Source organism: Desmodus rotundus, chromosome 4, assembly GCF_022682495.2.
Source record: "Desmodus rotundus isolate HL8 chromosome 4, HLdesRot8A.1, whole genome shotgun sequence".
NCBI classification, from domain to species: domain Eukaryota; kingdom Metazoa; phylum Chordata; class Mammalia; order Chiroptera; family Phyllostomidae; genus Desmodus; species Desmodus rotundus.
In genome coordinates, this window is record NC_071390.1 from 8,827,255 (window position 1) to 8,971,433 (window position 144,179).

A 144,179-nucleotide genomic window follows, 5' to 3' on the forward strand; every position below is an offset into this window, starting at 1 on the left:
TAGGAGTTTATTTGAGCCAAGCTGACGACAATTGCTGGGATGCTGAATCTCAATGGACTGAGAAAAATGCTCCAGATAATGGCAGTTTTGCAGCTTATTTTATACATTAGAATCAAAGGGGAAGATGCAGGAAGGTTACATGAAATCTATTGGTAGATTAGTGAGGGAGGAAAAAGCAAAGCAGGGAAATCTCTGGAATTAGATAGAGAGTGAAATGGAGACGTACTTCTTTTACATTGGAGGATGCAGGACAGTTAAGAATTAATGTTTACAGCACTTAGAGATGGTATTCAGGGAACGAGATAGCAATGAGGGGGTCAGGGTCTCTGGTGTGGTGTGTGGGCCCAGAGGGGTCTGGAAAAAGAGATTACTTTGATATTCTAAAGGTATATTATCTTAGATGTAAAATGACAATAGATGGGCTTATTGAAGCTATAGATTGACCTTTGTCAAGGAAGCTGCAGGCCTAGGAGCAGCATCTCACTGCTCACCATGCCCCACTTTTGGTTAGGAATTTTTATGTTCAGACCGGCCTGTGTTATTATTACTTTAGGTCTCTGAGTGTGTAAGGCCCAGCGTGCAAGCCTTCCCTGGGCTTGTCAGGTCAGTATATGGCCCCTTTTTTCCTCCACAGGAGGGAGGTTACAAAGCTTCCGTCACTATCCCACCCCACCTTGGTCCAGGTTAATTTGCATTTCAATGACCACTTAATACTACTGAAGATTTTAAGCTTCTCCAATGCTTGTTACTTTTGTTATCCTAGTGGAAATCCTGCAATTACTAATATGCTGTATGTGTATTTTTTACTTTGAAGCGAGGAGGCCTGGGGGTGCTCATATAAGGAGGGGAAGGGAGGGTCCCAGTGGAGGAACTTATGTTCTGTGCTGGAAGGGCCAGGCAGGTAAGAGACAGGGCCTGGTGGCTGAGAAAGAGGGCAGAAGAGGGTGAGTAGGGGCAGGGAGACAACAGCAGGAGCACAAGTCACCTTCTAACCCCCAGAGACTCCGGCTCATCAGCCTCCGCTCCATCCTACTGTCCTCAGAGATGGCAGCTCCAGCTCAGGAAGCAGGGGCTGAGGCAGCTCTTTGAGCCAGGCTGGTCCCTTTTCCGAATGCAGCTGCCCCAGAGGCGGGTGGGAACTCCCCTCTCTGCACACACACGCCCGCAGCTCGGCCTGCGGGAGTTGTCTGTGGTTCTGAACCCTTTCTTTGTCTTGGCCGGAGCCGCAGCCCAGGCCAAGGGCTCAGTGTGTCCCAGGGAGGGCGAAGGCGCGAAGGTCAGCGGCAAACTCCGGGCTCTATGTTTTAAATCTCTGCTGTAACCTCCTATGTTCCTCTCTTAGCCTGGCCTATACTCTGCGCAGCATCCCGAGCTGAAAGACGGGTCCCTCATCTTTCTCCCACATACCGTGGTGTATCTCAGACCCCCACCCCACTTCCCCCCACTTCCTCCCTCGGTCCTTCCTCAGCTAAACTGCACCAGTTCATCCCGAGAGAACTGGAGCTTCTCGCCCCACTGTCCCCTAGTCCACCCCGCTCTTCTCCTAGGAGAGCAGGACTCTCCTAGGGCGCAGCAAGCCCCTGCAGGAGAGACTGTCTGTCGCCCAGGGTGGTCGGCCCCCTCCTTCCTCTTGTGTTTCCATTCTCCTTGCAATCGCCCTTCTTTCTTGCTAAGCACCGCCCTTATTTTTCCATACAAGGGAGCGATGGAGTGGGGGGCGGGGCAGAGAGGAAGCGCTCCCAGTCCCCCTCAAACGCTGCAAGCCCAGTGGCAACTCCTGAATCTGTTCCGCTCCCGCTGAGAAACGTGAAGCCTGCACCGCAGGTGTGGGCGGAGGACCTCCAGGGGCCAGCGGGGAATCTACCCCTCCCTCTCTGAAGCGCTTTCCCGCCGCAAAGCCACACTTACCAGGTAGGACAGTGCTCCTGGGTCTAGCTTGCGTGGACTGCGAGGACTCTAAATTGGCTAGAAGGCGTTTAAATAACCGATGCACGTACAACCTGTGCATAGATTTATTTTTGCAGAGGTGGGATGACAGTACTTTTAATTGTTGTTATGCATTTTGGCCAAAGGGAGTATTTGGGTAATGGGGGAGGGTGCAGGAGGGGCAGAGAGAGAATGGGAAGTGACGGGCTTTGATTCTCTTTGGATAGGTGGCCATGGCCTCACTGCCGACTCGGGGGCCCCCAGTCCCTGACTTATTTTCTGGACTGCCACCGGTGGCCTCAACTCCGGCCAACCAGAGCGCAGAGGCCTCGGCGGGCAATGGGTCGGTGGCTGGCCCAGGCTCTCAGGCTGTCACGCCGTTCCAGAGTCTGCAGCTGGTGCATCAGCTGAAGGGGCTGATCGTGCTGCTCTACAGCATCGTGGTGGTCGTGGGGCTGGTGGGCAACTGCCTGCTGGTGCTGGTGATCGCTCGGGTGCGCCGGCTGCACAACGTGACCAACTTCCTCATCGGCAACCTGGCCTTGTCGGACGTGCTCATGTGCACCGCCTGCGTGCCGCTCACACTGGCCTACGCCTTCGAGCCCCGCGGCTGGGTGTTCGGCGGCGGCCTCTGCCACCTGGTCTTCTTCCTGCAGCCCGTCACCGTCTACGTGTCGGTGTTCACGCTCACCACCATCGCAGTGGACCGCTACGTCGTGCTGGTGCACCCGCTGCGCCGCCGCATCTCGCTGCGCTTCAGCGCGTGCGCTGTGCTGGCCATCTGGGCGCTGTCCGCGGTGCTGGCGCTGCCCGCCGCCTTGCACACCTACCATATAGAGATCAAGCCGCACCGCGTGCGCCTCTGCGAGGAGTTCTGGGGGTCCCAGGAGCGCCAGCGCCAACTTTACGCTTGGGGGCTTTTGTTCGTCACCTACCTGCTTCCCCTGCTGGTCATCCTCCTGTCCTATGTCCGAGTATCGGTGAAGCTCCGGAACCGCGTGGTGCCGGGCAGCGTGACCCAGAACCAGGCCAACTGGGACCGCGCGCGGCGCCGACGCACCTTCTGCCTCTTGGTGGTGGTTGTGGTCGTGTTCGCCATCTGCTGGTTGCCGCTCCACGTCTTCAACCTGCTGCGGGACCTCGACCCCCGAGCCATTGACCCCTATGCCTTCGGGTTAGTGCAGCTGCTCTGCCACTGGCTCGCCATGAGCTCCGCCTGCTACAACCCCTTCATCTACGCCTGGCTGCACGACAGCTTCCGTGAGGAGCTGCGCAAGCTGTTGCTCGCCTGGCCCCGTAAGATTAAGATCGCGCCGCACGGCCAGAACGTGACTGTCAGCGTGGTCATCTGATGCTGTGGCGCCAGACCAGGGCTGGGGAGCTCCACGTCCACTGAGTGCCCACCAAGGCTGGACTGGAGAGCTTGTTCCCAGCACCAGAGCTAAGCCAGTACAGACAAGACTTCCAGCTCAGCCCTCTTGTCCATCGGCCTGGCCTTGTCCTTGAGTCTGTGTAAATGTTAAGTGAGCTTTGTCCCAAGTGCAAGTGCTTTGCTTGGAGAAGACGGGGGAGAGGAAAATAGATCTATAATTTTCTCTTTATGTTTTGAAGGCCAATCAAAGCTCTTTCTCCAGTATTTCAGAGCTGTGGCTGCCTTCCTTGCTTTTCCTTGTGTTTGCTAAATGGTGAGGCGAAAAGGAACAATGGAGGATTTAAAGTAGCTGCGTTGGAGTTGGTAAAGCTTTTCAGGTTGCCTTTTAAAAAGGATGTAACCGAGATATCACACCTGCTATTGCTTAGTTAATTTGAGCACATTTATCTCTCGAGTTCCAGGGAAATACGTATTACCAATCTACATCTAGGATTTTAACATTTCCCGAATAAGACCTTTATACATCAAAAGGGTTTTAATTTTAAATCCACTTGCATTTATAGTAAAAACATTTACAAACTACCTTTCAAAAGGTCTTGCTGTCACTCCCCCCCACTACCCCCAACTTTTATTTGAAAATGATTAGATAAATGAGTCAACAAAGAGATAGAAAAATAGGAATAAAGAGGAAAATGTGCCAGTCACTTAAGGGGGCATATAGCTGTGTGTAGGACAGACACCCTATATGTGTGTGTTGGTGTATCTACACCCAGTGTTTGCCACAAACTGGGCTCTCAAATATTTGCTTTTCTGAATATTCAGTGTCAACTCTGGGCTACGGCATTCGCTTGCATTCTCCAGTTGCTCAGCTGCAACAGACCCGGAGCTGTCTTCCAGCTGCTCAGCACCTGCTCTGAAGTGACACCACTTGGAACACGACTGACCCAGAATACAGGGACTGGGAGAAATAAGAGGTCACTCGCAGGATGTGTAGGTGTGTGGATGAGAACAAGTGTCCTGGGACAAGGGTTTCCACACTGATGTGGGGGCAGCGACCAGGCAGTGAAGGCAGGAGCCGCAGGAAATGACACATGGCGCCCAGCTCTCAGATCGGCGCCCGCCCGTGGCTTGCAGGGCGCGAACTAGCGTCTGCAGCCGCTCACTTACCACCTGCAAGATTGCAGCACAGCTGCAGCTCACTGAACAGCAGAGTCAACCTTTCCCCAGCTCTCCCTTCTCTTACTCTCAGAAATGAGCTCATGCACTCATTAAGGTGTGCCCTGAAGTGAAGCAAAAGAGGCGGTGATTTGGGGAGGATGAGGGTTAAATCCTATTACTTCAATGCCAACAATCATGATGGGAGAGTGAGTATTTGTGGTTGGGCTCGTTATCAATATGAGACTTTAGTAGTTATACGTCTGCAGTTTTGCGGACTAGGGGGTAGGAAAAGCCTGGTTTGGGAGAAAGGAAAAGGCAGATTAACTTGGGAGAGGCAAGTTTCCTTTGGCAATGGCAATAAAACTGTCAGCTTCATCCATGGATGGGGAGAACAAAGACCGTGTGCTCTAATAATGTAGCCCACCCACAACATGGTGTCACTCCCCTGCCCCGGGTGAACCATCTCCCAGGCATCCCAGGGACTGGCTCCTGCTTCCAGCAGCTCCTTCCTTGGGAAGCCCAAGGCCACGCATTTCCCATTTCCTTAGAGCATTCTTTGGAGGGGTGTGTGTGGGGAGTGGAGGCGATGGAGGGAAGGATGGGATTAGTTGGGGCTTCATTGTGGTCTCTCTGTTGCCAGTTTGAATTCACTAGTTCTCAGATCTGGCTGCTCCTGGAACCACCTGGGGAGCTTTCGGAAAACATCAGCGCCTTGGCCCTGTCCTCAGAGAGTCCAGTAGATTTGAGATGGGACTGGGCCTGTGTTTTTCAAAGCACTTCAGTTGGTTTTAATATGCTTTCAAGATTAACGTCCTAAAAATGATCATCTTTTAATGAATTTCAGAAACATCAGAATGAAGCTTTAACTGTACCTGTCACAGGTCTTAAGAATTTGAAGTTGAATTCTGACAGTGAGTTACAAGCCACACTTGGGAAATACTCTTTTAGCCTTCAGACAACACCTGATGAATCACAGAGACGCAACTTGTTATAATCAGAAATACACAAGTGTTCGTTCATTCAACACTTGCCTTACACGTCTCCTATGGGAAGGACACTGTGTGAGAGCCTTCAGACCAATTGCAGTAAAAAGTCATACACCATGAATCCAAAAATTGAAGTGCTCCCGGATTAGCTTGATGTAAGTCTGTGTTAACTGTGAGAAGTGTCCCAATAATTACTAGGAAAGCTGCCGCCTGTTTCTACCATGCTCTATAACTTAAAATATTTAACATTTACATAGATTTTATGAAGAGCCTAAAGAGATTGGAGAAATATGCTGTGCTTGTAAGTATCTTCACAAATTCAGCACATTGGCGATGCACAGCAACTAATTCACTCTTACCCTATCTGAAATCTATCTGGGACTAGTTTGAGTATAAAACAAACTAACTTAAAAAAATCTCTCAGAAGGGAGTCCTAGAGAAATCCACATAGGATTGAAGCAGAAAACTTTATTTCATATAATTCACTGTAGGCCCCACCAAACATCCAGTCCTCTTCCTGCAAGGGGCCATCCCGGCCATAGCGCCGGGAACCGCGCCAGTCCGGGACTTGGCAGCAGCCCTTCCTGAGGCTGACTGCGAGGTTCTGTAATCCTCTTTGCAAGCACCAGTCACCAGGTCTCACTTTGGGCAGCCGGTCAATAAATAGATTTATCTCACTAAATCGGCTGGGGAATGTTTCAAAATATGTTGGCAACAGTTACCTGGAGTTAGCAACTGTGAGCGATACTAAGGTCCCATGCTGCAGCCCTCCTGAATTTTATTCTTGTGGATTTTCCGCCTGCTCTTCTATGGGGGGCTGTTAAGTTCCAGGTTTATTTTCTCAGGTAGGCGGGTTAACCACCTCTGTCCTGTGGCTTGTATTCCTGAACATCAAGTAGTCTTGTGAAGGCAAGTCACAGAACTGACATCAAGGGGACCCAGGCAAAAATGTGGTTGGATCTGGGAGCGAATCCAGGGTGCATCCCCCACAGCTGAGAGGTCAGGAGCACCTGTGTTCCCCAAGGGACTTCCTCGATTGATTTTCCTTCATGCATGATGTCTTCATGTGTGTACTATGCATGTGTAGCTGCCTCACTGTGAAGCTCTTCAGGCTGAGGCTTGGACTGTGTTTTGGGTACTCAATAAATATTAAATCAGTAGTACAGTCTCCAGCCGTGGAATAAATAAACCAAGCCAGCTGCACACACAGTGTAACTACACAACCTCGGGGTGGCCAGGGTTAAAGCAAGGATAAGTCATGCCCAGAAAGACAGGCTACTTAATCTAGATATTTCAGTTTCAGCAGCTCCGGGAATTGACTGTGAACCCCCAGACCCCACCTCAGCAACGACAGCCTTGTAGTGCATAAGCACCAAGCTCCGTGCTTTCTGAGACTGTGTGCCCCTGAATCCACGGGTCCAGCAAAGGGCGAGTAGAGAATTTCAGGATTGATTTCTGTATCATCAATTGATTTCTGGGTCATTGTTTAAGTGTTAGCATTTTGTCATCTTCTTCCAGATATAGCTTGAAAATTTTAAAAAGATTCAACGCTTGAGCCTAGGAACAAAATTGATCATTGAGATTCTACAACATTCATAACAGAGTCATAAATAGGATTTTCTGGTACATCTAAAATAAAAGTTAAAAATGGCTCTGGCTCACGTGGCTCAGTGGATTGAGCACTGGCCTGTGAACTGAAAGGTCACCAGTTCAATTCCCAGTCGGGGCACATGTCTGGATTGTGGGGCATGTGAGAGGCAACCAACTGATGTTTCTCTTGTACATTGATGTTTCTCTCTCTCTCTTTCTCCTTCCTTTCTCTGTCTCTAAAAATAATAAAGTCTTTTTAAAAAGTTAAAAGTGGATTTATGCACACCTTTCCAGGGATCCTATATTTTGCTAAATGAGATAAGCCAGTCTACAGATGTAGGAAATACAAAGTATTTATTTGGATGGATGAGAACGGCAACTTGATTTGTCGAAAGACCTTATGTTACCAATCAGTCTCCGGGAGTGGAAAGCCTTATTTTGAACTGGGTGTGCGCTATTCCAACAGGGTTTGAATGACTTTTCTCTGCTTTCCAACTCAATTCCTTTCATTTCCCACTCTTTATTTCTCTATCCTGCCTTTTCTTCTGCTCCTTTCCCACATTATCTATTAAATACCTCCGATCTGAAGCCACCTCCACCACAGTGCAGGGGAGCTGGTGGGGACCAAGCAGCCATCTTCCAGTGGGTTCTCCTAAGGTGAGTCCTGTTTGCGAGCGAGCCTGTCCACTTCCATTGCAGAGGGTGGGCCGCACCAAACATGTGGAGGGCGGCTGTTGCTGAGTTTCCTGCTGGCTTTGGGGTCTTGGAGCTCGCACAACTGACTCTTTCACAGGTGACCGCGAGCAGAGGTGGGCAACAGGAGTGTGGACAGAGTCTCTGCAGGGCCTGAACATCAAGTGGTCTTATGCAACAAATCTAGAGCTTGCAAGAATGAGAGGTCAAACGAGAGGTCAAATGTGTTTCATTTTGATGTTTGGGGCACAGACACCTAAGCCAGAATAAGCAAATAACAAAGAGTTTTTTAGGCATTCCCCGCTGCCCTCCCTCAGCTCTCAAAAAATCCTCTTCTTCACTTGCTGGTCACTAAATCCTGCCCCCACTCCCACCCCTGAATCCATCTCCTCCTTTGGCAATGGCATCTAACGATGAATGGAAAGCTACCCTCTTCCCCACCACACGCAGTGAGTTATTGCCAAGTAATAATAATAATAAAAAAAATCCTTTGAGCTGGAAACATTAAGTAAAAACTCCAGGCCTGAGCTCCAGGTTAGAAGTCAGGCACTGGGCTTCTTCTCTACCCCAGAACACCACAGTTACCCTTGGACTTCATCCCAAGAGCCTTGCCCACTCACCTGGGTAGGAGGCACGGTGCTGCAGCATAACCTGCCCCAGGGCGGCCAGATGGGCGGCCTGCCCTGCTGGGGGTGCAGCAAGCAGGTTCCTATGTGGAGCCAGTCCTTGCGAGGCTGCCGCCCATGGCAGCGCCAGTGCTGGGGGCACAGTCACCTCCTCCTTATTACAACAAGGACCAGGGCAGGGGAACTAGAGTGCTCGTAAGTGCCTTCAATGGCAATAGCTGTTCCTTTAGAACAGGCCCCTATCTATTCTGCTCTCCGTCCTCCCCCAGACTCCTCCAGTGAACCCCCTTTTCTTTCTGTGACATAATTACAGAACTCGGGGCACTCACACATCAACATTACTTGCCAGGAGACAGATGTTTTCGTAGGCTTATAGTGACACTAGTAATAAGCACTCCTGAAGTGCAGCTGAGCCACAGCCTGGCTGGATGCATGTCCTTCCTCCTGACCTAGCCACCAGGGAATGGGCTCAGTCCTGGACACACAGGGGACTGTGGTCTCATACACTTGGCTGCGAGTGGAGGAGGAGGGTCAGGAACCTGGGGGATTTTGGGGGGGCTTGTGTGCTGCACCAGCATCTAGCACCACCACTATCCTCTCCCCCCTGGCGGGGTGAGCTGGCTTCAGAAAGGTCGGGTGTCCATAGCTGGGCTGTGGAGGCCACCATTCTGCCTGCTGAAGAGCAAAGGGTGTCTCACAGCATGCTGGCGGGCCTTGGGCAGGCCTGTAGTCCCTGGGGTGTGCAAGTCACTGCTCATTGCGGGCTGTGCTCTGGATGTCTTGGAGGGAGTCACCAGCAGCTAACTTCCTTGTCACCCCCATCGGCAGCAGCAGACGGATGCTGCACAAAGTGACCAGCTCCTGGCCTTCCAGGACCGGCCCCTGTGCCCACCAGCAGCATGCCGCTGACGTTGACCTACACCCCTGAGTCGCAGGACTGGGTGCACAGCACCTTCCCCCCATACCACTTAGTCCTCCTGCAGCCCCACGCCCTTCCCCTGTGGGTGTTTGGGCTTCCTGCCATTGTGGATTTCCAGCTGAGTTCATGGCTATTCTGCAGCTGCTGTCGCAGACCTAGTGGCCGAGAGCGCCAGACCAACACCACGGCCATGTCGTGGTCGGCGTGGTGGTGCCTCTGGCGGAGTGTAGCAGAGCTCCTCAGCCCCTTTCTGAGAGCCGCTGGACCCTGCAAGCGCGCGCCCACGGCAGAGGCCTGGCGCAGGGGCCCCGGCGCCCTCTGCCGCTTCTGGGGCGGCCTGTGTTGTCTGCTGCCCCCACTCCCACCTCCAGAGCGTCTTTCCCCTGTTCCAGAGACTGGGCCTGACCCTCAACTCCCACACGTTTCAGTGTCCTGCAACTGCTCTCCCCCTGGCGCCACCCAAACTAGCGCCACCCAAACCCCGGCCACCCACGATGCTCTCCAGTTCTTGCCCAACACTCCGGGTCCAGCCTTCGGTGTCCATCCTCTGCCCCTCTCCCTCACTTTTATTCCTCAATCCAAGTGAGGCCAGAGGCGGTGCCCTGCATCTTGGCCCCGTCCTTTTTGTTTTACCCTTCCCGGCCCCGCGGCACTGCCGCGCGCCCTGCGCATTGGGGAGCGGCGCAGGGGTCGCTGCAGTGCAGGGGGCCTGCGGGCTACCGTGGGGCTCACCCGCGGTTCATCGCGAGATCCTGGCTTTGGCGGTGGGCGTCGGAGAGGGTGGACTCCGGCAGGCTGCGGGGAGCTTCTCCTGCACTGTGCAGCTGCTGTCCAGCCCGGCACGGAGGGACCGTCCTCTGAGGCTCCTCTCCGCGACAGGTTCTGACGCCTTATTCTAAGCGGTCCGCACTTAGTTGCTTGGGCATTGCTTGATTACTGTGGAAAGAAGGCCGGACTTCCAAAGTAGAAACCCCGAGCTTCCGAAGGCTGGGCCCTCGGGGCTGGGGGTGGGTGTTTGGGTCTGTGTTGGGAGGGGGAGGGGTGCTAGCAGAGCGCTCAGGTCCCTGTTTTACCCCTGTGGCACAATTGTGTCACCTCAGTTGTTTGCCTATGTAACACGAAAGCACTGAATTTGCGTGTCTGATGGGGTTTTAGGAGTCCTCATCCTTCCGACTGCCTGCTAGTGGAAATGGTCCGCACTGGGGGCATAGAAGGGAGCCCATTCTCGGGTCCAGAGGAGTCGGACCTGCCGGGCCTCGCCCAGGGACTCACCTGGAACGATGAGTTCGCGCTGCTCTCCCTGGGTGCGTCGGCTCGGGAGCCCCTGGGTTAGGCCCCTGTGTTTTTGGGGGGAATTTCCCGCCGCCTGGCTATCGCACACTCCCTGTTTTGTAGAAGAGGCGGTGGAGCAAAAGTGGCCCAGAAAAAGCAAACCCCCTCTGCTGGCCCGCCGCTCCAGGCAATTGTTGATCCACAGCTAGGCCTTCTGCTGCATGAAGGACCCCAAGATTTAGATTTTTAAAAAAGTTATAAAACCAACAAATTCTTTCCTTTAAAAATCATAGGTGAATTTTTAACAGTTTGTGCCTCTCTTTCCAGACTCTACGGGGAGCACACACAAACTTATGTGCACACTCTATATTTTACAAAACTAGGGTTCCACCATACATACTGTTCTGTAATTCACCCTCCCTCCCCTTAAAATTATATCAAGGCCAGCCTTCCATATTGGGACACAGGGATGGGTCTCATTCTAGGCTGGCTGACGGCAGAGGAGGGGTCCATGGTCTGGATGCAGCAGAGGAATGCAGAGCACCTTGAGTTCATTGTAATCACAGCTGCTAGGATGTTGCCTGTGGGTCCCAGGGACGGGGAGGGGGAGGGGAAGGGGGGACTTCCCAGAGACTGACACCCTTTGGGTGAGGTGGGGCGCCCTCTCCTTCCGTGTTTCCAGGTCCAGCTTAGCATCTGATTATGGCTGGGGCCACCCCAGCTGTCACTCAGCAAACTGGCTGGTGTTTATAATGACCCATGGACAACCCAGGGAAGGGTTTTCCCAGGAGTGGGAGATGGGGTGGGAATCTCTCTTGTGGCCTTGCAGCCACAAAGGTCAAAAGCCCATGGAGAAGAAAGTACTTCACCTTATTCGACCACAGCTGTGCGTTTTGGCGGGGGTCCTGACGCTGTTGAGGGGGGCTTATTGATGAAGGGCCTGTTGACAAAGGCAAGGGTGAGGTGTGGGCAAATAGAAGGAATGATGTTGTGACCAGCAGCTAGTAGGAGCAGAGGAGCTGTTATCCTTCCTGAGTCCAAGGACAAAAGGGAATGGAGGGGTTGCTGAAATTCCAAAAGGCAGAGTCATTTAGAGAAGACCACCTGTGGAGGAGCGGTGTCCTCAGCGGAGGGCTCCAGCCAACCCCAGGTGTCTCCACAGTTTGGGAGGGCCACTTCTGCTAATTCAGTGGAGGAGCTATTCACCTGTGGCCTTGGTGATCCAAGCGTTCATGGCTGAGGTGACATTTGAGCCAGACTTTGAAAGGTGTCTGGGGTGGTCAGCAACACAGAGAGTAATGGCTGAGAACATGCTGTGGGCAGGGAGGGTCAGCGAAGGTACCTACCGAGGCAGGAACGAGAGATGCCTGTTGGGAAGAGTATTGGCCGTGCTTATGAGAGCAGAGAAGGATGGGGTGGCTGCTGAGGCTCGATCCAGGGAGATTGACAATACCCCTTATATTCGTTGAATTCTTACGGTGTGCTAGGCACAGTGCTAAGTACCTCCCATTGCATGATTTATCTCTCAGCACAGTAGGAAGCAGGCATTCTCGTTATTATTCTCACTTAACAGCTAGGAAAACAGACGTTTAGGGAAGTCAAGTAACTTGCCGAAGTGTCCCAGCTAGTCGGCGGTAGAGCTGGGCCCTGGATTCCGAAGCTTGCCTCCCGATCCATGTAATAGTATCTTTTCTTGAATTCCATCCTGGGGAGGCTGGACCTTATTGGGGGTTAGTGGGGGGTTAGGGAATGACTTCTTCAAGGACATACCCTAGGACCTAAGTCTGGCAACAGGGTTGGGGAGAGACGGAGGGCAAGGAGATGAGTTAGAGGATCGTTGTCATCACCAGGATGAAGGAGAAAGGGATCAGCACCAGGGCAGTTGAAGTGACAGTGGAGGAGAGATGGGGGAGGGTCAGTGAGAGAAATTAGCTCCAGCTATCTGAATGTCCTATCTGGTTAAACTTTTCCTATTTACCCTACTTACATAGGAAGAAAGGTACAACATGGGTTCTGTCCCATAGGTACTGAACACCTGCATCAATCAGGAATGCGTTCTGTAGAAAGTACCAGAACACCCAACTAGTCACAAGGCATAAATCCCAAGGACCTCCGTTGTACAGCTTAGAAAGAAGTCTGGAAGACTCAGGCTCTTTTCATCTTTTAGTTCCATCTGTTTTTAACTGGTCCAACTTTAGCTACATGTTGCCACCTCATGTCTCCAGAATGGCTGCAGAAGCCCCACATACTCTTCCTCAACCAAGGCAAGAAGGAGGGGAAAGAAGCACCAGCTGCTGTCCCTCTGTGCAAGAAAGTAGAGGTCTTCCCACAGGCCCTCAGCTTAGTTCCCTTGATGTCTTGTTGGCCAGAATTGGGTGGCCTACTCCCATCTGCAAGGGAGGCTGGAAGGGAAGCCTTTTACATCCCCAGTAATGGGAGGTTCATGCTTCCTTCAGGGCTCAGCTTAAATGTCACCTCCTCTGAGAAGCAATCTCTGTTTGTCTCATTTAAAGTAGGTCTGGCCTCTTATTCTTTACCACGGGTGTCCAACTTGTAGCCCGCGGGCTGCATGCAGATGGCTGTGAATGTGGCCCAACACAAAATCATACATTTACTTAAAACTTTATGAGATTTTTGTGATTATGTGTCGCAATTTAGTGTGTGGGCCAAGACAACTCTTCTTCTTCCAGTGTGGCCCAGAGACGCCAAAAGTTTGGACACCCCTGGTTAGACCCTTGTGCGCTCACTTCACGGCATCCGTCAGTCAGTAACGACGCATTTCTTTGTCCTTCTGTACAGATGGGAGCTCCAGGCGGCGGAGACCCTGTCTCCTTTATTCACCAGTGTCTCCCCAGGACCTCGCGTGGGGCCTGGTACGTCACAAACGTCGTTGCTGAGTGAGGATTGTGTCTGGTCATCACCACCCTGCCAGGAGGTAAGTAGGGCAGTGTCATCTCCGGTTGTGGAGGGGGCACGGGAGGTGACTCAGTCACAACTCTGGCAGCGGCAGGGGCTGGGATTCCGACTGAGAACTCCTGGCTCTACGTCAGGGCCCACCCACCACCCCCGCTGCCCTTCCAGTTTACAAGCCCTGGTGAGGGGTTCACCCTCCCTTCTCACAGCCCTCTGACAGCTTTTAAGAAATACGGGGCCCCAGACCCTCCCTGAGGTCCTCTAGATAGAACCCTCTTGGTGTGGAATTGTCTATTTAAAATATGATGTTTGGGAACCAGTTCAAAATCAGTGTGTATTTATATCAGGGGAGGATGCTTCTCATGCACCTCAGATACGTGAGGTACAGGCTCCCCTGAGCGTTTTCTCAGTCTGGCTTCTAGCAGGATATGGGAGGTCCACCTGGGGGAGGGAGCCCCCACAGGGGCCTCTGCGCATCTGGGTCTCTGCAGGCACCATGGAGCACTTGTGGGTCCCGGGCAGTGCACTCAGTGGGTGCTCAGATCCTGCCACCCGGGCACGCAGAGGCCTCATGTGCAGTGCCAGTCCGGTGCCAAGCCCACACACCTCCGGTGCCAACAGCAGCCCCGCCAGGCTGGCGTCGCTGTCCCACATGAAGAAGCTGAAGCTCAGAGAAGTCATTTACACAACGTTGGTGAGTGGCGCTGGGCTTTGAATCCACGTCTGTCTGGTTCCAGAGCCTCTCCCTGTCACACTGTCCTGCACCACACAGTACACACGATAATAATGAAAAATAACAATAATTATAGGGATAACTGTTGCTGTATTTTATTTGTGGCCATTTGCAATCCAGTCATATTGCATTTTATGGGTCAGGGAAGTAAGCCACAGAGACGTGGGAGGTTGCCCGAGATCTCAGGGCTCGGAGGTGAGCGGCAAGGTTGGGAATGCAACTCGGGCGGACCCCTCCGAAGCCCGTGTTCCTTCCCCACCAAACGGAGCTCTCTCTCGAGAAGCACGTGTTTGCCAGTGTGATGGGCTGTCCTGAAACATGCTGCCTCTGTTCCTGCTGCTCTGTGTTTGCCAGCACCCTTTGACGGCTGGGCAGCTGGTCCCCTGGCACACGCTGTACGTGGGCTGGCCCCTGAGACAGAGCCCACGCCCGTGGTGGGTCTCCCCAGCAAACCCAAGTCCTCTCTGGATGCTGCCCCAGGGGGGCCTGAAATTCTGTCTTTAGATATAATGTATCTCTCTCTCCTTCCCTCCCTTCCAACATTATTATTGCTCGTATCTTTCTTCCTTTGCTACTGGTTATTTTCTACTTGAATGGCAGGCTGGAGGAAGCCTTGGCTGCTTGAACGAGTGACCTACTAAACACACAAGTATTTACATGAGTGATTCGTCAGGCATTACCACCCAGGTGCTCGTTACGACAATCAAAAAGAACACACTCTGGGGCTACAGCTGAAGCCTGAATAGAAATCAGCCTGCCTGGACTAAGAGAGGAAAGATCACGGGGGAACGTATTTGTGAATTTCTCATGCCTATTGTCAAGGTCGTTTGAATGCGCAGCAATGAATCCATTCATGAAGGGTGATTTGGTCTTCAGTACATTTAGTACTCATCAAAGAACACTCAGCGCCCTTTCCCATGTCTGCGCACATGCTCAGAGAATAGCAGCTCGTTATGCTCTTTCTCGACTGCAGACCAGACCCAGGGAACAGGCTGACTCCTGACACCTGCAGCTGATGGAAGGGACCCTCGACGGTCTCACACATCACAGCAGTGGGGCCGGTCTCTGTGTTTGACAGCCTGTTGCTGGGGCAGGCCAGGCACTGCGCGTGGACAGAACTCAGCTACTGCTGTGCCAGCGGGGACTGCAGAAGACTGAGGGCTTCCCACTGGGTGGCAGCGCTGCAAATTCAAACACCCTCCTCCAGGGGGCGAGGGACTGTGAAATAGAAGGGTGCCTATGGGGGCATCTGGTCCAGTCCCCACACTTAAGGGATTAGGTGACTGATGTACAGAGGAGGTTATATGACAAGAGCCATATAGCCCTTGTCAGTGGCACTGCAGGGACACTCTCCAGTGAATTGTTTCAATTCGGTCTTTTCATTTTTCTGATTTTATAAGTAGTTATCCTTGTTGTTAAAACAATCATCTTATTGTCAAGTCCAGCAATACACAAGGGAGAAATGGGAAAATGGGAAGCGATTTCTCGAGCTCTCCAAGCATGTCACTGTGAGCGTACACAGGATCGAGCTCGTTTCAGACAGCAGTCTATGGCGTTTTGTTACAGCAGCGTGCATGGACTGAGACAGTGTTTCCATTGAAGAAACTTGGGTGTCAAGAGGGACTTTCACTTGCCCAAAATCTACAACAATAAGCTTACAGCAGGGATGTTCTGCTCGAGGACATTCTGGGGGTAAGTGAAGGCTGCTTTCCTTCAATCTCTACGTCCCTCAGCTCAAGCTTCAAATTACAGGGAGGGGACATCTAATGGAGCTGCTTTGTTCCCTTGGCCAGAGAGAAAAGGCACCTGAGGGAAATCCCTTCAGTCTGGAGAAAGCGCTAATTCCTGCAAAGGAAGTGGCAGGACCAACAGAAGGGGTGAGGGGGTGGGAGGATGGAGGCTGGGCAGCTGCAGACACGGTTGTCTCTAGAATAATCCCACTACAAAGAGGAGGATGCTTTCCTCACTCATTCATTCACAGACTCACCTGTTCATTTATTTATTTATTTTATCCCCACCTGAGGATATGTTTAGAGAGGAAGTGGGGAGAGAAAGAGACAGAGGGCAGAGAGAGAGAGATAAGAAGCGTTGATGTGAGAGAGAAACTTCCATTGGTTGCCTCCCTAGGACTTGAACCCACAACCTTTTGTTGTACAGGATGATGCTCCAGCCAGCTGAGCCACCCGGCCAGGGCTCGTTTATGGTTTTGACACTAGCCAGGCTCTCTGGGTGGTGTGAGAGATGAGACATGACCTCTGATTCTGGGAACTTCCAGTTGTCCTTGGAGTATGGAGACAGTCACGAAAACCCAGAGGATGTACTGACTTTGTCAGAGTAATTACTGGCTTCATAAAATTGACTGGGAAATGTCCCTGCCTCTTTTGTTTTCTGGAAGCGATTGTGTAGAATTGATGTTAATTCTTTGTATGTCTGGTAGAGTTCTCTAGTGAAACCAGTTGGGCCTGGAGATTTGTTTTTGGAGTTTTAAAAATTATAAACTTAATTTCCGTAGTGGTGGTAGTTTACTTCCTAAATACCTGAAGCACGGTAGTTTGTGCTGAGTGAGGAAGTGGTCCGTCCCATCTGCGCTGTCAGAGGTCTGCGTGTAGGGCTGTTCCCAGCGTTCTCTGATTACTCTTCCCGTGTCGTCAGGGGCTGGAGGGACATCCCCTGCTTCATTCCTGACCGGTAGACTCTGCATCTGCTGTCTTTTCCTCTCTGTCAGTCTTCCTAGGTCTTTGTAAACGTTACTGATCTTTTCAAAGGACCGGCCCCTTGCTGTATTGATTTCTGTATTGTTTTTCTTTTTTCAATTTCATTGACTTCTGATCTTCTAGTTTCCTTTCCGCTGTGTGTGCCGAATTTTCTTTTCTGTTTTTGGAGGGGCAAGCTTAGATGACTGACTTAAGGCTTTTCCTCTTTTCTAATGTGTGTGGTATTCAGGTTGCAAATCATCCCCGGCGTTGCTCTAGCTGTATCCCACAATACGTTTCGTTTTCATTCCGTTTCCTGTCTTTTTCTTTTTCTTTTTTAAATGATATTTTATTGGTTATGCTGTTACAGTTGTACTGATTTTTCCCTCTTGTCCCCCCGCTATTGTTCATGTCCATGGGTCATACATGTAAGTTCTTTGGCTACTCCATTTCCTACACTGTACTTTATATCCCCAAGGCTATTCTGTAACTACCTACTTGTACTTCTTAACCCCTCACCTCTTCACCCGTTCCCCCATACCCCCTTCCATCTGGCAACCTTCTGGTAACTAACTTCTTTTCTCTTGCTTTTAAGAGTCTCTCTTTATCTTTGACCTTTGGCCTTTTAATAATGATGTGTCTTGGAGTGGGCCTCTTTGCATCCGTCATGATTGGGACTCTCTGCGCTTCCTGGACTTGCATGTGTATTTCCTTCACCAAATTAGGGAAGTTTTCTTTCACTATTTTTTTCAGATAGATTTCCAATTTCTTGCTCTTTCTCTTCTTCTGGCTCCCCTATGAGGTGAATGATGGACCTCTTAAAGTTGTCCCAGAGTCTGTTTATAGTATCCTAATATTTTTGGATTCTTTTTTCTCTCTCGTTGTTTTGCATGGCAGTTTTTTGCTTCCTTATGTTCCAAATCATTGATTTGATTCTTGGCTTCATCCATTCTGCTGTTGTTTCCCTGTAAATTGTTCTTTACTTCAATTAGTGTACCCTTCATTTCTGACTGGGTCTTTTTTATGCTGTTGAGATCCTCACTAAGTTCCTTGACCATCCTTATAAATAGAGTTTTGAACTCTGCATCTAATAGATTGCTTATCTCCATTTTGTTCTTTTTCTGGAGTTTTGATCAGATTTGGGCCATGTTTCTTTTTTTCCCTTGTTTTGGCAGCCTCCTTGTGCTTGTTTCTATGTATTAAGTAGAGCTGCTTTGACTTGGTGTCTTGGTAGTGTGGCCAAATGTAGTAGGTGTCCCGTAGGGTCCAGTGACACAGCCTCCCCTATCCCCCAACCTGGGTACTCAAGGTGCATCTTTTGTGTGGCCTGAGTACACCCTCCTCTTATAGTTGAGCCTTGGTTGCTGTTGGCAGATCAATAGGAGGGATTTACCCAGGCCAATCAGCTGCAAGGACTGGCTGTGACCACTGACCACCAACCTCCACCCTCTGTGGAGGATCAGCTATGTGGGGGCAGGGTGGTGGTGCTTCGACGTGGTCTGTAGCTGTCCACTGGGTGCGTTGGCCCTGGGGCTTCCTGTGTTGTCCAGGCGAAGGTCTGCAAAACCTATGCTTTGCCTGGGGCACCCTGCCTGAATTATAAAGCAATCCGAGATGGCTGCTACTTGTTCTGGGCTTGGAGATTCCCAGGTGAAGCCAAGCTGTGACTCTTAATCTGGCTGCTGCCAGGGCTCACTGAAGCCAGCTGTTGCTTGTTTGATAGGATTTAGGAGCCACGACCAGCCATTCTTATTGAAAAGCAGCTTGGGTGGCCCCATGAGTTGGGTGGTGGGGTAGAGCCTCTGTGGATCTCCAAGGTGGGTCACATCATGTTAGCCAGGTTGATGGAGTCTCAGATATGGCACCAGTCTACTGGGTCTATGGCGGGAGGGCCAAGCAAAAGGACAATGGCCTTTGCTCACCTGGACTGCAGATTCTTCTGTCTCTCCCTGTATACCACTGGGTCCCTTAAAGCTGCCACCCTGGTGCTGGAGCTCAGAGGGAGCAAGTCTGAGTAGGTGAGTCCATGTGAGGGTTCCCCAAGAGGAACTGCTTAGGGCTCCAGCAGCCTCCTTCACCGACTCAATACCTGCTGGTTTTCGCAGCCAGAAATGTGGGGACTTATCTTCCCGGCACTGGAACCTTTGGGCTGGGGGCCTGATGTGGGTCTGGGACTCCTCGCTCCTGAGATGTCCCTCCAGAATTTTTGTCCACATGGGTGTGGGGCCAGCCCATCCCATATCTGTGCCCCTCCTACCGGTCTGGATGGATGTGGTGTCTTCAATTCCGTAGTTGTCAGACTTCCATTCAACTTGATTTCTGACATTCCTGAGTGATGGTTGTTCTGAATTTTAGTTGTAACGTTTATGTGGTTGTGCGAAGGGGCGAGCCCTGTCTGCCTATGTTGCCATCTTGACCAGAAGCCCCCAGTTTCTTGTCTTTTAAAAATTTTCCTCGTGATTTCCTCTTTGATCCATGGATTATTTAGAAGTATGTTGTTCAGTTTCCAAGTGTTCAGAGATTTGCATGTTATCTTTCTGTCAGTTATTTCTACTTTGCTCACTGTGGTCAGAAAACATGCTCTGTAAGATTTTAATTATTTTAACTTTGTTGAGATTTGTTTCATTGCTCAGGATATGGCCTATTTTGGTATAAGGTCTGTGGGCACTTGAAAAGAATGTGTATTCTTTTTTTTTTTATCCTCACCTGAGGATATTTAAAAAAAAAAAGATTTTTAGAGAGATGGAGAGGAGGGGGCACACTGAGAAAGAGTGTGTGTGTGGGGGGGGGGGTGGGGAGAGAGAGAGAGAGAGAGAGAGAGAGAGAGAGATAAACACTGGTTGTCTCCTGCATGTGCCCAGACCTGGGATCGAACCCATAACCTTGGTATGTGCCCTGACCAGGGGATCCAACCTTTTTGGTGTACGGGACGATGCTCCAACCAAGTCACCCAGCCAGGGCAAGAGTGGGTGTTCTTCTGTTGTTGAGTACGATGTACTATGAATACCGATTTCATCTTCTTGGTTGATGATGCTATTGAGTAGATGGAGTAGAGCGTAGTAATTGCCTGAAAGTTATCTGTCTTGCTAGACTTCTTTCCTGTACTTGGCTAGAGACAGCAAGCTTTGTGGGGGGTGCGGAGGGGAGTTTATTTTTGTGTCTATACCTAGCGGCGTTTTTGTGTTACCCATGATTTTTGTTCCACCTCTGGGATCTATGGGATAGAAAGACAACCCAGGAGCTCACCCCAGTTGCAAGGTCCCTAGCTGCTCTGCCCTCTTCCTTCCACCTTTCAGAATCTTATGTTTTTCTTTTCGTGTAATAGCTAGGGTTTTTGTTGGTACTTAGCAGGAGGAATAGGAGAAAATATGTCTATTCCGTCTTCCTGGAAGCAGAAGTTCCAAGATATTATTTTTAGCTGCATAAAGTAAAACATATGGGTTTTTTACAAAGGAAACCAATGATATTAAAACCTAGTTTTCAGATATTACAAAACTCACATTTGGGATCCATCGGTATGTCCATTTCCTTATTAAATATTAAAATACGCAGTGGTGGTTCTTATGATCCCTGTAATAATAGCAAAGCAGTCACGTGTGTAAGGGGTATTCTAGACTCTGCCACAGTCGTAATGTAATGTCACATGATCAGGGACTCTGGTGGCAGCATCACTGGTGTCTCTAACTCGACTCTGTGCCTTTGTGCCTACATTCATACTTGAAGGAAACGGCAGATTTTATTATAGGCGAGTCAGCCATAAAGGTCCAAGATTTTCTGATCCCACTTCCAAGACCCACTGAATGGTAACCCTGGTTACCAGCCCCTGCTTACAAGGACAAGACTGGACCTGTCCTGAAGCCCAGAGCGACAGCCGTGAGGCCTGTAGGCAGAAATTTCTGGCAGGGAAATAATAATAATAATAATAATAATAATAATAATAATAATAATTTGAGACCAGGAGCCCACAGCACACTGCTGGACATGACAAGGGGCCCACAGGAAGCCAAGTTTCTGGGCCGGACGCCGGATTTCAGAGATTTTTCCTACCCAGAGCCCCAGAGCCATGGATACCACATCAATGAAGTGGGGAGGTCAGCAAACCCTGGCCTTTGCTGGTCACCCAGGAGACGCCATCCGAGAAGAGGGTCGGTCTTTGGCAGTTCAGCTGGGCAGAGTTTAGAAAGAGGAGGGCTGCCCCACCCTTCTGACAACCAGCCAATTACCGACTCGGTGCCTGTCCCTGCCGCACAAAAGTGATTTTCCTCTCAGGACATTGTGTTCTGAACTCATTCAGGGGTTGACTCCCACACAATGACTGGCCAGGGAGCCCCAGATGGGCTTGCAAACGCATTGCATTTTCATGAAAGGCAGGACTGCTTTCTGATGCATTGGAGGGGCACGAAGTGCTACGGCTACAGGCAAATGAAACAAACACCCCAATTTACAAGTTGCCTGTTGGATCCTATTTGTCTCGGGCAGGCCTGATGTAACTTGAAGGGCGGTTAGGAGTTTCTTCGGCTTCGTTTTTTGCTTTTTTCTCCTTGTTATTAAAGTTACAAATAACTGTGCCTCACATTTTAATGAAACGGAGTTGTGTGAATAACCAGAGGCTCTGGGAAGAAACCTGAAATAATAGTGCAGTTGCTAAGGAACGGGGCTGGACAAGTTAATTTTGTTGGCATAACATCTCCTCATTATTTAATCTCCTAGAGTATTCATTTCATGTGTCTGTCACCATGTCACTGAAGCCTGGAGGAGCTGCTAATTGCAACACCAAGGTGGAGCCCAGACCTCTCCAAACCTCACGTAGATGTCATCAGGCAGAGTGGGGCTGTGAGCTTCGACCTCACTGTTGGAGGGAACCCCCTCTTCTACAGCGAGAAGCAGCTGGTGAGGGTCTCAGCGCTTGGTGTCTGCCAGAAACCGTGGCTCTGGGCCCTGGCCTAACCTCAGTCACCCAGGGTGCTTTCACAAAATACCAGCCCTGGCTGGATTGGCTCAGTGGATTGGGTGCTGACCTGCATGCTAGAGGGTTGCCAGTTCAATTCCCAGTTGGGGAACATGCCAGGGTTGCAGGTCAAAAGTCCCCTGGTGGGAGTGTGCTTGAAAGGCAACCATACACTGATGTTTTTCTCCCTCCCTTATCATCTCTCACTCAAAAAAAAAAAAAAAAAAAAAAAGGATAAAATCTTAAAAAAAGAAAAAAGGACCAATGTCTGGGCCCTGTCCCCGAGGATTCTGACGTAATTAATTGGTCTGGGGTGGGGTCTAGGCATGAGATTTTTTTTTTTAAAAAAGCTCTTGTAAGTGATTTTAATGGGCTGCTGGGGCTAGAGCCACTGATTTGTAGCATTGCCACCTTCCCACTGCTGTGTCTCAGTCAAAGTTTGGGGGCCTCTGGAATTTTTTGGGGGGGGAGGTGGGGTAGTCTCTTAATCACTTTCTCCCTGTCTAAAGAAAGTAACCAGGGTAATGAGCCTTTAATGAGAGCTCCCTGCTCACCAGGGGCAGCGTATGGTTCACCTGCATGATCTCTTGGGACCCTTACAGCAGTCTTGTGAAGTGTGTGTTTTTGTTAGCCCACTGTTACAGACAAGGAAACTGGTGATTCCAGAGGTTAAGTGCCCCGCTGGTAAGGGACGGACAAGATTCGGGGTTTGAAAAAATACTAGATTTTAGTAAGGGGGTGGGGCAGGGAAACTACCTAGGAATACCACCTTCGCCTCCTGACAATAATAAATAATAAAGACTGGTGGGATTTAGGGGATTTTTAAGAGCACTTGTAGCTTCCAAGGTGTGTCCAAAACTGTGTGAGCCTGGAGCGCCATCTTGTGACAAAGAGTGGTATTTTCCTAGGTTGAACTTTTCTCCTGAGGAAAGCTTCAGGCACCTCCCCGCCCCCAAATGGCTCTGAGCGGTGCAGGCCCTTTGCTAGGGACACAGAAATGACAGTCCCCACCACGGAAAGCCCCGGCCCAGATAATAAATACAGTATGGTGCAGGTGACTGGTTAGCGCAGTTGGTTGGAGCGCGGTGCGAATAAATACAACATGGAGATCACTGTCTCAGGGTACAGCAAGTGTCCCCTGGGGGCCCCAGAGCAGGAGACACCCCTGGTCCCAGGCCCCCTGCAGCCAGTCTAGAGCAGGCACGTCAGAAATACTTGCCAGGCCCCTGTGGCTCAGCTGGTTGGAGCATTGTCCTGTAGCCGATTGCCAGTCAGGGCACATATGTAGCCTGTGGGTTTGAGCCCCAGTCTGGGTGTGTAGGAGGGGGAACCAATCGGTGCTGCTCTCTCACATCCACGTGTCTCTCTCTTCCCCCTTTCTTTCTCCCGTCCCCTCTCGCTAAAAAAAGCAAGGAAAAAAAAAAAAGACCTCACGTGAAGAAAGAAGAAAAGAGGAAATGCTTGATGACTGAATAGTTAACAATTCCTTCCAGATTACCCATTACTGCTGTGTTTTTTTCTTGTGGACATATTTCTAGGGCTAAAATTAGTTTCTGGCCCAGTCTCAGTTTTCTCAATATAGAAATTACTCTCACCGCGAGCCTACAATTTGTCTCCTGATCCAGGATTTTAGAATCAATAGTCCTGTTGGCGTCTGCCCCTCAATCAATGAGACGGCCATTATATATCCGTTTAGTATCAGAATTATACCTGTTATTTCTACTGTTTAATTCTCAGCATGTTTTCTCTCTTTTTTAAGTCACACTACCTAGAGATCTGTTTATTTTACAGCGTTCTCGTCTTTCTTGTTTTCTGAATAATGTCTTCCTTTCCTATTTGTTAGTGCTGTTTTCTCCTGCTTCCCTTAGGCTTGCTGTGTTGCAAGGAGCGTTTTCCCCTTCAGTCAAGGCTGACGTCAGAAAACCAATCTTTTCTTCCCCCCTGGAAAAATTTCGAGATGTTTTATTAACAAGATTATCAACAGTCAGTGGCTCCTGTGATCCTCTATCAATTAATCCATTTACACATTCAGTAAAGCAAATTTATTTTTTAAGGAGGGTGTGCTCTTGAGTGGCTACATTAAACGTCCTTAGGGACATTTGGGCGTCGGTAGAAGATCAGCTTGTGATTCACATCCAGCAGCGCAGGCAGCAGTTTCGGTTTCCTGTCATTATCTCAGCTGTCGGTTCCCACGTGCACACATGTGCAGGAACTGTCTTCATTTATCTTCCACTCGCACTTAAAAGCTCTGTTTAGCCTAATACTTTGCATATGATCTTGTACCCCACTGTGCTGTTTCAGAATAACGATAGCTCGGGACTTAGGGCTGTGGGGGCTGAGTTTCCCATGGAAATATTTTTAATAGAGAAAAGGCAAGTCAAAAGAACTAGCGTTTGCGCAGCAACCAAGTGTTCCACCCCCAGTGGGCGTGAAGTGAGCCTGGAGACTGGGGAAATCATCCCTGCCCTTGAGGAGCTCACCGTTCTGTCCACTACATGCTAGGTCAAGTGCAAGATGCTTTTCCTGCACTTTGTGATTATCCTTATGACAGCTTCTTTCTCTCTCTTTCTCTCTCTCTCTCTTTCTCTCTCTCTCACACACACACACACTCACCCACACCCACACAAAGCGGGGTCTTACTGTCTCCATTGACAAACACGATGCCTTGCAGGAGAGAAGTTAAATCACTCGCCTGTGGACGCACACCTAGTAAAGAGTAGGTTTGGTATTTGAACCGAGGTGTTGGCCCTCCCTCAGAGGGTGGTGAGCAAGGGCTATCTGAGCCTAAGTAAGATGAGGAGGGGGGCCCAGCCTAGGGTGTTGAAGCCCCAGCAGAGTGAGTCGCCCATGCAGAGGTAGCCCAGTGGGTGTCCAAGCCCAAGACGGGGAGTACAAGGAGGTGCAGTATTCAAGTTGCTTTCAGCTCCTGAGGTTCCTAGGACCAGCCTTACTTCTGCTTTCCTGATTTTTGCCTTGCTGGTTTAGTGCCCTTTGACCTGGGCACCACCTCAGTGACTTCCCAATACCCCTCTACCTACCCCTTGGACCTGGAAGTGGGTGGAGCTGGGCAGGAGCCTCTTGCAGCCAGAGGCGTCCTGCGTGATGTTTACACAGAGACCACAAACACCCTCGAAGCACCAAAAGCAGGTTCGCCTAGAGGCTTGGGAGGAGCCACCAGGCAGTGTGTCCTGGAGCCACTCAGGTGGCTTTGTTCATTCAAGTGGATGAGAAACGGCAGGAAATCACACCAAGACTTCCAGAGGCTTCTACTGGACACACCTACCACCGACTTCTCCTGTTATAATTACACGAGTTATTAACAAGTTCGAGGCGGCAATATGTGAAGATGCATATTATGGAATCAGAGTGTCTTTGATGGTACAGTTAATGCTGATGTGATGACGATGTGTGAACACTTAAATATATGACACTCATTATCAAAAGTCGGTTTAAGGAACAGACACCGGTTTTTCCTATCATATTCTTTTAGGCTCTCAGTGTTCTTACTAATTCAGCAGGATGGCACGTGTCTAACTCATTCCTTCACGAAGGGGCCTGGCGGGCATTCTTCTGGCTGTGACAGCCAGTTGTCCTCAGTTCTCCTCTGGAGTCCCTGGGACCTGAGCCCGAGCCAGAGCACTCCTCCCTCTGCCGGCCTTGGGAGCTGGGGTAAGTAAGAAGCTGAAAGCCAGGGGGCAGCACTGAGCAGGAAAAAGACCTGCTTGAGCAAGAGGAGGCTCCAGCGTAGGGGCGACCTCTGAACATCCGAACAACCTGGATCAAGCCAGTTATCCTGTCTGGGATTATCTTGTAAAAACGTGGTGTAGATAAAAAGTCAGCCAGTACAGGACCATTTAAATAAATTACATGCGTTTGATAAAATACTGCACCTCCCTTAGGAAGACGGGGGCAGATACAGACAGCTCTTTGTTTTGGCCAGTCTGCGATCTGTCGTTTGAAAAAAGACTTCACGTATAGTATGATCGTATGTTTAAAAAATAACTAAAATATGCTCATTGACAAAAACCTGGAGGAATATGCACTAACCATTATTAATATTTTGGTTGAGCAGATATTTCTGTGATCTCTTGAACATTTCATAATAGGCAAATATTTCTTTTGTAAGCCAGGGTAAAAGATCAGCAAACATTAAAACATAAAATAGAGGAAGACCCGGATGTTCCCTACGTTCCCCTTCATGCCAGAAGGACACTTTTCTAAGTCCACTGTCTTTCCCGCAGCTCTGTGCCATCGTGGGAGTTGGGGAGAAACTGGCCTTTGAGAAATTTATTAATTGCAGTACCAGATCAGGACTAGAGCGACAGGGCTGACGTGGTTGCGTGAGTCCTGTAGAAACGGTAGGTGGAAAATACATCAGCTGGGGCGGGGGGGGGGGGGGGGGGGCGCTGGTGCAGCGGGGCTTCTGAGACCCTCATCTGTATGATGCTCTGGAGCCTGGGTGCGTCTCCTTGCTGTGTCCTGTGCAGGTGCAGGCCCATCCCAGGGGGGTGCGGCTGCCTTAACCGCTCTGGTGCTGCGGAGTCTAATGTGGCAGTTGCCAGGCAAAAGGGGGGTAACTCCCGGATGCACCGCAGCCTTGTTTGGGGAGCGAGGCCCTAGGGGAAGCTGAGCAAGGCTGGGAGGGGGCTCCCCCAGGCCTGGGAAGGGGAAGGACTTGAATGAGGGGAGTGCTGTCCATAAACCCTGCAGTCCAGGGCCCACTGACTTGTGGGGATGGGGGTGGCTGTGGGCTGCTGTGCAGAGGGACTGCGAAGCCCGAGGTCCAGGTGCAGGGGCAAAAGGGTTCCCGCTGAGCTCTCAGGTAGTGGAGAGGGTGCTGGGAGCACCTACCCCTATGCCCACCCAGGCTCCAGGGGCTGACAGCCAGGCCCCTGGGAGTGTCCCTTGGCAGAAGGAGCAGCAGTAATAGGGTGACCCACCCCCTGCCATGTGCTTAAGATGGCCCTAACCCACCCTTCCTAGTAACCCTGCACCCCAGGATGTCATGTGACCCCCATAAACCTCCTCTCTTGAGATATGACTGAGATGGCATTTCTAGTGATCTAGACACGTGGGGGCTCAGAGCCAGATCTGTTTTGAAATTTTTTGTTTTAAAGAAAGTAACATAGTCTTCTTCTCTTTGTCACCTGAGTGTCATGGAGCAAAGTTGCAGCCATTACCTGTTTTTCTTGTGTTCCCCCCGAACGTGGACTTTGCCGTGTCTTAGGCACTTCCGGACGCTTGTTCTTTCATTCAGCCCCACAGGCGCTCACAGGGGCGGCCGGGTGGGAGCCCGGTTGTTACCGCCTTCCCCCAACAGGTCTCTGCATGTGACACGTGGGCATCAGTGCTCCGTTATGGCGTGCCGCTGTACGCATAACATCGACAATTGACACTATTGCTCGTCCTGGGCAAGTGTTTGGCAAGTGACCAGGACGCAAAAAGCAGCAAATGTCCCAAAGAGGGAAGCCAACATGTTGTCCCCTGGCTCACACGGTAGCTGTGTCTCGTCACCTGAGTCCTCCCTGCTGCCTCCCCCTTCACTGTTAGTCACTGGAGCAGAAGGCATACACCTTGCTCCTTTGGGCTGGGTCTGGCATTGGCTCATGTAGGGCACTTGGTAAACGGTGAGCAGCTGAGTGAACTGGCTCACAGATGGTCTTCTGTGAGCCTCTGGTCAGCCCACCACTCCAGTAATACACAGTAAGTGAGTCCCTACGCTCTGCCACTGACTACATGATCCTCTGGTCGGCCTCGAGTCTGCACAGGCGCCTCACCCCAGCCCTGGGCGTCGTCAGCGGCTGCAAGTCCTTGGCTCCCCTGGGGTGCGGAAGGGGGAGGACCGAGGAAGATGGAGGCTGACACCCGATGTTTCTGTGTGCCTTTCCCATGCCAGCTGAGAAGCAGAGCTCAGGTTTCAGTGTCGATTTCCATCCTCCGCCAGCCCCCTTACCCCCTTAGAGGGGAGAGGCTCTTCTCCCCTGGCCCCTCTCCAGTCGGAAGTGGTCCTTTCCATCTGAAATCACCCACATCATGTCCCTTCCAAGGCTTGCTGTGCAGCGCGTCTCCACGCCTCCCACTCCTGACCCCCCCTCCCCCCAGGACAGCAGCAGACATCTCCTGCCCTGCTGGAAAATGTCTTTGAGGTCGGCTGCGTTGTCTTTAAAAATTGTAAGAATTTTGTATTCTACTGGATAATACATGTGCATTTGTTTTAAAGTAATTTTAAAACTATGATAAGATTTCCTGCATACCTTTGAGTGGAATAGGTTCTTCAGAAAATGTGCCCTGTGTGCCCTGGGGTTCTGTATTGCCCGGTCCTCCACTGTGCACACTGTGGGGTGCACAGACAGGCTGGCGCCCCAAATTGTTGGTCTGTCATTCAAGTCCCTTCCCAAATGGTCTTGATCTACCTTTCCAACCTTTTCCCCAGGAGACCCCAGTCGGAACATTCCCCGATTTTCCAGACAGCCTGTGAAGGAGGGAACTTGTCTTTTCTACTGTCTACCTCCAGCGTCCACACAGCACCTTGTATAGAGCACCTTCTATAGAGTAGGTTTCCCTAGACAGCTTAACCTCCCGGGTCCCATACTCCCAATGGCCAGCAGATGGCACCAAGGCTTCTGCCAGAGCCGCCTGGCAGGTTTGTCTTCCCTGTGGGTTGATGAAGGAGGGAGAACACAGACAGGTTAGCCTGGGGCCACATCCCCGCCACCCTCACTCTCAGCCTTGCCCTTCCTGGCGGCCCATTCAGCCTTCAGGAAGGGGAGCAAGGGGGAATGAGGAAAGCCAGTGGGGGTTACCCCTTTGTGATTTCTGCCTAGCTGGGGACAGGGATGGATACTGGCTGACTGCAGTTTCTAGAAGAATCCTGGGACTCCCCTTCTGTCTCAGAGAGGCTCCAGGGAATGAAGAGAAAGTGATTACACATCAGGCAATAGGAGAAATTTTTCTGTTGAGCAATAGGGTATTTATCAGAGGAAAAGGGTACTAAGGTTAAGAAATGATAATATCTTGAACTACTACCATTGTGGCCATCACCATCATCATCATCCTCACCATGACCTCCCCTACTGCCTGCACCACCCCGCTATCCTCATCACCATTGTCATCGCTACCACCATCACCACACCACCACCACCACCACCATTATCATCATCATCACCACCATCATCACTGTCACCCTCACTACCATCACCACCACCACCACCACCACCACCACCACCACCACCTCCATCACCTCCACCGCTGTTGCCACTGCCACGTGTTTAGAGCTTTGCAGACTGCAGAACACCTTACATGTGTTACATACTTCTTACCACTTGATCTCACCAGAGACACTTCACATAGTGTGACAATACCTAAGGAGCTTGAAAGTTAAGAGAGTTTGGTAGGAGATCGAGTAACTATGGTTTTTTTGTCTACACCACATGCTTTATCCCTTTCCATGGCTTATGGTTTCTTTGGGAGATCCTTAGCAAAGCAGAAGAAGAGTGTGGGTGCCCCAGACAGGAGGGAGAAAAGCCCACTGTGCTTTAGAGGGAGAGGGGAGAGTGGTTAAATAGGGGAGAAAGACCACCCACAAGGCCTGGTGCAGCCGGGTTTCCAGGAGGATCCCTTGCCGGGAAGGTGCTGTCAGAGCACCAGTGGAAACGAGTGCAGCGCCCCCTAGTGCTCAAAGACCCAACATGCCCTGCAGACCAGTTATGTAACTTGCTGGCCCTGTGCAAAATGAAAAGTCAGGGGTCTTTATTCAAATGTTATTAAAAGTTTCAAGTCCTGGGCCCTTCTAAGTGTGGGGCCCCATGTGACTGCCCAGGGAACACAGCCACGAAGCCTCCCTGTTACCAGAGGAGGCCCTGCCACCCTCGTGGCAGGCAATGGAAGAGCAGAGGGGGTGTGAGCCCCGGGGGTGGGGCGGGGGTGAGATCTGGGTTCTAGTGTTGGCACTGCCGCTTGCTGGGCTGGGTGGCTGGGCTGATCAGTGACATGTTGTGAGTGTTGGTGGCATCTGTATAGAAGGAAGGACCGAATGAAATTGTGTTAAGCGACTGCATTGCCCTTAGTAGCCCTCAGTAAGTGAGAGCCCTCGTTCCTTTGACGGATGTATTCTTTCCCAGTTACCATATTTACGTTACATACCCTGTCCATCGGAACCCCGCAGAGAACCCAACAGTGTGTAGGATGGCGCCACACAAGAATTTGATTGTCACTGCACAGTCACCTCCAAAGAGCTCTGCTGACACCACATCACCTCCTGCAGGACAGCTAGGTGAAGGGTGCTAATGGAAGGGATAATACAGCATCTTTCTCTTTGCCAAACTCGCTGCCTCCCCATGCTATTTTTTTTAAAGAATTATTTTTAGAGAAAGGGGAAGGGAGGGAGAAAGAGAAGGAGAGAAACATCGATGTGAGAGAGAAGCATCGATTGGTTGCCTCTTGTATGGGCCCAACTGTGGACTGAGTCCACAACCTAGTCACTTTGCCCTGACTGGGAATTGAACCGGTGACCCTTGGCTTTGTGGGATGAAGCCCAACCAACGGAGCCACACTGGTCAGGGTTCCCCATGGCTTTTGAATTTCCAAAGGTGCTTGTTGACGATAAAAATTCACTTCCCGAATGACCCTTGCCTTGCACCCACTTGGTGGCAGTGTGATGACATTCTCACACCCCTGTTCAGAGGTGGGGCCTGCAGCAGCAGGAAGCAAACAGCTCCAGGCTCCCGGCAGGGACAGGTGCTCCGGGTGGCACCTGCTGCCAGGTCTGTATAATGTGCATCTGTCAGAGGGAAATTTGGAGTTTGCAGGTTAGCGAGTGACCCCTGCCTGTGCAGGAAGCCACGCATGCTCTCTGAGGGAGGTGGTGGGCCCTGGTCTGGGGACACGCTGGGGCAGCAGAGTGACAGAGGCAGTTCCAGGTCCTAGTGCAGTTATCCTGGAGCAGGAATCAGCGGGTACCCCATGGAGGGGGTTGCTTTATTTGCATTTTTGTGAAAATGGCGGCATTCCGTCCTGGTTAGGAAAGGTGTTCTTTCTGTTGTGCTGCAGTGGTTCTTGAGGGCTGCCAGGCTCTGCTGTCCAGGCAGAGACACAGCATGGGGCATATTGAGGGGTCAGGGGTCTTGGCCGCTGGACTCGGTGTGTGGACGGTTTAATCAGGTGCTGAATTGTGAACGTGGGAACAGGAGCACAGCCTCTGCCTGCTGGAACAGAGCGTGCTTAAAGCCACCTTTAAGCATGAAAGTGTTGACTGGGAGCTTGGTAAATAACTGGAGGGGGCTGTGTTTTTGCTTTGTTGTCGTTGCCGTTTTTAAGGGCACGTTGTGAAGGAGCCGCAGACAGGGGTAAAAAATGCGTTCCTTCCGAACTGGTTCGGGCAGACAACACTGTCCGTGTCTCTGATTCCCACTTCTGGCTCTGCAGCTGATGCGGGTGTATTTGTTCTTGGCACGTGCTGGGGCAGCCGTGGGCTCTGAACACACAAAGAGAGTGGGGCGGATGACCTTACAGAGCTCCTTCTCCTACAAAGGGAGGTGGACAAGAAGGTCAGTTCTTTTGGCTCAAATGCACAAACAAATCCAAATGGCTGCATAATCGTTTCTCCTTCCTCTTCCCCAGGGGCCACCCTGGGGGATACATGCTAGACAGCACGACACTTTGAACTTCTCCTTGGTCAACAAAAGTCAATTGTTCTCTCCAGCGAGTCCTGGAGCCCCCCACTGGTCTGACTGAGGTCTCCTGCTGCTATTTAAATGCCCAGGCAGAGCCTCAGCATTTACCAGAAATAAATGTTGTGGGAAGACTTGACATTTATTTTTAAAACGAGAGGCCGTCTTCCCATCACCGCATCCAGTTTGTTAGATAATCTTTTTATTGCACCAAGTGATTCATGTTAGCAAATAAATATAAATCAGCTCGTTGGGCCAGCGGGCTGATGTCGTCTCTGTTTACCAGGCTGTTACTGAAAAGGTGGGGTCTGATTTTTCAGAGCAGACGTGGGCTCGCTCAGTGATGGGCTGCCAGAGTGCAATAAGGCTGTAGTCTTGTCCGTCCATCGTGTGAAATTTGCCGTATCACTCCTTCAGCTCTGGTTTGTGAAGCTTTAGGTCGGGTGATACCCAAGGAAGGCAACAGGAAATGGAATAGAGCACTTTAGTGACGGGCTCAAATCCAGGTCACGACTACAAGAACCTCCCCCAAATAGCTCATCACTGTGCGCTGGTGGGGTTTTGGGGACCAGGTGGGTTAGCCTGAGAACAGACCAGGGTGTTGCCGGAGAGTTTAGATACTCAGTGGCTATCTGGTTCTGCTTTTAATGGTGGTGCTTTCGCTTGACCGTTTTTTCTTTTTTTGTGGTTTCACAAGACCAAAGCACCCAGCGACTCTCCCTTCTGATCATGTTTCTTTTACTTACCCCTCTTCTTCCTTACTGCCCACTTAATGGAGCTGATAGGGCATGACCAGGATTGGTGGGTCTATGGTCATCCTGGCAGAGGTAACTGTTAGGCGTAAACATCAAGGAATAACTTCTGGGCAAGACTGGTTACATGATTTGTGGGGTCCAGTGAGAAATGAGAAGTCAGGGCCTTAATTCAGAAATCATGGAGAATTTCAAGATGGTGACGGCAGGGTCAGGCACAGGGCCCTTCTCTGTTACAGGGCCCTGTGTGACTGCACAGGCTGCGTACTTGCGAAGCTGGCTTTGCCTCTGGGGCACGGAGGATGGGATTAGGGTGAAGGAAGTCACCACAGTCCCAATTTTGACTTCCTGAGAATCTAGAGGGGGGCCCTCTCAGAATTGGAGGTGCAGCCTCCATCCTCCCTGCAATGGGAAGGGTCGGTCCATGGCCCTAATGGAATGAACGGGCAGAGGCCCCAGAAGGGGGCCTTTCTCCAGAGAGTGGCCCATTAAGCTCCCAGAGAAAACCAGATAGAGAAAGCTGGTCCCTGTGTGTGGCTACAACAGACTGGGGACAAAGAGGAAAGTTACTCAAGGGCCAAGTTCCCTGTGCCAGCCCTTAGTCCCTGCCCCCTCCTTTATCCTCTGCCCACTCCCAGAGACTGATGAATGCTGAAATGGTCCTGGAAACCGACATCATCCAGCCCTCTACCTTAATCACTAAGGCAATTCCATCAGCACTCAGGGGACCAGAGTGGAGATCCCAGGAATTTGTATCACCCCATCCCGACTTGCTTGAGGTGAATCACGGGTCTGAGGAGACCTGCCTCCGAACAGGAAACCAACAAGGGACTGGCGAAAAGCTTCCATGCCATAAATGGCAAAACATGGCTGGCAAAAGAGGAATACATATTTGAAGAAATACATTTTGGATATGTAATCTTTATAAGAAGAGGAATAGTATTTAAAAACAATCTTGAAAAAGGGATATTATTTAATTGGACAGGCCAAAATAAAAGAGATATTGACATAGGTAAGAAAAAACATTTATGGAAACAGTGCCAAAATGCAATTTAAAGTAATATTATGATCATTTAAAAGCAGATCAACGTGGTTGAAAATTCTTACTGGATGCAGAAATCAGGCTTGAGAAAGCCCTCTACGAATGCCAAGGAAAAGGTCAAAATGAAGAAAAAACAATTGGGGGATAATAGTATGAGATTACATAGCTATGTGTGTCTAGTGAGGTTGCTGAAGAAAAGAAAAATATTCAAAGATATAATAGAAGAAAACTTTCCTGGACTGAAGAACGAGCTGAAGGCATATGTTGGAAGACTGCTGCATGTATAGGGAAAATGAACTAAAAGTTGCCAGGACCTGGACAAGCACCCATGTCTTGAATCTTTTTGAATTTTACAAGTAGCCTGGATACCTAGAATGGAAAAAAATGTCAGGTTAGCTACAGAATTTTCCGCAACATTAGATTCCATAAGACAGTGGAACAACATTCATGGAAGTCTGTGAGTGTAAAAGGCTTCTGAGCAAGCGTCCTAGGGTCAGCTGCCACGCATGACTTTGTGCTTGGTGCCATGTTCTCTTCGGCCACCTGTGATTGCAGCTGCCTGTGGCGGCCGTTCCCAGATGTGCTTCCTACCTCAGGCTGTTTGGGGAGCTTTTCTGCCCGAGAGCTTTATCCAAAGCTGTAGAAGCCAGAAGTAAAAGAGAATTAGTATTCCTGAGACCAACTCTTGACCAGTTGGCCATGGGCATCGGTGTATGAATGGCCCAGGCTCCCATGCTTTGTGGAACAATTCTGAGACCCATTCTCTGTGGTTTTCCAGGGCTCCTGGTGGCATCGGGCCCCAGCTGCTCCCAGTGTCAATCAGCTCAAACATACATCCATTATTAGCTTTTCCATCTTTCTTGTCTCTCCCTGTTCCCTTCCGACGTTTCCTGGGAACAGCTCCAAAATCCTTGCCTCAGCTGTTCCAGGCAGAGCCTAAACTAAGACCCCTTCCACTTCTTTGGCATGAAAGCAACAGAAAGAAATTCTCACATATTTAAGTAAATATTCATCTATCTAGTGTTTGTGATACAATTACATGAACATATACTGCAGCCCCATGAGAGATGAATAAAGTAAAGACCTCATGAATGAGGAAATGTGTGATGAAAATTTAAAACGGACCAACGGGGAGCATAGAAACCAATTAAGCATGGAATTATTTAAATAACTGTAGTAAATGTGGTCTTAAAGCAATGTACATATAATAACTCTTGAAAAGACAGAAAACAAGTAATAATAAACATGAAGATATATTATTTCTTGATGTTGATTAGTCAAGGTACATAGCATAAAATATAAATTTTAAAGTCTCAAAGCTACATTACCAAGATTAAAAGCAATCTTGTCACTTCTGGCCCTGTTTCTGAGTCATCCCGTGGTCTTCCCTATAGATAGTCATCTTAGCAGTGTGCTTTGCATCTTGCATAACTATTTGATGCATAGTCCAGCAATTCTATATGTAAACGCCACCCCCTCCCCGCCTTTTTGGTACAAATAACATACTAAAGAACCTTGCTGTTTTTTACTTAATGAATTTTGCAGTCGTACCTTTTGGAAATCATTCTTTTCTACAAAGGTGGAGTATTCCTTTGTAACGGTGGACCTCAGGGTCCTTCTTCAGTCTCCCATTAGGGGCCCCTAGGTTGTTGCTAATTTACTGCAATTACAACAGTGAGTCGATGAATCACCTCAGCACAGGCATCAGATCACTTGGCTCCTTTCCCCTCTTGAAACTCTTTCCTCTCTTGATTTCCGTGACACTGTGCTTTCCTGTCTGTCCTGAGACTTCTCTGCCTGTACCTTGAGTCTCTTTTGCAAACTCCTCTTCCTCTGCCTTATTCCCTGAATGTTGGGTACCTGAGGCTTGCTCCTGCCTTCTCTCTTCTTTCGCTGCACTTCCGCCGGCGTGTGCTCATCCATGCTAGGCCTTCAGAACCATCTCTGTGCTGATGACCACTCAAATTCTCTCTGCAGCCAAGCCTCCCCTCTGCAGTCCAGTGCTGTCACGGTCACGATCCCCTCACGCACATCTCCCATAAACGCTGCGATATTGCAACCCCAAACAGGGCTCTGGAGGTTTCGCTCCGGCCTGATTCACCTCCCAGTCTTCCCCAGACCACAGAGCATTAGCACCATCTCTCTAGTTTTTCAAGCCAAATCCGGGATGCAGCTCTACCTCCCAAACATGTCTAAATCCTTCTCCCCCCACCCAGCCTTTTTTTTTTTTTGCCTTCCCAGTATTACTGCTATTGTGCAGGTCACCAATATCTTTCCCATGGAGCATGGCAACCCTCTGGCTGGTCTCCCCGTTTCCACTCTTGCCTCTAACGATCTCCTCTCCATTCAGCAGCCAGAGAGGGACTTTGTAGGACGTCAGTCAGACTTCTGTTGCTACGTCATGGCAGTTGTGACGCTCTGGTATAAGCGCTTGTTTTCCTGTTGGACCTCCTGCGCAACCGGGGGTCTCCTTGAGACATGACTGGGTACTGGTTTCCCAGCTCCTAGAATACTGTGTGCACCTATTAAAGAAGGACATTGACATGACACTGAGTTCCCAGATGACAAAGAGGAGTACCATTAGGTCAAGTTAACAGGCATTTTCTAAACCGTTTAAAAGTGTTTAACATTGGCCTGCATTAGAGCGGATGTAGGCCATCCTGACCCATCTGTGGTTTCTGTGCTCGTTCCTCTTCTGTCATCCTCTGACCTTTAAATGACTTGAATGAGTGCTTTGGGAGCAGCAAGGCTCTCCGTGAGCTGCCACGGAGAGAAGAATCCCCTGGCAGTGTGCAGGGGACTCGGCAATAAAATGATAGTCCCGAGAGACTTTCAAGAATTCATGTTATTATTCTATTTGTGAACAGTAATGATTATTATGATCTCTTCCTCTGTATAGACATTTTAAAGACTGGTTAAGCAACTGAGAATTAATTTATTGGTAATGAACATTTTCAACTTCATTAGATACTCAGAAGCCTACTACATTATCATTATCTGGTTGCTAAATTTTAATTGCATGCAGCCCAGTCCCTCAATAATTAACACATTGTATATCCCACATAATTCACAAACTAATTGTCATTTCTTAGATCTTAATATTACTTGCTAATTTTGCCGAGGATAAAAAAAATCTGACTGTCAAAACTCCAGAGAAAATGACATTATACAGGCACAATAGTGACAAAACAAGTTAATTTATTGCAAAGTCACCCAGAGAAGGAGTTTTTAATTGCATATTTGTTACCTTCATAAAAGACATAAACGGCTTTTAGTTACATATTTGCTTATTTCTTACCTATTAAAAAAAGTGTTAACAAGCCTGATTAAAATTAATTGCAAGGTCCAAGATCTGAGGGGAGGTACGAGCATCAGCAAACTTCTAATTGAGGCTGAGAATGAGAAAGAACGAACGGAGATGCCGGCGGAGTGGGAATCAGAACAGATGTTTGACCGCGGAGACGGGAAATAATTAAATGACCCAATAAGAAAATGAGAATCTGAAGAGAAGATCAAACTTGATAATAGACAGGAAAAATTTAATCCTAGTAACATTAACAGTTGGTAACAGTGATTTGCTTCTAAAGGCTCGAGATGGAACAATACTCCATGTTATTGAGCAACTTTAAATGAAGCACACTTTGTCGTTACAGCATGAACAGTTGTAATAACCAGAATGTCCCTTCCTCGTGTCACAGAGTCACTTGGTGACTTTCCAAATCAGTGTTGGTTCCCTCTATACGTAGCAAGGATCTATAGTAGCGTCCTTTGGTGAAACATGGCGTCTTGAATGGGCTGGGGCTGCCGTATCACTTAGAGAGACGGGCAGGTGGGAAGTACTCTGCCCTGTTATTTTCATGATCGGCTGATTCCAACAGGAAAGAATACCACCCTTCCCGATGTGGCATTTCCCTACCACTGCTGACACCCAAACCTCCTTCAGTCTAGCCTTCATCTGCGGACGGGGGGAAGATGTCTTTCGCTACACACATTAAGTGTCTCTGAAAATGAGAAGTAGCTTTCCTAACTGCAGATAACAGAACATGCCTTTTAAAACAGGGCTTTCCCAGGAAAGGGATTTTGTGTAAGGAGGGAAGTGGCCATTTATACCATCTGTAGAAGAAGTAGAAAGTGCTGCTCTATCCCATGAACCCCCTAAATTATTTATGATCAATTAGTTTTCACGGTGGGTTGGAGCCGGCACGGCTGTCCACTGTTTCAGCAGCAATTAGTGAAGTCATGTGCTGTGTTTATGAAGATGGACTTTTATGAGGTTGCCCGGTGATGGGAAGTCCTCTCATCTCATACTGTTAAAAATGATTGTCATCCCGTTCATCAAAAAAGTCAGTTAAAGCAGAGAGTTGTAAAAGATGACATATGAGAACTTAAATTATTTTACTTTTACTTACAACATATATATGCGCTTTAATTCACTAATATTTTGATAGGAGGCCAAGGCCTTCTCTTTTTATTATCATTATTATTTTTAATCCTCACCCAAGAATATGTTTATTGATTTTAGAGAGAGAGAGAGGGAGAAACATCGATGTGAGAGAGAAACATCGACGGTTGCCTCCCACACGCAGCCTGACCAGGGATTGAACCTGCAACCTAGGTATGTGCCCTGACTTGGAATTGAACTCACAGACTTTTGATGTACGGGGTTAACACTCCAACCAACTGAGCCACACAGCCAGGGGGGCCAAGACCTTTTCCGTGAGCATGGGTTTGTTAACTGCATTTCATGTTGTTTTCGTCATACTCTGTAAATCAATACGGCGTTGCCTGTCACTTCCAAAGTCATTTTCTTCAAACTTGGAGAAAGAATGTCAGAGTAATTGTGAAGTATTTTAAGTACAAAATTACTTTAGATTTAATTTTGAACACTTTTTAATTTTTAAGTGCCTCACCTTTATACAGCCTTTTCAAAGAATTCTAGGGTTAGCTCATGACCATTCCGTGCGTCTGGGACATTTGCTAAATGTTACACAGACGGGTAAGAGAGCTCCTACTTTAACTGATAAATTTGGAAATAAATATCGGGGGTTAGTTTTTGAAAAATGGTACATGTAGGTGACAGAATGCTATGAAGGTATCAAAACCACAAAAATATTTTTGCAACCTATTTAATGACCTGGAAAACAGCACATGATATATTAAATTAAAAAGTAAATGACAACCCATAAACATAATAATATCCCATTTTTCCAAAATAAGAGTATGCATATGCGCAAAAGATTGGATATTAGGTTACCAAAAAAAACCCCAACATTGAAATATTGACAGTTTATTTCTGAATGGTGGAGTTAAAGGTAATGTTTATTTTCTCTGTGCTTTTCTATGATTTCCAAATTCAGATACATTACTTCTGTATTACCATAAAGGCATATGCATTAGTTCTAAGCTAACAAGCAGATTACAGTCCCTTCTGGTCATTGTCCCAGGGGACTACAACCAACATATTCTGCTGGTCTGCTGTATATTCCAAAGGGATGCTCTGAGGAGGTGACAGGCCCTTCGTTAGGGGAAGTGAGGCCTCCAGGTGGACAGGCTGCACCTGTGGAAGCTGGCTTCCTGGAGGGTGTATGTGAGTGTCACTCTCAGATGCTCTCCTGGTGCCAAAGGCAGATGATGCGGGGGACGGGCCACAGCGCCAGCTGTCCTGCAGCACAGTGTAGGTCAAGGAGCACCTTCTGCCCTCCAGGCAGAGGGCCCATCGCTGGCATTGGGAAGTCTGTCTTCTGAGAGGGAAGTTCAGGAGCCCTCCCACTTCCGTCAGGGCCCCAAAGGGGAGAAAATGTGTTTTGTAGAATTAACTCTGGCAGCATCTCGACAGCATCCAAATTTTGGAGTAAAAATATTTGCAGAACTCATGGCTATTTGGAAGTCCCTATTTTGGGTAGAAAATTTCAGTGGGCCAGTGTGCCTCAGAGCTTGTCCCAGATGTCTCTGCCAGGGCTGGGAAGTGCCGGGGAAAGGGCGTCTGCATGGACTTCTGGGAAAATGGGAACTGGTAACCTCTCTCTCGAATAGAGTTTGGCCATGTGTTTCAAAAGCTAAAATGTTTATTTGTTTGGACCCAGTAATTCAACTCTTAATATTTCCATAAGATATGTCAACAAGATATAGCTCATGAAAATAATCGGGAGTGTCTACAAAGACTTGAGTACAAGAACGTGGACTGCAGAGCTGCTCACGTCAGTGGAAAGTGGAAGATAGGCTAGCTGTCCAGCAGCAGAGGGTTTAGTTAAATAAATGACAAGTCCCCAAATGAGTGCTGTTAGCTTATTAATATGCAAGCCACAGAACACTTAGGAACATGGGAAAAGGTCAGAATACGATAGGTTATAAAATACGTACTGATCCCAATTTTAGAAAAGGGAAAAAGTATGTAAGTCTTCAGAAAAATGTTGGAAGTATAACTTCTTAAAGATAATTCAATCTAACTTTAAAAAATAACATTTTAACACAATACAAGGTTACTTAGCAAAAGTTAAGATTCTGCCCACCTCCACCCGCACCCTGCCAGCTCCCTTCCTCAGGGGCACCCATCACCAATCTGGGTTTCCTTCCAGAGACGTCCTGTACATATTAGGGTGGGTTTTAATTTCTTTATAATATGTCTCTGCATTTTCTAAATAAAAAATAAAATATTTCAAAAGTATGTTTCACTTTACTCGTTCTAAAACTCCATCAATAATTTCCACTAGATCTTGAATTACCATTGTAGCATATCAATGAAAAAAAGGAAGCAGAAGTTATTCAGCATTTCATTTAATTTCCATTTATATTGTGGAATGAAAAACAGCTTCTTGCAATTTTACTTAAATAACCAATTTTGATACTGTTTTATTAGTCTTCTAATAGCATGAAGGCCCAGAAATTAAATTGTTCCACTTCCTTATCCATAATTTTGTGCAATTAAAATGGTTACAGACCCTAAAGTTTTCTTCCAAGCTCCAGACCCTTCAGCTGTCATTCTTGATTATCTTGAAGCCCAACACTTTTTAGTAACACTTTGTATACACCGAGTTAAGTGGAAGAGGAACTATTATGTTTAACTGATGTGGGTGTTCTTTAATTAATCTGAATTAGCTTTTTTGATATGGGTACTAATTGTTTTCTTTGAAAAAAAATCACCATAGATGTGTGATTCTTCTATGCCTGTTGCTCTTCAAGAAAATAGTTAATTGCAGAAAACAGGAATGTTACCTTTTTAAAATAAATAATCAGCATCTCATCGGAAGAGTTGCTCTTACTCCAACTTCCTGACGTGCACGCCCAGGAAGCCTGCCTGTGTCTGACCAGCAGAGCTGCCTTGGAGATTTGCTGTTCTCTTTATATACATTCATAAGGCAGGAGGAACCATTCCAACGTGAAGTTGGAATAACGCGGGTTTTCTTTGTCTGTTTTTAACAACTTCTAATGGCTGTGTGTCAAAATATTGAAAACTCTTTATAAGGGAGCAAGGTAAGAAATAAATCCTCATCTGGAATTATAGAGACAAATAAGTGAACTCACCGTTTCCCCCCCCCAATAAGCTTGAACTTGATTCAAGCTTATTATCAAAATGTAAATAGCTTATATTAAATAGATGGATTTAACTACAATCACCACACTTCACCCTCATTAAGATGCCCTTTTCAAGATCTAAGTGTTTTGAGCATTAATAAAGAAGTGTTACCCTAACAGGAGTGATAATGAGTTAAGTGCACTTGGGAGCCTAACCAAACTTAAAGAGATCATTAAACCAATATTCTCCTTTTTAAATTGGTCCATGGTATTTTCAGATCTCTTTTCAATGGCTATAGAACCTTATGCAAAATCCTGCGTCAAAAAAGGAATCTTTTTTAAACAACGATTAAAGATTGGTAACCTGTCACACACGCTCTCTGTTTACTTGGTATTTTTTCCATTAGGAAACGGGATGGAATCTAATCTGTGTGGCTCCTGCCGGAGTCGTAGCCGTAATTTTCATCCCAGTGAGCGAGGCTGTGAGTGGAAGGAATAGCCGTGTGGAACAGCAGTGAATTATGCATGCTTCCCCTCCGAACAGTTGACGTACTTGACTCATTAGAGCTCAAAGTGTCTGCTGGTGCTGGCCTTGCTCACCCCGGCCTCTGGCTCAGCCTCTCCCACAGACTGCAGAGTTCACACGTGGTGAACGAGGTGGAGGGCTCTGGGAGGGAACAGCACTGAGTTGCAGTGATAAAAGCTGGCCCTAAGCCATTTCCACTAGAAACACAAAAACCATTTTCCGGACACTCAGTGTCCTATTACATGAATTTTATTTTAGCTCCGTATCTTCTCTGAGCACCGCTGAGGGGTTTCATCACCCACTGAACGGAATCTGCGGGTCCCCACCTGTTCAGGGCCCGCAGGACCCTCGGCTCAGCGCTGGGAGAATGATGGACAGGTTTCGTGCTGCTGCAGCCCAAGCTCTATCTCAGCATGTGAGCCACAGGTGTGACCAGCAGCATCAGCGTGCTGGGCGGATGCAAGAGGGACACCTGAGAGTTACTGCTGGTGGGGGGTGGGGACCAGAGGTTGGGTGAAATGCCAGGGAAAACTTCAGTCATGACTTGAGCTGAGCCTCGGGGGGTGGAAAAGGCCAGTAAGGGTGGGCAGGATCAGGAAGGGTCTCCAAGGCGAGGGCTTGGCCTGAGCAAAGGCCCGGGGGAGGGGTCAGCAAGGAATGCCTGGGAACAGGACACAGCTTGACCAAGGAGCTACCGTTTCATGGGGATGTCATTATTGAAGACTGGTGGAAGCTGTGTCTTTGGGGTTGAGTTTTGAACAGTGCTGGTGGATTCGGCCTGTCTGCTGTGACTAATGGCATCCTTATAAAGTGGCTAATGGTGGCTGAGGGCGCCCTGGGGCCCCTGCCCAGAGCAAGCCTTGCATCCAGGGCTCTGTCCTCTCCACCCGAGGGCTTCCCAACCTCAGGCAAGAAAAAGAATCCAGTGGTGGAAAGGACGAGGTCGGAGGGACAGGCCCTGCTGAGGTTTGAGGGACAGGCCCTTTCTCTAGCCCTGGGCTTGTCACTCCTTGTCCTCCCCGTCTTCTCAACCTGTTCAGAAGCAGTGATTGGTTCTTTTTTCAGCAGTTTCATCAAAGTTCAATTTTTTTCTAAGTTCAGTTTTGTAAATTTGTATTTTCATCGTATTTTCATCATCTTTTAATCATTCAATTATTTTTTCTAGCTTTATAATTTTGATGATTTTTTTTCTGAATAAGGCAGGTGTGTGGACTTTCCAGCCAGAGAACCCAGGGCTCTGATGATGAGGGTGATGATAAGGATGTGGTAATAATCGCTATACTTTATCAGCCACTAGCTACACTCCAGGCAATGTTCTAAGGAAGCTCCGTATACTCATTAATGTTCATCGAAGCCCAGTGAGGTAGATGCTGTTATCTCCGTGATGATGAAAGTGAGGCCCAGACGGGTTAGGCTGCTTGTCCAGGGACACACAGCGAGCATAGAATGGAGAGCCAGGGTCGTACCAGGCGTCTGCTCACAAGTTTGTGCTTTACTACCACGGCGTTTGGCCTCTGGGTGACCTTGGGCATATACTGGTTCACTCGTGCATCTGTTCACGGATGCCCTCTTAGGCACTGGAGCTTAAAGTCCATTGGGAGAGCCGAGCGAGGGTGAGGATGACTCGGGTACAGGGGATACGAGCCGGAGGAGTGGAAGGACAGCCCATGTGCTGTGTGAGCCAGAGATGGGGCTTCCAGACTGTGGATTGGGAGGGGGGCGGGCATCGGGGAGCTCCCCTCCCCCCAGGGTGGGTGGCCCTTAGGCATTGGTTGGATCATAGGGGAGAGAAGGGTGTGAGATGCAAAATGAGGAAGCTCTTTCCACCCTCCGAGTCTCAGCTGCTTCTTGATGAAATGGAGGGGCCATTTCAGGGCCACTATGAGAATTCAGTGACATACACACACCCATTGCCTGGAATGGCACGCGGCACACAGTAGGTCCTCAGCAGGAGGAAGCCCTGATTACCAGGAGAGAGAAGGATTGGGCAGACAGGTGGAAGGCCTGCTTAACCCTCTAAGGGCTCCAGTACCATGGAGGGTAGCAGAAAGTGGGGGACTGGACTGTGTCTGGAGAGGCCAGGCATGCAGGAACGAGTGAGAGCCTGTGAGAGGGTGTCACAGCCGGTTGGGGCTTGAGGGACACCGTCGGGCAAAACCGGCGCGGTATCACAAAGTTTCTCCCTGTTTCCTCTAAGAGCTGATTGGCAGGCAGAGCCCAGCTAGAGGGACCCACTGAGGTGAGTTAACAGGCCCGGGAAAAGGTAATTTACTGATAGACTTTGGTGCCCGGGGGAACCTGTGAGATACCAGAAGGTGCCCATGATAAGCAGGCTCCTTGTACCCACGACAGCTCTGCACTTTGTTTTGGCTGTGTAGGCTCTGGCTAGAACACAGGGCATTTTTCCTCTTAAAAATTGGGGGGGAAATAATAATAAAATAAAGATTTTTAGGGACGAGATTGCCTGGGGTGGACCACAGTTCTGACCCTTGAACTTGTGTGATCTCTGGCCAGTTGCTTACCTCTTCATGCCTTGGTTTCTTCATGTGTGAAATGGAGAGAAATGGGGATGAATTAATGATATTTGAGATGAGAGCCATCTAAGCACTCGGCAAGCACCTCCTAGATGTCAGCTCCTGGTCTGGTCACCACATGCTCTGGTGGGGTCGGGCGCCACATCTGGGCTGACTCCAAGATCTCGGGAGAGAAGGAGATGGAGCTCAGAGAGGTGAAGGAACTTGGCCGAGGTCACCCCGTGAGGAAGGAAGTGCCAAGGCCGAGGTCTCTTTGGCTTGCACCCCACCACCAGGCCAGGCCAGGTCCCACCTCTAGATTGGAGACAGAGCCTCGGGAACAGCGGTTAATGATTTGAACAAAGAACTCCACCGGAGCTTAAAAACACCCTCTCATGCATTATTCACTTCGCATTGTAAGCATTGTAAGTGGCGAGAACGTCGTCCGCGCCCTAAAAGATGCTTGCACCGCGTCAGTAAAAATGTGTTCACTTGTCGTTCATAGATTGTTTTATTTTTAGATTAATGAAGATCCAAATTAAACCACCGGAGTGCAGTCATCCTGCTAGTCCTTATCACGTTTTGCTCATTATCACTTCATTTATATTTATGATGAAGAACAGATGGTACCAATGTCATATTTCCATGTGGATCGTACCCAGCTCCGAGGAAATATCTCATATTAGCTGCACTTATCAAAATATTTGTACTTCACAACAACAGAAATCTGAGCTTATGTACTATCTTGTCACCATGTCGTAGCTACCATTTAGAAAAGACCATTTAAATTAGATATGTGAGGGGAAAATGCGTCCTTCATTACTCCTGAGTAAATGCACTGAACTCTGGACAGTAATTATGGGTTAGTCGTAAGGAGAGAATCATTAGTATTGAATGAAAAACAGCAATTAGTGTCTGTTGTCTTTGCGGCATGCTCAGAGTTTTTAATTTAAGTGGCTCGCGGAGAACACAGAGACGCACAGGGAGCAGTTGGTGATGGAACGAGAGGAGCTAGTGACAGACAGACGATGAGCGCCGTCACCAAACTTAGGGGCCCGCCTTCTTTTCTGAATGGTAGCTCTAAGGAGGAGGCTAAGCAAAACCTGCTCTCAGATGTGAATTATAAAACCTTTTAAAATTGTACTGTGGTGCACGCTTCATGTTGCAGGAACTCTAAAGGGGTGAGGAAATGTCAGAGTCCTGTGTTCCCCCTGGTAACAGGACAGTGTTTATTTGTGACCCCTGTCTTCAAAAAAAGGGGTTGATCAACAAGTATTGGCTATTGGTTACTCCCAGGCATGAGAGATAGAAAGAGACATATGACTTGCTTCTTGACCTTGGTAAACTTATAGTCCTGTATGCAAGCCAGACACAACAGCAAATGACTCCAAAGCCTAACACACAGACAAGTGTGTGCACAGTGGCCCAGAGGGAAGTACTACCTCCATCTGTGGGAGCCAGGAAGGATTTCATAAGGCAGGCGATTGTGGATCTGGGTTCTGAAGGCTGACTAGGAGTTCAACAGTTGCGTAAGGGAGTGGAGTGAAGGACATTCAGTCAGGAAGCAGTTTGTTGGAACAGTCAAGAGCTCACTAGTGTGTGAGTTTGGGCAAGTCTTTTATTACCCTGTGCCTCAGTTTCCCCAATCTGTAAAATCAGGCCCCTAAGTATCTATCTATTTCATAAAGGGGTTGTGACACGTTTAGTGCAGTGGCTGGCACAGGATGTGTGTGCAGCTGATGTCGGCTCTTTTCAGCACCCCAGACACGGGAGCGAGCCTGAGCAAAGGATCATGGGCAGGAACCAGCCTGGTGTTTTTGTATTTTCCCAGGGCACACGCCTCTAGCAATTGCTTATAATCATGTGACCAGAAGGGCCCAGAAAAGGTGAAACAGTACATGACATGACAACATCTTTAAAACCTTGAAATGACATACATTAAACCTAACTGCATTTGATGATGCCATTTACCAGCAATTTGTGTAGAAAACAAGCAAAAATAGGAATTGTATTTGCACCGAATCAAGTTGTTGGAGTTTTCCCCGGGGGGAAAGGTGCCTTGGAAGAGGGAAACCAATGTACCACTGGGAGGACAGGGGCTTGGGGGAGCGGTGGGCCTGGCACTGAGCCCCAAGGAGCCACAGCCAAGTGGCTCTTGAGCCCCAGTCATGCCTGGGTTCCTTGTTGAATGACAAGTGCCTGTCAACACTGAGCGGACCACTCTTCTACGGGGACTGATGGTGGGTGGGCAGGCTCTACCTGTAAAACCAACAGGAATTTTGCAGAAACACAGTTTGAAAAGAATCTATTTGACGTGAAAGACACATCTGATATGGAGACGTGGGGAAAGGGCGGTGGTGGTAGTTTGGTACCTGGTATCTGGGGCACATGTTCAGATGCCGGCACATTCTGCTTGGGACTGGATCGGAGTCTCATGGCTGGCTCGCCAAGCTGGCTGTCATGTTCTGTGACATTAGGTAGCAGGGCCACTCCGGGGAGAGTGAGCAGCAGAGCGCTCTCTTGGGCTGCCCCCCACTCATGGACATATTGGGGATCGGGCTCTTTCTTTCTTTTATTTGTGCACTCTGCCTTGAACTTAGCCGAATGCCTGTGGCTCAGGGGAAACGAGAGGGACCTGTGTCACACAGGGCTGTCCTCCGACTTTCCTGTCCCCTCCAGGCTGATGTGCACACTCTGTCCATTAAGGCGCATCCTTTCCCAGTGGACTCCGGGTCCTTCAGGCACACGGACCTTGGCAGGCCTGCCTCACAGCCCTGCCCAAATGCATGGATGTGCCCGAGTCCTACAGAGAGCCGGGCTTGGGCCTCCCGGGGGGGACTCCCGCTACACAGTGGCCCTGAACACTCCAAAAATAATAACACGGTGGGGGGCCCCTAAGAGCACAGAGGCAGTGGAACCTCAGTGACTCATGTGCTTAGCATGTCACGATGGGCTCCCAGCCCACAGATTCGTTTCCATAGGCTTTTCATTTTGCTTTGGGCTTTGGTGCCATAAGGTAACGGCATCTCAGCTACTCCCAGAAGGACCGAATAGGCTCATCAGCTCAAAGCAAATGTCCTCTGTGGTGGCATGGGGACCTCAACTTCCAAATTCAGATAAGCCAGACTCCATTCCACGAGAGTCTTTGAAGGTGGTCTGCCCACGCCAGGCCGGGTCCTGAGCGAGACCATGGCCACAGGCTTTGGGGCCAGCCTAAGGAGGCTTGACACTTGTTTGACTACTTACTAGTTATGTGACCTCGGGTGATTTACTTATCTCTGTCTCAGTTTTCTCACCTGTGAAAGGGGTGATGTAATGTGTATTTATGGGGGTTTCTGGATGACTATAGGGGATGAGGGCAAAGGGCCTTGCCTGAGGTTGGCACCTGGGCGGCTCTCAGGAGCGGAGCTGTGACTGATCAGACATCCAGGGAGAAGAAGGCTGCACTCCAGGTCTGGACGTGCAGACACGATGAGGTGGGAAATGGGGTGGGGGTGAGAGGTCAAGGGAATAAGAGCATTTCTGATGAGGGGCCAGCAAAGCAAAGGCATGGGTAGATTGGAAGTGTTGGGTGCAAGGTCTCCCTATACAAGGTCCTTTTCAGTGAATTTTCTAGATCTCGGGGAGGGGTCCAGGTTCAGAAGCCTCCCCTGACCCTCCAGCCTCTGAACAGCTCCAGGTACAATCCACCAGATTCAATGTCGAGAGCCAGGTCTAGACCAGATGGCACACCCTGTGTGTTTCATGCAGGGCCACACTGTGCTGTCCGCTCCCTGTTATTGCTGTGGTGTCACAGACGCCGTGCCGACTTTGATCCCTGTGCCTACTCTTTCCATGGCAAATCACTGACTGCGCTAAAAAGTAATGACAGGCTAAAATTCAATTCGAGCCACGCTCGCAAGGATTTATTAAGCATCTGCTATGTGCCTTAGACTGCGCTGGGCAGACAATCTATCTGAGTTTCAGTCTACTCAGCTATTAAATCAAGCTTGGACTAAATGGAATTTGAGGGTCCCCCGACCCCCCAGTTCTTAACTTAGAGGAAATCCTAAAAGCTTAGAATTTTGCTGGGAGGATAGTTTTACTTTCACTGCAAGAAGATTTCTGTAAAACAGAGTATACCCAAGTTCATGTGGGGTGCCAGCAGCCAGCTGAAATTCTGAGTTCCAAGTACCAGCTGTTAGCCTAGGTCAGCAAGTCTGCTCACAGTGCCCGTGTGAGTACCTGGCACAGCATTTGGGGTTTGGGCAGAGACAGTGCAGCCCCAAATCCACCTGTGATGTGCAGCCCTCACATCACACATGGCTTTGAAGTGCGAGAGGCAACTGTGGGGGAAGGTTCAGATGCCTTTCTCCCTCTGAGAGTCGAGAGTTGGTGAGCCCGGCATTTGTGTGCCTAGAAATGAAGGAAGGCGAGGTCTTTCTGTTTCAGGTCTGATGGGATGATTTCTATGTTTGGTGGGTGTCATCACAGGTGGGTTGAGACGCCCAGCCCCATCCACTGCTAGGAGCAAGCACAATTAGAAGCTGACAGCAGACATGCTTCACAAAAATTATCACATTTAGTGTGATTCCCATAATAAAAACTGGAGCAAGCACAGGAGTCTTTTCAATTTACACAGAGAGCCCTGGGGTCTCGCAACAGTCCCTGCTGATCCAGTGCTTCTGAGAAAACTTTATTAGGAAAACAGATTGAATGCTCCTGAGGTTTTGTTAAGTCTTGATTTGAAACACACATACACCCCCACACCTGCGCTCACACCTTATTCTTCTTCTCTTTAGCCAGAGTGTTCATATAAATACTATACAGTTATTTAAAGAAGGAAGAGGCTCAGAGAGTCCATTGCCACCAAATTCTGTGCCCAGCAATGTGCCAGGTCTTGAAGGGGCTGCCTAAATACAGGCTTCCAATTTCATTGTTACTGACAACACCCATTCACATTCTATTACATTTTAACAGGCCTTTCTCCTGAGATATACAGATAAAGTATTTTTTACTGTTATTTTACAGGGGAAAACATGTTCAGAGGGACAAAATAACTTGCTTGAAACCACCCTGCTATTCGGTGCTGGAGCAAGCTTTGAATCCTGAGACGGACAGTGTCTCAGTTTTGCTGTCCTTGTCGCTTTAGGCATCAGGGAGGCAAGAATGAGCATTCAAAGGACTCATTCATTCTAAAAATGTTTATCAAGCACCTATATTGTGGTTGGTCCCAGCTAGGCATTGTGTATACAAGGGAGGGATGCTTATTATTATTGCTTTTTGTCCACTCGAAATTCTTTAGGAAACTGCCCATCACCCGTCCTGTAATGTTCCTGTTCTCTCTACTTGATTTGGTCAATGCTGACTCTTTTCCTGCCACTTAGAGTGAGGTCTGTCCCTGACTAGCCAATCAGAATATGCCATACACCCATAGTTGTTTGTGATTTGTTCAGACATGAACATGTGACTTCAAATGGGCCAATCAGAGCCTGCCATAGGGCTTTTTCCTATGGGTTTCAGCAAAAATATTCACCTCTCTCTCTGGAACTGCCAGGGACCAGGAAGAAAAAGTATCTGATGATGAAAAAGCAAGTAGAGCTGCAAGATAGTATAAGAGCCCTGATGGCTTCATTTGAAGTCCGGATCCTTCAATGCCCCCCTGCATGTCCCTGTCATTTGAGATAGTACAGGCCCTGTTCTAAATGTAATGTAATTGGAGTTATTCTGCAGATGAACAAGTCAGAGAAGCCTCTTCTTTTCTATCGATAGAGGCAAGACAGTAGGCCAGTACAAGAATATTGTTTTTAATTTTTAATTTTTTAAATCCTTACTCAAGGACATTTTTTCACACTGCTTTTAGAGAGAGAGGAAGGAGGAGAGAGAAACATCAATGTGGGAAGGAAACATTGACCGGCTGCCCCTTATACGTGCCCAGACTGGGGATCAAACCCACAACCCAGGTATGTACCCTGACGGGGAATCGAACCTGCAACATTTCAGTTATCGAAAGATGCTCCAACCAAGTCACACTGTCTAGGGCCACGGATGTTTTAATGTAACATGCTATATATATTATACCATATATATTTAATATACATTATGATTTTATATATAATTTATATATATACAATTTCCAAGCATCATCTGTGTTGTGAAGGGAAACACAGGCAAAAGAGCTTTGCTTCAGACGAAAGTGCTGTGGTCAGGAGTGAGAGCCGTGAGTGCTCTCCCAGAAGCAGGGGAATGGCATGGAGTTCGAATAGTAGGAGCAGTAATAATGAGAATGACCTTGACAATGATAGCAACCTCAACAGCGGCAGCAACTAATATTTATTGACTGCTAGGGTACATTGTCTTATCTCATTTACTTTCTACAAACCCTACAAGGTAGGAATTATTATATCTACGCCTTACTGACGAGGAAGTGAGGACAAGAGCAACTAAGTTGCGTGTCCGAGGGCCGTGGCTGCTAAGTTGCACAGCCAGGCTTGAACCAAAGATTGGCTCCCAACCTCATGCTCTTTAATTTCGATGGTATATTACCAGCGAAGAGGGAGTCATGTTCCAGATGGGAGGAGGGAAACCAAGGCATTTTGCACAAGAGAAGCAAAAGGGGGAATCGGGGAGTGCTCTGGGGCTGACGTCGAGGCTGCTCTTTAAGGTCTCGGCAGACGCCTGTTGACACAAAGCATGCACGACTCCTGGCCCTGGGTCCAGAGGGCACAGGACCCAGCTCCCACTCATGGGACCTCACTCCTCCCGCATCTGGAGATAACACTAACAATTGGACCCACATGCCGCCCTGGGCTGCACGGGAGTTTAATTTCCCACTGCTCCTTATTCAGCCGTGCCCCTCACGTCTCCCTCCTCTTCAGCACCCCTTATTTCTCATTTCTGAAATCTCACTTCTCTTCCTGACTGGAGCTAAGTTGGAAATGGAGCCTTTCGTGGTGGACAATTAGACAGTAAATCCCCTCGGCTTGTGTGCCACGTGATCCGTCACCTGCTATTTTGCTTTCTGTGAGTTACTATGTGTGAATTACATACGAGCTGGATGTGAAAATCCAGCCCTATCAAATGCAGACCTTTCCCCGTTCACTTCCCCTCAGCCCTTTCACTCCACCGCTCTTATTCATTGCTGTCCCGCCCCCCTCCCCCCAGGTTTGACAAAAGCAGATTCTTCAAAATTGTCCTTCTGGGACTGTCTATTTCATTTTGAACTTGACACAAAATTACTATTTTTGACAGTTGAACTTTTCAGCATGCTTGATACAAATATTTCAATATCCTGTTACCTGAGCTGGGGGAGAGATAAAGTCTTACACCAGACACCTACAGCAGCAAGGGAATAAGTTTCCTGGTGACTGATTTAAAGGTACAGTAATAGCAAGATGGTTAACGAGCTAACCATGCTCGGTAGGGCAAAGGTCAACAGGGAAAGTAAACCTGGTAACTCAGCCGGGAGCTCTGGGACCCCTCTGAGGGAAGAAATGCTGCCTGTCAGACAGTGCCACAGTTCCACTCCACATTCATTCCCAAGAGGCAGGGCAAGGGGAAAAAATCAGTTGACATCTAGAATGTCTTCCGACTTCTCCCGAGGGATGGAGGGCAGGTGGGAGGGAGTCGTCTGGCGGCAAGAAAGGCGGGCTCCTGAGTGCTGGCGTGTTGGGTGTGGGGGCATGCTGATTGTGTTTGAAGACGCGTTGTGTGCTAGGTAATCTGGGTTGAAGACTACGTATCAAAATACTGGACGTTACTTCAAGTCCCTCTCCTCAGCAACCCAGAAAAAGGTGGAGCGTCAGGCATGGGCAGGGAAGGCTGGGGGAAGAGCAGAGCCTGTCCGAAACTGGAACTGACCCACACAGCCCTGGCCAATAGAATGGTGGAACTTTTCTCTTCTACACGATGGGTAGCCTGTAGCCACATAGGCTCGTGGAGCACTTGGAATGTGGCTAACATTTCCGAGGAACTGAGTTTTTAACTTTATTTCATTTGATTCAATTTAACTTAATTTTAACTGCCACTTGTGGCCAGGGGTTACCGTACTGGACACACAACTCTGAATGTGTGGGAGTCTCAGAGGAAGTCCTCAGGTGCTCAGGCCATGGCTCCTGAGCTTGGCTTTTCCCGTTTCACTCTTTCTGCCCACTGCCGCCTTTGCTGTCTACTCTGCGGTTCTCCGTCTGGCTACTCCCGGTTTCTGCATCTTCACGATTCTGACTTAACGTGGACCATTGTTTCTCTATACTAACAGTTTGAATTTCTGGGGATTGACAGTGGGAGTGGGGGGTGGGATGGGAGGAGGAGAGCAAAGGGGGCAAAATTGGGACAACTGTAATAGAACAGCAATATAATCTTAAAAAAACCAGTATTAATTTCTGTTGTTGCATAACAGCACCAAAAATTTATTGGCTTAGAATGCCTTTCTGGGGGACAAACGTAGCCATGTGGTCTGCGTCAGGGCCTCACAGAACTGCCATCGAAGTGTCCGTCGGGGCCACAGCTTCATCCCAGGCGCGACTGGGGAAGGGTCTGCTTCCAAACTTGCGTTTGTTGGAAGAATTTAGTTCCTTCTGGGTTACTGGACTGAGAACTGCAGTTTCTTTCTGGCTGTTGGCTGAGGTTGCCTTCAGCTCTGGGCCATGTGGGCCTTCCCAAAGGGCTGCTTGATTCTGCAAAGCAGAAAAGAAAGAGAAGTCTCTTTCCCAGGTGGCTAGTACCATCTCCCAGGCGTAGTCATGGAACCGCACACCCAGAATCCCAGACACCTGCCGTCTTTGCTGTATTCTGTTGATGGGAAGCAAGTCCCAGGTTTTGCCCATGCTCCGAGGGTGGGACCCCACAAAGGCATGGACCCCGGGTGGGTCCTGGGGCCACCCCAGAGCCAGTCCTCCACACCAACATCTCCAACCTGATCTCTTAATGCTTTGGGCTCATTTTCTTGTGTTTAAGTTTCAGAAGAAAAAGTAGCAATTAACCCCGCCTATTCCTTTGCACCTGGCTATGTCCTACATCCCAGCCTCTGGTTGGGTGGGCCACCTCTCTGGGCTGTTCAGGGGTGAGGTCACATGGTGAGCCTGGCTGGGTTGGCAGTGACTAGGTCCCTTGGACACAAAGTCAGGTGGGGCCATGCCCAGCAACATGGGTCTGTGGTCAGGTCTTGCCCTTTGCATAGAGGAGGCGTAGGAAATTCTACTCCCAAAGCCTGGGAGAGGCAAAGAGGTCCCCGCTCTTTGTCTTTATTCTCCTTCTGCCCAGGCCTTTATCTGGGGTCCAGAGGGAAGAGGAGAGCCAGAGGCAAAGGAATTCTTTGAAACTAGATCCAGTTACATTTTAGACAAATTAAAGGAAATGTTACTTTACAGAGCAGAAAGTAATCTCATGGAATGCTTCCTTTATTCCAAAGCAAAGAGGGCTAAGAATATAAATGGATTAAAAAATATAAGTGACATAGTCATAAATTATGTCTATGAAAATAATCTAAATAATTAGCAATATGGGAATAGTTAAACAAATTATGGTAAATGAACAACACGGAATGTTCTTTTAAGATAATTCTATGAAGACAAAAACAATGTAGAAAAGTATTTCTGATCCAAAGCTGTAAGAAAAAACTCAGAATACAAAAATTTAAATATGAAAAGATTACAACTTTGTAAAATTGTTTATGCATGGAACGGGCCCGGGAAATACCTGATTATAAGAGCATGAGTAATTTTTTCTTCAAATATCCTTTATTGTTATTGTAAATCTTATTACACACAAAAAGTTTAGAAATAAGTGACTAAGAATAATAGCTAATGTTCTGTGACCTGACCTTGTGCTAAACACTTCCCATGCTTTTTAGCAGGGTGGTCCTCGGCTATGATCTTTAATTTGCAGATGAGGAAATTGAGGCTCCCAGAGGTCAGTGAACTTGCTCAGCCAGGCAGAGGGATTTGAACTCAGGTTGTTTCAGCACGCCAAGACGATAAACTCTTCAAAGACTTGTGGAAAATTGGGAGCCTAAAAAATAAAACAAAACAATGCATTCAACCCAAATTCAAACTCACACTTCATAAATATGGGATGAAATGTCCATAGGATGTGACATTGTATTAACTTCATTGGAAAAGTTAACATTCACAACAATTCAAGTTTCTGATTTTGCAATCACGCCCCCAGTGTGTGTTGCAAAATTACAGCCAGTTAGAAGTCAAATGAGTTGCTTTGGCTGATTCCACCAGTCACGCTAGAAAAGTCCTTTAAAAAAATCTTTGCAGTTAGTCTAGGGTGTGGGTGCAATTAAAAATATTTGATATGGCGTGGCATCTAAAGTCTGCAAAAGCTTTCAGGAGCCCAGTCTGGAGCCCAGGCTTAGACCAGCCCGCTGACCGGAGTCAGTGGTGGTTTGTTGTATCGCCTCCCCATGAAGAGAGGCTGGGCTGGACCTCAGCAGGGCACAGCTCTTTGGGGCGGTGGGGAGAAGGGGAGAAGGGAGATGACAGGGAAGAGGAGAGGGAGGAGTGGCAGGCAGGGGAGGAGGGGCGGGAAGGGAGGCGAGGTAGTGCTTAGCCACAGGACGGGGGCTGTGTGCCTCACAGAGCTCAGGATGTATGTTAAAAATACCCGAGTCCTTGTTCTTAGGCTCTCATGAGGGTCCACGCTTCAGGTGTGTACACACCCGAACACACATGTGCACCCGTGGCAGGAGTGGGTTGCCTGGGGGGGGGTGTCGTGGCAGAAACACTCAACACTGAGGTAGGGGCCCTCTGCTTTTCTTTGCAATTACAACTTTATGGATCCACATTTTTCAGCAGGTTGCACATGCAAACTGTAGCGATCTCCAGAACCAGTCCTCTGCTCTAGGGAAATGGGACTGCGGACGGCCTGTAAATAAGGAGGTGGCAGCTGTTAAACAGCCACCCCAGCCAGCTTTCCCGAGCCAGTGCCTCAGAAACTACCGGCGTTGGCTTCATTCTTTGCAAGTTATCACACTCATTTGAAAGCAAGTTTTAACCGGGACTTTGCTCCTCATGGAAGTCACCCTTGGGGGATTTTAAGGGCCCTTCCCACCAGCACCCTCAGTTTGGGGGGGAATCCAGCTGGGGAATCCAGCCAGGTAACAATGCTCTTTCCTGAAGCAAGTGAGCCAGAATGCTTTGAATGTTGAGTTGCTCAAGACTTTATTGATAGGTTTTCCTCCTCTCCCTCCATCTTCCCCTAAGCGCTCCTCTCTACCAAAATATCATTCTCAACTTACAGGTGGACTTTAAATATAACTTTTTGTTAAGTTACTAGAAATGAGTGTATGAGAGGGGGGCCTCTATGCACCTACTGTGAAGCATTTATGAGGTAGGCCAGGCAACATCTTGAGTCTGGGGCCTCTTAGAATTCTAGCCTTGCAAACTCATTTTTGATGACGCCCTTTAAGTAACATTCATGGCCTTTTTTTTTTTCCATTCTGACCAAGCACTGGGATCTCATTGTGATAACTCTGGGCCGTATGTTACTTGATCAGGGTGATGTCGAATAATTGCCGGCCCATTGCACTTCATTACACCGCTGTAATCGGTGGCAGGCAACGTTTCAGCCACAGCTGCTCGGAAAATTGAGCAGGCATGGATACTGTGATAGGACCGATAGGACGGGGCCCCCGTGCAAATGGCAGAAATTAGCATCCGGCCCATAGGTTCTGAAATGCAATCTGCACCCAGCTCAGGATACCTGCTTTGGGTCTCTCGTTTTTCTCATGGAGACAATCTGATGAGCCTGGAATAAATGAGTGCTTCAATGTGTGTTCTGTCTCACAAAAGGTCATTGAAATGCCAGAGCAATGTTAAATACCACGGAGACGTTAGGAGAGTAACATTCCGTAACACATCATCTAATTGTTTCTAATGGTTAGTCTTGCTGGTGCAGTTGACTCCCGGCTTCAGTCTCATCCAGTCCGTAGAGGCCTTTTCAACTTACCTTTGTAAAACAATGGAAAATGGTCCAGTGTTGTAAAAGGACTATAGGGTGACCGTGTAACATATCCTCTGGAACAGGACACTTTAGATAGGAAAATGGAGCAATATGAATGATTTCACGGGGACAGGGCCCAGAATCCTGGACCATTCCCAGAACAATGAGGCGTATGGTACCCAAGGCATAGGGTGCGGCTATGATCTTTGTTCTCCATCTTCACCCTGGCAGCCAAAGCCAGTGCCATCGGGAGATGACCGAAGTTGTGACCTTGGCCCTTCTTTCCCCCTGGCTGGGTGAAATGCATTCTGCTAGTCCTTCTAGTCCAGCAGGGAGATGCTGGCATAGGCTGGGAGCTTATGAGAGAAACCTAGGTTAAATATAGAGATCAGGGAGTCATCCCTTCATATGGGTTTCTATGTATACACTTAGGGGCAGGCCCCCGTTTGGAAAATACCATTATGGAAGCCACGGGCAGAAGAGGAGGGGGCGTCATGGAAGCAGGAGAAGGAAGAGCTTAGACTAAGGAGGAGAACCAGAGAGTGCAGCCCCGTGGGAAGTGAGAGAAGGATGGACAGACGTCCATCGGGTCTGGCAATAGGGAGGTATGACAGCCAGCCTCCAAGGGCCGGGCCTCCAGGGGTTCGTGTCCTGCATGGTCTCTCTCACATCGTTAGGGGTGTTCCTGTGTAAGCAGTGGGCTATTGCTGAAATGTTGGAGTGTGACTCTGGGAATTCAGTCATCGGGAGACACTGTGGCCTCCCATCATACTCTCCCTTTGCATGGCCCAAGGGAGGACAGCAGCCATGCCAGGAGGGCGCTCCAGCAGTCCTGCAGCGGGGTCCTTGCGGCCAGGGGTTGGGGCCTCCTGCCAAGAACTGTGGGAGCGAGCCATCTTGGAAATAGTACAGCTACGAGGAATACAGGGGACGGCACAAATAACGCCCCTTTGAAATTACAAAATCTTTTATTGGAAAATCATAAGCATGTAGTTCTGTAACATAACACTATCACACTCAAGCATACCATATGATATTTTAGGTGAAATGTTCAAATTAAAAGTATAAATTATTACACCCACATTAGTGCCCTACCAACCACACTCAAGCAGGCCTTACTTCGGCCAGACCCTGTATATATATATATATTTTTAGGCTTCCCACAAGCAATGCCTACTTGCTTCTTTTCAAGGCAAACGATACTATACAATTTGATGAATAACATGATTTAAGACACAGTGTGCAAAAATCGGCCTGACAACTTCATGGCCACACTTCTCGTTTTCCGGGGAAATCGTTTGAGTTTCCTTTTAACTTTTCGTCCCCCTGCATTGTCTGTCGATAGTTTTGTGGCACAGGACCACCCACATGCAATGGATCCACAGTCATTCTGCTCCATGGGTGAACTTACGGCACAGGCCGCCTGGGTGGTGTCCAGATGGCACAAACATCTTCGGAAAGACAGCCGCAGTGTCGTCGCGTGATCCGAATCTGTTTGAGAAAGAAAGAAGGAAACGGAGGCCTGGCCACGTGGCCCTGCTGGAGTTTGCTGACATTCACCTCCTCAGACGGTGTACCGCATTTGCAGGGTGAGCTGAGTGTTCTCTGTTAGCTTCTTCCCATCCCAGACCCTCCCTCTGCCCCGTGTCTCCTTAGCTAAATCACATCCCTGATTCACTCTGAGTCATGAATTAGTAAAGAGCCAATGAAATATCTGGACATGCCTGTTTAATCTTTCATGGCCGGCTCCAGGAAAGATGCCCTTTGAATGGCTATTTCTTTCCTTTTTCCCCCATTCCTCTCAAGAGTTGACCAGAACAAATGCTGCCTTGTTTCCCTACCCCCAACCCTGGTTAATTTTTTTTTTTTTTAATGCGTGGGCTCACAAAACAAGAAAGGAAGGAAGGAAAGCCGACCTCTAGGGCTGCTGTGTGCCACCGTGCAGACTGCACTTTACAAAGCGTGCAGCAGAGGGCAGTGCGGCTGAAACCCAGACCCCACTCTGCCTGCCCAGAAGTGTGTCCCTGCTTGGGGCCACGTCCACTTAGAGGAGAGGTGGGCACACAGGGCCTGTTTCCGCTCACACAGGTCCAGCCAGCATTGCTTCTTTCTTCTTCCTTCTCTTCTCGTTCACCTTAGCAGAAAAACTATATGAAGTCTCTTCTAATTTGTTTTTCTCCCCGGGGAAAGGTTAATTCTTGTAGCCATAATTCATTTACAGGAAATTAGACACAGGAGCGGTTGGATGCCCAAGATAATTTGAAAATCCCCTTTGAAGCTCTTTTTCTTCGGGTTTGTAAAATGCCCTCTCCGCACCCCGAATTCCTGATGGTATCCATGGAAGCAGGACACCACACTGGGATGTCCAAGGCCGACTAGACTGGACAAAGGATTAGAGTGGACTGCGACTCTTCCCAGAATCCCCTGCTCTTCCCATCCTCAAGCTTTTAAATGTTTGGTGTCAGCCTAAGATGATGGATCTTTTTTATACCCATTCAGAATCTCTACCTCCAGTTTATGTTATTAACAAGGCCAGAGGATAGAAATGCACAGATAATTCGAAAGCACTGGAAGGAAAGTTTCCATCTTCTTTTCCTTCTGAGTTTTTAGCCAGAGCAGGTGCCAGTCACGGAAAGGACAGGCTGGCGTTTCATCCTGGTCCGTGTCCATCTTCTCGCGTGGCTACTTCCGTGGACTTGACTTAGCAAGGCTGCTCTGTTTCATGGCCTTCACGACACGTCTTTTCTGCCTTAGGACAGCGTCATGCAGGACAGCCTAGAGTCAGTTCCTCATTCTAGCTCTCCTCACCAGCTTGGCGTATGAAGTGGCTTCACTGTGACCGGGTGCAGGGAACAGGTCTGGGAACCTGGCTCTGTCTCACTCCTGAGTCTGACTCCTCATGTCTCCGGTATATCACCGAGCAGAACCGCAAACTCGAAACCCCATGTGAGGCTGCTGCATTTCATCTGTGTAGTCAGCACCCCATGCCCCCTCCCCCCGCTTCTCTGCTCTGACTGGAGTCGCTCCGAACACGGGAGTTGCCTTCCTGAAATGCCTACTGTCTCGTAAACATGATGTAGTGGTGACGACGGCTTACTTTAGTTTATAAAGTCTACGGCATCTGAGGTTGTGCTGGCTCTAGACACCCGTCATGGGTTAGCCTTACTAGTTTATCATTTCTTTTCTAACCTGACTCGTGGAGAAATTACTCTTAAAAGTGCTTAAGGAAATCCAGAGAATGGATATTTTTTGTTGCTAAAAACATATGAGGTACGGAGCCATGAAGAGATATGGAGGAAGAAGACAACATACCATATGATTCCAACAATGAGATGTTCTAGAAACGCAAAACCATGGGGACAGTGAAAAGATCAGTGGTCGCCAGGAATGACGTGGGGGTAGGGGGTGAAGGGATGAGCAGGCAGGCAGAGGGTTTTGTATGATACTGTAATGATGGACATATGAGCTCTGTCCAGAAGGTATCCAGCCGTGTACTATGAAAAATAGAGACATTTACTGAAGAAGATACAAGATACGAGAAACATTGTACACAGGGCAATGACACCTCAGTCCCCTTCAAAGTAGGTGCCTTGGGACCTCACACAGTTCTCCCATTCGCCATCAGCTGCCCCGTCATATTTTCCTGAACCTCATGGACAGTCTGAAATCTCTTCCCTTTCAAAGGTGATTTTAGTTTTGGGAAAAGCTGGGAGTTGCAGGGCACCAAATCTGGGCTGTAGGGGAGCTGAGTCACCTGGGTGATTTGATGTTTTGCCAAAAAACTCTGCATGAGATGTGATGCATGAGCGGGTGTGTTGTTGTGATGAAGCTGCCAATCACCAGTTGCCCATAGCTGCAGTCTTCTGAATCATCTGAATAGCTTCTGCAGAGGAATGTTCAAGCTTAATGCAAAATCTGATGCAGATTCGTTGTTCTACTTGCTCAGTCATTTTGAATGCAGTGGTCACACAGTGCACATGCTCACTCAATGGCATCTACCGGCCCCACTGACTAGTACAGTGAAGTCCTCATTGTTCACACATGTGCTTCCCAGTCCACTCTCCTTGGCTGCCAGGTCACATGAATGTCACTCGAACTGTTCTCATTACATTAACAATGGCTGGACTTTTTCTGGACAGACCTTGTGTGTATTGTTCCATGTTTGTCCAAACCCATAGAATGCACAGGAGTGAACTCTGAGGTGAACTGTGGACTTTGGGTGAGGCTGGTGTTCACTATACGTTCATCCTTGTGCACCGAAAGTACTGCCCTGGTGGGGAGGTTGATTGTTGGGGACACTACGCCTGTGTGGGGCAGGGGTATATAGGAATCTCAGCACTTTCCCTCAATTTTATTGTAAACCTAAAACTTATCTAAAATATGCAGTCATTAAAAATAGTGTTCAAGAGACTAAAGCGAAAGGACATGTACACTGTTACTGGGCAGCGCACAGCTGGCAACACGACCATGGAAATGATCGCTTATGTTCATTAAAAGGCATGCACACGGTGTTTGTGGAAGCTTCGTTGATGAGAACCAAGAGCTGGAAACAACCGGAATGTCCGCTGGCGACGACCAGTTGTGCTGCGGTTGTAAAGTGGAACACTACCCAGCTCGCGGTGAAATGAGCAAATTGGAGCTGCGTGCAGCACGGTGGAAATGCCTGGTGGACACGCTGTTGAGCAAGAGAAAACCGACACTAACGAGCACGCACTGTATGGCTCCCCTTCCATAAAGGTCAAAGCAGGTCGAGCCAGTGGATGGTGGTAGAAGTCAAAACGGTGGCGATCCACGGGAACGGGCACAAGAGAGCCTGCCGGGCCGGGTGCTGGGAGTGTCCCGCCTCTTGACTTGCACGTCATGTGGACCTCAACTTTGAAAATTGAATGAGAAAACACTCGAGGGCACAGTTGCTGGGAGCTGGTGCTGGCCCCTGCCAGCTGACCCACGGTCTCTAAGGTGGCCCCTTGCGAAACCCACCCACTGTGTTGTTCCGGAGTCACTTCTGACCCCGCGGGCAGCCCAGATCCATCAGGAGTGCATGGGGTCAGTCACGCTGCTGGGCATCCAGGGTCTGGGGTGGCCGTGGTTCACTCTTGGCACCTTTGTGCCCAGTGACTCCTTCTCACCCTGTTGCTTGTGTCATATTTCCTCAGGAGCAGATTCCCAGGGGCTTGTATTTTTGTCTCGAACCCAGGCACACTGCTTGGGGTGCTGATGCCACGCCTCTCTCTTACCAGCATCTTCCCCCCCCAGGTGGCTGGACCTTATCTTTCACACCTACAGTCCCTACAGTCATGGCTTATCAAATGCACTGACCTTGAACCATGTAGGTGTGACCTGCGTTTGAGAACCCCCAGAACCTGGAGCCTTGGGTCATGGCCACTGCCTGGTGGACCCGGCTGGTTCCTGGCAGGCCTCTCTGACACCACGTGTGGGATGTCTGCACCTCTGGGAGGCAGTCCTGCAGGTGGGCCCTTTCGCCTACCCAGTGTCCCCAGCTTCCTCTCCCTCCGCACCGGCTCATGTTGGTGAGCCCCCAACCACACGTCACGCTCCCCCAGCCCAGATTGGGACAGCGCATACCCACCCGCTGCCGTATGTCTGATATGCCCATGTCAGAGAGAATACTAAAGAAAACACAAATATTTTCTTAAGCACCACAAGACGCAGAGCATGCGATGAGACATATATTAACACTTGCTTCCGAGCTCTTTCTTGTGGCATTTCTTTGGAGTGGAAAAGCGATTTTGCAACTGCCCATGAACCATTTGTGTCTGAGGCACAGTGGGGAAAAGGAGAAAGGAGAAGGATAAAGGGATAATGCCGTGAGACAGTCAACCCGAAAGGTTCAGCGCGACGTGAATGACTTCAAACATGTTCGATCTGTTTCTGTAATTTTGTTATTCATGAGCCATAAAGGGAGTGAGGGAGCAAAGTAAACACAGCCACTTAGGCGATGGATGGAATACACAAAGAGAAACTAAGCCCCCAAACACAGCCAAAGAGCGGAGCATTATAGGCAGAAAAATTACATCTGGATTATTCTACTTAAAGAGAGGAAACATAAATCACACCGAGGGGCTCGTAGCAATGTGCACGGGTGTGATAATGAACAGACCAGCCGGGGCTGCCCTCTCTCTGCCTCGCTGAGTTGAAGCCTGTGCCTCCCATGTGAGCCCGCAGAAGTCCCAGGAGCCTGTCTAGGTCCCAGTTCTCCTGCCTGGTCCTGCCCAGTCCTGTCCGGGCGCCCGGTCCACTGTAGTCTTGCCCCTGCTCTGCATGTCTGTACCGTCACTGACTATATGCTATCCTGGCCATTATCCTTTCTGTGGGTTATCTCAGAATGTGCCTCGGTCCTAGCTTCTCTGTCAGGCTGCGTGCCTCTCGAAGGTCCTGTGTCTTTGTACCTCTCTTCAGTGCTGTAGGCTAGAATCCTTACACATAGCAGGTACATGGTATGTTTGTATGCTTGAATTTACTCACCTGTTTGTCGATTGATTCATTTCAAATGCTTGTGATTAAACTTTCTCTGCAGTCGGACTGCAAGCAGAAATCCCGCACACACAGCACTTCCGGAGGCAGGGGGTTAATTACCGCTGAACCAGGCGCTGTAGAACCCTGTTGGACAAAAGTCCATGTATAGTAGCTGTTTCCCTTAAAATATCTTCAGTAGATCGATGAAGACAATGCAACAGGTTTAAAATTTTCAATGGTAATTTTTTTTTTAGATTTCTCCAATTAAGTATGTTTGCAGAGTCAATGAGATTTGAGAACAGGTGCCTTATTCCCAATAAAGATATCAAAAAATAAGTGATCTGTCTCACTCAATTTTTCTTTTCAAATGTCTCAATTTCCCTCGACTAAGAAATCACAGGCAGGTTGAACTGTAGGTACACCATATTCTCTCTGGGTTCTAAAACTGTTGTTAATTAGAAATAGCCCACTTTTCTCCTGGGCCTACAAAATGTTGAATTTGCATTCACCCACTTTTGAACTTGGATAGTGAGCGTGGCCCGGGGGAAATGGTCCCTAGCCCTCATTAAGTTCTGGGTGTGAGCCAGGCGTTCTTCTCCCACTTGCTAGGCAGTGAGCATGGAAGCTCATCTATGAAGTCAGGATAATAGAATATCCCGAAAGTGTTGTTTTGAGGATTAAATTAGCTAATGTATGTAACGTGTAGCCTTATTTTAACCACTGACACATGGTAAGCACTAAAGTGTTTGTTGAAGACAGAAAAATATAATAAGTTTAATTCTCACAGCAACCATCTCCCCAAAACAGTTCAAAACCAGCTGATTTATGTGTCTTCTAGCCTTAGATTTACAGTGGATATCACCAAGCAGTTTTTCTAACCCTTGGTGGCAATTATTTGTATTGTCTGGCAGTCTCAACTCTGTTTTGAATAAATAAATATAATTATATCCATTCTCAAGCTCCCTAACAAACAATTTTTCCCAACACCAGGAGTGAAAAGATACACCGCCATCTTTTTTTTGTAACTCAGTCAGTTTCACACTTGGCAAAGGAGAAGCTTAGCAGAATGGGAAAAATGTCTTAAAACATTAATTATGTATTACTGAGTTTCATAATTTAAAAAAAATTTCCAAAAGGTGCGAATAACAAGAACATGTAATGACTCAAGGGAGACAATGACACGTTTGCATTTTATCAGTTAAAGTAAGTGCAGTAACACTTCAGTCATCAGGCATCTGATTGTCTCTGAAACACAGGCCTCTTAGCGTGCATGCATTTTTCAAACAACTAAATCTTGGTCCTTCAACTGCAAAAACTCTGATCATTTTAACTTAAAAAAATGCAAATGTATAATCACTCACGGTGTATTATTTCAACCATACTAGAAAATACAAGAAATGCTGAACATAATGTGAGGTGGGTTTTTTTGTTCTTTTGTGTTTGTATGGGAAGCAAGGGTCAGCATTACTTTACAAAATAGTATCACAGGACACGTTCAGATGCTTTGAGGCATGGAAGAGCCCTTTGCCCTCACACCGAGTAGCCCCACTGCTGATGACTTTAAATGTTGTGCTGTGATGGTATGTCATCATTAGTTCACAGAGCAAGGTGGGGCTGTTGGGGTTCACTTGTGAGGTACCAGCTCCCCCAAATAATTAGAATTGGTTTCTGGGGGTGATCTCAGAAAAAGGAGATGAAGCAGGCATTAGAAAGATGTATACCTGTAACCATCTGCCCAACAAGAAGTGTTACCGGTGATTAAAAAGAAGGGAGAGAGCAGGGAGAGAGGGAAGTGAAGGAGGAGGAGGAAGAGGAAGAGGAGGAGGAGGAGGAGAACAAAGAGCATCCCGGAATTTCTTTCCCACCTGAGACTGGTGTAATACGGAGGCTCAGCCTGCCTGAGAGCTGGACACTCGGCAGAGACTCGGTTCCAGACAGCGCATCCATGCACAGCGTGGGGGAGGACCTCTCCTCGGGCACCATACCGATTAGGAAAATGAAACTGCTTTGTCTTTCTTTCTGGGGGGGAGTCCAAGCGTTACACATTTTAGATGTTTTCACCAAAGAAGAATAGTCTTGCCCAGAGAAGTCACATTCTGCCAAACCTTAAAACATGGTTTCTCGCAAAAGCTATCTGTTGATTAGGCTGAATTTTAAATGTTAAGGGCAGTGATACCTTTCAGTTAGAGAAGAAACGAAAATAATAAATAAATGGTAAGGGGCCCTAAATACCCTAAGAATGATTCTGAGTAACTAACCTTGCTGTGTCTTACTCAGAGTATTGAGTTAGCAGTGCCAACCCAGTGAGGCTCTGGGGGGCTTGGCCAGGTACACTTCGTGGGTCATACCACTGTCCCTGGTTTTTCTCAGGGCTGACAACTGACCTTGCGAGATCAGGAGCCCACAAACTTCTGATGTCCCCCTAGAGTGTCTTGCATTGGGTAATGGCTACAGAGGTCTCTTTGGGACAAACAGAAATATGAAGGAGTTGATTTTGACATTCATTTTTACTGGTCTTGTGATTATTATTATTATTATTATTATCCGTCTTTGTAATTGATCTAATAACTATCCCCCACTGCCCCCGCAAGTGTTAATCTCTTAGTTTGGGGCAACTGTTTGCCCTGGAATCAGCCCAAAGGCTTTTCAACCCAAACCTCCCATCACTTCAAGGAGAAAGAGGCAGACTGCTCTCATAAGAGAAGATTTTCCTAATTCTCTTCCAGGCATCTGCTTCTGCCACCTTTTCACGACAAAGAAACTTCGCCAGGTATTGAAATCCAGTTAACCGTTCTAATAATGCTAAGAGCTAACACGGGCTGAGCATTTACATGGTAGCAGGCGCCGCTCTGAGCAGAGGACGTGTGTGAGTTTGCCGAGTTCTCCAACAATTCTGAGGTGCGAGCCCCAGAACCTGCAAGCAGCTTGCTTGGGGTCACAGGGCGAGAGGTGGCAGGGCCTTGGGCTTTCTTGCTGTGAGGTTTTGCTGCCTCTTCATCATGTCTCTTTGGGGGTGACTTGGGCCTCCGATTCAACTAGTCCAAAACAGAGGTGAGAACCCAACTAGAAGCTAAATAAAATTCCCTGGGGTGAGGGGCAGGGAGTTTTATTCCCTGGGTGGGGGTGGGGGTCCGAGTGATACAGAGTGGGGAAATTTAATACACTTGACTCTCCTCTGTGGAAATCTTCCCAAGGGGGGACCGTGGGCTTTGTCTGAGTAGGGCACGCAAGACAAGGTGGAGTGAGAGATTGCCCTACAGGGGAGGGATTTTGTGTAAAAACAACATGCTGAGTGAAAGAAGCCAGTCACAGGGACCACAGACTGTGTGATTCCATTTATATGAAATATCCAAAGCAGGCAAATTCACAGAGAGAGGAAGTACGCAGACGGTTGCCAGGGCTGGAGGGAGGGGCTCAGGGGAAATGGGAGACTGCTGAGCAGTACGACTCTCCTTTGGGGGTGTTGAAACTGCGCTAAAATTGTGCCGTGGGTTGCACAACTCGGTGAACATGCTGAAAGCCATTGAAGGGTGCATTTTAAATGGGTGAGTTGTGTGGCATGTGAATTCCATCTTAATAAAGTAGTTATTAATAATAAGAACCTCCCAAACTATTGAGTCTGGTCCCTAGCGTCGCAAGACAGAGGCAGCTCTCGAGGACTCGGGCACATGTGGGTTTCATAAAATTTGCTTATTAAAGGGAGACATGGCCGATTAATTAAATTTATAGAAATAATTTATGTTGGTCGTAAAAAATTAAAAGCAGCCACAATCTTGACATCACTGTTAACATTTTAATCACTGCTAACATTTTAAGGTGTATCCTTGAGGACTTCTTTCTGTGCAGGTAGAAGACACGCAGGGAAACTGGGGCACGTTGTCTGGACTCTGTCGTGATCGGCCTTTCTCACTAAGGGAAGCTCTGCCCAAGCAGCTGTCACAGTGGGATGCTCTGGACTCGGCGTTGTCACACCTGGGCACTTGGAAGTGCCAGTTCTAGACCCCCATCCAGACTAACTGAATGAGAAGCTTGGGGGGTGGGGCCACCGGTCCTGTGTTCACAAGCCGTGCTTGTGATTTTGATGCATGCTCATGTCTGTGGACCCCTGTTCTGCCGTGACCGTACGGGCATGTAAATACATGTGGTTTCTGCTGTACTTGTTAGGGACTACTATTCTGATTTTTGGCTACTGTGAGTAATGCCGCAAAGGTCATCCTTGTACTTTTTTTGTGCACTTGTTTAGTTACTTCCTCTGATACATTCCCAGGAGTGTTTGCTGGGTCGAGGTCCAAGGTGTAGATGCTCACTGCAAAAGACCTTCTTAATTTATGTTTCGACACACAAAAGAACTGTGAGGATGCCTATCTATTGCCCTACATGTTTGACCTTCTGGCCATCCTTCTAAAAATCTGTGATGCACAATAAGGGTAGACCACTGTGTTTTAGTTTATGTTTCTTTGATTACCGATAATATTGAATGTTTGTGTATGGTTATTTATTGGTATTCATTCATTTGTGAATATCTTATTTATCTCCTTTACCCAAATTTTGATTGGGTTTTTATATATATGAAGGATGGTCTCCCCCCCCCCCCCATGGAATTATCTTCTGGAGGGTGGGCCCCTTGTGGTACAGGCTTCCCCCGCTAGAGGAGTGTTCTAGAAACCCATCTGGATCTGTGTACCAGATGGTGGTGTTGTGAGAGGCTGCATTTGACTTCAGTGGAGTTTTTTTTGAAGACTCAATGTGTTTGCCCATTTCATGATGGGGGATTTAGGAGGGCACCTGCCCACACTGCACTGAGTATTCAGCAGTTTCTGACCAAAAATGGCATGACCCCTGTGCCCCACCCTCCCCATTCACCCCATCTCGTCCCTAGTGACTTTTTTTTTGTTTCCCTGGATGGAAAAAGTCCTCAAAGGGAAACATTTTGCTGATGTAGAAGAGATTAAATAAAAAAATGAAAGAAGCACTAAAAGGCATCAAAATCAATGAGTTCAAAAACTGTCTTCAGCAGTGGAAAAAATGCCTTGATAGGTGTATTGCATCAAATGAAAGTACTTTGAAGGGGACTGAAGTTTAATCATGTAAGAATAAATACACAATTTTTAATAAATAAATTCCATTTTTTGACCTCCCATATATACTTCTGGTGGAATTTGATAGTAAGGATACTAACCCTTTGAATAACACATAAGTTGAAAATCTATTTTCTGGTACATTTATTTGCCTTTTAACTTTATTTGCGTTTGCCAGTTAAAATAAGTTTTAAATTTTAACATTACCAAATTTTGTTTTGGTGCCCTTCTTTGACAGCAATTTCCCATCAAGTTTTATAAAAATAATTACATATGTTTTTGTTAATTAACACTATTACGTTAAATTGTTTAATCCATATGGAATTTGTATTCATGTAAATTCTTTTTTCCTAAATGGTTAATTTCTAGGTTCTTCATTAATTGTCCTAGCTTTCTTGTTTGATCTGAAATTCTAACCTTATTATGTATGTTTTCTTTTTATGTGCTTGGGTCTGCTTCTGAATTACCCAGTCTGTTTAATTGATCTGTTTCTTTTGGAGTCAGTTTTGATTACATTTTAATAATTGGAAAGGCAAATGCTCTCTCACTAGTATCCTCCCTACCCCCATCTGCAGACTTTTTTCTGGGTATGCAGGAGTGTGCGAATAAATTTTAGTCAAGTTTGAAAGGAAGTGGTATTAGAATTTTGAGTCAGATTGCATTAAATTCGTACCATGGTTGCCCAGCATTAATATCTTTACATATCAGACCTTTGCATTGTGGGACATGGTATGTTTTCTATGTTATTACTCATACTCCTGAGTAGAGTGTTATGCTTCTTATCCTATAGATTTTAGCCATTTTTTGATGAGTTCATTTCTAGGCATTACATTTTTATGATTGTTAAGATACACGCATTTTCTAAGTGGTTATAGACACATTTTCGATCTCTATAAATTAACTCCATAACTCATTGAAGCCTCTTCTTAGTTCTACTACTTCCTCATGGGTTTTCCAAGCAGACAGTGATGCTGACTTTTGTCTGCAGCTTCTAATATTTATTCCTGTTGTTTCATGTTTCTATTTTTTCTGTGGTATTAGTGGGTCCTTCTAGAACAATGTTAAATGGTCATAATGAGTAGGTGACTTCGTTTTGTTCCTGTCTGTTAATATCGGTGCTTTCTGTTTGACAGTTAATCATGATGCTGGCTGTTAGTTTGAAAAAACATATTATGACACACATAAATATCCACATATAGCCACATATAAACACATATATACACCTGCCCATCCATCTTGTCTGTTAGTGGTTTACATTCTAGGTTTACTGGGAGTTTTTTTTTTTTTTTTAAATATGGACATGACATTTTATCAAATGTCCTTTTGGGCTCACCCTCTCGATGACAGTGTGCTCTCCCGATGACAGTGTGATCTCCTTCGTTGCCCTATTTAACGATGACATTCAATTCAACATTTCTTGAGCATCTACCATATGTTACTGGCTATTTTACTAAAAAAGAGACACAAAAATAAACCAGAAAAGCTAAGGCAGTTGATTTCCCAGCTCTTAGTAAGTTAGCAGCTGCCAATGAGAAAGAAGGAGGGATGGGCAGGGCGCGGGCCGGCGTCTCTGCGGCTCACAGTGGCCGCTCACTGGGATCCCCTGAAGGAGCTCTTAAAAAAACAAAACAAACAAACAGAAAACTATGCCTGAGCCTGTTAAATTGGTGGGTGTGTTTGTGTGTGTGTGTTCCTGCTGGGGGTATGTGGGGGGCTGGAAATCAGGCCTCCAGGTTGCTAACTAACCATAGGGGCTGCAATGGTGGTGTACGGAGCTGACCCGGCTTTCCCGCGGTGGCTGTGGTTCGCTAGTTATTTTACACACCTACGTGGCCAAAGTGTGCTCAGTGATATTACTGTTAACCATTATATTGGTTGGGTGCATCCACATGAGATTGCCACTTTACAGGTAGAATGTGCTAAAATATCAGCAGTTTCATATGCCCCAACCCAACATTATTAATAAGGACCATTTCTTATCTATTATATGCCAGGAAGCGTGGTGGTATTTTCTACAGGTCATGCAATTTTATTTCCATAACAACTCTATGAAGGAGGAACTACCGTCCCAATCTACAGATGGGACTCCAAATCTTACGCTTCCACTTTGACAACAGGATAGGCTTGGGCCCACTTCGGCCCTGGTTTTCCTGCGTAAACTGACCCGAGCCGGGGGGGGGTGGGGGGTGGGGGGGTGGGGGCAGTCTGCTCGGTGCTCATTTCAGACCGTCCTGGACTAGATCGGGGTTTTGAGCACCCGCATCTCCATGATCTCCACCCCGTAGAGAAGCAGCTTCCCAAACGGGGCCACAGACCAGCAGCATCACCTGGGAACGTGCTGGGAATGTAAATCCTCACCCCACCCAGACGGCCAAATCTGCAACTGGAGGCTGGGGCCGGCCATCTATGTTTTCAGAAGCTCTCCCGGTGATTCTAGGGCAGGCTAACCTTTGAGACCCAGGGGCCAGGGTAATGACTGCTAACTCGCACTGAGTACTCACTCACTTTGCACCAGATCCGAACCTTTCCCTTGGTCGGGGGGGGGGGGGGCGGCGAGGTGCAGGTGTTTATACTCACCTTAACCCCTATTCTTACAGAGGCAGCATTGGGATCTGACAGAGAGCGAATGGATTGCCTGAGGCTCTGCAGGGAGCAGATGGCAGAGCCTGGGTTTGAACCTGGCTCTGAAGACAGAGTCGAGGGCCCTCACCACCAGGCTGGGCTGCCCTCCACTCGAGAGTCTGTGATGTCATTCTCTGCGGAGCGCCTCCAATAAAGGAAGGATGGGGAAGAGATGATGCTGATGGAGGGCCATGTGGTTGGAGGAGATGAAGCCGCTCATCTTCCATGGGCATCCTAGGATGGGGAAGCAAGGGAGCCCCGGTGTTGGTGTAAAAGCTCTTATTTGGGAGCCAGGCCACTCCAGATAAAGCATCCTTGTTTTCTTCCCCACAGGCCAGATGCCTTTATTCAGGCACTTCGCACTTCATCTGCAGAGTGCCCAGTGTGCACTGGGGGCTTTGTATGTCGAGGGTCTTACCGGGGATTATCGTGAGGCAAGAATAATGGTGACATTGTTTGCAGAGCCAAGGTGGAAAAATCAGACCCGGGTGGAGGATTTATTTTTCTTCCCCAAAGCTGATGGTGGGGGTGGGGTGGGGTGGGGGGACTCTTCAAAAGTTCACTGCCTGTGGCGCTGAGTCTCCCTGTGTGGAAACACTCCTGGATGACATGGGCAGACCCCCAGCTAATACTGTGCACGCCCGCCTATCACCAGGCATCCAATTCCCAGCGAATTTTGCAATATAGTGACAGTAATGGAAAGCAAAATGATCTCTAAATAATGGTTTAAGATGGCTACTTGATAAAGGGCACTGCAATAATTATGATCAATGAAGCATGGATTCAATATATATTGCCCATTTAGATGCACCAGATTAGCTTAACAGCTTTCTTTAATGTTCTGAGTAGTTTGCGTGTGTGCGTGTGTGCGTGCGTGCGTGTGAGTGTGTGTACGAGAGGGAAGGAGGAGAGGGCGAGGAGCGGAGAAGGGAGGGCGAGAAGACCGCCTGCCAGCTGCTCGGAGCGTTGCTGGCTCCAGGCTGATCAATGTGGTGGAGGCGACTGGGGCCGAGGAGAGGAAATTGAGATTCAGACGTCGTCGTGTGATCCATTACCAAGAGAAAACACCCAGGTGTCATGGGTTTCAGACGGGGCCTTTATGGAGGGAAGTGGGAGCCGGGGCAGGGGGAGGAGAGCGACACCTGATACGAGTTTAGTCGTTTTGCAGCGGGCACTTTCTGGATGACGGTTTGGTGTAATCACGGAAATTAGGCATGCAGGCAGGCAGCCAAAGGAATCCTCAGCGCCCCGGAGCGCCAGCGCCATCCCCTAAGTGAGCTGGACAGGCCTCGTTTGGGAAGGCTGGGCTGGCCATGGAAATGTGTTTTACCAGGATGCGTGGGGGGAGATGATTTACTTGACATTGGTCCTAATCCTCCCCGCCCAGCCCCCCCAGGAAGGAAATTTTCCGTGACAGCCTGTCTAGAAATCTGGGTCCGTTCCCTACCTTTTATGTTTCTGGGTTGATCCCAGGTAACACGCAGGGTCTGTGATCAGCGTGTAATGATGAGGGCAGCATGCCATATGGGCTGAAATTCCTCGGGATAATGAGGATGAAATGATTGCAGTCTTAGTCCTGACTTGCTTTGATTTGTCAGTTAAAATAAAGGCCTCGTCTCCACCCTTTCATGAAAGGCCATCAGTAGGAAGTGTCACTGTTCACAGGCGGAGAATCCAGTCCCCTAAGCCCGACAGTCTCCGTGGATGTCCCTGCTGATTGTGAGGGGGTGAAGGGCTAATTGACCGGGTGATTGTTAGGCCGGGAGAGGCAGCTGGAGTTCAGATGCTAATAAGGGCAGCTGGCATTCGCTGAGAAATTACTATGTGCTGGGTGCCTTAGAGCAGCGCTTCCCAAACTTCAATGTGCGCTCCAGTCATCCAGGGGTCCTTACGAGGCAGATTCTGACTCCATGGGTCTGAGGTGGGCTCTGAGGGTCCACATGTCCAGTAGGACCCCCGGTGGTGCCAATGCAACTGGGCGGCAGACCGAACTTTGAGTAGCAAGGGCCCCTGGCCAAACCTCATTTGGTTCTCTGGCATCCCACCAGGGGGGCGCTCTGACCACTCCCAATTTTGGAGAAACACTCTGAGACTTAAAGAAGTCAAGGGTCTTGCCGATTGTTTCCCAGCTCTTAAGTGACAGGTCTGAGATTGGACGCCCTCCACCCTCAGCAGCAGCCATGGAGAGGTGCACAGCCTGGTGCATGGCAGAGAAGGGACTTTGGAGCCACCGGGTCTCCCAAGTGACCAGAGGAGAGATGCCTTACAGTGTCATCCAGCCCAGATGGCAGGAACGTGAAGTGCCCTGAGTTTCATAAAGCTCTTCTGATTCCAGGACTCTGTTGCACCAGCCAGGGCTTATTACCCTGACAAGCACCATTAGACTCTTAGGCACTCACTGGGCTCTTCAAAATTCCCATTCGCCTGTGGTCATCAGGCATCCAGATTCGTCTGGACTGTTCAATTGTGGACTAGCCGTCCAAATGGGACCAACAAGAAAATGGATGGATGGAAGGGCGGCCCCTCCAGGAGAGCTGGGTTGGGGGCAGGGGGATGCCCAGGTTTTCTTGGGCCCCCGGAGTGGTAACAGTGGGCCTTAGGGCTTCACTCTGTGTTCATCAACACCTCGGACCAATTTCCAAATGCTCCAGGCTTGATTAAACCCAAGGCCCAGTTTGCCAAGTGCTTCCTCCCCCACCTTAATTGTTGAGATTGTGTAGAATTTGAGCAAAATTTAATCCAGATGTTTCTGATTCGTTTAAATCACCAGAAAATGCTCTTAGGTTGCCATTTGATGTTGAAGAGCGTTTTCAAGCATTTTCCCCTCCTTAAGAGGAGAGGGCACATTTGGGTAGGGGAAAGCAGTCCCATGCACCTAGAGGCTTCATCTGATTGGACTTGAAAACCCATTTTGGTGAAATCTGACTCAGAACTCAATTTTACTTTGACCTTTTTTTTTTTTCAAATCCCTACCACGAGTATCTCAGAGAGAGAGAGCTGGACTCATTTGCATGCAGTTGATATCAGAGATTCTTGCTTGGAAAAATATACCCAGACCTGGCCTTCTCCACCCGGTGACCTGGGACGGGGCATGTGGCCACTCCCCTCTTTAACCACTGGAGAAGCAATCTGGGCAGGGGAGCATGCCGGGCCTTTGCTACCTGGGCCTGTGCTGAGCTGAAGCCAGTCTGGTGCCACAGGTCTGGGAGCAGGTGACTGAGTTGAGACATAAGGTTGCCCTGCAGTCTGGGTGGTGGTTCTCAAAGTGCGGCCTCTGACAGACAGCCGCAGAGTCACCTGGGAGCTTGTTAGAAATGCGAAGGTGTGAGCTCCGTCCAGATACGCGACATCAGAGACTCCAGAGGTGGGGCCCAGTGGTGGGTGTTCTAACGAGCCTTCCAGGTGTTCGGATGCACCTGAAACTGGAGCATCACGTCTGGGTCCTCAGGTAGGACTTGCCTTACTCAGTGAGATAACAGTCACACGGCTCACCACCCAGAGCCAGGGCTGTGAGAGCAACCTTTTTAGCTGAGTTAGAAGCCAAAGAAATCAGCCACTCAACCACTTGAGTTGACTTTTTTCCCCATCTAAATGAGCACCTTTTTCCTCTTTTTTTTGCACAGTGTCTGTATTGGATGGTGGTTTAGGGGGCAGTGTAGATACAGCCAAAATACCTTAAATACCTTTTTAAATGGCAGTGCCCTTGAAGCGAAAATTCTAGGCACTGCGGTCAGGTTGTGGGGCTTGAAAATTGCAGTTCCTCAGCGCTGAGGCTTTAGGACGTGCAGGCAGAGGGTCCCTGGAGTTGGCAGATTGGTATGAGTGACAGAACCGCCCCCCCAACGCCCCGGAGTTTACCGTCCAGCCCGGCATCTGTCAGTCGTTTGTCGAGCTTCCACGACTGGCCGGCGCTGCCTAAAGGTCTGGGGGATTCCCCCCAGAGACCGAGCCCTTAACCACTGTGCTGCACTGAAGAGGTCCCAGACTGCGGGTGGGCTGGAATAAATAAACGAAGTTCTATACTGAGTGTTCCCCCGCCACAGGGGCGTGCAGAGCAGCGCTGGGCGAGGGCAGGGCTCCTCAGAGGAGGCGACCCCTGGGTCTTAGGTTAAGCTCCCCTGGGCAGGCTGGCGAGGCCCAGGAAGGGGTGTGGAGCCAGGGGCGAGGGCTTTACCATGTCTGCGGTTCAGGCAGCAGTCGGGGGAGACGAAGCTGGAGGGGTGGGCTCAGTTTACAGAGCATCTCCCAAGGTGTGCCAACTTCCTCCTGGTCCTTGGAGTCCTGTTTAAACCTCTCTTTCAAGGAGCCCATGGTGTCTGGGCCCCCTGTCCCTCATTTCTCCCCAGCTCTTGCAGGGCCACGGTGAGTGGGAATGCAGTGAGGGGTGGCGGGAAGTCACAGGGTCCAGAGACCTGGAGGTAAGAAGTGCTCTGTGACCATCCCCCAGCATAGTGTGGCTGCTGTTGCTGCTGCTGTCACCGCTGCTGTCACCCTACTCAGTCACCACAGGATCCAGTCTGACACCCTTCGCTTTGTACTTGACATGCACTTCACAGACTGACTATTCCTCTGTGCTTCTGGGCTTGTGTTGCCTCTACCACTCAGAACATGCCACCTCCATGAACCTCCTTGGGCTACTCCAGGCCTCAGCAAGCCATGCCACAAGATCTGTCCAGAAAGGGTCCAGCCACACAATATGATAAATAGAGACATTTATTGAAAAAGATACAAGATACAAGAAACATTGTACATAGGACAGTGATGTCTCAGTCCCCTTCAAAGTGGGCACCTCGGGACCTCACACAGTTCTCCCAGTCACCATCAGCTGCCCCATCGTATTTTCCTGAATCTTGTCAATGGTCTGAAATCTCTTCCCTTTCAAAGGTGATTTTAGTTTGGGGAGAAGCCAGAAGTCACAGGACATAATCTGAGCTGTGGGGGGGCTGAGTCACTTGGGTGATTTGATGTTTTGCCAAAAATCTCTGCACAAGATGTGATGCATGAGCGGGTGTATTGTTGTGATGAAGCTGCCAATCACCAGTTGCCCATAGCTGAGGATCTTCTGGATCATCCACATAGTTTCTGCAGAGGAATGTGCAAGCTTAATGCAAAATTTGACGCAGATTCGTTGTTCTACTTGCTCAGTCATTTTGAATGTGATGGCCACACAGTACACATGTTCACTCAACAGTGTCTACCGCCCCCACTGACTTGTACAGTGAAGTTGTCAGTGTTCACACATGCGCATTCCAGTCCACTCTCCTTGGCTGCCATATTACGTTGATGTTGTGCAAACTGTTCTCACTATGTTAACAATGGCTGGACTTTTTCTGGACAGACCTTGCACTGTCTGTCCCTTAACTGATGGGACCTCAGGCTCTTATTGAACTTCCTGTTTTCTCTCCCCAGCTTGTATGTGGGTCCTTCCCGTGACTCTAAGGAAGGTGCAGGCCCCATAGGAGCTAATGAACACGTGGGTGGTACCCGGGGGTGGGCCTCTGCTGCCGCTGTGGCAGGCATTACACAAACCATAAGTCACAGGGCTGCGGTAACCATATCAACCACAGACTGTTAGGCCTTTATTTTTGTAGAGGAGAGAAGGGTGTGTTGAAAGTGTACATATGTGTTTCCAGAACATAAACCTCATATGACTCTTCTGGTTAAAAACCTCAACATTCCTCCCAGGATGAAGTTCCAAGTCCCTGTTGTGGCTGGGCCTGTCCACACCCTGACTTCCTCTTCTACCCCTTGGCCCTCGAGGTCCAGGCTCCTACCTCTGTAAGGGCTGCTGAGGCCTCGAACGGGCATTTTCTTTCAGCCCTGCACCTTCCAGCAAGACCTTCCCTTCCACTACCAGCTCCTGTCCTTGCCTCAGCTGCTTGGTTAACTGTTGCTCCCGAATGCAGGGGCTTGTGTGTCCCTGATCCTCTGTGTCCCAGTTGAGTGCCCTCTGACGTGGTCTTGCAGCACCATGGACATCCCTCATCTTTGTTACACCCGCCCTCACTTTCCCTAGACAATCGGCTGCCTGGAGACAGGAGCCACTCCTAATTCCTGATGGGTAGGTTGGGGGCTCTCGATTTTTGGTTCCACAAATGAGCGAACGAATGAATTCTATGCCCAAGAGGCAGGAGTCGAGGGTTGCAGGCCAACAGCACCCACGAGGCAGCACCCACGGGCCGTGTCCCTGCTGGGGAAGCTCAGCAGCTTTGGGGGTGCTAGCGCTGGGAGCCCCGTTTACACTAAAGAAAAACTTTAGCTGAGGGTTCCAGCAAATCCTCTTACAGGCCTCCGTTTCGATGCCTTTATTGACATATAATCTTGCTACAGTTTCACGTTTCCAAAGTGCTGAAAGAGTGCGCCTGGGTGGAAACTTTCTACCGTTTGCCAGGATGTCACGGTTTATTCCCCGATGCATTTCCCCCTTCCCCCCCCCCCCCCATTCCCGCCAGCTTTTCTCCGCCTGATAATGGAAGGTTACAATGGAGGTGCTGCCAGATCCATCAGCGGCAATGTGGTGAGCATTGCCGTTACAATCCAGCCTGCGATAGCTACCTGAAGCCCCCAGAACGGCTCCTGGCTGAACAGAAGAAGCAGTTTTGAGGGGGTGATAAAGCATTCCACACCGAACGACCGCATCATCCCCTCTGAAGAAGAGTCGAAGAATTGTGATGAAGATGCAGGGCCGCGCTCAGTACTTCTCTCCAAGTGGTTCTAAACAGCCCTAATAATGGGATATCCAGACTTTTAATGACGCTGGAAAAGAGGGCTTTCTGTCATTGCTGCAAATGTTTGCAAAAGCAGCCCGGGACAGACATCCCGAAGACTTTTTGCTTCAAAATCACCCGCCAGCCCAACATTTGCCAAAAATGCTAATGAGTCACATTTATGACAACGCTCTCTGAGCGGGGGGAGAAACAGGACGAGCAGTTTTGAGATGACAGAATGGGTGATGTACAAATATTTTGGGTGATGCATAATCAGTTAATTGGTTGATTAAATTACCAAACTGCTGTTTGCCCAAAAGAGCAATAAAACTCACAAAACGAAGAGTCACCTCTTTGAAGACGTCTTCCATTAATTATGTTTATGCATCACTTGCAGTGACAAAGGACTCTTTATCGGTACATGCCATAGCTACAATGTATTGTGGCTCCGACTTTATGTCTACATAATTACAGGAACCTTATCCCTTTTATGTTTGCACATCATTTTCGGTTTTTTGGAATAGTTAAACTCCATTTTACTTTTTAATAACATTTTAAAAATCATTGCGATTCAGGTAAACAGAATTTGATTGCTTTGATGGATTGAAAATGGTTAGCTCAGCCCCAGTTTATTTGATCTGTTTCTCCAGGGATTACAAAGAATAGGATTTTATCTCCAGACTGACAAAAGAGACAAACTCTGCATTTTTGCCTATGTAGCGGCAGGGCTGCTCCTCCGCAGGGGAAATGCATTCGGCGGGGGTTGGGTGTTTACTCGTGATCCATCTGGTTTTCGCTCTATCCGACGCTGGTCGGGAGTCGAGCCTGCTTTACCCCCGTTTTACTTAGCAGAATTGTATAGGAAGGGAAAACCCGGGTTACTGCATGGCACCACCTACAATCGAACTTGGGGAGGTGATCTGGTGAACCTGTTTTTCTGGGTCATGGTCACTTTGGGCAAAGGCCCATCTGCGAATTGAATGGGTTTCGAGAGGCAATGTGCTGATGGCTTACAGGGTTCACCTCCAGACATCCCTGTGGATTTCCTGAAGGCTCTGACCCAAGACCCAGGGAGACCACTGTGTGGTGTTTCTGATACTCTCCTTCGTTTTTCCAGCGTGCCTGACATTGGTGTGGCAGGAAGAAATCAGGAAAATGGTGAGGTACAAGCAGAGAAAAGCTACAACGTTTTGCAAACACCCCATCTCAACACAGCCTTTTGATACCTGGTTCTTCAGCAAAGCACGAGCCTGTTTCTTTCGCCAAACTTCTTTAAATCCCGACTTTGGGGAGGAACGGGAGGCTGCAGAGACACGCAGCTGGACAACGTTGAGTTGCTGAGTTGCGGAGACTTGCACAAACCCTGCTGTGGGAAGGAACACAGTGCGGGGAGGAGAAGGAGAGGGGTCGAGTAAGAAAACCGGAACCCAGATTCCTGCTTTGTCCCATCACCTGTGTGGTCTTGGACAAGTGGCTGAACCTCATTCCTCCCAGTTCTCTCCTGGGGTTCCTGCAAGGATGACATGAGCCCGCATGAGCCCCCGACACAGTGCCTGGCAGGGAGTGGATGTTGAATGCATGCTTCCTGATGCTCCTAAGTGTCTGTGGAAGGCGTGGCCATTGCCCGGACGTGCTTATCACGTGGTGGGGAAGGCTGAACCCTGATGAAGGACAAATATTTGAAACACACTGGCACCTTTTTGTCTTTAAGGCTCCTGCCAGGGGATAGCGTTTTAATGGAACCCATATAGGATTACAGGAAATCTTGTTACATCATGATGGGGTCTTTTGATTGCAACTGGAACAGGCCAATTTCATACAGATTCCTTGCTAGGACGATTGCAGACGTTCAGCAAATAACCACATGCAAATAACCACCAGGTCAAATCTCATTACAACAAAGCCAGTTTATAGAAAGCAAAGAACAACCACCTAAAGTGTCCCTAATGGCACTAAAACGTCCCCTAGCCTATTTGCTGGTTAATTGATTTAAGAAAGGAACTGATGCAATAAAAATAATAGCTGGGCCGTGCTTTGAAATTTTATACAATGCCATTTGGTTTTAATATAAACTTAATGCTGGAAACACACAGAGTAAACTCATAATCAGAATTAGGAGATCTTAATCAGGCAGAGGTGATGTTTATTTTTTTATTTTTTATTTTTTTGGAAGAGGAGGGAAAATGAGGTTGGGGAAATTGCCTCTGCGCAAAGGCTTGGCTGAAGGTTCGGGGACAGGGTGGCCGGGCCCAGGACCCTGGGAGATGGGATGAAGTCTTGGGCTGGGAAATGAGCAGTGGTGGAGGAAGAGCAAGATGTACTGAGCGCTCAAGCAACTGGCCACTCAGATGGACTTTCCCGGCCTCTGAAGCTTCGGATATACCGCAGGCCCCCCGGGAAAGTGGTCTGTCTCAGGGTCACTTGCACGGCGTTGAAACCGTCTTGCAGATTTGGTACCTAGAACCGGGTTCTCTCGCCGTTCACCGCAGGGGTGTCTGCCCCGTGGCTGTGGCCATGCCTTGGGGCGCAAGGAAGGTGTCTCCTTCTTCCAGTCCCACTTTCTTCACTGGGAGTTCTTCAGGGATGCTAGCAAGCCACAGGACCCAGGGTGCCGGCAGGGCTGGTCAGGGGGTGAGGGCCGGGGGTGGGGATGGGCCACGTCACGGGCAGGGGACGGACAGCACAGCTTTCCGTGTCCACGGCCACCACGGGTGTGCCTGAGTGTGCCTCCAGGGGTAAACATGGCAGTCGGAGGAAGGGAGCTGCCAGACAAAGCCTCTGTTCCGAAAGTTGAAGGGGAGTCTGGAGACAAAGACCAGACACAGGTTGGAGCCCCAGCAGGCAGATTTGTGAGGTCAAGGCCGGCAGGAGTCTGCATGGAAGATGACAGGTGTAACGGACATGAAGACATGGCATCCAGACCCCCATGAAGGACGCACTTGCTGCCCAGCTGTGGGGAGTGGCATCAGCAGACGACACCACTGTGCCCTCCTCCAGGGCTGCCCCAGCTGTGGGCAGCCACCTTGTCCAAGGTCACCCCTCTCCTTGGGGAAGCCCACATCTAGTAACGGAATCATCCAGGCAGGAGTATAAATGTATGGCCCTTTCACCTCAACACGGGACAGCTCTGCCAGGCCGTCCCATTCCCGAGCTCCCACCAAGCTGGTGGTGTTTGTCAGGACTGTGTGGCTGACCCTTCTACCTGACGCCTATTCCTCTCCCTTCCTTTCACAGGTCTTGGTCCCCAAGGAACATCTTGCAGCCCAAACGCCTTTCACCTCTGCATGAGAAAATGGAACTGACAGTGGTAGGAAAGAACGTGCCAAGCGGGAAAGCAGGACGGCCCTGCAGACCACAGGTGCTCCTGGTTTGGCCAGCAGAGTTAAGGAGCCCACAGGCACCTGCTGGGCAGGAGGGCGGGCAGAACTCTGGCGTGGGCCGGGAAGACAGAACCAGGCATGGTAACCAGACTGGGTGAGTAGCCTGACGCCACACACCATCAGGAGCTCCTGATGTGTTCTCTGGGGCAGGAAGCCATGTCTGGGTCTGGGCAGCCTGGAGCCCACAAGAGAGAGGGCAGGTGAGTAGTGTCACTGGGCTAGAAAGAGGGACTAGCGAAGAGATGTGAGTGCTGGAGGTAAGTCGTGGGGATGCTCTGAATCTCTCCTTCTTAAGCCAGATCATCTCATGAGAGGTACCATATTTCTGTGTTTGTATGTGGTCAGTGCTTAGTTGCGACTGACGTGTAAATACACGCGCAGATCAGTGTTAATGAGCGCCTGCAGCCTGGCCAGGGAGCCGTGGGCATGGGCACAGCCCCATTCTTGGGGGATGGCGGGCGCTGGTGGCCGTTGAGGAAGTGAGTTTGTGTGGCTGCGCCCAGTCTTGTCTACGGCTCTGAACCCCTTCCAGCGCTCGGTATCTGGTACAGAAGCGATGGCAGACGGGCACGTTTCTAGCCAGTTTACAAACCCGTGAAGTACAGGCCCCCGCTGCCGTTGGCGCCTGTGACACTCCACAGTCTCGGCAGTCTAGCCGCCAACCGCCCCCAGGTGCGTTTCAGAAACGAGGGCCAGAGCCACAAACGCGTTTCTCTGTTTGCGGAGGGGCAGGTATCTCGAGCATCTTTCCTTCACAGGGAGGCTCTTCTGCCTGCACCTTCCTGGAGGCAAGATATACACGGAGGTCTTGAGGAAGAAACTTGACTTCCCCGCAAGGACAAAGTTCTGGAATTTGTACGTCTTAGCGCCCAAGACGAGCTCAGCTGATGATTACTTCCTAATGCGGGCTAAAGTCCAAGCAGTTTTCCTCGATGTTTCCATTTCTAATTTTCCTTGAATATACTATAAAGGGGGTGGTGAACATTTGGGAGACCTGGAGAAATTCTCTTCTGTAAAACATTTGATTTATGCCCTAGAAGAAGATCGCTGGTTAAGGTGAAAGGGTTTTTAATTTACATTTCTGATGTAACCATATTTGTGACTTCTGGAGGGAGATTCTTCATAGAGTGCAAAGTATCGTTCATTATGTTATTTCTACGTGGCTTTCAAATTTTGAGAGGCCTTTGAGCTATGACCTTTGAGGACAGAGAGAAGAAAAAACAAACACAATGGCATAAAAGTTTTTAAAATATATATAAACTTGGCAAGTTGATTCTAAAAAAAGCCTCCACTCACAGGAAGTGACATGCCCCAAAGCAGCTGAGCTGCCTCTCCCCAGCATCGTGACTGGGGCGTGTTTGCTGGTGGGGCGTCTCACTTTCCGCGTAGGACATCGTTGCTGGCTTCAGTCTAGTCTCTTTCAGTCTTGCCCACTGTCCTTCAGGGCCCTGTCCTGGGGGCTGCGTCAGCACTTCATGGAAGGACATTTCACTTCTTGGTCTCCCCTTTGACTAGGTCAGGGCCTGAGCATGGAACAAGGCCAATGCTGATCCCTTTCCTACGGAAAAGCGGGATGCCTCACAAAGGCCGTGTGTGTGTTTGATCGATGATCGGAAACCGAGTCTGTCAGTGAGAGAGAAAGCGCGCTGCCTGCTGGTCTCCAGTGCCCGTGTGAGGGGCCTGCAAGGGCTCCGGCACGGGGACGACTAGGGGGCTGATGAGAGTCTTTGGTCTGTACCCCACTGGGCAGGGAAATTGTTCACGGAGCCCTCCTTGGCGAGTGCCCCATGGGACCATTCTGGCCGCCACTCTCACTGTCCTAAGGGAATATTACTGGGTGGGCTTCCTCCATCTCTGCCTTCCTAGTCAGAGAAGATGGTTTCTCCTTAGTCATCCATGGTATCAATTATTATGCAGCTAGTCATAATGATACCGAAAATAATAGTAGCCATTTATTGAGCATCTTCTATGTTCCACACACTGTGCAAAGATACTTTATAGATCTGTCATTTAATTTTCACAATAATTTTAGAAGAGAGACGTTGCTGACAAATGAGGAAATTGAGGTCTAAAGAGATTATGCAATTGCTGGAGGTCACACAGCTACAAAGCGTAGGAACTCCAGGTCTGTGTGACCCCCAAAGCCCATGCTGTACCTGATGGGAGTTGACAGTACCTCTGGGTACCAGGTGTTGATTGGACAGCAGTGTCCCACCAATCTCATCACTGCTGACTCTTTGTTTTGTCACGTGTGCAAAAAAACCCAAACACAAAACCCACCTCTAGACCCCGCTTGATTAGATACTACTGAGATGTTTGATATATGCTAATTATGCATTTATTAGCTATTCATCAATTAGTAGTAAATGCCAATTAGGTACTGATTGGTTATTTGTATTTTAGTTTATTAAGTAGTAAATTGTGCGAATTTGAACTTCCACCAGTCATGTAGAGAACGTCCACTTTCTGTACACCCTTGTCTACATCTGGATCTGGTATCATCAGTTTAGTTTCTTTTTTTTTTTTTATGGACAATGTGATGGGAGCTGAATTCCATCTCACTGAGTTTTTGAAATGCATTTCCTACTAATAGGTTGTGTAATATATTGACCATTTGGGTTTCCTCTTCTGTGAATCGCCTGTTTGCATGTTTTTCTCTTTATTTGCCTGTTAAAAACTGGTTTACAGGAACTGTTTATGTAGCCTGGATACTAAGATGTTTTGGTCATGTGTGTGGCAAATATTTCCTTCTAATCTTTTCTGTTAACTTCAAGATGACTTTACAAAAGTTTTACATCCTGTAATTTCCTACATTTATCTTTGTTTTTTTCTGGCTAGGTATTTTTGTATATCATTTATAGATAGTCTCCTATATTTTACTCTAAATTTTTAAGTTTTGGTTGTCACACATATGCATATGGTACATATGAAAGTTATTAATTGTTCTGTAGTTCGAGGTATGATCTAAATTTACTTTTGCCCAGAAGAATAACCAATTCTCCCAGTAGCATTTACTATAATTGCATCCTTTCTACTCTGAATTATAATACCCTTCTTTCCTATTTTAATTTTCCATACGTATGTGGCGTTGTTTCTGAACTTTCTCTTCTGTGCCAATCCTGTCTTGTTAATGTATCTTTATTATAAGCAAGTCATGCTTTTTTATTATTCTTCAGTTGGCTTTTGTTACTTAGTCATACGGATGTTAGCCGTAGCATGCCAATAATTACTAAGACATTAACGTGTTGTCTGATAAATACACCGATCTTTGAAATGCTCAAGGGTTGATAGCATACTGTATTCAGAGGGTTTCACCCACCAGGTGAATTCATTCATTAAAACAATTCACTTGCCGCTCACCTGAACTAGCTTAAACCTGACTGTTGAAACACATTAAACCCTCACTCTGTGTTTAATTAAATAAAAGTCAGGATTTCAGTCAATTTGATTAGAAAACTGAATCTGAGGTTTACCAGGCAGAAGATAGCAGCTTTGGGGCACTGTAATTGTAGATAAGAATTACATGAAATCATAGGAGTCATATGAAACAAGTCATTGCCCCTCACAATGTAGCCTTCCAGATGCACTTGACAAAATCAGCCACCAGAGGGCAGACTGAGCCCGAGCATCGCACGGACTTCAGGCACAGAAGGAACAGTCTCGTTTCATCCCGCTGCCCTATTCCTCCTCCTTCAGTGTACGGAGCAGGTATTTTGGGGGAGAGAACTGTTTTTCAGCTGCTATTCAAGATGGTGTTTCCTGCTGGCCTTATCTCAGTCCAAGTATTTTTTTTCCCCCAGCACAGTGAAAGAGAAGCTTACTTCCTAATTCTTGAGATCAAACCTTTGACTTTCATCAAAAGGAAATGCTGTTTAATGAAATTAAAAAGGAAAAAACCCACTCCAGCCGCTTATCAGAATCTCCAACACCCCGGTGCAAAGTCAAATGACCCACCAAATGAAATAGGGCCCTCTTTCCTCCCGGGCTGTTTTCTAGCTGATCACACTATTTTGGTACCACTGATAAAGGGTCCTATTTCTTTAATTGAAAGTTGATGGGTGTATATTTCACGGCCTGAGCATTACTTGGTGGCAACCAGTCCCCCCACCTTTGCTTGTATTGCCAACACAAACAGCATGCCTTTCTAGAGCACCGAGTTTTCACAAATACAAAGAGTAACACATTTTGTTATTCTCTTTGCCAAAGGAAACAAGCCAAGAGACTAATGTAGTTTTTCATGCAGGCTAGGTAGAAGAAAAGAGGGGCCGAGGCTTCTGGGGCGGGTGTACCTGCCATTCAGCGCGTCAGTTTAGTTGTTCTTCACTGTCTGCGGCAGCACGGGACCACTGTCCAGGCGTTAATTAACTGAATCTCATTTGGGAGAGATGTTTTCAAATGGAGGAAGTCATTCAAACAGCTAAAAGATAAGATCATTTAAATGGCAATGTTTACTATGGAACTTGAACTTGACTAGATATGTAGTAGCTATGTTTACGATGATGATTACTTACTTAGAAACATCTTATCAGCAGCCTTCTTTGGGTTCCTCATGAAACTCTTCCACGTTTGTCCTCAGGGCAAACACTAGCTGGAATCTCAGCTCCAATGTCCCCTCCCCTGGGATGCTTCCGGAGACTTCTCCAGGCAGCTCCCTCTCCTCAGTCTGCCCTGCCCTTGCCACGGGTATGGCCAGTGATATATTTTGCACATTCGTCCCTGTTGGATCCCAAGGCCGTTGAGAACAGAGACTAGGGGTGGCTGCCCATCTCCGGGTCCCTGACCACATGGAGTTGGCACACAGAATGTAACTCAGCCAATATCTGCCGAATTGAAGTGAAGGTTGGTCCTCACTCCCCAGCCCCCATACTCGGTCTTTGGAAGGCACCTCCAAGCTTTCACTCACCCATGCCGGTGAAGCCCAACAGGCTGCTTTGATGCTGGAGCTTCAGCCACATGGCTCAGCTGTGTGCAGACCCTCTGGCTGTGCGTGTTCTCCAGAGCCCTGTGATATCCGAAAACTGATTTACACTAGCTTAAATCCAAGCCTTTTGACACTTCAAAAAGTTGAATTTTTTCTCACTCAACATAACAAATGGCTTTCTGGGGCCCAGGAGTTTCAGGTTTATGTCCTGGGAGGGCAGGGAAGGGTAATGAAAAGAACATGGCCTCCTGCGTCAATTAACAGGTACTTGAGTATTTGCTGCTTGAGTGGAAAAATAAATGGATAAATGATTCATAGGGTTGGAAATATTAAATACACTGCAATGATGCAGGCATTAAGTGCTTACTCCACGCCAGGATCTATGTGGAGTCATCCTGCTTTAAAGTTTTATTTCCTTTAATCTTTAAAACTCTTTGAGGCAAGTGCTCGTGTCTGCTCCATTTTACAGATAAGAAAACTGAAGCTCAGAGAGGTTAATTAAGTATCCCAATGCCACACAGCTAGTAAGGGTCTGAGCCGTGATTCAAACCCTGGCATTTTGACTTCAGAGCCTGTGCTTTTAACCTCTGCGCAGCGAGCAGAGTTCCCGACGCCTGGAACCCACGAGACAGATAACTCCTGAGTCTGCTGTACTGTCTCCTAAAGCCTTAAAAAAATTTTTTTTAAAACATGTTGTATACATTTCTCTTCAACTCCTGACCCTTCTGATCTTTCTCGCAGAAGGAAATGTCTGGAAGTTACTGTATTAAATGAAGACAGGACCCCGAGTCTCTAAGGCTGTGGGCTTCCCGAAGCTGCAAAGAGACCCCCAAAGCTGCCTGGTCTTTCTAGGAGAGAACACTTCCGTGGGCACAAGGACTTTTAGGCTCGACTCTAAGACCCTCGGTTGGGAACGACTTCAACTGAGGGCCGTCATGGGGGATGGGGCGGAAGCCAGGATGTGCCCTCCTAAAGCTGGCCCGCGCGATAGAAGGCATCTTTGGCCTCAAGAAGTGTAATACAAAGAAAATCCTAATTGCTACAGCTAAGTAATTAGAAGACCCAACCTATAAATCATAGTGCACAGCCCCTTTAATTATGTGCGCAATTAACTGGGTGACTGAGGCACATTCTTCCCTGGATGAGCATATTTAATATCCTGTAATGGCAACAAGTTTCAAGCTGATTTATCGTTATTTTGTTTGGTCAGATGATTTTTCTGCATTTTAATGTGTTTTGTGGTTACATATTTGCTGTGAACAAACAACGCTTGTCCCAGGTAGTGCGCGGCAAAGGGCTGGCTGCCTGATTTGTTTACTATTCTTTTAGGCCTCTCGGAAATCAAACAACATTATGTACTTATTTTTAAGTAGCTGCACTAAAATCTTAAACAGGCTCCTTAGAGCCTTTCTTTCCCTGCCAGTTTGTACTCACAGGCAAGAAAAGAGCTGAAAATCGATCCATTTCCTTGAGCCGCCTTTCTGACACATGGAGATGACGTTTTGATGGGAAACGCTATTAACTATCCCATCAGAAGCATTTATGAACTCAAATGATAGCCTAATTCAAGAGAGCCAGAGACACCAGACTTCAGCATGCATGTACGTGGTATTACTGCCTTAGGTACACCAGCAAAATTTAACATCGTGGTGGTAATAATAATGTAACAGAGACTTTGAGACACCCACTCTGAAAGCTTATGCCCAGAGTCAGTGGAGTGATGGAAAGACTCCAGGCCCTGGAATGAGACAGACTCGGGTTCAATTCCCAGCTCTGTCTCTCATTAGCTGTTTGGTCCAATGCAAGTGGTTTAACTTCAGGGGAACTAAGTCCCAGTGAAAAGGGAATAATCCCACCTGGTTCGCAGAGTTGCTGTGAGGATGGGAGATGCCACCTGCCAGGCCCCCAGCATAGTGGCTGTTCACAGAATCCAAGGGGAAGGCACACCTGTCCCTGTAGAAACCTTTCTTGAAAGGGCAGCCAAGGGAAGAGCTGCCCTTAGCACAGACTCCTCAATCTCTTCTTCATTTATCTTTCTCCCCAAAGTGCCCCAAATCTTTTCTCTCCCTTACAAACAGCAAAACAACAAAACACTCCAGCCCATACCGTTCTTCCCCACCCCTCAGCCCCCTCGGGCCCTGTCCCAGACCCTCCCCGCCCCATGCTTCCTTTTCCCCAGTGGAAGCTCCCTCCCAGCCCTCCCAGAGGTGGGGGGATGTCCCAGCGTCCTCACCCTCCTCCCATCTGCGCTTTCCTCTGTGGCCTCGTGCCCTCTGCAAAGCCGAGCCAGGAGCCAAGCAAGGCCTCCGATGTTCCCGTGAGCTCGTATTTGTTTTTGTGCGTGAAACACTCTCAGGTTATTACGTTTGACAGGCATCACTGATAAAAAAAATAGGTGAGGATATTAGAGTTCATGCTTTTTTGGGGGGGTGGAAGAGAATGGTTTGGAAGTAGGAGAAAATAGCAGCTGGGGGAGCAGGGAGAGGGCTCCCTTGTGCTAATGGAGGGTCAGGGGGCAAAGAGCAGGGGAGAAGGGAGGGGGTTGCAGAGGGGCCTTCGTCTGCCCGGGGGGCCCGTCGCTGTGCCTTCTGTGTTTACAACACATAGATGGAGGACATTTGCGGAGCGTCCACATTGCTCTGGGCTCTGTATGTGTGTTTTATTTGTTTATTGATTGATTGATTTCAGAGAGGGGGGGTATATCAGTTTGTTGTTCCACCTATTTTTATGCATTCATTGGTTGATTCTTGTATGTGCCTGGACCAGGGATCAAACCTGCAACCTTGGCGTATTGGGACGATGCTCTAACCAGCTGAGCTACCCAGCCAGGGCCTGTATGTGTGTTTTATGTAATTCTCACAACGACCCTTGGAGGTAGGAACTTTAGTATCCCATTACTATAGGTGACTCAACTGAGGACCTAAGTGACTTGTCTGAAGTCACCGAGCCTGAAGTCACAGGGCCGCAGAGCCTGTGCTCTGGCCCCCATGTCATACCCTGCCCTGTGGTCACAGAGACGGGGCTGCAGGGACAGCGTCAACATGGCAGGTTTGTCTGCACTGAGTGAAGCCTTTTAGGAGGAAAAAGCAAAAGGCTTCTGGCAGCACAACTCTGTCCCCTGTGCCTGAAACTATGCTGGAGCATTGCAGGTCCTTGATAAACACTTGGGGACAGGCAGGCAGGTAGGCAGGCAGGGCTGTCTACTGGGAAGGGACTGCCTGTCAGCCCTAGAGGAGAAAGGCAGGGACCTCCCTGCCACCGGGCAGTGAGAGTTTTCCCACTGACTGGTTCCAGACTAGCTGGGCCAATGGGAGGCTTTCATGTCACAAGGTAACCAGCCATCCGGAGAGGCATGGAGACATTACGGACCGGAAAAGAGGCCATGATGCTGGGGGTGAGCAGAAAATCGATCATTTGTTTTTTCCTTTAAAAATCTGGCCTGGAAGCCTAAGGGAGATGCCCATAGGGGAAGCCCTCTTAAGAATGGTCAGATACCCTGATGCCCCGAAAGGCTGTGTGTGGACGAGAGGTGGGGGCACAGTCGCGCCAGCAGGACACTGCAGAGGAGAGAGCGGGGAAGCTCTAGAAACTGTTGTTTTGCTTTGGCTTCAAAACGGTTCATAAAGGAGCCCTGGCCTGGTGGCTCAGCTGGTTGGAGCATCGTCCCATATACCAAAAGGTTGCGGGTTCGATCCTCGGTCAGGGCACATGCCTAGGTTGCAGATTCAGTCCCCCATTAGGGCGCCTGTGGGAGGCAACTGATGGATGTTTCTCTCTCTCCCCTTTCCTCTCTCTCTAAAACTAATTTAAATATAAAACCAGTCCATGAGGGAGAAGGAGGCCTTTTCTAGGGCTCTGGCTTAGGGGACCCGTTTCAACAAACGCCACTGAAATCCTAACCCTGAGTCAGTGGCAGCCTATCAGGACCTCTGCCCTGTGCACACAAGAATTGTCACTGTTTCTCGATGGGACTGGAAATAAAAGCAGAGGAATCATTGTGGAGGTCGACTTTAAAAAGATTTTCTAACGTGGATTTTCATCCTCAGTGTGAGGTTTGGGGATGAGCCTCCCCAAAAGAAGGTTATTCCTTTCTACGCAGCTCTCCTTCTGAATCTGTCGAGGACTCCCGTCCTATTTAGTGTGAAAAATTTCACAGGAGGTAAACAGCATCTGGCCATCGCTAACCGCCTTTGATGTTTAACGCAATTTACAATGAAAGCTTTGGGAGACATTTAAAACCGTGCAAGGTCCTAAATCATTAAAGGAATGTGGTGCTAGACTTTAAAAATGATAATTGAATGCATTCAACAATAAAGCTGCCAAATTTTAGTGGCCTGTCTGCTAGAGGCTCTTTTTGAGAAACTGAGCTAGATTAAAAAAAATAATAAATAAAAAGCACACAGCAGAACTTTCCAAATAAGAAATTGTTATTACACACACATTAAACGTGGATGGATGCAGGTAAAGATGAAAACCGAAATTGGTTAGCCAATCATGTCAAAGTGCCGAATGGTCAGAATGCCTCATCCTGGACACTTTTGGGGATGTGTGACCGGTCTGTCACCTGCATCTCGGGGTCCCTGGAACGATGTTTGGACTGTACACCGGTCATCTCTATCCACAGGGTGGGCTACGGCTTGTTCGCCTGGCACAGTCTCTGTTTATCTCTATGATCCTGAGGTAAAATTAAACACAAAACTTTTCTCATGAAAAAATTCTAACATATACAAAAACACACAAAATAGAACAATAAAGCTGCCTGGATCCATATTTTCTCTCCAGTCACTATACATATAAAAGATAAGAACTTTAAAAAAAAAAAGCATAACTACAATTCCCTCTTCACACCTAACATAATGAAGTATAACTTCCCAATATAACCAAATATCACATGAGTGTTAACATTTCCACTTTTCTCATCAATATTAGACTTGTGTGTTTTTTTTCAGTTTGTGGAAATTAGTATTCAAAGAAGGATACACATTGCAATATTTTGATGTCTCTATTAAGTCTCCTTCCATTTATAGGTTCCTTTTCTATCTCTTGTTGCTTTCAATGGATTATTTTTACATCACTATTCATTCACGGGGTTAAGTATATTTTATGTGTTTCAATTCATTGCCATTAGGATTGTCATCGATGTTCCCATTGTCCCATGTTTGGCCTGTGGGAACTTCTTCAACTTGGCTCTTGAGTTTTTCAACAAGATCTCCATATCCTTGGATAAACTCCTTGCTTTGAGGTTGCTCTTGTATACTTCCTGCTCAAGCCCTGGAATCAGCTATTGCTCCACGGAGCCCTGTGCCCTTTGGATGGGACAGAGTGTTTAGAGACCCCAGTCTAGGCACTCGGGGTGCTCATTCCCAATGAATGTTTCGTCATGGTTTCTCCGCCTCTTCATGGGTGCAGCTAGGAGAATCTCAAGGATGAAGCCTATCGTGAGTTGATACCGAGACTTCCAATCTAAGTTCAGGATTACCGGATTTTTACTTAAAATGTTTGTCTTCCATTTGTATCTCCATTTTCTTGGGCCAAGAGTACGGAACCCTCTGCCCTCACGCCAGTGCCTGTCCTGCGTCACTCTGACGGGTTCCTCAGGAAGTACTCACGAGAGAAATATTTTGGGTTCTTTCATGTTTAGAGCAGTTTATCTGCAGTATCTATTCTTTAATGTCCATTTGACTGGATAAAAAATATAAAATCGTATTTTCTTTATTATGTTAATGATGTTACTCCATTTTCTTCTGGCACAAATTGTTGCTGTTGAGTAGTCGGATGATAATCTTAGTTGCTTTCCAAGTGATTTGGACTATTTCGGATGCTTAAAGGATTTTCTTTTTCCTGAAGTCATAGTCAGTTTTCAAGACTACATTTCAGTGTTGGTCTTTCTTCCTACTCCCCACCCTCCCTGCCAGGTCCATTGTGGTATAGAACCTTTCCATATACGGCTGCAAGTGACTTTTTCTTCCAAGACGCTTTCCTTGGACTTTCAGTATTTGATGTGGTGCACTCCTTTGGTTTCTCTCTTTGATGGGGAAGGGAACCTTCTTGCTTTTTTTTTTTCTTTTCTTTTTTTGCCTATCTCTTATATCTGCCACTTTCCTTTGAGTCCTTTTCATCTCTTTCTAATGAAAGTTTACCTTTTTATTTTTATATCTCATATGACATTATATGTTATATTTGCTCATTTATTTTTTTACAACCTGGTCTTTATTTGTGAAGTGATTTATTATTTTATTTGTAATTTTTTCTCGAGTTCTATAGCCTCATGTCTAAATTTGTATAATTGTGACATGATTTTCTTTCTGACATACTTTTACGTCATCGTCTTTATTTCCTTGAGCTCACTTTGAGATATTGGCTGCATTTCTCATGTACTCCATGGGCGTGTCTTTCTGACATGCTACTTAGTCTCTTTCTCTCTTTCTGAAAAATAATAACTTTGTATAGGATTCAACTGCAATTGTATTTTGTTGGTTATTATCATGTAAAATAAGTTTTCCTTTACTTTTAGGTGGGGGTAGTTAAAACATTTTTTTCTAGCTTCATGTCTCTGGAACTCTCTTCTGTTTTTCCCACAGAGAACTGTCCCCAGTGTTGCCTGCCCACAGCTGTATCTAGATCTTATTTTTTTCTTCTTTGCTGTGCCTCACCTACTCTGGATTCTCCTCCCAGAGAGGAACTGTGTCCTGGAGGGAAATTTTCTTTGTTTTTTTTTTGTTTTTTTTTTTTTTTGAGAGTTCATAGGGCCCAGACTATTGCAACCCTTTTGGACATTTTCTTTTTAATCCTTACCCAAGGATATTTTTAATGATTTTAGAGAGAGAGAGAGATAGGCAGACAGACAGACAGACACACGTTGATGTGAGAAAGAAACATCTATCAGTTGCCTCCTGTATGTGCCCTGAGTGGGGATCGAACCCGCAACCCTTGGTACGCAGGTCAATGATGCTCTAACCAACTGAGCCGCCTGGCCAGGGCAGCCCCTTCAAGACGTTTTCACAGACCTTTGCGCTCCACTGAGAATGGGACTGCACAACAGTCAGTTTCCGTTGCTGTTTTCAAGTTGACCTGCTGCACTTGCTGTGTGCGCCTACCGGGGGTTGAGGATTCTACGGTTCTCAAGTCCACGTGATGCCCTGTAGCTTTTCTTTCTTTCTCCAACACAGATGCTACATAGGTCTTGTAGCTGCTAAATATTTAATTGCTTTTTGAAGTTTCTGGGGATACCGTCACTTAGGTTTTTGGTGGATGTCGTTCCTGGGTTTTGACTTAGCTGTCCGAGCTGCTCTGACAGTAACTATGGGGGAGGTTGGAGAGATTAAAAAATGACGCTGCATATTCTCAGCATCCCCTCCCAGTGCAATTCTTGACAGCATCCCCTTCATTCCCAGAAGTGAAGTTTAGACAATAAATTACATGGTTATGCTACTCACCCTCAACCAGAAACCCAAGGACTCCGAAAATGGAAAGCTTTTCCAACTCATTTGGGCCAAATCCAACCCTGGTCTGTATTCCTTTGATAGCAAAAGCTAACCTGACCCGGAGCTGGTTGTAATCTTTATTTGTCCCATTTTACAACAATTCCTACACTTTCCCTACACAAACGTCCATCTTCAATTTCAGAGTGTGGCCCGGGCTCGGTGATGACGCTGTGTAACATTACAGTGTATGACCCACATCGCCGGTTAGAACACGGAGAGCCGTAAGCCCTGAAATGCACGTGGACCCACACATTGAAAGACTGTGCCTCCGTGGCCCGTGGAAATGGCGACAGGGTGGGTTTCTTCCCCGAGCCTCCCGTGCAGGTTTTCTGTCCCCGGCACGAGAACTAGCATCTGTGGGCTACTGGTGGGGCTTGGAAAGTGCTTGACCTGTGAGGACCACACAGTCAGCGGGGGCAGCAAGGCCTAACATACACGCCTGCGGAGTCAGAAAATGCTAAATTCTAGCTGAAGACGCAGGGAGGTGCGTGAAATAGGTGCAAAAAAGCCGGCCATGAAGAGAGACCATGGGACTGCCACGGGAGAGTAAACACGGCTCCCGCCAGCTCTCCAGTTCATTAGCTCAGTCTCTCACGCACCCCTCCTTATTCTACGGCTCTTTGAGCTAACCCTGTGTCCTTCCAATAAAACCCACTTTGTTGCTTGAGCCAGCTGGAATGGATTTCTGCTACTTGCAACCCAAGGGCCTTTAATAAGACACACAGATGGGTGTTCGTCCTCTACCCTGATGCCGTCTTGACAGAGGGGTTCTGTTGGGTCTCAGCACAACGCGGTGGAAAGCCAGGGCCTGCCCACTCACCCGCTCACTCGTGTCTTCAGCAGAGAAGCTCCTGATCAGCACGTGAGGGCAGTGTCAGAAATGATGCAGAGAGCTGGGATGTGAATGAGTACAAGGCGTCGTGCCCACCTTTGGGGAGCAAAGCAAGAGCTCGATCAGTGGTATTTCTTTTTGACTCCCCTCTCCTGTGCTAGACGCCTTCCTCCATGGTAGACAGGAACATCTAAAAATAGCCAGAAGGGCAACTGCAGAAATTGACATGAGGGTCTGACTAGGATGCTCTTGTGGAAAGCACACGAAGTCCTTAGGTGAGGAAGAACTTGTTATCCACTCATTCATCCAACAAATCTTTCTGGAACACCTCCAGGTGGGAGGTCCCGGTGTGGGTGCTGGGGAGGCCATAACAAGCAGGACAGAACACGATCCTGGCCTCCATCGAGGTGCCGTTGTCCTTTGGGAAGCAGAACACAAACCAGAGCACAAACCAAATCAAACCAAAAAAAGCTGGTCAGGGGGATGAGAATTATGGAGAACAGGCACCAGGAAAGGGGCAGGGGGGCTGTGGATGACGTGACGGTTGCCATTTTAAATAAGGTGGTCAGGGAAGGTGTCACTGAGAAAATAGCCCTTGAGCAAGGACCCAGAGGAGAAGCAGCAGCAAGCCACGCTGATATTTGGGAGCAGAGATGGGGAAGAGGGGACTGGAGCCCCAAGGCCCAAGGCGGGAGCCTGCTGGCACTTGGTGGTCACAGTAATGTCACCTGGAGGGGAACATAGTAGAGGACGGTGTGGAAGAGGTAGTGGTCTGTCAGGTAATGGCCACTACTGGGACTTGGGCTTTGGACCCAAGCAAGGCGGGACGTAATCAGAGAGTTTGAGCAGAGGAGAGCCAGGGTCCTCCTGGCGGCTGCACAGAGAACACACTGAAGGAGGGGAGCATTCTGGTTCCAAGTTCAATGTGTTTGGGGGTTTGGGGTTCCCACATCCCCAAGTCACTCTCTTACACAAGCTGAGTGGCCCACGATTCAACTTGATTTTGACGTTGTCCACCTGGGGATTGCCACAAATCCCACAGGTTCAGGGTTCTGTCCTACAAGTCTGTCCTGTACCCACCCCCTCCCCACCACTTCTGACCCATCGGCTATCAATCGACGGTGCAACGACCCCCTCCTTGGGTTCCATGCATTTGCTAGAGCAGTTCACAGAACTCAGAGAAACATTCTACTTACTAGATCATCAACTTATTATGAATGGATGGAACTCAGGAACAGCCAGATGGAAGAGATGCCTAGGGCGAGGCACGGGGAGAGGGCTCAGAGCCTCCATGACCTTCCCAGGCTGCTACTCTTCCATGTGTCTCCCAGCCCAGAAGCTCTCGGAACCCCATCCTTTTGGGTTTTACTGGAGGCTTCATTCTATAGGCACAACTGGTTAAATCAATGGCTATTGGCTACTGATTCAGCCTCGAGTTCTTCCATTCTCCTGGAGGTCCAGTAGGTGGGACTGAAAGTTCCAGCCCGGAGTTGGTTCCCCGATCACCTCATTAGCATAACAAAAACTCCTTTGCTGCTCTCATTGCTGAAGACATTCTAAGAGTTTTAGGACAAATGGGGACAGAGAAATGGAGACAAAGACCAAATATATGTTCATTATAAACCACAGTATCTCAGGGTGTAGGGAGGAGTCAGCAAGAACCTCTGGGAGGCTGTTACAGAAATTCACGGACAGGTAGTAGTGGCCAGGCCCTGGAGGCGGGTAGGAGGTGGGGTTCTTTGCTCCGGACCACATGTGTTCCTCCTCCATCAAATGTGCCGAGCTCTTCTGGGAGTTTAACAGTGTGCTATTTTTATGATAATTACTTGTTGTAGGTTTATAGGCGTCCCATGTTTGATGTAGCAATTTATGAAACAATGACACCATTTCACACCTTTCATCTTAAGGTTTTGAAGAGGATGACACATTTTCTGCTCTGAGGAAGCCAATTAATTAACCCAATTCCACCCTTTCCATGGAGGGCGCGTCCGGGCCCATTTCAGAGCTGTTACACTGAGGCCTGCACGGCACCAGGACGCCCCCTTAGCTCTCAGTCCTTCCTGTGCGTTTGAGGAGAATTTCGATTTCCGAATATCCCCACCCAAACTCTTTTGAACTTTGAGAACCTACATGTAGAAATGGGAATTATTCTGGATACTTCTGGCATTGTCATGGTGGGGAAGGGGCAGAAATTCTAATGAGGAAGCTGAGCTCCCTTCCCAACTCTGTTTGGGAGTGAAGGCTGATTCCCAAATGTGCAAATTCAGCTTTCTGTTTAGAAAAGGCAGAAGAAGGGAGGGCAGGCAGGAGGGTACAGCTGGGGAAACTGAGTCACGTCCATGTTGGCCTGCCTGGGGCAATCCTGTCTGCCACTCCACTCTGTGGGCATCTGCCAGGTGATGGGCGCAGTGTCCTCAGTGGGTCCCATCCCACCTTTGAGCTTCTTGCTTCTTCAAGTGTGAGTCTTGGGTTAAAAGATAGGCATTTTGTGTTCCCACTTGCAAGCCAACTACTTCTTCTGGTGCCCAACCAAGGAATCAGCAGTTTGTTCTGGGGTTGGCGGGGAGGCTCCCACGCTGAATGTGCTGAGAAGCCGGAGTGCCCTCTGTGGAGGCCGGTATGGTGTGGTGCTTTATGGGAGACCTCAGGCGTCAAGAGAAATGGAACTTTAGGCTGTTTTCATGGCCCAGGTTGACTGTAGGCCCTCAGTTCTCTGTGCCCAAGTTTTCTCACCCCTCTGCTGTGCAGTCTATAGCTGAGGGGCAGGAGCCTTCCAGGCGGGGAGGGTCTCAGGAAGCAGCGGGCCCTCCATCAGAGAGTGGCCCCTTGCTTGTCGTTGGAACTGATGTGCACTTGCTAGCCAAGAGGCGGTCAAGTTTACCTTGGCATTCTCCTCCCACAGTCACGGTCTCATGTACCCACATGGGCTGGCTGGTGCACCCAGTCTGGGGACTTAGGAACTCAGGGATGTCAGGAGTTCGTTCTCTGGGTTCAGGGCGGCTTTCCTCGTCTTTCCTCGGTACGAGTGAGAAGGCGCTCCCTCCAGCCGCTCCGTCCATTCCTCACCCTTCCCCAGGGCAGGAGAAGACACGGCAGCACCAGCCGCACATGCGTGTGTGTCTTTTCTGGTTGGTCTTGGTTTCAGCAACAGGCCAGCTGGCTGTTCAGGGGGAAATAAAGAGCTCAGCACACGTTGCCTGCGTTGGCCTGAATTCTACTGCTCTGCCAAGGACTGAGAAGGGGCAGCGTGTGCCTCCACGGCTGTCATGGGCACTCAGGCTCTTGGATAACAAGATAAAGGGCAAAAGCTGAATTTTCTTGTGCCAAGAGGAGGAAGAGTATCGGAGCCAAGAAGATCAAACCCATGCTGCCGAGAGTGGCTAAATGGTACCCATTAACCTCTGTCAGTGCTGGAGGCCTGCAATGGGGCTTTTGCCAGGAGTCAGCCCTGAGTGGAAAACAGCGTTTGGCTGGCTCTGCATTACCATGGGGTGGAGGCATGAGAGTTTCCAGTAAAGGATGCTAAGCTGTTCCATCCCCAGTCTGCAAGGATGAGCCCAGGGTTGGCATCAAGCGTTTGGTGAGCTGATGGGATGCAGGTCCCCGCCTTGTCCCGCGGAGGAAGTGGACAGAGGGAGTTCCTGCTTGTTGTGGTCGCGCTCCTGGCAAGCGGCCACTTCACATGGGGAGCGTGCATCTCATCAGCGGCCAGGAGTTGGCCCGTGTGGAGCGTCTGCCTTATGAGAACTGCTTCCACGTTTCCTGTTCCCGGCATCCGGGGGGATTGCAGCATTCTGTGCTGCTCAGATTCGTTGGCTCTGTTCTTCACCCTGAGAGGGAAGACCGGCCACATGTTACACAACGGACATATTGAAACTAGGATTTCACGGGCTTTGCTGCAGGGAAGCATGGGGGTACAGATCACCTCAGAGCATCATTGGAAAGCCCGCAAACAGACACCTAAGAACCACTCTGGGGGTGATTTCTCCCTCTCATTCTTTGGTAGGTTTGCAGCCTGGCTTAGCTTCTTCCGCCTTTCCCCCAAACTAGTGAAATGGGGTAAATAAATGGGGGTGTTTACCATAGTCGCTCACATAGACCAAAACACTGCCCTGAGTTTTATGGAGCAGTTACTAACAAAAGCCATTTTTTTCCCCCAGGCAAAGAACCCTAAAATTCGGCTGAGAACCTAAATAGGCATCTCTGCAGGCTGGCCCCTCTTATTGTCTGAACAACTCACATTTCAGCAGAATTGTGGCTTCTGATCCCTTCTGCATTGTGTATAACTTGGGTTTTCTTTTTCCAGCCATTTAAGATTTTCTAGTCACTAATATTATGGGAAAGCCAATATGCTTGTTGGAGGAGTCCACTTTGTTTCTATTAGATGTAGCAGGTCTGCAGATTCCTGGGCTTGGAGGAGGAAGCCCATTCTACTCTGGCAATTGGACAGGAAGGTAGAAGAGCAGCTTATTTGTAGAAAGTCTTTATTAAAGGAAACCTAATTAGCCACTTTTGAGCAAATGGAATCTAGCACAGTGTTTTAAAAACTGTAGGTTACAAACATAAGTAGTTCATGACCGGTGGTAAAAAATGAGTAAAACAGAGCGGAGCAGACTGGGTCCGAGCACGTCACACGTCATAAGAGCAAGAGTCGTGTTTGGAAGTTTGCTCAGTTGTTCTGATGTAAATAGGACTGGATTACAACGGGAAGTACGTTGCATGTGGAGGTTCAGAGTTAAGAAGTCTTAAAGGGCACCGTTCACACGGACGAGTCAGGAGTCCTGGGGGGCTAGTCCCAAATCTGCCGTTGCCTCTGTGACCTCGGAAAATACACTTCACTCTTATGGGTGACATCCGAAAAATGAGGGAACCACCTCTGAAGTCTCCTCAGTGCTGAAACCCAACGATTGAGTTAGATTTCCCAAAGGAGTCAATTTCAGCATTCAAAATTATCAATTGCAAAAATTCTCCTTCCACAGTTTGGAAAGCCATGAATCCCCAAAGAGCTCTGAGCGTGCAGACCACGCAGGGGAACAAAGCCCATGAGGAGAGAAGCTGCTTCAATAGCCAATTTGGCGGAGGGACAATCTCTTTGCGTTTCCAACAGAAGTTTTGTACCCGATTTCTCGGGTAACCCTACACTTATATTTGGGTTATATTAGAAAATATATACAAATCCTCCTTTGGGTGGTAGGGGAGGGCAGATGGGGAAGGGCAACTAATTGCTCAGGAAATACTGAACGTGGTTAATTTGGAAACCACTCCCAGCTAATGCTGAGCCTTGGGCCACTCACAGTTCCTGCTTTGTATTATGACTAATGGAACGTCAAGGAAACATTGATCTAATAAAAGCAACCAGGGAGACCCAGAATGAGCCAGGCCTTTGGGGTGGGGGTGGGGGGTTGAGAGCTTCTTATTTCTGGGCCAAGGTTTTTTTCCAAACAGTCTTTTTAACTCTTGATTCCTTCATTCATAAATTCATGAGAGCAGAATTTAGAAGGCGTCTCGCACGATTACGTGGAGCTTATTATATTTGTTGGATATCATCTTCCACATTAATATCTCTCCCTAAATTTGTGCAGATAAAACCCAGGGCATCTCAGGCACAACCAGAAGTCGGCTGAGTTCTGGGAGTTAAAAATGTATAATTTTATGGATGGGTTCTCTGATAGAGCTGGTGTGTGGATTCTAGGAATGAAAGGTGCCTTCAGCTTCTTAAATTTAGGTCTGAATCTCAACTTGTTTGCTATGAGGAAGTGGCATAGGTTCATTACCATCATTTGTGTTCACTGCGCTATTAATTCTGTCCATGAATCCTGTAGCCCTCAATGAAATATCAGAATGGGAACAACGGCAGACCATCTTGTCCAATGCCCTTATTTTCAGAAGAAAACGAGGCACGCTTTTTCTAGCTCCCTTTCCCATGTGAGGATTCATTAGATGCTTCTGTCCTGTTACATAAACTTCAAGGAGATACTACTTTGCTTTTGAGGGTTTTCTATCAGTAACTGGTTGGCTAACTGTGGCTAGACTGGCGCTGCTTTTGTGACTTTGAATTCCAGTAGGAACAAACACAGCGCCTACCGTCACCATGCAGAAACCTAACGTCCTCCATCCGCAACTCGGTCCTCTGAAAACCCAAAGCCTGAGATGCCTTGACATGTACAAGCAAAGTTGAGGAGGCTTTTATTAGCTTTGATTCTGACCCCATTCTCATAAATTATGCAAAATGTGTCACTTATATGAACAGCCCAGAAGAGCAGTTGCCAGTTGTAATATAAAAAATGATACCACGGAAACTGAGACCTGGTTGTGGCAGATGCCCTGTCAAAGGAGTGATTTATCATCTGGAAATACAAGCAGCAAGAGAGGCCCACCAGCTCGGGCTCTATCATCTAAAGCAATCAAATCCCGCAAATATAAAGCAATTTTGTATTACCATTTCCAAGTGCTCCCCACAATAAGGACTCTTGTATGCCCAAGTTTAATATTCAGAGCAGAAACCACAAACCCGAGCAGCCGCTCCTGGTCAAGATAGTCAATAACAGTCCCCAGGCGAAGGCACGCTGTAATAGCATCGCTCCAAGCAGCTGGGGATTTGCTGGTGTGTCAGCCTCTCTCTCGGAGAGCTAGAAAACCATGGTAGGTCAGACATCCATTTGCTTTCTATATTGATATAATTTCATCAGAATTTATGATGTGGGAATTATTGCGCAGGCAAGAAATGTAATCTAACCTTCATCTCACACCAGGCAGAAAAGATATTATGTTTTTGAGAAAAATACACTGACTTGTTGAATCAGATTATGCACATGCAATCCTAATGGATTTCAATATTTCCTTGGACAAGTCATTGCTATTTGCCTTGTATGTCTCAAATTGGCTTCTATAGGAGACGTTTTTACACATGATAAGGAATTATGATGCCATTTCTTCTTTCATTTTCTCAATGTGAGGTCATTACTGGTAAACGTTAAACATCCCTCTGTGTGTAATAGTTTCTGCTAATTTCTCTGGCCCTTGCTCAGACTTCAAATATCCATGTGTTGCGTTAACACCTCTGACCCTCTGTCGTCCTTACGAAGAGCGCATCGAGTTTCAATTGTCCAATAGCGTAAATGCTGCTGGGCTTTGAGGCCCGTTTCGTGGATGGTCACCCCAGTGAGCTGGGTCTCCTACGGCCTGGCCTCTGGAACTGTTTTGATTATTTTGAGTCCTAGAGCCTCCTTCCAATGGGAGCGTGAGTATAAAATATGCCTTTAAAATGAAGGGCTTTCAAAATGGCACATACTCGTTTCATGTAAGAACTAAACAACCCTTGAATCAGAAATTCTCTTCATGTATTTTAAGAAAGAAAATGACAATGTGCAAATATCAGACTAGTGCCTCAAACCTGTACACCTACGGGAGTGTCTTTTTGGGACACTGCTTGATCCTGCTATTGGCGTGAGTATATAGGTGAATGACCACGATTAATCCAGACAACCAGAGTCATTTTTTAGATTGTTTGGTAATGGTTCTGGTGAACTGCAAGTACACTGTAGGGTTAACATGTACACAGTCTGGAACTTAACTTTTGAAAATATGTATCTAATTGAAGGTATATTTTATCCACATAGAAAAAACCCCTTGTGTTTAATTGTCTGGTGTCTCATAATAATAATACCTACTCTTTATTTTGTACCTACTGCCACATACTACACCAGGTTCTAAAGTGCATTGTCGCCCATTCTTCACCTCCTGTTTACTTCAAGGTCACCGTTATTGCCCTCATTCTTCAAATGAGCAAATGGGTGTTCAGAAAGAGTAAGTGTTTTGCTCAAAGACAATTGGGTAGTGAGGGCTAGAGCCTGCATTTGAACTAAGGTTTGTTGAATTCCAGAGCCATTCCCTCCAGGAGGCTGGACAGGTTAGGGCTCCTTTCAACTGTTTTTTGACCATCTGAAAGACACACACATTTTTCTTCCTGGTTATCTTCCACCATAGAATCTCAATTTTTTATGAGATAAAACTGGAAGTCTGCTGAATTGACGGGGTTTAGGGGAAGCCATTTGTTTCCTTAAGAAAAGAAGCTCAGGCTCAGAAGCAACAACATGGCTCTATCCTACTCACCTTCTTCCTGCCTGGAACAGAAATGTGGTTGTGGGTGCTATGGCAGCCATCTTGCAACCATGAGGCAGGACCCGAGCACTTCAGGCACGTGGTCTTAATTTTGCTAAGCAACAAAGCCATCTTCCTATCTCCAAATGTCTTGTTATGTAAGAAAAACAAACTTCTGTTTAAGATGTTTTAAGTAGGGATTTTATAGCTAAATGTCTCATAAGATATTCCCACTAATCACCATGTGGAAAATTCATTTAGTTTCTTATTTCTCATGGGAGAGACAGAGGACAGGTTTTCTTCCCTTGAGCCTCTGGAGGGTACTATCTGGGCAAGGGTTGCTCTGCTCTTGGACAGAAGCCACATGTGGGAAGTTTGTAAGTTCAGGTGACCTGTGACACAGGTGTGAAAGTCTCAGGAGGGGAAAAAGATACCCAACAACATTTTCTGTTGCCTGACAATCACCTGATTATCTTACTCACTAAATCCATTCTTGTCTTTTGAGAGACTTCTTAATCACCTAATAATAATGTTTGAATAAAATTGCCAAGTGAAGCCTCATAAGATGTAATTTTCCATAATTCCGTTCCATCAGACCTGTCCACACTGCTTTTTCTTTTTTAAAATTATATTTTATTGATTATGCTTTTACAGTTGTCCCAATTTTTCTCCCTTTGCCCCCCTCCACCCAGCACCCCTCACTCCCTCAGGCAGTCCCCACACCCTTGTTCAAAATGGAGATCAGCAAGATCTCAGATGCAGAGTTCAACACACTGGTTATAAAAATGCTCAAAGTTCTTAGTGAAGACCTCAGCAGCATAAGAAAGATCCAGTCAGAAATCCAGGATACACTAATCGAAATAAAGAACAATTTACAGGGAAACAATAGTAGAGTGGATGAAACTGGGAATCAGATCAATGATTTGGAACATAAGGAAGCAAAAAATAGCTATGCAAAAAAACAAGAAAGAAAAAGGAATCCAAAAAAAACAAGGACAATATAAGTAGCCTCCAGTCTCAAAAGATCCAACATTTGCATCATAGGGGTGCCAGCAGGAGAAGAGAAAGAGCAAGAAATTGAAAATCTATTTGAAAACATAATGAAAGAAAATTTCCCTACTTTAGTGAAGGAAATAGACATGCAAGTCCAGGAAGCACAGAGAGTCCCAATTATGATGGATGCAAAGAGGCCCACTCCAAGACACATCATAATTAAAGTGCCAAAGGTTAAAGATAAAGAAAAAATCTTAGAAGCAGCAAGAGAAAAACAGTTACCTACAGAGGAGTTCCCATAAGACTGTCAGCTGATTTCTCAAAAGAAACTTTGCAATCTAGATATGATTGCCAAGAAATATTCAAAGTCATGAAAAGCAGGGACCTACAGCCAAGATTGCTCTATCCAGCAAAACTACCATTTAGAATAGAAGGGCAGATAAAGTGCTTCCCAGACAAGAGAAAACTAAAGGAGTTCATCACCACAAAACCATTATTATATGAAATGTTAAAGGGACTTATTTAAGAAAAAGAAAACCAATACTATGAACAATAAAGTGGCAATAAATACATACCTGTCAACAATTGAATCTAGAAAACTAAGTAAACAAGAAGAACAGAGACAGAGTCATGGACACAGAGAGGGTCTTGATGGTTGTCAGATGGGAGGGGGAGGGGGAGAGTGGATGAAGAGGTGAGGGCATTAAGAAGTACAAATAGGTAGTTACAGAATAGCCATGGGGATGTAAAGTACAGTACAGGAAGTGGAGTAGCCGAAGAACTTATATGCATGACGCATGGACACCCTTATTTCTATCCAGGTTGTTTCATTAAGACAGGGTTGCCAGATTTAGTAAATAAATATACAAGATGCCCAGTTAAATTAGAATTTCAGATAAACAATGGGTAGTTATTTTGGTATAAGTATGTCCCAAGAGTATTTGGTGCAAGATATCCCATGGAATATCTGGGATATATTTTATCTGGTACTTTAAGGTTTTGTCCACTGTCCAAAGAGTTTGTACCAGGCCACCCCATAAAACCTTCATAATTTATGGACTCAATCACCCCAAGTTAACTGCTCAATTTACCTAATTTTCCCATCTTCACCCTTCCTTATTGTTTTAGATCCCACACATGCTCAGCCCCTCCAATTGGATTGCCTGACTGATGACTTTTATCTTCCAACCTTTGGCTTTTTCCTGAGGGCAAGATCCACCAGAAACGTGTGTGTGTGCATAAGTGTGCACACGTGTGTGCATGTACACCCCCCGCCCCAGCCCTTTTCCCTCAGGCATTGCCCCCCCAGCCCATTCCCCACACCCACTGGCATGGGAGAGGAAAATCAATCTCTCCAATGTTAATGGACATGGCAGGTTAACCGCCACTTTGGTGATAAAGTGTTGTTCGTTCTTTCATTTATTGAACACAACATGATTGAACACGCAGCGTATGCTAGGTGCCATTGGGAAAAGTGAGTAAGACAGGGTGCCTGACACTGAGGATCCCATGAGGAGTTGCAGAGGGGACCTAAAAGCAAAGGATTATGATCAGTGCTCTCCATATTGATGGGCAAATGGGCAACATGTCAGGGACCAGAGAAGGAAGGGTCCTTTGCATTTATTTGTCAGGGAAACAAATGTCACTCACCTAGCATGGTTGCTCTGCCTCTCATCCCATATCCACATCCATGCTTTTCCACCGACTCTGTTTTAGACGATTCCCCACTGACCTTTCACCTGTCTGGCACCTTCTCTGCCCATTCCCCGAGGGCAGGCACAGGGCGGTTCATACTGGCCAGCCTCAGCATCTCTGTCGCAATGACGGTCCTCAAAAATATTTGCAGGATGAGACGCCGATGTGCTTTTTAAAGCAGGGCTTTTAAAAAATGGAGGAAGTGAGAGGACTACATGGCTTTCCTAGGGCTGCAGCATAACTCAGTTGCTGGGCAACAGTGAGGGGTCACAGCTGTGGCATCCATGGTTAGTTGGTGAAAGTGGTATATACACGATTCCCAGTTCCATCTAAAGTAGGATAGCTTGGGGCCTTTTCTCCTAGGGACCCTTGAACAGACCTGGTATATCTCTTTTAAGCATTCCTACACAACATTTCTATAAATCATGGAGACATGGAGAGCCTTCCTCTCTGCTGCAATATGTTATCACATACCTTTTAGGGACCCAGTTGGGATCCTCTTTGCCGGCCAGGGCTCTGCACACTAGACGAATTTAGAGAATCACTTCTGACTGTTCTCTCGGTCTGTTTTTACTGAAGAGCACACAGGAATGGAAATGTAGCTGTTAAGTTAATGTGGCCTTGGTGAAATACGCCCACTTCACTAGTAAGATGACTGAAATTTACATTTTCGTCACTCTTCAGAGCAGGCAGGCCTTTAACTCCGCTTTGCGAGGTCTTTCCAGGACGCATCTCCAGAGACCCAGCTGCTCCAGTGATGACGTCAGTGATGCTGGGACAATGTGAAGGGGAGAATGAACTCTATGACTGCAGTTCACTTTTGACAACTGCAGGGGGGAGAGGGGGGAGGGGTGAAGGGCGCGTTTACAAGGGACCAGAGCTGGAGAGTGTGGGTGCCTCTTGCTGCTGCAGCTCAGGGCCCTAATCAGATTGTCACATTGAGCTGTGCTGCCTCCATGACAGGACCACTTGCGCAGAGAGAGCTGGTGACGAGGCAGCAGCGCTCGGAGGTTTTCTTGGGGGTGTGGTGACATGTCCTCTTTACTTGTGCTCAGAAACAATTGCCTTTACCGCCCAGGGAACGTGATAGCTGTTAGTCCATTTTGGATTTGTTCACTGTCAACTGGGTTAAATGACAGAAGGAGCATTTGTTTCAGAACATGTGATTCGGATGAAGTCGATTAGAATGCGTCTCCCGGCCAACAGTGTTTTCTATCCCACTGTCCCCTACTCGAAGCTCACGTCGCCACAGACTATTCAGTTGCCTCTAGTTACTCCTCCTTAGCCATCCTGTGTGCTAATTCTTAACCAATCCTTTAAACATAATCTCCTTTAGAAGGACATGTTTGGAAGGATCAAAAGCAACAACGGGAATCTCCTCATTTTAAATTCCATCAACGCATCTTAACATTATCTGAAATACAGGCCACTTTCAGAAGTTTCAACAAAGTTTGGTGGGTGAAATTAAGGAATGCATGAATAAACAGACTTAAAGTAGGTTTGGAAAAAAGTTTGAAATGTGAAAAAAGACTACATCTGAAATGAATGTTCATCAAAAGACCCAAAATATTTCTGAGAATGACTGGAATTTATATTCAAAGACACAATAGAAGATGCATAGTTATTAAACATGTGCAGCCCAATGTGGGAAGAAAGAAAGACAGGGAGAGGAGGAGGAAGGGAGAAAAGAAGAAAGAAAAGAAAGAATGAAAAAAGAAAACCAGCAGGACACTAGATCATCATTAGAAGGAATAACAGTCAGAATGAAAATACTAAAAATAGATCAGTAAAAAGACAGTAAACTTGAATCATATAAGCTGAATATATAGTAAAAAAGACAAGACTGAAGGAGGATAGAAAGCAGATCCAACAGGGCGAGTAACAGATATTCTTGAGAAAGACAGACAATATATACATACATGAGATTGGGAATTGAGAACGTTTATAGAGTTGATGTGATATAAATAGAGATCAACACCAAAATGTAGCTTCATGAAAAGAAAAGGGACGTTGCTAGTTTACAAGTCAAGACTTGAGGTTACCCACAAGAGAGAACAAACTGGAGAGGCTTTTTATCCTCTTCCACTTAAATGATCAAAGCCAGGAACAATGGAATTACATTTCAGGGGTGATAATGAGACTAAACGGTACTTTTCATTTACAAAGCCAACTGAGTCAGTAGTTCATTTATTCATTTAACCCCAAATTCTCTCTCTCTCTCTGTATCTATCCATCCATCCCCTCTATCCATCCATCCATCCATCCATTAACCACTCAATACTTACAGAGCTCTAAAAAAATGGAAGGTTTCCTCATGTTGGTAGGAGAGGGCAGCTACTTGGAGGCCCAGAGGATGAGAAGCAACCATCCAGGGAGAGAACAGGAGGGTGCAAAGGGGCGATGAGGGGAAGACCACAGAGGCCCATGGCGGTCAAACTACATCAGGGCCTCTCCCCAAAGGCACTGGGGAGCTACTGAAATGTTTCAACCAAGAGAATAATATATCAGTTTTGTATTTTAAAAAGTCTTTGGGATATAGAGTGGACAATGAGTCAAAGATGAGTAAAGAGTGGAGGGAAAGGGATGATTAAGGGCATCATTGTACAAAGACAAGAGATGATGGCAGCTTGGACCAGGGTGGTGGCAACGGGGGTAGAGATAGTTAAGGGGCAGGTGGAAGGTAAGCGAGGAATGGAAGCCAGTGATGTTGGAGATGTGACTGCTGTTTCTGCTGGAGCAACGGGGGGAGGAAATTCCGAAGGAGCAGGTTTGGGGAAAATTTGAGCACTGTGCTAGGGACCTATGTTGTAGACAAGTGGCAGGGTTTGGGCTGGAGGTTTAGACTCGAGTGACTTAGTATGGAGAAGGTCATAGGAATACGTGCAGTTGGCCAGGGTGACTGTGTAGAGTAAACTGACACTAAAAGGCATTTCGGGACAGCTGTTTTAGACCATCTATAATCCATGTACCTTTTTTCACTGAAGAATACTGGCGGATGCAACAGCCACGAAGAGACAGCTTGAAGAAACAGGTGAAAGATAACAACTATTAAGGATGAATGCAACTAATTGGAAAGTACTATTAAACTAAATGATTAAGTCAAGAGAACCAAAGGAGAAAAATAAGGATATTTTAAAAATTTAGGTTAAAATGAATGAAGAAATGAATGGTTGAAGGGGAGAGTGGAACTCCCAAAATGATAATAATAGTAGTTTATATCTGACATCAAAAGTAGTCCAAAGCTATTAACAAACAAAGAGAGTCAAATATAGCATTACAAGTGATTATCATGGATAAAAAAGCCATGGTACATTTACATGATGGAATACTATGCAGCCATAAAAAAGAACACCTTTTACCCTTTGTGACAGCATGAATGGACCTGGAGATTATTGTGCTAAGTGAAATAAACTAGTCAGAGAAAGACAAATACCATATGACCTCACTTATATGGAATCTAATTAACAAAATAAACTGATGAACAAAATATGCAATAGAAACAGAGACATGGATACATGGAACAGACTGACAGCTGTCATGGGGAGGGGCAGGGACTAAATGGAAGAAAGGGGAGGGATTAGCCAAAGAACATATATGTATAACCCATGGACACAGACAACAGTATGGTGATGGCCAGAGGGAGGGGGGGCAGGGGCTGTGTGGAAGTGGGCAAAGGGGGGGGAAATGGGAACATCGGTAGCAGTGTCAACAATAAAAACAAAGGAAAAATGATTATCAAGTGTTTTACAATAATAATCATACCCACCCACAGAGGTGCTGCCTTCGCCTGCAGGCCAAGGAGGAAACGTGAACTCTCCCGCCCAAGAGGAGCCCTAATATGTCCCAGACAGGCGCAGCCCAGAACACGGGCTTGTCTGGTAGGGTTTGGTGTTGCCGATTCCTTCAGTTTACAAACAGGAGACGGAGCCTCAGTGAGGCTGTGACGCTTGATTACGTTCTTGGTTTTAACTCCAATGATTATTTCATTGTTTATTTCACAAGAACCTCACGATATAAGAGAAGACAGGCCAAGTGTTAGTGGTAATTATTACACTCATGTGCAGCTATGACCCCCCTAAACTGCCTGAAGCATAGCAGGCTTTCAAATGAACATTTTTTCACATGACTAGATTACTCAATTAGCTAATTAGGTAAAACAATGAATTATATAATTGTATAATTCTCATCCAAACAAAATAAAGATAGGAAAATGGGGGCAGAAAAACATAAATATAGACATGAAATTTTGAAATAAAATGCAATGAGAATAATTCTGCGATACTTTAAACAAATAATGGTTCATAGTCAGTAAATTTACTTTTGGAATGCAGGGAAAGTTCAAGCTAAGAATATAATTACTGAAAAATAGGTAATGAAATGATTCACACTTGTAGGTTAAATAAGGAAAAAAAACCCCCCCCGTAACTCTTAAACATGACAAAAAAAGAATTTGACAAAATTTAGCATCTATTTCTAACTTAAAAGAACTTAACTGGAATAGAATATTTTCTTAATGTGGTAAACAGAATCCATTTAAAACACAAGTAATGAGCGTTGATAGACATTGTACAGAAGTGAGTTCAAAATTAAAAGCTCTGAGAAGGACCGAGGGCCAGGTAGTCTGTGGCATTGGCTCAGTGCTTTTAACAAATGCAGGAAGCTCTGGTGGGTGCAGGATAGAGACTGGTAGGCCTCTAAGAACCCCTGCCGGAATGGAAGGCTGCCGCTCACGTCAGGTCAAAGGATAGTTTGATCGGCGACAGGAGTCCATGGCAGAGACAGTTACTGACCAAATGGTCAATTCCCTTCCTTCTCAAGCGAGCAACTCTCAGTTCAGCTGGGCTCGTTGCTGCCGAGTAAAAAGGTTGCATCCTTCAGCTTCCATTGCACCAGCCAGTTGTGCTCCAGTGCAGGGAAACTTCTGGGAAGTCTCATTAAAATGGAGGTCTACCTTTCTTCTTCTTCCTCCTCCCTGCTGTGGCTTGGAATGAAGTTATGATGGCTGGTGCCCCCGTGACCATTTTGGAGCATACAGATGACCACATTTACCCTTGTGGGTTGGAGGGAAAGCTGTACCACCAAGGACTGACCTTGAAGAAGCCTGGGCCTTCAGCACAGTGACTCTGTGGGACTAACCTTGTTTAGCTCTGGGTTTCTGGGTCTCTCTTACACCTGAATCTTACCCGAAGTGATAAAATTCTCAAGAAATAACTTTGAATCGACTCTAATACACAGGTAAGTGATCAGGGTCCCAAGGTTCATGATCATCATAATTGTAGCTTAGTTAATTTTTAAAGGAATAGGAACTTAACATCCATATTGGTTGATCAAAAACTAGTCTTCTGTATACCTTTCACAAAAAAGCTACTTTCAAAATCACATAACTCGTAACTTGTCACGGGAGACTTGCGACTATAAAGAAGTTAAAGGTGAGGAGTGCCCGTTTAGATGCTGGCGGAAGTTTAGATTTTATAATTAGCTAACTACAATCTTTCTAAGTTAACTATACATAATATTGGCTAAGTATACATTAAACATACAAAGTAAATTATATTCTTTTGTACCAACAAAAATAGTAATTCAAAATTATCCAAGGATCTTGTTGACAATAACATTAAAAATATAAAAACCTAAGAAATAGTGTAATGAAAGCTACAGATGACTTACATAAAGCAATCTTTATTGGGAAACATAGGGAGTTAGAATAAATGATCTAGAAGAGGTTGGAATAAATGAGCCATAAAATAACATTGATTTATCCTAAGTCTACTTTTAGCCTAAAGCAGTCTCATTTGAAATTACAGATTATTTTAGAAAAAACACCTCAAGTAATTCATGCCTTCATTTATTTGGAAATGTAAATGGGAGTGGCTCTTAAAAAATATATTTTCTTAAAGCCAGTTCCATCAAATATAAAACCATGCTATAAAACAATAGTAGTAAAAAAGATAAGACTAGAACTAACAAACAACTCAGTGAAGCAGGATAGAAGCCCATAAATTAAATAGAAAAAAACAGTATATAATAAAATATCATATATACTTATATCAAATACAGATACATATATCAAATACCACAATAAGGAAATGAGGAATTATTTAATAATATTGAGAGTGAGGAAAATTGCTTTATTGGTTCCTTCCTGTAGACCAAAAAAAATCTCCATATGGAAAAAAGATTAACTGAAAATTCCCGTCAGTGAAAATAAGCCAAAAATAAAATAGAATCTCAGGTATTTGGAAGGATGAGAGCATTCTAAAGACTGAAGCAACTGAAGATAATACAAATAGATTGTAAAGAAATTTCAAAATGCCTCTGTAGTTAAAATATAGAAACTAAAAATAAAGCAGCCTGTTATAAAATATATTTACATTGAAAATGACAAATTATAGCATTATCTACAGTTTATAAAGATCTCAATCAACTTTGTAAGAATAATCTTAAGACTCCAATAAGGAAATGGACAAGTGTCTTGTCTTGACAATTTAAGTATGAAGAAATGTACATAATTTGCTTTAAAAATGTTTACATTAGCTAGTCACAGAAATACAAATGAAAAATATTTTTTGTTACAATTAAAAATTAAATCATCCAATAGTAGATGGTCGTGAGGTTCTTAGTAAGATTGGCAAATGACAATGATTGGATTTAGTAGAAGTTAGTACAATCGACCTGAAAACGACTTGGCAGGACAGCGCAGAGCCTACAGCACATTCATGCTCTTTGACACGGGGCACGCACTCTTGGGAATTAATTCAAAGGAAATGATTAGAAAGCAAAATATGACATGGGGAGAAACATGTCTACCGAAGCTGATGATAGCAGAAGAACCCCTCAAAAAACAACAAAGAAAAAAATAACTAAACAACTACCATGAGAAACTATGTTTATAAATATTGCGCAACAACAGAGAAAAGTTTTACTTGATAACTCTAAGTAGAAAAAGCATGTCATAAAATGGTATAATAGCTATAGTTACAACTACATAAAACGAGAGCAGTGGCTCTCCCCAAAGTAAGAAGACTTTATAAGAGCAGTCTCATGTGGAAATTATGGATAATTCTTCCTAATTTAAGCGTTACTTAATTTTGTTGGGAAAGCCGTTTCGATCGGGATGTGTGCGGCGTGTGTGGAGCCACGGAGTGCAGTGGTTAGTAATTAGATGACCCCGGACAGGTTGCTGGAGACCTTCCAGCTCCAGTGTGGCATTTGTAAAAGAAGATAATAACAGGGTCCACTTCGTGGAGTGGTTGTGAGACTTGAATGAGGTGATGTGCATGAAACAAAAGTACTTACAGTGCCCGGCACTGAGACAAAGCTCAGTAAGGTCATGGAAAGTGACAGTGACTTTGGAAATGATGAAGTTGGGAATGATGTTGCTGTGTCCCTGTTTGTATGTTTTCAGTGGTTTTCCACTATTCACAGAAAATTGTTCAAATTCCTAATTCTGATAATTAAAGACCTCCATCATTTTGCCCATCCTATCTCTCTAATTTCATCTTCATCTCCCTAAAGTGAGTTTCCTGCGCTAGGCAGGTCCACCTGAGGTTTGTTTACGTCCAGTTAGGTAAACATGCAGCCACCGAACCAAGACTTCCTGAGACACAGTCCTGCTCGGCACTAATTCAGGTGATGCAGGTGCACTTACATCCTAGAGGAGGGAGACAGGCTGTCATAGTGGACGAACAGAAGAACAAGCACATTTCCACCACGCTCAGGCCGGGCCGATAGCCACTGTTCTGCACTGTATCAGTTGTTACCGGCAGGTGTCGCTCACTTGGGTGGGTCAATACTCCTGCCAGTATCTGTTGTTAAATATCTTAGATATTACACAGGAAAGGCGGCATCATCTCACATTTTTGCTTGGTTAGTATTATCGTTAAAAACATTTCCCCAGTCCTCTTCACCAACCCAATACCTTACCATCATCCCTCCGAGCTCAATCCAAACTCAACCTTCTGCAACACACCGCTTCCCTGCATTTTACCCTACTCCTTTTTCTTTCTCTGCACATTATTACCTGTTTCTACTCATATTTCTCTAACTTGAGAGGCCGATCCCTAGGGAAGAAAACATGTTCTTATCATTGTTTTGTTTTTGTCTTACTTTTAAGAATTTCTCACAGTCTCTGCCACAATGCTGAACATAAGATATAATTTACCCTGTAAATATGTATTTGAATCAATGGAATATTTTAACTGAGAAAAGGCCATTTATTTGTCAGACCAATTCTGGGTCACTTCAAGAGGAGGTATCAAAATTATCCTACCAATAACTCCCCCAAAAAGCATTTCTGGAATTATTTTCCCTGGATTTTCTTCCATAAGTGACCAGTTCTGAGAGCGAACTGGTCACGATTTACCCTGGCCAGGAACAATGACACATGTCTAGTTACGGCACATTAGGTGATTTTGTTTTATTTATTTATTTTTCTACAAGATCACCTAAAAATAACCAATACGTGAGCAATAGCTGAAACTTGAAGCTGCCTTGCCTAACTGAAGCACCTTCTCTCTAAGATGGCACCCCGTTGCCAACACCCAGGCAGGCAACTCCGGAGGAAACCCGAGACGCGAAGATGATAGCTTAGTGCTCAGTTTGGAGAGAGGGTGTAACTTAGAGAAAAGGCTGTATCCTCACGTTGCAAGTGCCCTGTTATAAAGAAATCAGTCATCTCTATGCTGGCAATGCCCCAGCTCTGCCTTACCTCCCCAGATTAATGTCAGGTCATAGCCCAGGAATTATTCATGAAGCCCCTCTGTACAATATAATTGCTGATTTTGGCATCAAGAGTGAAGTCTCATTGTTTTATAGATTAGCTTCTCTTCCTGTGCTACGGAAGAGACAACGATCTGAAACAACTTAGTCTGGGGGGAAAAGGAGTTCATGTATTTCACATGAAACAGCACTTGTCAAATGAGAGATCCCAGGTCTCACTTACACTCCACCTTAAGAGTGGGGACCTGCGGCCGCACCGAGAAGGAGACGGCTGACGTCTGCACCAGGCCCGTGAATGGCTACTTTCATTGCAGATCTTTCCCAAGTGAATGGGATGGCTCTTTATCGGTGCTTAAGAACTAGTTTGACCAAACCATAGCTCTACTAATCTCTATTACACCATTGCCAAATGTAATTTATGCATGTGGGTGAAGACACCCACTTTGCAGGGAAGGGCACCCATCAGCAAACTACCGAACTGCAGTGAATCATTAGGGAGCTTTCAAAGGCAGAGTATGAGGACACCTCAGAAGAGGTTTAATATTTTGTGCAAATGTCAAGTTACCCTAGTAATCGACATACCTTCATTGTGAGATTTCAGACTCTTGTATCTTTCAGCTTGTGGCTTTTAAAAGTGAGAGTAGGCAGCTTGTATCTTGTTTAAGTGGTGTTTGCTTGTTTCACTATGTTTACACTGGAGGTAATGGTCTTGAACCATTTTTCTGTGGGTCCGTTTGGGACGTGAGAAGTTTGCTCTCTATGGGATAAATATATGCGTGTGTTCATGCATGTATATCTGGGCATATGTATATATGTGTGTGTATATAATATGTAGGCATAGATAATAATTTTTATATAAAACGAATACTTTCTTTGTGTTGTAATTAAAACCTCTCCTGGGAAAATTTAACAAAATATTTACCAAAATGGGTGATGTACTAATGTAACAAGAACCCTTTTTTCTTTTTTCTCATTCAATTACATTAAATTAAAGCCGTCGATCCATATGCCCTAGGTTCTCAGTCAGTGTTAGCAGGTTAACAGTTTTACCTCATTATAAGGTTTTCTATTTCTGTAAAAATTTTCTGGAAGACTAAGTCTCTGCAATACATTTTTCTTTGAATTTGAATCAACTTTCTCCCTCTGGTCTCTGCACACCAATTATCAGGCCAAACATTTTCACATTTAGCTGTTTGTCTGAGATTCTATATATATTGATATAAGCAGAGTATTGGGAAATCTTCTGGATCATTTAATCCAATGATTTAGATGCTTGAGCAATAATATTCTCATATGTATCCTGTCTCTACTTGACTGTCTGCTTATAGCTTTGACCTGAGAATGATGAGTTACTGAGCAAGGAGATTAAGGAAGTGAGAAAAATCAGCAAGAGCAGAAGGTGGGTAACGGAAAATAGGGGTTTCACGCACACTGATGAAAACAGGCTGTCATCATGGGCTTGTTCTGTGACATAAGATTGTTAACCACAGTTGTTTCCTTCCATGGAAGTTCATTAAACAAAGACAAACACAATCCACATGGACAGTAGATTCTAATAATTTAACTTGAGTTTCCACACAGCGATGATTTATGTTGGCCCGGTGAACCATAGGCAGTTATTTCCCTTGTATCATTTCAGTTATTTGGAAAATTTGCTAAGAGGGGATTCACTATATACTGTAGACATTGTATACATTTGTATCTTATACCTGCAGATGCTCCACTTCTTAGCAGAGAAAAAAATACCTCCTGGCAGATCTGCAATATCCCCAGTTACTCTTCAGCAACCCTCAAGAGTGTTTGAGTTAGTGCATGCATGAGGCTAGCAGCCCACTTGAATTCTGAGAACCCTTCAGGAATATTCCACACCGCAGAGGCACGCAGCTTTATCAAGCACTGAAAATGCAATTCAACTTCATAGGGGTGAAACTTGCAGCACAAGGCGGCAATGTTTTGCTCTGGTATATTCCTGAAGTGGTGTTGCAAATCCCGTGTGATTTCCTTGTGGGCAAATATATCCTTTCCAATTGTTCGCTTTCCTAAATACAGTGTACTGCCTGTCCCCCACCCTCCATCCCCACCTTGACTAGCGAGGACTTTATAGGTCTTCCCTCAGTTTTTAAGAACACTACGACATTTTGACATTTTCCTATATAGAGATCTCTCTCCATGCAAAGGAATCTCTTGTGAAATAAGAAAGTGGGATCTTTAGACCAGGCTTTATTTTCCATGACTCCTGGTCCTTCTCCTTTGAGACCATTCTTCACCTTTGACCACCTGTTTACTGTCTGTGACCCCACCAGTCTGTGAACTCCATACTGCAGGGTCTGTGCCTGCCTCCTTCACATCTGTGTCCTCTCCGCCCAGCTTGGGGTCTGCAGGCACACAGTAGGAACCCGGTAAATGTTTGCTGAGTAAGTGGATGGATAGTCCATCCCCTATCGTGTGTTTAAGACATAAAAGTCGTTTCAATGTTTAGCCTACCTTTACAAAGCCCTGCAAAGGAGAGAGCAACAATTCCTGTGAACCTATTCCTTTGCTCAAGAATTGATACAAAGCATATTGTCGGTTGTATACTTCAATATCTTGCTGGCAGAGAAGGCAAAGACAAGTCACTTCTGTGAGGGAGGTTCTATTGCTTTTCTTGGAGATGTGTCTATTTTCAATTTGGAAGCTCTAATACTCATCCCCTTCGAATAAATGTAAAAAATCCTCAAAACAGCGATCTGGAAAATCTCCACTCTTGTCTGTTCTACTGTGGGCATGTAACTTAGACCTCGGTGCCTGCCATGCCCGTGAGCCCCTCCAACATTTACGCAGTGCTCTCTACGTGCCAAGGACTAGTCTGAGTTCTTTATATGCGTTAACTCTACAATAACCATAGGAGGCGAATTATAACTTTATATTACAGGAGAGGAAAGGGAGAGGTTATTTAACCTGTTCAACGTCACCCAGTTAATAAATATCAGAGGGGAATTTGCAGGCTGTTTCATGGTCTTTTAAAAAAATTAACTTGATTGGGGTGACATTGGTTACTACGATTATATAGGCTTCAAGTGTACAATTCTATATACATGATCTGTATGTTGCATTGTGTGTTCACCATGCAAAGTCAAATCATCTTCTGTTAGCATATATTTGACCCCCTTTACCTTTTACTAACCCACCCCCTCCCCACCACTTCCCTCTGGTAACCACCATACTGTTGTCCGTGTCTATGAGTTTTTGTCTGTTCATTTGTTACTTTCAGTTTTACATGTCACATGAGTGAAATCATATGGTTCTTGACTTTTTCTGACTTGTTTCGCCTAGAATGATATTCTCAAGGTCCATTCATGTTGTCTGTCACCAGTGACGTCACCTTACCTTGTTGTAGCCGAGTGGTATTCCATTGTGTGTATGGGGCACATCTTCTCTATCCAGTCCTCTCTCGAAGGAGACTTCAGTCGTTCCCATGTCTCGACCACCATGAATAACACTGCCCTGAACATAGGGGTGCAAATATCTTGGTGAATAAATGTCAAAATTTTCAGGTCGATCCCCAGAAGAGGGAGTGCGGGGTCATATGGCAATCCTAGCCTTAGTTTTTTGAGGGACCTCCACACTGGTTTCCACAGTGGCTGTACCAGCTTACCTTCCCACCAGCAGTGAGTGTGTCTGCCCCACGGTCTTAACCCCTGTGGCATTCCACTTCTTAAAGCTGAGAGAATATTATGGGAACTGCTATTATTTCCCCCTTGTTGCCAGATGGTTGGTGCCAGGGCGGAGCTTGCATAGCACTTGAGTGTCAGAGAGATGCTAGAATTCGTCATGGCTTTCACTCCAATGATCTCCATGGTGGTTTTTTTTTTTTTTTTTTTTTTAAGTAGCTGTGCTTAAAAACGGAAGAGGTACAATATACTGATGTACCAGTACAACTAGATAAAGAAAAGTGCATTTCTAAGAAGCTCTGGCAGAAAAGACTTATTTCTTAAAACACCAAAATGCTTCACGGTGGCTTAGTGAAACCCACACCCCAGCCCTAAGACCGGTTTCCAGGCTCCCACGCCAGCGGCTGGCGATCCGGCCAGCAGGGGGCGGACGAAATAACAAAAGTTCCCAGGCTCCAGGCTTCCAGGCTCGCTGCCCTGGGCCTGGGGAGAAGACGCTGGTGTCCACAGAGCCCGCTTCTGCGGCTGCAGCCGGCCTAGGAGCGTCGTTGCCAGGCCGTTAGTAGGGGAATGTGAATTCCCGTGTGTGCGGGAAGAAACAGAAGATGAAAAACCCTTGAAAGAAGGACTGCCAAGGCGTGTCCCTGGCATAGTGTGGACATTGTGCATGGGAGAAAATGTGTTGTTAGTATGTTCAATTTAGCATCAAAGCAGAGTTGACTCCAAGGACATGCTAATTCTGTTCTCATTAAGGCAAATGAGAGGGAGGAGGGGCGGGGGTGATGTGAAATCAGGGAGTTTAGAAGTGAAGGGACCCGCAGCAAGTTTTGCTTCTTCAGCAACAGACTTAAGCCACCCCAGCCGTGCCTGTCCTGATGGGGGTGTTGGTGAGATCGGCCTCCAGAGGCAGGAGACCAGGTTTCCGCCCCTCTCGGCCATTCCCTAACGTTTGTGACCCGGGCTAATTCGCTTTCCCTGGCAGCCTTGCCTCCTGACACCACTGTGAAGGCTAAGGAGGGGCTGGACCTCTGATTTCAGCATCTAGTGTTTAATGGCTTTCAAAACCACTAATGCCCTGCTGGGGGTGTGCACTGTTATCCTTCGGGAACTTTCGAACTCAAGGTTGTCTTGGAAACGTGTGGTGTGTGCCCTATCATGTGAGACAAAATCAGAAATTCACAGTGTTCAGGGGAACTCCCAAGGATGACGCAGGAAGGGCTTCACACAGACGTGGACCGGAAGACACCTCGGCTCTGCACCCCGTGCCCTTTTTTCTAGAGCGTTCCTTCGAACGTGTTGCGGGTAATGCTGACGTTCCGGCCTTTAGAAATAAGATCCAGAACAGGATGCTGATATGAAAATGCACAGTTGTGGCCTCTCCCCTTCCTCGGTATTATTTCTGTCATTGAACCACATGGGATGTCACGTTCTCATTCGGACAATAGCGTGGCAATATTAACAATAACAAATAAATAAAATACAGCCTTGGCTAGACATAAGTGGGCTGCATTTCACAGCGATGCCTGCTTCCTTGGCCTGGTACCAACACCGCATATTTGTCATGGAACTTCTGGCGGTGTGCTCAGCAGCTGTGGCTGCGAGGGCTTCCTGCCCTTGCAAAACGGGGAGAGTTGGGACCTGACAGTCGAGTGTCTCTGTGGTCCTTGACATCATGATTTTTGCTTTCTCCATCCGGGCAGGTGAAGTCTTCACCTGCCAGTTCCCACGTTTCGTCCTCCCAGGAACGGACGCACCCACGGAGCCGATCTGTCCTTCCATGGCCCCCCTTCCGTTCTGTGCGGAAAAATACAAGCAGCGGCCAGAAACTTCAATCAGCACTGTCAGATTCCAAAACTATGACACTAGCACTCCGGTGTCATTAAAGCTAACTAACCATATTAAACGAATATTAAAATATGGGCTCCTTTGCATAACATAATGAGTAAAACCGCTTTTAAGTTTCTCCCTGTGCTTTGAGGTGAGGGGGCATTTACATTCCCAAACTTTGAAGTCGGAACAAAATGTACAGGTAGAGGGTACTAGATCAAATAATAATCAACTTCAAAAAGCATTTTGGCTGTTGGATGTCCCAGGGCTAATTTCCTCTAGACATTTTAAATGTAAATGTCTAAACTCATTTAAAAATTGTAAATTGGTCTAGGTTCAATCAAAAAGCATCCTGACGCAGAACAGGCAGACCAGGCTAATTGTCATTTGTTTGTCAAATGAATTCCATTTGGAAAGCAATGAAACCTCCAAGCTAATTCTTTTAAGGTGAGCTGGTAGTTGTATTATCAGGTAAACGCAGTAAAGTGCATAATCATACCGCGATAATGAAAACTGAACCTGTGTTCACGCAGGGGCTCCGCCAGCCACGGGGCATGGGGTGATGAAACTTAAGTACTATAATGTTGCCTCGGCCACAATGGCACCAAGTCTGGTCTTTAGCCTTACAGACACTTTCTTTGCATTTTAAAAAACTTTATCAAAGCACCGTGGCAATATAGAAAATGTCAAAGTGAAATGCACTGTAGGCAAATTGAGATTTCATTAAGTTTAAATTTATTGCTTTTGACTGGTGTATTACCATGCTTGTTAAGAACTGGTAATTTGGAATATCTGTCTGCCTGGTAAAATAGCTTTGTCTCCCTGCATATTACTTTGTATAGACTTTGAAAGCCCACAATAATTCAGAGCAAGTGTGGGCTGTTTTTCAGGAGTGTTTCGAAGATTGTAAGGCATTTGGCTTGGGCCCTGATAAACGTTCGCACACTTCCCGACCGTCTTGTCAAGGTACTGGAGGTCCGTTGTGGGACTCACATCCACGGGACTGTTGTGAGTTTGGCCAAATGGTACCACGTGCGCAAACGTGGAGAATTGGAAACGTCTCTTCTGCTCGGGCTGTTCCTTCTCTATCCTGACAAAGCGGGTGCAGACAAGCGATGAAAGGGAAGTAGCAACGGGGACGTGCCAGGTTCAGCCAGTAGAGCAGCAGATCGGCGGGGTTTTAGGGAAGGGAGGTGCTGGAGTCTAACCCAGATGCTTTACAAACAAGGAAGGGGAGGTGCAGAGGTCACACAGCTGGTGGGGCAGAAGTGGCCCTTCAGGTTTCAGCTCCAAGGTCACCTGCCCTGCTTGAGCCGCCACTGCCCTCCCTCACCACTTTGGTGCTCTCTAGCACGTTGGTCAGCAAACTTTCCCAAAGCGTTATTGTGATATCATTAGTATACAAAATATTTGAATTATGCACATTTTGTTGCATTTGGACATACGCATATTCCCATGAAAGCGTCACCACGATGAAGGGACTGAACAGAACTCACCTCCAAAATTTCCTTGGGTTCTTGTGTGTGTGTGTGTGTGAGTGTGCACGCATGTTTTTGGTAAGAATACTTAACGTGAAAACCATCCTCTTCTCCTCCTGACATATTTTAAAGTGCGCAATCCCCTGTTGTTAAATGTGCCCGTGTGTACTGTGTTGTGCCGCACACCTCTAGAACTTCCTCATCTTGCACGACTGAAACTTCACACCTGGTGAGCCACAGCTTCCGACTTCCCCTCCCCCGGTCCCTGGCAACCACCACTCCATTCCCGGCTTCTGTGAGCTGGGCTGCATCACGCACCTCATACATGTGGAATCACGCAGCATTTGTCTTTCTGTGGTTCAGAGCTCCTACACAACTTGCCCAGAGTTATCAAGCCGGAAAGGACACAGCTATGTGTGAGTCCATCTGCCTTAAACACTGCATGGATATATTGAGGTGCTCAAATGCTGTTTGTGGGTATACGGTGAAATGTTTATGACTCCCTATCAAGGTGGTACAAAGTAAAGTAAAAAGTCTGGCCAATCTGTATTTCTGAGGGCATAAAAGGGACTTTTAAGGGCAGAATTACTTGAAGTTACATGAACTAGATCAAGTTATCTGAGTAACAAACAAGCAAACCTTCACCTGACTCCAGAGCAATGGTTCCCCATCGGTGTCCCCAAAATGGTGTCCCCATACGGGCGGCATCGGCATCCCTACGGGAATGTGTTAAAAGCGCAAATTCTTGGACCTGACCCCTAACTCACTAAGTCAGGATCCCTAAGGGTGGAGTCCACACTCTGTTTCAACAAGGCCTGTTATTCCGATGCCCATCCTTGTCTGAGAAGCTCTGCCCTAGACAGAACCCCTGCCACCTGCTGGTGTCTGTTCACCATATAATGCCTCCAGTACTTGGGCTTGATGTTTTCGCATTCTGTGCTCCAATTCTAGTGGGATAAACAGGTGACAACAATAAGGTAAATCTCAGATTGGTTTAAGAGGCCATCCTGCCCTGGTGCACCCTAGTAAATTCAACATGTATTGAGCTCACTCTCATACATCTTCCACAACGATGGGATTATGGTGTGTTAGCAGATAGGTTCAGCCGTAACTGCAAATTCCTGAATTCGGGGAAATTTTATTCTGGAGAGTTTTAGAATTTGATGTCCTTTACTAAGGTTCTTTAAAAAAACTTGTAATCCATATATGATAAACCTGATAACTCTTAATATGGAATATTTAGATATTCTTAAATCGTTCTGAGTAAACAGGAGTTAGCAAAAATTTTAACAGAAATGAAGTGCCTCCTTTGGATGGTCATTATGGAAAGGAATTCCTGTCTCATAGATACAACTTGTGTGAATTCAAGAAATTGCAGGACCCTTGGAGGCTCATGAAAAGATTCAGGTAGGCCCTGTTTTCCTGAGAGAGAGTCTTCACTTTATCCTCCTCTCCTGTGATGTCTCTTGGGAACTGTCCCAGGTTGAGAGGTTGGTGAAATAAAGCCAATGTTCTACCCAGCAGGCTACTGTCGCTCCCCCTGCAGGGGGATCCAACACGTGCCCTGAATGTATTTGCCAAGGAGCGTACTTATTAACTTAATTCTGTTGGACTCGTAAGATCCCACCTGCAAGTTCACGTGTGTCAATATACTCATTCACAGAAATGTGATTGCCGGGCAAGAAGCAGTGGAGACTGCCGGCGAGAAGGGGTGGCCCCTTTCTAAGTTATCCACCTGCCGTCCTACCTGCTGGATCCCACTGCGGTGACCTGCCTTCAGGTTTAAAAAACACGATTGAAAAGGGAAATCATTTATGTTCCCATGAGAACATAGAAAACTGTGCGGAGCCAGACTATATTTACCAGCGTTGCCATTCAGGTTGCCATGGGAGGGAGGCAGGAAAAAATGCGTCATCCTGAATACATTTTACCTTGTCCACGTTATCTCCTACCGCGTTACTGAATAAACGAATGGTCTGCAGACCATGTTTATTTCAGCTCTGGAAATAAGGTCTGCGACTCAGAAGGAGGGAAAATGAGGTTTCGAGTCACTAGCCATGATAAGAGGCCCTGCACGAAGGCTCGGGTAAGAGGGCGACTCTACGAATACCCTCTGTTAGCATTGTGACATTCTGCAAAAGGGAGCCTGTGCTGGAGAAGAAGTCGAAAGTGGTGTGAGACTTAAGGAGAGGACAAAGGCCAACCAGGCTGCCCACACCCTCCCCCCACCCACCACATACACAGATCAGACCAGTCCACGCCTTCAGGCCTTTCATGGTCTAGGAGCGCAGGCCCCGTCTGGCTCAGGGTCTGTAGGTCCCGTTCCACACAAAGTCAGATGGCCGTGAGAGTGTCTGCGGCCAGCAGGCCATGGATCTGCAAGAAATAGCTCCTATCGGACAAAGATATTGGAGTCATTTGCCTCGCTGCTCGGGAGTGTGAAATCACTTCTCGCGGAGACAGACATTTGGGAACAGATAAAGCCCACGAAGAATGCCTCTTTTTGACTTCAGAGATGAATGTGGATGTGAACACATTAGTTCTGTTTTCGGGAGACTCTTCTCTGTTACAGAGAACTGGGAGTGGGGAGGTCAGGTTACCTAATAATGGGTCGCTTTAGTTCTGCCACCATCACTTATCAGGTACATTAGTTTAAAACCTGCAATTTCGAACTTAGCATTATTGAGCTTTCCAGAGATTAAGTTACCGAACTTTTGTTGGTGAGTGTCTCTGTGAAATTTCCTGAAAAGGATAGTCCTCCTCCTTTGTGTGAAAGTGAAGCCAAATCACATACTTTATTGATATTTATAGACATACAAATGATAGTGCTAATGTACTTTAATGTCTGTCTACTTGACTGGAAAGGCTGTGGGCTGTGCTTGGCGCTTTTGTTTTGCTGGAGATAAAGTGGAGGACTGTAGTCTCTTTGTGAGCTTAATCGGAATAGGGAGGCTTTTTTTTTTCTCTTCTTCTTATTTTTCCTCTGAGCCTTATTTCAGGAGAAGGCTTACACTTCAAGTCGTTTTTTAAACAAAGACTCCATGTTTGCCCCCAATGTAGGGAAAGTGTCTACAGAGTTGTAGCACCCAAAATCTCTCTCCCTGTCTGTCTCCTTAATAGCTGGGGTGGAAAATGCAGGGACAATGATGCTTTCCCAAAGCCGATTTTAACAGCCTGCACTAGAAAATGCCTCCACTGAGGGCGAGTCTCAATCTCCGAGCTATGAAGATTTCATGTGTTCAGAGTAATTTTGCAGACAGTCTGCCTGTCAATGCCGGTAGGGTTTAGAGTTCTTGAGTCACCTCCGGCTTGACAAGCATCCAGGCATGAACCAACTTTGTAATTTTGAGCAAGAGTAATACATGTTGATCCATGGTGACGGAGCAGAATTAGAGATAATTTAGCTGCCCTCTCTTTAGGGAGTTTGCCTACACCTTTCGCTCGTCATAGATGAATTATAAGCCAACTTCTGGCAAAGATAGGAATGGAACCAGGATATCCTAGCCAAAATGATTGATGAAATCTTGAATTTCTCTTGGAAAGGAATGACTATGTAAGGGTAATGGTAAGTGATCTACGCATATTGCTAAGATGCTGGGGAAAGAGGGAGGGTTTGTTAAAACCCAAACTAGAATAAAAATGTAGTGCACAGCAGCGTTCACGTCTGGTCTGGTCATTCTGAACAAATATTATAGGGTTCTGCTAGCCACGGTTAAAATGGATTGTTGACCTGCACAGCCGCTAGGGCTTGGTAATATATTGATTTAAACAATGAACTTCCTGAAAAGTTTGTGAGACATATAAACAGCAGGCCAAGATGAGGAAGTTGCTTTATACCTAAATTTTTATACTGCAAAATGGCAAAGCTCAAGCTGTTTCATGTCATTATTATAATCCGTAAGTAGTTGGCCACCTGTGTAAATGGTATTTGCCACTAAGTTACACAAAGAATTCTATCCTTATAAGCCAGAAACTGTAACCTGTTCCTGTGTCAGTCTTAAGGTCATTCTATTTAAATCAGAAGATTTTTTAATGGTGAGTTGCTTTAAATAATGAATCTAAATATCCCATTGACGTTAGAACATTCTAAAACATCTCTTTTTGTTGTTGGTTCTGAGTCCTAAATTTGTACATAACAAGAATCTTTCTAGGGGACTCTGTTTTCCTGGCCTGAATTAGAATTCAGAGAGGGGGAGATATTTTTCTCCAATTCTCTGGACACCTCCCAACTTATATTTCCCCCTGGTAGGTATCAGGGTGTTTACTACACACACCCACTCCCAGGTGTGGGAATGTACACAAATATAATTATGTCTAATCTTACACATGACTTTGGGTCTGCCCAAATTCTCCGAAGGGGCTCTGGCTTCCAGTGAAGCTTTAAGTAAATAGTTTATTTTTTGTTAATCGATGTATCAGGAGACCATCTTCTGAGGTTTTTTTTTTTTTTCTCCTAGCCGTTTAAACCACATGTGAGTTGAGATAGCAAGAAGAATGAAGTATTTCTCTTTAAACAAGATATGCTGTTTTCAGTTGCAGAATAAAGGCAGGAGTTAGATTTTGCCTGGAAGCTGATTGCTCCTGGAGCACAAAGGGATGGCAGAGGACAAATGAGAGTGGGGTACACTAACGGGACATAGAGTTCCACAGTTCCTTCTCAGCGAGACGTCTCCAGAGAGGCGAAGAAAGGAAAAGCCAAGAGTGAGAGGTCACCCCGATAAGTACAAAGAAGTGGCTTCCAGTGCTTTCTCCCATTGTGCCTGTTACACTTATTGGTGTGAATAATGTTGTTTTGTTGTCAGAAAGACAGTCATGAGCAAGAAAAAGAACGAGGAGTGATAAGCCGAGCTCAGGAAACTTGAGAATGACACGTCTGTGATAATATATGTTAATTTAGTTGGAGACATGTGAATATTTTCATAAAGAACAAAGAGAAAGACGGACTATAGCGGAGATTCATTCGTTTTGACTTTTATATAGGCATTACCCGTGTTCAAAATGCATACATCTCTTGGAACCCGTTTTTTTTTTTTTAAATACATTTTGTGGTGGTGGCTTGCTTATTTAAAATTACCATATTTTTCTTGCTTTGGAGATAAAAACTCTAGTGGAGCCAGACTTCAAATAGATGATGTTCTGAGAACATCAAAACAAAGAAAGTGTTTCTGAAACCAAATAAAAGCATTTTTTGAATGACTCCCTCATCCATTCAAGTCCCTTTCAGCTCAGCGGCCCTGGCTCAGATAAGGTCCTGAACACCTCACAGCCTATTCAAAAGTATCAGATTCAACTGAAGGTGAAGAAAATGGGCTATCGGCAATATTCATGAGCTGGGAACTTCCCAAGTTTGGCCATTGTCTGAATGACTTTACAACTGCTTGGGGTGTGTGTTACATAACAGATACTCACAGGCACCCAGCGCTGCTATCAAGCCAAGCCTTGTAAGTGAGTCCAAAGGACACCCCTCCCCAAACACGCCCCCATTCTTTCCCAACTCAGGTCCCAAGAAGAATACCGCCCCGTCTTTGAAGTGTGCTATCCTACTCCTTGGTTTACCAGACTGAACGAAAGGTCTTGATAACACTTCTTCCAGCGAGCTGACTGAACTAAAATGTTTTGTTTTGATAGCATTTGGGGTAGGATTTTTTTTTCCCTTCCCCTAATTGGAGCAAAGCACAATTTAGTTCACCAAAACTAAACTGAAATTAGGAGACGTTATTGGAACAAGACGAGACCTCAGCAAGAAGGTACAAAGCAGTTTGAGTAAACCTGGAAGGAAGGGAGGAAGGAAAGGAGGAAGGAAGGTAAGAAGGAAGGAAGGAAGAGGAGAGAAGGAGGGAGGAAGTCTGATTATGTTCTGACCAATAGGAGTGGACTTGCAAGGTTCTGCCACTGGATAAGGAGTTGCAAGATGAAAAATAGGTACTTTTTATACTTCCTCCTCATAGTAACTGCCATCTAATACATAAGAATACCTAATCTGCAACCAAGGTCAAGCATAAGTGCCTAGAAACTTATACCCCAGAGCATAGGATGGTGGAAAGAGCCCCCAGATTTCAGTCCCAGTCCCAGAATTGCCACTAACTGTAACCTTAGACAAGCAACTGGATTTTTCCGGCCAGTTTTTCCATCTAAATAATGAAGATATTGAAATGCATCTCATCTTTAAAATGTAATTTTATTATCTCCGCTGTTTTCCTTCTAACCTAACAACATCCTGGCTAGATGTGTGAGGTCTAAGACAGACCCCAAACCTGGTGAAGAAAGTTGAAAACGAAGGCCTTGTGAATACCAAGGATGCTGACTAAGCATCTGTAGTAAACTGAGTATGTCCCCCCCCAAAGATATGGCCACATTCAAACCCCCAGAACCGATGACTGTCACCTTATTTAGCCAAAGGGTTTCAGCAGCGATGTTAAAGATCCTGAGATGAAATCATCCTGGATCATCTAGGTGGGCCCTATCTCTAATGACAAAAGTCCTCCTAAGAGACAGAAAAGGGAGGACACAGTCACCAAGGAGAAGGCAGGATGAAGACAGGCAGAAGTTGGAGTGATGCCGTCACCAGCCAAGGAACATCTGAAACCACCGGAAGCTGGAAGACTCAAGAAAAATTGCACCCTAGAGTTGGGACAAGTTGAGACTCAAGCCAGAGACAGTACGAAGGAGATACCTTGACTTAGGACTTCCGGCCTCCCGACTGAGAGAGAAATGCCTGCGTTTCCATCATTTAAGCCAAGAGGGTGTGGGGAGTTGTTACAGCTGTCCTAGGGAACGAATACAGGGCCAGGGAGGCTGCCCGGGCACAGGCTGTCTGCAGGCTACATGGGCCCACGCCAGGCACAGAGTGCCATGTCCCTTCTCTTTGGATTCCAGTTTTTGACTCAAGAAAGAGTGACTGTAGGGCATGGAGGAAAGTCGCAGCGCTGCTGGACGTGTGTGAGCTGCTGGACGTGAGTGAGCTGCTGCTTCCGGGGAAGGAAGTTCACCTCCCCTGCCGTTGCATGCTTTCCCTTCCCACTGTAGCATGGCGCCTCCATGCACGTGGCTTCACAGCAATGTCCCTGAAGGAATGACGGGCCCGCATGTAAATTTTCAGAGAGGTTTGAGGTCTCGGGAGGGGAAGTTTTCTGAGCAGGGGTTCATATTAGCTGTTGGCTGATCTCAGTGGAAGGCAGAGAAAAGGGATGAAGAAAGGGACGCTTGCTCAGTTGTCGTTGCCTGCATCTTCCTGGCCACCTACACGGGTGGGAAAGAGTAAAGGTGGCATGTGGGTGGCCAACAGGCCAGACCGTGAGGAAAGAATGCTGACTGGTGACCCAGCATTCAAGGAGGTTTTCCTTAGTGACTTCTTTGCCACCCCATCTAGCCTCCCAGCTCCCAGCTCCCAGCATACGATAGGAAGAAGGGAGACTGCAAGGGGAAATAGTCGGAGGTGTGACTTCCCCCAACAGCCATCATCCTCGGGATCCTGAGCTCTGACACAGTCCTTCCTCCAGTGGGACCCGGGGGTGGGGGAGGTGAGGGGCCGTGACAGGGCCTACAGATCCCTCATGGCTTATCTGGTCCCTGCTGGTCCCTCTCCAGGCTCATCCTTAAATACCTCACTTCAAACTTAACATCTCAAGCTTTGCTGACTGGCTCCCTGCTTTGCATCCACCTGACCAGCTCTCCCCTCCCTTAGGCGTTCAGCTCAGCCATCCCTGCTTTGGGCAAGCCTGCGCCAATCTAGCTGGGGTTGCGTGTCTTTTGGGAGTGCTCTACCCGAGCACTGTTTCCCGAACTGCCAATCCTATTAGTCCTCCCAGCTCTTATTTCCCACCTAAGCTTCTTGAGGACGGCAGTGTGTCTGTTCTGGTCATTTTTGTGTTTTATGTATATACAATGACGTAACGGCACAGTAATATGGCCTCAGGCATTACATAAGCGTGATAATGAAAAATGAATGGCCCCCCACCCTAACAGTACTCTCACTCTCTGTGCCAAAGGCAAATTCTGATAGCCGTTGGGCAAGTCTCCTTGCAGGCCTTTATCTTTGCATTTAAAACTCGTGTACACTTTATCCATCCATCCATCCATCCACCCATCCACCCATCCACCCATCCACCCATCTACCTATTGTATACCTCCTCTTTAATTGCACTCTGTCCTTCTACAACTTGCTTTTTTCCTTTAACATCATATCTTGGAGATCTTTTCATATCAGGACACAGTGATTTACATACCTTCATGGTAGCTCGCTCTCCTGTAGATGGACAAGCAGGTTGTTTTCACTGTTCTGAGTCAGGCAGCAGGACCATCCTTATTCCCACATACCGGCGCACACACGTAAGTATTTGTTTTGGAAGGATATAGTTACTGAGTTGAATTTGTAACTGTCCATTTCCATTGGGACCCTCCCTCCCTCTATCCTTTGCCTCTGCCCTTAAAGCTCTCCCAGATACAACCCTCTCTCAGAGGCACTTTCCCCGTTTTTGTCTTATAGTTCTGCTAGACCCTGGGTTTATTTCTCCTTTGCTTTAATTCCTTCTTTCTATCTTTCATAAATTCCTCAAAAACTCTGGTCAGTCTCTCATTTTCCGGCATTGTTATGAAGACCCACACACAGACACACACTCACACTCACACACACTCCTCCCCTGGTGACTTGTGGAGTTGGGGGGCAGAGGGGCAGACCTGGGTGTTCAGCCTGCTCCCTTGAGCCAGGCTGCGACAACTGTTCTAAGTCTCGTGCTTGGTGGTTGTTAACCGCTGTGCATGGACAAAGTCTGTGTTGAGAGAATAGACGGATATTTGCATCGGGCTGGTGCCAGCATTTGCTCAATGACAAATGTCTCTTTATAGAGACTGATTCAGCACTGGCTTCTGTGTGGGTGGATTACCCTTCAATTAACCACTCACAACTCTAAGATATTGTGCAGCAGACTACCTATGTGGGGAGAAAAGTGGGGTTGGTTTGCGGGAGAGCATTTGCACCTATAATGTCCACGTAAATTTAGCACAAAAGCCTATCCTGCACTGTTCCCAAAGGCCTCGAAACCTCCTACCCAAGAGCAACAAGTACATTTGATGGAACTCAATTGGATGACTTGTGTCTAATAAAAGGATGTGTTGGCACATGTGTCAGGCACTCAGCTGCTTTTAAAGTTTCCTCCAGAGATTTGATACCACTGAAATTTAAAGGGATACGTGACCATTAATGGGATGGCATCAAAGGATGCTTAAAAACAAGCACCTGCCCGGCATACTTGGCTTACATTTGCCAAGTTCCACTTGAGAGCCACAGAAACACTCTAGCAACCTGGCTTCTTTTTATTGAACCCAGACGGGCCCTCCTCTGCAGCCCAGCCCTCGCTCTGTGCCCTCCCACTGACAGGTGCTGCAGATGTGAGCCCCGCTGAGCCCTGCTCGGCAGCCATCTGTCGGCAAGGCCTGTGCTCCTCCAGGCAACAGGCGTGTTGATAAGAATATACACTTTCTGCAGTTGACAGACTTTGCTATTCAAAACACTGTAAAAAAAATGGCTAAAGGAATTTAATTAGCAACTTCCATTAAGAGATTAAATGAGAAGAACAAAGAGAAACCAAGGGAAAGGCTTCTTAATAAAACTGGAGAAGCTGCAGAATATTCATAGCATAACAAAGGAAATGGAGAATCTGTTCCGTGAATTGTTAGAGGTGACAGATAGGGTCTGATGTTTCCTCTCAGCCCAGTTGGTCTGTGACTAATGAGGCGCAGGGAGAAGGGCAGAGCTCTGTTGGGCACCTCATCCTGGCTCCAGCAGGTGACAGGTGTGAAAGCTAGCAGCCCCGTGATGCAGCAGAAACTGCGTACCTCCACATGTCGCTGTGTGGCCCCTTGAGTCGGTGGCTAGTTGACTTAGTGCCAGGATTCAAGGGCTGACCGTGAATGGGTCAGCTGGCTTAACACTGCGCCATGGCCTCTGGCTGCCTTCATGAGTTGGCCACCTAGCTCACAGTGTGTGTTGGGGCAGTGGAGGTGAGAGAGTATAAAAGGACCTGAAAAAAACCCCATGTGCTCTACTACGAAAACAGATGGCTACGGGGGATTCAGCAGTATCATCGTTGTGTGTGTGTTGTGGGGAGGTGATCAGGTGTCTTACAGAGCTCATTTTGTTGATACCTCTTCAATTGGCTAACTAAACAAATGGTTAAGTCAAGACCTTGACAAGGGTCTGATCAAGGCCTGACAAGAATTCCTGTGATTCCTTAAAGAATGCATGGTAAAGGAGCCGGGTAAAGAAACAGGCCAAGTAGAACTGCATTCTAGAACGCAAGCTTCGGCCCAGTCATTCCCTGCCAGTAGCTACCTCTATCAGCATCAACTGTTTCCTCATTTCCCAGACAGAGGAATGGCTTCTGTGTTGCAAAGCATATATGGGTTTTAACCTGCTTCAAAGGGCTGATAAATAGATTTAGAGATTCAGATGGAATACCCATGCCAAATCAGACAGTGTCAATGAAAACAAACAACAAGCTCATCATTCTCATTTTTTAATTGCATAAACTTGGATGTTGTAAGGCTATCTTCACACTTGCCAGAGGAAGCCCCGATATCGCCAGGAGATCTGAAAATATAGAGATGTATATAAGGTGGGATTTGCACCAAAACTGGCCCCAAAATGACTAATTTTGTCAAATGAACACACACATGCGCACACAGTCACGCACAGATATGTCCAGTGAAGTTAAAATGAAATTCTTATGAGATTAACTATCCTTAGCTCCAAAGTGAAAATTAGGTAAAAAATACATTAATTAATCACTGAGTCATAGCCTACATACTGTGACTACAAGATAGCTCTGTAATGGGTTCTTGTTACTAAAAGGTTAATTATTTTTTCTTTATTTCCAAGAAAAAGTAAGGCTAATTCAAGATAATGAGATAGATGGGTGGATTTAAGGGGGAGAGGGAGCTAGGAAATTGCTGATGGCTTGGCAAAAGAGCCAAAGGAAATTATCATTGTGTCTTTTATTCTTGGGAACTCAAAGCTGTTTCTTGTAGTTGTTAGTGTAAAATGAGCTAAATTAGAGAATGTGTGACTTCAGTGGCTGCTAAATGTACCCGGCCCCCTTTATGTGGGTCATACGTTCTGCTCTCAGGCCTTTGTAGGTTGACACAAAGATGGTCCCAACCCCTTCTAGGGACTGGAATTACTGCTGGGTTCTCTAGCACCATGGCTCCCCACTGCTGGCCTCCCCGGGCCCCCCTTACTTCATCTACTCTGAATAAAGTCCCCTACAGCTCAGGACGTACAGTGAGGCAGTCTTCCTAACTAATATGGAGAATTGCTGATCTGTCCCGAAATTGTTGGTAAAAAGAAGTCCCCTCCACACCTCCTCCTATCCCTTGGTTTCCTCTTCTCAAATGTTACAATTGCAGGAGACTGTAAAACGTTATCTTTCTCTGGATCTGCTTCTTTAGGCCCAGCATCAGAGTCAAAAAAATTCTCATCATTTTTTCATGTACCTGGGAAGCAAAGGGGCTTTCTTGGCTACCTCTGGAGTCCTGGAAGGTTCCAGCTGCCCTCAGGATTTCTCGGCCAGCCCGGTTAGCCACTTAAGCTTTGTGCTACAAGACTACGGGGCCCTTCCGGGTTCCAGATAAGGGTGCCTCAGAAATTTCCTGAGTACCTACTACACGTCAGGCTCTGTTCTAGGCACTTTTGGAAATATAGCAGGAAAAACAAATTTTAAAAGGAAACAAATGTCTGCCCTCACAGAACTTCCATTAGAGTGGGGAGAGATAGGTAATCATCAAGCAAAGAATGGCATCAAGTGCTGTGGAGTTTCCATTAACCGAGGGAAGAAAGATCGAGAATTCCTTTCGGATGTGGTAACCTCCGTGGAGAGAGGTGGTTAATGTGTGGATCACTGAGTAGGCGCTAGAAGATGATGTCCTCACCACAGGGTGGGGAACTGCTCTGCCTTGTGTACCTCAGGGGTCCAGTGAGAAGAATGGACAGCAAACACATCCAATAGGTCCCTTATAGGGGATGCTGTGATTTTTTTCCACCAATAAAGAGAAGCTCACAGAGTTAAGACTGAAACCTATAGTCAGTTCAGGAATTGTGCTCATGAAAATTAAACACCTCCTTAGCTTTCTTCCTCTCTTTCTCTTTCTAACAAACAGGCAAAAGAAAATCATGGAATGAGGAAGCATCCTTTGGCTCTTAAGAAGTCAGAGGTGGCCTGAGCTAGTTAGGGATGGAGAGGGCTGCCTGACCTTTGGGGAACAGCCAGCCGGTTTCCCAAGGATTATTCTTCTAGGGACAATGCTGTCCCTCCACCCTGCAGTCTCACTCTTAAACTCATGCTTAAAGAGCTACACTTCAGTGATAAGGTGCTAGCCTTTCACCTCCAGGATCCTAACTGGAGTCAAACTCTAGTCTTCTGGGAAATGAGTTTGGCCGTCTGAGCTGAGCCTGGTAGACAGAAGTCCTTATCTCCCAACTCCAAGCATGATTCAGCCCCTCATGGCGGGATTGCAAGCCCACTCTTGGGGAAAGAAAGGGAATGAGCTGGGGCTGAAAGGAAATTTTTGAAGTAGCTAAATCAATCCTGAATTCAAATCCCAACCATTTAAGTGAATAGTACCTTTCTGTGCAGACGACAAAACTGCTTTTCAGCGCCAAGCTTTCTAGTTGTGTTCCAAGACGGGGAAGGGGTCATGTAGAGCAGTTAAGCCTCTGAAAATGAGGTCAAAGCTGCAAAGAGGCAGAAGCTTGAGCACCTTAATAAATTTAAATTTTCTTTGAATAGTTTCCTTATCTGCCTCAGAAGAATACCTCACACCTCTGCCTCATACACGCTGCAAGGGACGAGCGTGACGTTTATCCGTCATATACTTGAAGATGTCTAAACATATCAGGGAAATACCGTGGGCAAAGATTGTGTGTTCTACAGCAAATTCGGAAAGTTTAGAATAGCACAACCGATGTTGTCCCCAAACACCCTGAAAATACAAATAGAATCGAGCCAAAAAGGGACTACTCCTTGGCTTGGGATTCAGAAAGGCATAATTACAAGCAAGGGGCTTTTGACACCTTAGCCTTTTGATGAGAAATAGGCTATTGAGGGATACTTTGACTGTTTTGAATAGTTTGCTTTCCAGGTATTCAGAGCCAGGCATTTATTTCCCTGCCTCTGGCCTGCTCCCGCCCCTCTCTGCTCTCCTCCCCTCCTTGTTCCATTTAGCAGGTTAGCATTTTGCTCACAATAAAATGGATGACAGTTTCATTACAGAATGGCATCACTTGTCAAACTCTGAATTACTGATCATAAAAATATCTGTTATGCTTTGAAGGATTGTTGGAGGACTTCCATATATATATTTATATGGAAGTATATATATTTATTTATCTATCAGTAGGACTGTTTAGGGCAAAATGCAGAAAGAGAGAATGGGATGGTGGGGCAGGGGGGTGGTAAGGGGAAGAAGAAATCAGACCCGGCCGAGGAGCCAGGGTTGGCTGTACCCTCCCCATACAAACAAGCTTCTATCACAGCTCTAGACAGCCGAAATAAAAGGGAGCTTTTTGGCTCACAGCTATAAAAAAAATTATCATAGTGATGAAGTTCCTCAGCCATCAACAGAGCTGTGATAACGCTGTTTGATGATGATTTTCCCATGAATGTTAAACAGCCGCCACTGCGGAGGGAAAAGAGCTTATCGGCACCTAATACTGATCTCTAATTCCTGCTCTTCTTGAACCATCCATTTTCTAACAGCATTAACTGGCAAATTTACATCCCATCTTAATGCTGCTAAAGAGGACAGGAGATGAAGAGCAAATGACAGCAGTGTAATGAGGGTGGCTTTTTTCTCCTTTCTCTTTAGTGGCTGAAGATTTACACAGTTGTCTGTAAGCTTATACAGAGAGCTTACCTGAACCTTTTCCCCGCATGGATTCAACTTACAGGAGCTTTTGTTAACTAAACACACATAAATATTTTTAAGGAGGTTTAGGAGTGTGACTTCAAAAGAAAGCTAAAGGATGGAAAAGTGAAAAAAAACCCACCCCAAATTAAATGTCATAAATAATATAAATATCATACAGGGCTAATGATTTCTGAACAAACACAGTGGTAAAAAAATAATGTTCTCTGAGGGTACCACATAGCTAAAAAGATTTTGAATATTGTGGAATAATTAATTAAAACAAGGATTTAGAGAGAGCTATGTTCCACACGCCACCAAGACCTAGGATTTCTCTGATCATGTAACATCCATCAAAATACTACCTGTTTGCTAACAGGGTGTGAAGAGATAGCAGGTAATTTCAATGGTAAATCCGAATGTAGGGAGCAACAATAGCAAGATGTGGGAAAATCCCATTTGTGCATCCAGATGATAAAAGGAAACCAAATAAAAATCACCATGGACGAGCCATTTGACATCACAGGCTGGAAACCTTGAAGTTGTCTTTGACTCTTCCCTCGCTTTCATCCTCTTTATCCAATCCATTACCAATCGCGCTTTCCCTTCCTTTGACATGTTTTTCTGAACTTGCTCCCTTTTCTCTCCCAAGACTCTCACCCATGTCTCTAGCGCCTCGTATTTTAAATATTGCAGATTCCTCTTGTTTTTCCTGCTTCTAGCATCTGTGGATCGTTCCACAATATTTTTTGAAACATTACTTTAGTATTTTCACCATGGAGTCTGACTCCTTAAAAAAAAATCACAAGCTAACTATCAGTGTCCTCTGTCCCCCATGACTTAGAGCAACGACTCTGAAAGCATGGTCTTAGGCATAAATGTAACGAAAGATGTGGACGATTTCAGTGCGTGAGTGGCAAGCTGCAAAACACTTCAAAGGGAAGTTAAAGAGTGGTGGCAGGACAATGGAGACAACTATACTTGAACAACAATAACAAATACTGTTACATAGGAATAAAAAGAGCTAAATAAATGGAGAGAGGTGCCATATTCAAAGGTTAGAACAGAGGCTGGCAAACTTTTCCTGAAAGGGCCAGATAGTTAATGTTGGTGGCTTTCAGGACACGTAGGTCTCTGTGGAATGTTCTTCTTTGTGGGTTTTTATTTTTAACAGCTCTTCAAAAATGTAAAAACCATTCTTCATCCCAGGGGCTATAAGGACAGGCTGGATTTTGTGTGTGGGCCGTCATTTGCTGACCCGAGTGGGGAGGTTCAATGTTGTTAAGATGACAGTTCTCCCCAGACTGATCTGTAGATTCAGTGCAACCCCAGCCAAAATCCTGACGGGATTTTTTTGAAGCAATTAATAAATTTATTTTAAAATTTCCGTGGAAAAGTGAAGACCAGAATTGGAGAACTCATTGCACTAGACTTCATGACTTACCATAAAATGATAAAAATTAGGACAAGGCAGCACTAATAGAAAAAGAGACCAGGAAAGAGACCAGAGAGAGGCCAGAAATAGACCCACAGCTACATGGCCCACTGATTCTCGGCAAAGGTACCAAGGCAATTCAGGGGAGCAAAGACAGTTTTGTCAGCAAGTGATGCTGGAACAACGGGGTATCTGTGTGAAACAAACAGCTTCCGCACAAAATCCTCAAAGCATGTGTCACACCACACACAAAAATTAACTCAAAAATTGGTCATAGATCTAAATAGAAGAGTTAAAAGGCTTAAATGCTTAGAAGAAATGAATGACTAGGAATGATTCCATGTGCATGAAATTCTGGAAGGGACAAAACTATCGTGACTGAACACATATCATTGTTGCCTAAAGTGAGGGGTTGGGGGGAGAGCACACAGGAGCGTGAAGGGATTTTTTGGGGTGTTCTATAGTACTTTGATACCAGTACTAAAGTTCATCATGCTGTATGTGTAAAACTGATTGGTTTTGTCGTCTATAAATAATACTTTAACAAATAAAGGAGGGAAAGAAACTACACATTTTTGAGTTGGTGTAGTATCAAAGGTTATCCACAATTACCTGAAAAGGCTATTAGGAAACTCCTTGCTTTTCTGACTACATGTCTGTGTTAGCATAGACTTACTCTATCCTTTTCAATCTAAATACCCTATCAGAGCAGATTATATGTGGGGGCAGACATGATGATTCTCTGTTAAGCCAGACAGATATGAAAGGAATTTGCAAATATGGCAAATAACATCACTCTTCCTACTAAACGTTTGTTTTGAAAAATATAGTTATTCTTTGTAAAAGTGTTGTGTTATATGTAATGGGCTTATGATTATCATTTACTATTTTAATATTAAAAATGGTAATGTTTTCAAAGTTTCTCAGCTTTAATTTCTATATGGGAAATACTGATAAATACAACTCATATAAACAAAAGCTCTTTGAGATTCTCAATACTTATAAAGAGTAGAAAGGGGTCCTGAACCTTCAGGAACTGCTGGCTTACAGGACTGAACCCAAACTAGGACTCAGTTTCCTCCTCTGCAAAATGGGCATCATGGTGGGATCAGCTCCACAGTGTTGTTGTGAGGGTTAAGTGCATTTATGCAAAGCACTTGGAATCACACCTGCCAATGGCAGCTTTTGGTCCAAGTGACAGTGTAACCATCATTGCCATAGTTCCTTCCCTCCATCTTTGGAAGTGCCACTTGCTTCTCCAGGTTGCCCATGTGCCCTCTGCATCTCTAAACTCCATAACAATTTGTGCCACTCAGTCTTGCTCCCCTTTTTCTAATCCCCTGAAACCTTTTCCTTTCACCTCCATGCTACATCTAAAGTTCCTTTAAACCAAACTTTTTCCAAGGCACTTTTTACTTAGGACAGAACTGGGTAAGCAATAGATGCTTAACCAATACCTATTGAATCGATAGCATGAGGACAGTAATAGTGTCTTATTGATCTATTTTGTGGATATGCTGTGATGATATATGTAAAAAGATTTAATTTTCTTTAAAGAAACAGAACCCCTAAGCCCAACCAGCCCTTTGCTTTGTGTCTCCAGGTATCCTGGGGCCACGAGAAGGAATCTTTCTAGCAGCCCATTATTGTTAAGCGGATGCCCCTATTTATGTTTCCCTTTAGTGCTCTGGGTTCCTTTGACACATTACATTTTTCATACGAAGCAGGACTGCCCCATCAAATAAGGCAAATGGCAAAACTTTGGGGAAATAGCAAATCTTTGGCTTTGGCTTTGTGGGACATGTGACAATGACCGTCTCCATTGACCTTGTTAACTACGTTCTCGTTGAAGATTTGTGTTGTCAAGTTCCTGCCTGTGTTGTTCTCAGGAGGGAAAGGGTTGATCCGTTACAACCCTAAATGAACAAGACCTGACTTGCATTTTTGAAAGCATTTTTACAACATTATGATAACTACTTTAATCTGCATGGATTTTTTTTTTCAGATATGGTGGTCATTAAATTTTAGCCAAAATTCTAACTTTTTTTCAGTGTTGATCCTAAGAAACCTTGAGAAAAATAATTTCAGAAGCTGTGCTTGTACCAAAACACAACGCTGCAGGTAGCACACAGAACTGGTCACGACAATCCCTTACACAACCAAGAAAGGATGCTAATGCATTTAAGAAACATTTATTGGGCATCAGCCAGGTACCCAGCACTGGGACATACAGGATGATGGGGGTCAATTCTAGTAGCAGGAGACAGAAGAAATGACAGTTGAATATGTGAGATAATTTTAGATAGTGATAAATAATACAATGACAGCAAAAAAATAGATGATAGGACAGCAAATGACTTGGAGTTGGGGATGCCATTTTGATAGAAAGAGCAGAAATTACAGCTAGTCGTTTCAGAGATATTAAAATTATAGGCCTCATGAAAAATGCTACTGGGGGTTATCGTTGTGAGGTGTGATTTTGTTGTTTCTTTTATACTTTTCTGTGTTTTCCTAAAGTTTTACTTGAATATTACTGCTTTTATAATCAAAGAGAGATTACTGATATAAAACTCTGATGGCAATTTAATTTAGATTGTGTTGCCCTGTGAATAAAGACACCATAGAGATCTAAAACTCTAAAGAAAAAACATTATATGAGATTTTTTAATATTCATGATCCAGCTACCTATTAAATAAGTAAAGTACTTAGCAGAATGCTTAGCACCTAGTTAGTGCTGCGTGTTCGATAAATTAATAAATTTTGAATATGTTGAAATGATCTCTAATTCCGTTTAACAGACAAGGTTGGGAAAACTACCATGTACAATCTGTCTTCCAAACACTGTGGAGTCTAAAATAATGAATACGACATGGTATGAGTGTTCTCATCCTGTCTTCCATCTCTCTCTCTGCCCTCCCTCCCTCTTTTCCTTCCTCCCTTTCTCCTTCCTTCCTTTTTTCCTCCCTTCCTTCCCTTTCCCTCCCATGTCCAACCCAAGAGATCCAGTAGTCTTCCCTTCAAGAAATTTAGGAATCTACTGAGATAGAAAACCACACCCACAACTACACAACTATCAATCTGTGATCCCAATGTGTTTTTTTTTTTTTTTTTTTTTATTTGCAGCAAAAACTAACTGAACTATAGGTTCTAATGAGGAAATGAAGAGTTGATTCTTTAGGTCCCATCAAATTCGATAGGGGAATTTAATCACTTGCCCTTTGTTAATGAATTACTTCCTCTTATCGCTAAGAAACCTAAATGTTTGTCTTTTCAAGGATGTTCATTATAGTCCATGCTAGTCTTCATAATAAACCAGTGGTTATTGGTGTGGGTGAAAGGTAGCAGGTTATCACAATGTCTTCCAAGACGAGATGCTTTCGACCCAGACACAGTGGACACATTGGGGTCCTTGATGTTTCTGGAAATGATCGTTCACACACTCGCTCTTGCTTCACTTTGCCACGTAGAAACAACCAACACAAACTTCGCACCGAAAGACACCAGCTAGCGACATTAACCAAAATGCATACATGTGGGCCCTTATTTTGTTAAGGTATTTCCTGCACGAGAGCCTGAAATCCATGGATTTCCATCCATGGACACAGCAACTGTCAATTGCTGTGAGCCAGTTGGGAGGATTTTTGAGGAGAGTCTTTGAACCCCTTGCATGGAGATCTTGTCTGCTTAGCCGGAGGAAGGAGAATTTTGATAACATACAAAGGTTTCTTCCTGCCCTCGCTTCTTGTCAACCCTTCACCCAATAAACGTTGGCTTCCAAAAAGCCCATCTTGAAGACACTTTGGGAGGGAAAAAAAAATCACAGAACACTTTAATCTGGCATGTACAGGCATTGTTCCCTTTGCACATGCTTGTTCTCTTATCTCTGCTTAGTCAGCGCTGCTTAGTGTAGATCTAAACAGGAAGTCTCCAACTTACAAATGCGCTTGGTTCTAGAAATTTACCTTGAGGTCGATTATGTCAATCTGAGCACACAGTTTCTCTCAGGAAAAAAATGTTATCAATGGTTGCCAGCTTCCCAGGCAGGCCCCAAAGCCAGTGTAACTCAATGTGCCTGAACTATTACCTTAAAAACAACAGCCGAAGGAAAAAAGAGAGTGTGTGTGAGAGTGTGTGCTTGTTTGTACATGGATTGTTCGGCTCCAGAAGGATTCCCCAGCCAACTGGACACAGCTTCCTGTAGGCGCCTTTTGAATTTTGAATCATTAGAAATGTTATCCATTGCACATTTTTGAATGAAAAGAAATACAAGGGATTAAGCAAACACAACAACAAAAACAACAAACTCATAGACGCAGCCAACAGTATGGTGATGACCAGAGGGAAAGAGGGGTGGGGGCAGGTGGAAGAGGGTAAAGGGGGGATAAATGGTGAAGGAAGGAGACTCAAATTGCAGTGGTGAACACACAATACAATACACAGATGACGTGTTATAGAATTATACACCTGAAACCTATATGATTTTACTAACTAAACTCACCTCAATCAAGTCAAGGAAAAAAATAAATGAAAGCCCATTTACAAATGGTAACAATTCTATCAGCCTAGGCTCTGATCTGAGGAACAGGAAATCAAATGAGAGGAAGGAGGAAGAGAGTATTACCCTCCTTCCTGATTCCTAATTGTAAAATTTGGGGGAACAGTGACAACAAAGAGAAACTTTGTTTTTCTCTTTCTTACACCTCCCTTTGACCTCCTGATGTCCTTGGACCCTGGCCCAGGTGTCGCCAGAGCTCCTCTCACCTCTCTCCCGTCCCCTGCAGCACCGGTCACTTTAAGAACATTTCCCCTGGCCTCCACAGGTGTTTAGTTATATTACTTATTTTGTCTCTTCCTGGCACCCTGTCAAACGGCACATCCACCCTCACAGCGGCTCTGGGCGAGATACGAGGAGGAAAGCAACGGTGTCAAAGTACTTTACAGTAGAATGTGAATGACTGAAAATGTTGCAATGTTCCAGGAATTATTTGCATATTTCAGAGGGATGATTCCTAAAAGAAAATCAAAAATGAAAGTGAAAAGCTGCAGGTAACACGGGGTGGGCACACCTGGGCCCGTGGGCTGGGCCTGGGTCAGCGCCTCCTGTAAGCACGCTGTTTTCTTCCCCGTCGGACCGGGCAGCTCCCTCTAAGCTCTGGCTTTCCCCTGAGGTCTCTCATGTCAGTCGCTGCAGGACCCCAGTGGAGAGGCTTCGGTCCAGCTGGCTGTTTGCAACGCTCACCTTTTTGGGTGGCCTGAGTGGGTCCATGTGGGTGCTGGTCAGGCTGGTGGAAGCTGGTGTCTAGTCATAGGGTCAGAGCTTGTGCAAAGCACTCCACCTGAGATGTCCAGGGGTGGCTGGGGGCAGAGGCCGAGAACGCCAGAGTCCTTGGAGTGCACTGAGGCCAAGCTAGAAGCTTCAGTTAGTCGTCAGCACAGAAGCCCTGGGAAATAATAAAGCCAGGCGTCAGGATCCTGGTAAAACGGGAATGTGTGAGAGTGATGAGAAGGAATAGCCACGAGCCATGCCGGGACTACCCCTGGCCTCCCTTTGGGGCCATCAGCTGGGAGGTCTGTGGACAAGGTGACTCAGAAGGGCAGGGCTGGCAGAACGGTGCCTACAAACAAGCATTCCTTGGTCTGCAGCTCTGGCCTGACTGCCTGATGTTTTTTGTTCTGAACAAATCATTGGAAAATCATGGGCGTGCCTTCAGGATTTTGCCTTATCATAATACCGTGCTTTAAGATGTGACAAAAGTGGCATCTATGGTTTGCTCGTAACTGTGGTCTCCTGTCACCCCCATGGCAAAAACGGTATCCTTTGAAGTTTCTAAAAAATAGCTTTCCTACTGTTAGCACTAGTGCCAATCATCAGAGCAACAGACCTTTCCTTCTGAGCTACCGACTGTGATGTGCGACCCCCGGGGACTTAACCGCCCAGGTCTGCTGGAACCCAGAAACCTCAGATGTCTGAGCATCTGAAGGGGACAAAGCCCTGGATGTCCCATAAGACCTGAGCTGTGGTCTCCTTTCTCTACCCCAGGATGAGACAAGCCAGCCCATGCCCATCTGCCTCTTCTAATCCAGCCTTTGCTACCTCGTGTTCCAGAGCCCCAGTTCCAGCCCCTCTCCTAGGACCTGCCACCTCCCCTTCCTTTGTGCTAGCCCTGGTTTCCAGATGCTTGTACTTAGCTCTAGGAATGATTTGTCTACCAACGACCTAGTCTATGTCCACCCAGAAATTTCAACACTGCATTTTAATCTATTACCTGAACCTGTTCTTAAATGTTAATTGGGATAACTGACTTGAACTTCTGGCTGTACTTGCCTTCTTCTTGACTGCTTCCTGCTGCACCTTTACCCCACCTTGTACCTCCTTATGGGTCGCTTTTGTTTCCTTGGCTTCTGCTAGGCTGGTTCTAGCTCAGGAGTAGTTCAGGCCTTGGCTCCCGGCGTACCCTTGGCCAGGGCCTTTCATCACATTGGAGTAGCTGTTCCCCAGAGTTCCTGCCTAAACTCTTCTGCAGCCAGCAGCACCTCTGTTAATAAAATGGTTGCATCTAAGAGTCCATTTGGTGATAGTAACAATATTTCCACAGCGCCTTAGAGTTTGACGTATACTATGTACTGTGATACTCAGTCAACCCTATGAAATAGGTCTGTCCGATATTACGTCAGTTTACAGATGAGAAAGCTAAGGCTCTGAGTTATTTGCTCCTGGAAATACAGCCCTGAAGGAACTTGGCTGAGAAAACAGAAGTGACTCCGCTAAGAGATACAACTGGGTGCTCTTTCCACTAATTCATGCCGCCGCCCCTGTGATACAGGGTCACACAGGAGGGTTAAATCTGACTCCTTGCTGGCTTGTGATCTTGATCAAGAAGCTGGGAGCGATATTCATTCATTCAGTCACCGTTTATTGAGTGCCCACTATGTAGCAAGCCCCCTTTCAGATGCTCAGAACATACCAGTCAACAACAGGGACAAAAGCCTTGCACTCACAGCACGTGCATTTGGTGCTCTATTCCTTAGGGCTGCTGGATCGTTAGTCCTGACTTCAGACCTGACTCTGCCCCTCGCTCAGCCTCTCCACATGGAGATGCTCTATCGGTCTGCTGTGTCCAGCTTTGGATCTGTGATTCTGTGGCTCACCCCCTGAGGATCCCTTTTCTCAGGAGCTGACAGTCTGCATGTGAACTTCCTGGCTGTTCACTACAGCAAATCCAGGCAATACTTTAGAAAATCCTCTCAGAGAGAAAGCAAGAAATAACACGACTTCTTCTTAGTGTAGATGTAGAAAGAGTTGGCGATGCAATGGCTAGGGCGTCTCTTGATGTCAGTGTTTCAAGAGAGGCTGAACGGCAACACTGGGCAACAGCAGCTCTACAATGTAGGATTTTCAGCTGGTTTTACAGAAACTACTCAACTGATAAAAATCATTTTAGAGGAAAAACATAAACCCTCTATCTGGGCTGAAAATATAACATTTTGTGGTGCATATTGAGCTTCTGCACAGAAAATAATATGTAGTTGATTTGATTCACAAAATAAGCCTTTAAGGTCTGTGATAGGCTATAATTATCTTGGAATTTTTTTGTACGAAGGGAGCATGAAAACTCAACTCTGTGCTGTCAGAAATGTTTTCTTTCATTCCTTTTTTTCCTTTCTAATCTTCCTTAAAGTATTGGTGTGAATTAAACTCACCGAGGAGGAAACCAGCGAACATCTTCCATAATGCAGTTATGAAAATAGGGGGAGGGCTGTTATTACTCCCATCTGGGACACCAGATGTTTGCAGACTGGCGTGGGAGCGCAGCTCTGCTGACCCCAACCCAAGACCGAGTTAAATGCATTTGAAATGTCCTCTTTCCTGCTCCAAACATGCACGTGTAATTGAGTAAGAGCAAAAACAAAAATAATGATACCTCTAATCTGCTAAGAAGGCAGGAAAATTCACTTCAAAGTGAAGTGGCTTCATTGGATGCTGGTTGGACTTACTGTTCATTGCACAGAAGGAGGGCAGCGGAGGGTTCGGATCGTGCCAGGCAGGCCTTCCTCATTTTCATAAAACTACACCCTATCTGGCTTCTGCCAAAAGTGGGAAATCCAGCACAACATGTGTCCTCAGAACTTTGATCTCGTAATGTCAGAAGTAATCTAAGATTTCCTTTATTCATATATCTGCAGGGTCAAGAATGGACAATATAACAAAACTGAAAATAGCCTTAATCAGTTGTAATATTTCTCTGTCATTTGTTTAAAGCCAGATGATCCACCCATTTATCATCTTAACAGAGAGTCTCAAGGAAGCGTCCTCCTCGGGGAGGGGGCCAGCGCCCATCGCTTTGTCCGTCCGTCATCGTTGGAGAGCGGAGCCTCATTTTCAGTCTCTGACGGGAGATGGTAGGGACCTGGAGAGTCTAGTAGAGTACTGAACTTCTGCTATCAACCTCTGCACTTCGAGAACTTTCTTTTTAAGGACAAAACATTTGAGAAATGCCCATGATAATGTATGTGCAATTTGATAGGTCTGTATTATGGTGAGTTTTCCAAGTTCAGAAAAAACATACGGTAATTGTCCTGACCCACAATGACATGAAACAGTTCTTGTGACAGTTTGATGACAAGGATATGAGGCCAGAGTTTTTGTGCAGTAAAAATCATGTATTTGCTTAACTCTGTCGACAGTAAAATACAGACCTCAGCTCATTCTGTGGCTCTTTGTTGAAACTGTAGTTTTACGGTTTTCTTTTTTAAGACCAAACAAGATTACAGGTATGAGTTGCTGAGCAAAGACCTTGAAAAAAATGTTTAAATAATTGAACTTTAAGGAAACATAAATAAATTAGAAGAGAATTTGCATCACATCAGGGTAATGAATTTCTTAATGTTTGCCCTTATAACCAGGTGCTAGTATACTTCCCTTCTCATTTCAGTCATATGGAGCCTACATGGAACTTTTTTGATGCAAATAATTTTTATATATACTAGCTAGATTGTTATATGAACGAGTCCTGGAATAAATAACTTTGTAAGGCAGAGAATTTATTTCCATTGTAAAAAAATGTACCTGTTTTGGAAGTTTAGATTTTTCCTAGAATGGCCCAAATATATC

At 46.6% G+C, this 144,179-nt stretch overlaps 1 protein-coding gene across 1 annotated transcript; it reads left to right on the top strand.

Moving 5' to 3' along the window:
- The first annotated feature begins 1,798 nt into the window (after positions 1-1,798).
- On the top strand, positions 1,799-3,492 carry PRLHR (prolactin releasing hormone receptor). The gene is made up of 2 exons (XM_024555582.3): positions 1,799-1,911; positions 2,154-3,492. The coding sequence occupies exon 2, from the start codon at positions 2,160-2,162 to the stop codon at positions 3,276-3,278; it is 1,119 nt and encodes a 372-aa protein (XP_024411350.2). The 5' UTR covers positions 1,799-1,911; positions 2,154-2,159; the 3' UTR covers positions 3,279-3,492.
- The last annotated feature ends 140,687 nt before the right edge of the window (positions 3,493-144,179 follow it).

Excerpts from the sequence above, each read along its gene's own strand:
- PRLHR (XM_024555582.3), top strand. The coding sequence starts at position 2,160 with ATGGCCTCACTGCCGACTCGGGGGCCCCCAGTCCCTGACTTATTTTCT.